Below are 107,531 nucleotides of genomic sequence, written 5' to 3' on the forward strand. Positions count from 1 at the left end.
GTGGGCCCACCACCTGCAAGGTCCAACAGGGGGGTCGGGTGCAATGTGTACCAGGCAGCAGGAGGGGGTGGTGCATGGTGATACATTTCAACCCAGCAAAAAACAAACTTTAAAGAAAACCAACGTTAAAATGCTGAGTGGAAGAAATTTAGTCCAACAAACATTTTCCATGAAAATTAGGATTAGAGCAAATCTGTCAGGGTGTATTAATGATATTGGTGAAACTGATTTAATCATTTATATCAGTTGTGCTTTCATGGCTGCAATCACAGAAGGGGTGAAATGCCCAGGAGGGGTGGGCAGCCACTGGCATTTGGAACCCCCGAGAGGCTTTTTTTTCTACCTTGATTTTCAGTTGGGAGTTTCTTGCTCCTTTCCTCCCTGCCCGGTGGGCATACTTATAACTTGGATAAATGCATTGTTAATGTATTATGTTGTTCTGTATTCAGCTGCTGCCTTTGTTTCTTTCCCTTATGCCTGTGTTCAAGTACTGTCACTGAATGAGAAGAGCACTCTATAAAAATGAATTGAATTAAATCCTGACAACTCAGAACAGTGAAAGACGGATGGAATCGGTGTCTACCCTGTGATAAAACAGTTTATCAGTAGGCTTATGAGTTTGGATATTCAAAACTTGGTTTTAAATTAGATTTTGTCTGTGCTTAAAACATAAGGGAGTTATTTTGCATATTTGGTGAAAAAATTAATGAATCTTAATTGGTTCCGTAACACATTTTTCCAGTTTAGATTAATTGTTACTACAGCCAGGGATGGACTGGGAGTAAAAAACGGCCCTGGATTTTCCCCCAAATAGGCCCCACCACAACTACAAACAGCCACTACTATCTCACAATATTACAGCAGTCGATGTATCGCATTTATGGCATATAACATCACAAAACCCATGGTGACTGAAATAAATTTGTATGAACTAAAATACTTGAAATCAACATAAAAAGAGCAGAACGCAAAAATGTATAATATGACACATAATGATAAACATAAACCTAGACTCTAGAAACCTGAAACAACAGAACTATTCTACAATTTGAGTATTCATATGTCTGTGTGTGTGTGTCCCCCTGAATAAGCAAATGAATACAGATAAGTTGATTTCAGATAAGTCTCAGTATAACATGTCACTTAATATTAAACCAATCCTAAATTACTTTTAGATTACTTATATATTCTTGTAACACTTTGAATGTTAAGGAAAGCAAACACATTGTTTTAGGTTTATTTTCAAACAAAATGGTTGTCTGTGTGATGTTATCCCAATCTTGGGGAGAGTTATAGCCTATGTTTTGCTATAATTTCAACTGTAGATAACGTGAGAACACCTGATTGTGCAAACTGACATGTAGCACCATTAGAACTGTTAAATTCTGTTTGTTTGGATGTGAGTTCGTGACCAGTTCGTGGGCAATTTAAAACGGAATGAATGGGTGTGAATTTGGATATTGGCTGGGTTAGCCTACATCCCACGATCAAAATAATATCGTTTTGCTGTCTACTGTTGCCACGCAACGACGAAAGTCATGGTGCAGCCAAGCTGAGTGAGAGTGACCATGTGTGCACAAATTATTTGCAAACTCGCTCATTCTCATGTTACATGTTAATCGGAGCAATCACCTTAGCTACTTCATTTACTCTATTTTCTAACTCAGTAGCAATGTAACCCGTTGTAGAATCGCTGCTGTCTCGTTATGAATGAATGGAATATTCACGTCAGACAATGCGGAGTGATAAATAGCAATGAACGTTATAAAATAAGTAGCAGTGAATGTTCGGACTAGGGATGTCCTGGGATTTTACTATAGTGCTGTTCATAGGCGACATGCTCTATAGTGAGAGAGGCGGGCAAAGGTAACCTGATGTAACTGTCCTGACAGGCAACTCACCAGAACCATTGGCTCGGGAGCAACTGCTGCTGTCTCTCCCTCATCAGGCTCAAGATTAAGGCTACTGCTGCTGGCAACACTATTGCTAAACATCTGTTATTTTTTTGCATTTTGTAGCGTCGGTCTCTAAGGACTTCGCTTTTTTTATCTTTTAGCTTCTCCCAACCGCCTTTATTTTTACGTTTTTTGCTTGCCGTCATGAGTGCACTCTCCTTTGTGTCAGTTTCGGTTTATTATAAGCAAAAAGAGATTGCATTCGCGCCGCCTTTTGTCGGCTGTCAACGTCATTTAATCTGACACTTTTTCTTCAATGATGAACCAGCCAGGCCGACGGACAGATGGCCATTCCGGACTTCTCCAGAAAGTCCAAATGGCCAGTCCGCCCCTGACTGCAGCCCTAACTTGGACAAGTGGGTAATGGTAACACACACACACACACACACACACTTTCAGAACCGCTTGTCCCATACGGGGTCGCGGGGAACCGGAACCAACCCGGCAACACAGGGCGTAAGGCCAGAGGGGGAGGGGACACACCCAGGACGGGACGCCAGTCCACCACAAGGCACCCCAAGCAGGACTCGAACCTCAGACCCACCGGAGAGCAGGACTGTGGTCCCACCCACTGCGCCACCGCACCCCCCGGTAATGATCACACACACACACACACACACACACACACACACACACACACACACACACACACACACACACACACACACACACACACACACACACACACACACACACACAACTGCTCATCCCATACGGGGTCGCGGGGAACCAGCACCTAACCCGGCAACTCAGGAGGGGGAGGGGACACACCCAGGACGGGACGCCAGTCCGCCGCAAGGCACCCCAAGCGGGACTCAAACCTCAGACCCACCAGAGAGCAGGACTGCGGCCCAACCCACTGCGCCACCACGCCCCCCGGTAATGATAACAATGAATGAATAAATTAATAAATGGTTCTTTTGGGAACTTGTTTTATGAGCAGAGTGTCAGCATCACATTTCTGTGTTTATTTTGTTTTATTCCTTTGAAAACCAATGGGTTGCAATGAATTATTGTATATTTAACAGCTGGTGGTGAGCCTAAGAACAGTTACTCCAGGGATCTGGTTTGTATTCTTGAAACATAAAACTTGACAAAATAAATGGAAAGCCAAAGAAAATAACTCAGGACTCCACTAGTTGAGTCGTGGGGGGAGGTGGGGGCTTCTTTAAGGCTGTCTAGGGAATTTGGCCCTGGTCACAGAGTATGACTGCTATGAACTTCAGGCTGCTCTTTGACCTAAGTGATGCCGTTTGCAGCAAAGCTGTTTTATTAGCTGTCATAACAGTCATGGCCATATGTAGAGAGAGCAGAATATTTCTACACACAAAAAATGTACGTAAAAAGCATATTTAATAAATGACAAAGGTAACTTTGTCTACACTTAAACTGCAAAAGGTTCAGAACACTGAAAACTGCACATTGAGAATTATCTGTGCTATTATGAATCTGGAACAGAATACAATAAAAATTATGTAGCAACCAAGTGTAGTTTTCTGTAACCACAATGTTAACAGGGACCATGTGTAAAAATACTGAAATGGATAGCAATTAAGTAATTTGGTCAAAATAAGAGGGAAAAAAAACATTAAATCTAGATAACCACTTTTGCTCCTGTAAAGTAGTATATATCCAATACTAATATGGTACATATTTTGTAAGCTGCACCATCACTACATTTAGTTTTTCAACTGACAATTTTCCCCAGAGCAATATACAATATTAAGCTACAATGATTTATCCATTCATGCAGCTGGGTAGCTTTTGCTAGAGCAATTCAAACTAAATACCTGATGGGATTCAAGCATGGGTTCTTCAAGTACAAGGCAACAGCTCTAATGACAACGGTACCTACTGTCTACTACACAGACGTAATCTGTTAAAGAAAATTTGAGTTATGCTTTCATTTATTTAGAGACTTCCATGTGGACAGCACGCAGATGCACACAGTATGTACAGTGAACAAAATAATATGTTTGCACTGATAACAATAATGTGCAACAAGCTTACTGTCATGATTCCGTCCAGGAAGTGAACCGTCGGACCCAAGTGTAGAGCATAGGCGTACTTTATTGAGGGGAATCTGAAAATCGTCGTCGGAGAAACAAGCGAGGGTCACAGAGAAGCAATCGTCGTACAGGGAGAATTCAAGAGCCGTAGTCACAGAACACGCAATAGGTTGATGGACACAAGGAGGGGGTAAAGGTTTAGGAGACGGGCCGAGGAGCAGGAACAAGGAAAGGGAGATAAGGAGAGGTAATCAAGCCGGTGAGAGAGATGCAAGTGAGTAGCAAGGCTGAACAAAATTCTGCGTCTCCGTGCTTTCCTTATATGCGCTCGTCCCCTGATCTGCCATTGGTGCCCCTCGTTGTGCTGAGGTGGAGGGCGTGACAGTACCCCCTTCCATGAGCAGCCCTCAATGACAACCTGGCAGACGCCCTCGGGGCCTGGGTGCAGGACTATCTGGATGTTCTATATGGAAAGCTGAGAGCAGGTCAGGGTCTAAGATGTTTCGAGCAGCCACCCAGCATTGTTTCTCTTCAAAAAGGAGAGCGGACACCTCCGGTGGTCCGCCTGCTGCTTCACTTGGGCTTGGCTGTGAAGGAGATGCCGCTGAACGGTCCGATAGACTTCGGCGCTGGCTTGGTACCATGCGTGCACCGCCGGCATGTCACTGGAGGCAGGTTGCCATGGGAATAACAGGGACTGGTACCCCAACATGCACTGAAATGGAGAGCATCCAGTGGACCCATGAGGCAGGGCGTTATGTGCGTATTTGGCCCATGGTAAGTACTTTACCCACTGCTGGGGCTGCTCCATGCAGTAACTGCACAGGAACCGGCTTACATCCTGCTGGAGTCTTTCCACTTGCCCGTTCGTCTGCGGTGGTACCCTGACGTCACGCCCAGCTTCTGCCAGAATGCCTTCCACAGCCAAGAGGTGAACTGGGGCGCCCGGTCCCACACTATATCCTCAGGTAAGCCAAAGAGGCGAAACGTGTGGAGGAATAGGAGCTCTGCGGTTTCTAGTGCTATCTGGAGCTTGGGGAGGGGTACCAGATGGCAAGCTTTGGAAAATTGATCTATGACTGTCATTATGGTGGTCTTACCATCCGATGCGGGCAGGTCCACTAAGAAATCCAGCGCGATGTAGGATCAGGGGCGGTTTGGCACCAGTAGGGGTTCCAGGAGTCCCGCAGGCTTCTGGTTAAAGGGCTTGACCTGGGCACACGCCAGCACGTAGTCGTGTGTCCTCAAGTAGCAACAACCACCAGAAATGCTTCTGGAGGAGGGCTTAGGTCTTGCCGTACGCTGGGTGGCCGGCTGCGGGATGATCGTGTGCCCACTGCAGGATTGTGGCTCTCATCCCGGGGGGAACGTACTGTTTGCCAGTGGGCATACCCGGAGCCGGTCGCAGGTTGGGCTCTCTTTCCTGGGCGAGCTGTCCGGTGTGACGGTGGTTTCAATGAAGCAATCCAGCGCCCATCTCTCGCCCCGGAACGCCAATTCCTTTCGTAGCCTTGGATTCAGTCCACGCCAAAAACAGGCGAGCAGGGCGGTCTGGTCCCAGGCACTGAACTCCACAAGGGTTCTGAACTCCACTGCATAATCTGCTGCCAAGCGGTTGCCTTGCGCCAGTCAGGTGGCCAAGAGCCTGCTCATGCGCTCCCAGCCACACCCCCTGGGTGGTGAGCGCACGCTGGTAGTGCTCATGCGCCGTTGGGTCCATTTTCAAGGCGGAACTTTCTGTCATGATTTCGTCCAGGAAGTGAATTGTCGGACCCAAGTGCAGAGCGTAGGCATACTTTATTGAGGGGAATCTGAAAATCGTCGTCAGGGAAACAAGTGAGGGTCACCGAGGAGGAATCATCGCACAGGGATAATCCAAGAGCCGTAGTCACAGAACACGCAATGGTCGATGGACACGAGGAGAGGGTGAAGGTTCAGGAAACGGGTTGGGGAGTAGGAACAAGGAAAGGGAAATCAGGAGAGGTATTCAAGCCGATGAGAGGGATGCGAGTGAGTAGCAAGGCTGAACGAGGTTCTGTGTCTGACTGCGGTCTGCGCTTTCCTTTTATGCCCTCGTCCCCTGATCCGCAGCAGGTGTTCCTCGTTGCACCGAGGTGGAGGACGTGACACTTACTATAACAGCTAGTCTAATTTACAAAGGAAAAACTAAATGCCCTGTAAAGTAGATTTCTTATTAATTACTATATGCAAAATATTTAAAACTGATGTTAACAGCATCTGGGTAATAGAGTAGTGATAAAAGATGATTCTCAAACAGAACTGAGCTGACTAAATTTAGAAATTCTTGCCAGTATAGCTCTTATTTCTTGTGGGGTTTTTTTGTACCTGTTAAAATTTTATTTTCAGTGTATTAATTTAAAGTTCTCCTTCAAAAACTTATATTGAACATTACATTCTTTTCATGTGAGGTCCTGCTGCTATAAAGTTGTAATAAAAGATAGATGTGCAGTTTAGATCGCAGGCTTTTATATGGTCTCTCAGTAAAGCCTGTATAACCCACCCTATTCCTTTCAGTTTGCTCCACAACCCCCAGTAAGAAAAGCATCTGCTGGATGTCATGGGAGTGAACATCTGGTGGTTTCTCATGCAACATGAAAATGAGAAAAACAAAAACCAGTTTTCCTTACATTTACATGTATTCATTTAGCAGGCGCTTTTCTCCAAAGCGACGTACATCTCAGAGAAATACAAACTTAGAAACTTTACTTGATTTAAATGGAGATATTTGGCTTAAAAATCTTGTAAGATAGAAATCAGTATAAGTCTGCAGTTACTGTTGGAAGCTGGAGAATTCTCAGCAGTTTTGTGTGTGTGGGTGTGTTTACTGGCAGAAATTTATTGTGATAATAATGTAGCGTTCAGTAAGGAGTTCAACAAAGAAAGACAAACTGGGGGTTTCAGTCTGAAACACAATTTCCCAGACCATCAGATCTCATTGTGTCTACACTCAGGTCTTAAAGCAAGAGCAGAATATCCCAATGGATCAAAACCTTATTCCTGAGCGTTGTGTTTGTGGTATGCAAAATATAGGAATATTATTAGGGTGGTTCAAAATCACATGGAGACCAGAACATGTTTGGCTGGAGTTTTCGTGAGTATGAAATACCCCAACTTTACAAGGGGTACTCATTACAGTTAACATATGAAATACTGAACACACCACTTGGGTTTCTTCACTGCTGGCTATGGGTTATAGTTGTGAGTTCTGCATAACAATTTGTACTGAGATTTTTTCATAGTCATTGAAAGATTTGCTTTTTTACAGGCATTTCTTGAGCTCCCATTCACATAGAGGCATAGAGTTCAAGAGTTCACAACAAAGAAATATTTAGTAATCTAAAAAAAACACATTCTATTATGACATACAGTCAGCCAGACTTTTGACATTGGCTCTTCCGTTTACAAAGAAGAAAGTCTATTTCCCAAAATCCTGAAGTCCCAAGTCTTGCATGCAGTTCGGGCAATTTCTTCTGGCTTACCTTCAGTCAAAAAAGGAGCAAAAGCGTTCATTTGGTTTTAAAACTATTTTGTTCTCACATTGCCATATGTTGTTTATTTAATTTTTTTTCTATCAGTTAGACTGCAGAGTTATAAACTTACTGCAGATTACTACAGACTTCTTCTGCTCTGGGCCAGTTGTTTATGGAGGAAACAGTAAAAAGTCCCAAACAGGAAACAAGATGTCAAAAAGGTAACACCAGCCTGTTAACACATGCAACCCAGCAGCCACTGGCACTGGACTGAAGCGCACATGGAGTTGTGAGGAGCCACACAGGAATGTCTGTGCGCACAAATGCTTTCCCTCTGTTTGTGAAAATTTGCTCTGGATATGGACTCCTTGTACTGAGCATTTTTATTTAATTTAAGCAATAAAATACTTCCCAAGACTGGATATTTAAGTGTTCTGCTCTTTTGTTCGCTCCATGTAAGATGTGGCAGCATTTACTTTGGTTGTTCCTTTACTGGGGGCGTGCGGTGGCGTAGCGGATTTGAGCAGGTCCTGCTCTTGGGTGGGTCTGGGGTTTGAGTCCCACTTGGGGTGCCTTGCAATGGACTGGCGTCCCGTCCTGGGTGTGTCCCCTCTCCCTCCAGCCTTGCACCCTATGTTACCAGGTAAGGCCCCAGCTCGCTTGGGACAAGCAGTTTCAGACTGTGTGTGTGTGTGTATGTGTGTGTGTGTGCGAGCACACATGCGTTCCTTTACTCTTGTGGGAAAAGGTATTTGCACCACATGAAATATTCTTGACATTCAGTTTGAACATTATGCTCAAATGACCTTTGAACATGAAGAAACAGCACAAATTTCAGGGAAATCTACCTGAATTAAGTACACTGGATAGTGTAATATTCAGTAATTGTAATAAATAAATATAAATGCAAAAGTATTGCACACTGGGCTATGGGGAGGCTAAGCAGGAAATGTAAATGTAGAACCATGTTTGCTTTGTGCATTAGAGGGTTCCATCTTTGGTTAACGTTACAGGGCGAGGCCCTTTTTTAATGGAAATCAGCAAAATTCAGAAGATTTTAATCATGGGGAATAAACCCTAGAAGGGGTCCATGTATTCTTGTTCTTAGATGCCTCCCATGAGAGTTACGATTACAGTCATTGTCAAATGTTATGCTTTCGGTTCCTCATAGTTTATGATGAAACCTATAAATTCCTGGAAAGGGAGTAAGAATTTTAACTGTGAGTTATTCTATGACTAATTGCTTCCTCTGGTCTGTGAGATTTACAGAGAAAAGTCCAGTAAACTGATTGTTCACACATGACACATAGTAGTATGCTGTCCTCTCTTCCATAACTGTATATCTCAATATGTTTGTCAGTGCTTCAGAAGTGAAGTGAGAAAGGCAGGACAAGAAACAATGGCCAAAGTGTAGAGAAATGCACATTAATCTGTAGAAAACCTAGTAGCATGTTTGGGCATTTTTTTGAAAGTTTGAAGCTTTTTGCAATCCCGTGAATTTGAACTGAGACTGGTTTGTGTTGAGGGTGCCTTCAATTTAGTCTTCTTTATCTTCTGGGTGTATTGTGTAAACAGCTTTGTTGGATTAAGGTGATAACTAAGCCTTTTGCGGTGAGAATAAGTAAGTCACCCAATACACACACACACACACACACACACTGTCTACAACCACTTGTCCCAGGTGGGGTCGTGGCAAACAGGAGCCTAACCCAGCAACACAGGGCGCAGGGATGGAGGGGGAGGGTCCACACCCAGGATGGGACGTCAGTCCACCGCAAGGCACCCCAAGCAGGACTTGAACCCCAGACCAACCCCATGGCAGGCCCTAGCCAAACCTGTCCCACACCCCTCTCACCCAATACATAATACATATTGAAGGAAAACATCTTTGCGAAAGATACAAAACCTGGAGAATGAAGAACTCCCAGCTTCTTACAGGAAAATGTGCAGCCAGAGTTTCACTTGGAAACTGTGCTGTTGAAACTCAGTTCCCCACAAAAAAGGAATAATTCTGGTCATTATTTTGCCAGAAGCCCAATATAGTGTTACCTGGCTTTACACTAGCACTCTTTGTTCTACAGAGCTTCAGACCTCAGACTTGGGATGTGTTGTGCAAGTTTCCATGTGACAGGAAGTCAGTCAAGAGGCAGTTCTGGGGGTCAGTGTCTAGCGGCAACCCAGGGGACAAGTTCTACAGTGAGGGTTTCACAGGGGGGCACCAACGAGCTGTCCTTAAATGCTTTATATGCCACAGATCCTTGGATTCCATTACTCATCCTGTGCTTGTCATTCACTTTCATCACAAGCCTTTTGTGGAAGTACAGTTTTTTTTTTTTTAACAGTTGTTAAGTCAGCAGGAACTGAAGAGCAGCAGAGTTTTATGGACAGATGCCAAAGGAGTATTTGGGAGTTACCTATGGGGAGGTGATTCTCCTCTAACACAAAGAGGTTGTCGGGGTTGGAATTTGTAGAAGTTTCCTGCTGGCTCTGCAAAGCAGGAACTATGAGTTTGTTAGGACTATGGCATGCTGAAGCTATCCACTCACTTCTTAATGAAATTCCAATTCAGAATTGAGTTCAGCTTTTGCTTCTCTGCTTCTCTGATTCCGCTGTGCTGTAGAATGGCCAGACACATACCCCCTTTGGAGGAATTTCTAAACCCAGAGGAAAAGCCATACCAACTGGTGCCAGGTCAGTTCTAACACCAAGCACAAGAATGCACATGGTTCTGGCCAACTTGTCCAGCTGCACAGAGCTCATGCTCTGCCAAACCATCTCTCCTGTGGAGCCAAAGCATGAGAAAATGTGGCAATTTCCATATTTGTTGTTCCACACTAGCTACCTAGTATGTATGTTTCCATTCCTTGTCACCCATGTGGGCCTCACCAAAATAGATAAATGATTCTGTGGGAAAAATATTCAAGAGAAAAATGTGAATAACATGACAGAGAGTCATTCAGTTACACACACACACACTGTCTGAACCGCTTGTCCCATATGGGGTTGCGGGGAGCCGGAGCCTAACCCGGCAACACAGGGCAAAAGGCTGGAGGGAGAAGGGACACCAGTCTGTCGCAAGGCACCCCAAGTGGGACTTGAACTCCAGACCCACTGAAGAGCAGAACCCTGGTCCAACCCACTGCACCCTCATCATTCAGTTACATTTACACACACACACACATTTTTGGAACCGCGGGTCCCATACGGGGTCACGGGAAACCGGAGCCTAACCCGGCAACTCAGGGCGTAAGGCTGGAGGGGGAGGGAACACACCCAGGACGGGACGCCGGTCCGTCGCAAGGCACCCCAAGCAGGACTCGAACCCCAGACCCACCGGAGAGCAGGACTGTGGTCCAACCCACTGCGCCACCACACCCCCTCAGTTACATTTACATTAACATTTATTCATTTAGCAGACACTTTTCTCCAAAGCGATGTACATCTCAGCGAAATACAATTTGTGCATTACATTACGAGAAAGAGACATAGTTGCAGACGTGATTCTTAAGTAAACCTAGTTTGTTTCTTGCAACTTTATGCACCGATGTTCATAGGACGAGTAAGTGCACAAAACTCACCCACACACACACACACACACGATAATTTAGCATCCCAATTCACTTGAACTACATGTCTTTGGACTGTAAGGAAACCAGGGCACTCTGAGGAATCCCACGCTGACAGCAAACTCCACAGAGACAGAGCACAGTTCAAATTTACACCCAAACACAGAGACACTGTAAGGCAGAAGTGCCACTATGCTGCTTCAGAGCTAAACTATGTGAATATTTTCTCAAATTTATTTGCTTATGACTTGCCCTTGGCGTGGTGGTGCAGCGGGTTAGACCAGGGCCTCTTCTGGGGTTCAAGTCCTGCTTGGGGTGCCTTGCAGTGAACTGGCAACCCATCCTGGCTGTGTCTCCTCTCCCTTCAACCTTGCTCCCTGTGTTGCCGAGTTAGGCTCCGGTTCGCTGCAAGCCCGCTTGAGACAAGCGGTTGTGGACATTGTGTGTGTGTGTGTGTGTTTGTATGCTGCAATAGTACTTAGAAATATACCTAATACACTTAGTAGAGCAGACATACAGATTAAAACATTGTAGTAAACCAGAGAAGTTCAGCACATAGTCAAAGTTAGATATTTTCAGTTACAGTGCCTGTTGGCAGCATATGTCACCGTGTCCTGGACAAGTAGTTGGGTAGAGTAAGTTGTTAGGTAAGGACGGATCCTGAGGATGTTATGCAGGATGTACCTGCAGGTCTGGGTTGTGGCTTCGATGTGCTGAGAGAAAGATAGACTTGAGTCAGTCATCACTCCCAGACTCTTAGCTAAGGAGGTAGGTAAGTTTGATAGCAATGACAGCAAGACAGGCCAGCTGGGAGGTGAAGTTTTGAAGAGGTTGAGTTTTAAGTGGTGATCAGACATCCAGGCAGAGATGCACCAGGAAATGTCTCTTGCTCCAGGTGGAAATGAGAGGAAGAGCTCGGTATCACTGCTGTAGTAGTGGTAGAAGAATTCGTGGCAGACAATGATGTACCGTACCGAGCCCTATGAGACACCAGGTGAGAGAGGCTAAGGAGATGAACGGGAGCTCCGTCAGACCACTTGGTAGGATCTGTCTGATAGGTAGGACTCAAACTATTTCAGTGCTATGTCTTTGATTTACTATATTATTATGTGTTATATTAAATGAATGTTTACTTCGACAAGCAACCTACATGCCTAAAGTTTGTGATAGGAAAGCTAGGGTGGTGTCAGCTGATATTCTGCTCAATAAAATGCCTCCTGTACTGTTTCTTCAGCACTCAAGGATTCAGCTGGTAGCACAGTAGTTAGAGCTACTGGCTTTATCTCCAAAGGTCACAGGTTTGATCCCCATCTCTGGTTGCAGTATCTTTGATCAAGGTACCTACCCTAAATTGTTCCAGTAAAATTACCTAGCTGTATAAATGGGTAAATAAGTGTAACCTTAACACTGTAAGTTGCTTTGAAGAAAAGCATCAGTTAAATGTGTTCTTCAGTGTTACTGTATTTTGAGTGTCCTATATTGAGGAAGTGGAAAGTTCAAGTGTACCAAAAGAATCATTTTGAGCAATGGGCCAACCTACCAGGCTGGGAAGGAAGAGGCTGCACAAATTACAAAACATAATCCCTTTAGAAATTGGCTGACCCAAGGGCAAGACTTTGTTGAGTCAGGCATGGATGAATTCCAGCTGAAGAACTTTTCATTAGAATATATTTTTATAAATTTGAAGTATTATTAAAAATAACACTTGAAAAGTATGTTTTAATAAGGAAAATAAATAAAGCATCATGAAGGATTTTAATGTAGTAAGAGTTCAGCCTCTGACTCAGTGTGTAACCCTTTGTTTACACATTTTATTTTCATAAGTAATAAGAAAAGGAGCAATCTGATTTTTAAGGCACAATTTAGCTTTGAATCAAATCTGCTTAACAAGAAACATTTGTCTTACATGTACTGCCTTAGGTTCTGGGCTTAAATGATATTAATGTATGTCCATTCTCAAATACCTTGTTTGCTTTGGACAAGAGTATGAGTATGGACTCCTGCTAAAGCCAACCCCTATCTGCTCCTTACCAGCAGCAGAGATGCGTCATTCACTATTCAGCTCTTTGACATTTTTCCCCATGTTGACTGAACTAGTTTCTAAATTTCCTTTTAATCCTTTTGCACAGCCACATATGTCTACTAAAGAGGTTTGCTTTAGTTGCTGTGTAAACAGCAGGTTCGTTCCTGGTACTTGAATCTGCAAACTTTCAATTAGAACTTCTATTTCTCATGAACTACTGAAGAGCTTTCGCTTACGGAAAAAGTTCAAGACGAGAAATTTCCCACACAGCTGTAAACTGTGTACCCCTAGAGGAATACATAAAGTAACGCTCAGCTGCTGACCAGAAAAGTAATGGACCAGTAGCCTCTCTCATGATGCAAACGAAGCTCCGTCATTAAGTTGGACCGTTCGTTTCTGTGCTCAGAACTGTAGCAGCTGGCAGCTGGCAGCTGTCATCCATGCACAAGTGGAGCGCCTTGTCATATAGTTGTAGCACCCAGAGAGTGCACTATATTGTAACATTTACACCATCCATACTATGGAAAACACATTAGCTGTGTTACTGCTTTTCCAGGGTACACTCAATAGGTTTCCATCCACTGGCTGCTGGCATGTGGTAGGGCTTGCATTCTTTGGCTGTATAAACAGACTTGCGCCAATGAATCTGTCAAGTTCAGTTAAATGCACGGCGCTGAATTGCTGATCAAGTCTAAATTGAAATGTGCTTCCAGGGAAAGCTATTCACACACAAAATCCATGCTACTAAACCCAGTGTCTGGTGGCATCTACAGCCATTAAAGGTTTTCACTTGTGGTTTTTTTGTTTTTACGCAGGGAAGTGGTGGTCCAGTGGGTTTGGCCAGGGCCTGCTCTCCAGTGGTTCTGGGGTTTGAGTCCCGCCTGGGGTGCCTTGTGATGGACTGACATCCTGTCCTGGGAGTGTCCCCTTGTGTCCTGTGTTGCCGGGTTAGGCTCTGGATTGCTGCGACCCGGCTTGGGATAAGTGGTTTCAAACTGTGTATGTGTTTTTTGTTTCTAACAGCTCCTGGCAACTAATCATCTTTTAGTCTCAGGGTGGAAACCATGGAACTATTCAAAACAGGTGCAGAAATCCAGCTGGCAGCGCTGAAGATTTTGACATGTTTGCAGAAATACAGTAAGCCTGCCTTCAATAGTTAGTACGCTTATAGTAAGCTATGTACAATACTAAGTCGTATAATTATCATTATGAAATTTGCAGTGGAGTCCACTAATACCCTGTTATATGATGACATGTGCCTGCATGTAAAATATTAAAATTTAACTCTGAACTGTAATGTAAGCAGCTTGCAGCATTTACAGACATTACATTACATTACAATGTGGGACAGCTGGTACCGTAGTGGTTAGAGTTGCTTCCTTTGGACCCACAGGTTCAAATTCCACCTCCTGCTGTAATACCCATGAGCAAGGTATTTACCCTAAATTGCTCCAGTAAATTTACCCAGCTGTATAAATGGGTAAATGGTTGTAAGATGCTTAACATTTTAAGTTGCTTTGGAGAAAAGCTTCAGTTAAATGAATAAATGCGAATGTAAACTCTGGAAGTGTGTTTCTGTGGAATTAGGATGTGTGGGTGTGTGTGACACATAGCTTCCTTTTGCTAAACTGTGATAAGAGTGAGCAGTCATCAGCTGTCACTTAGTTGTACATCCTCTAACCTTCTAGTGAATTTATATGGCTTCTGCTTTACATTTACTTTTACATTCCCAAATTCTACTCCTTAGACTTATATAATGTGTCACAGTTGGTAAAGATCTAAGATTTCAAGCTGAAATTGGAAAACTCTTTTGGAAATATATATATACTTTTTTGTTTAACAGCATGATGCAGCTAAAGCCTCAAATAGGTGGCAAGGTGGCACAGTGAGTAGCGCTGCTGTCTCTTAGTGCCTGGGTGGTGTGAGAGGATGTGCGTTTGATCCCTGCTCTGTCTATGTGGAGTTTGTATGTTCACCATGTGGGTTTCCTCCCACAGTCCAAAGACATGCTCTTTAGGTTCCCCCTTAGTGTGTGAGTGACAGAGAGAGTGTCTTCCACTGATGTACGTATGAGTGACCCATTGTAAGTAGTGTATCTAGCAGTGTAAGTTACCATGGTGAATATAGTGTGTAGGCTCGTAACACTACATAGAGTTCACTGGAAGTCACTTTGGATAGAAGGGTCTGCAAAATATGTAAATATAACCCTTTGCTGTCAATATAAAGGCCTGGTATGTGTATTCATAGTCTCAGAGTTTGAAAAACTTTGCTGTGTGGTTTTTGATTTAAACTCATACAAAATCATGCTGCAACAGATTTCACCAAGACTAATACAGCATGTGTGAACATGAAATCTTCATTTGCCTGCAGACATCAACTTCCTGTCATATCTTTACACAAAATACTTCTTATCACATTTATCAAGTGAGTCCTCATCTGTTTTGCACCAAAATATCTATTCAGATCTTTTCGGATGTATTGGTAACTTTTTTGTACTTTGAGTTTGTTGTTCATGCTTCATGTTCATGATCTTCAGCAAAAAAAAATGAATGAGAAACATGAAACAGCAAACTGGCAAACACACAGGCTCTGTGTTTTATCAGCACAGCAATGAATGGTCAGATAGATGAATGGACTGACAAACAGAGGCTTTAGAGAGTATTTTTTTATTCTTTGCAGTTTTATCTACCAACCTTTAATAACCTTACTGGCCAAAAAGTGGAGGAATTTCTGTTTATGTTTATTATGTTTATTTTACTGACTCTAAGGCTAAAAGTTACAAACAGTTTAGAGTTACAAACAGTCAAGCAATTAATAAAATTCTGGTCCCAGTCAGATTCATAAATTGCGGAACCGGTGTTCCTGCTTTATGGGATAATCCACCTGTTTGCACTTGGGATTTAAACCTTATACACCCTTTAATTTCAGTGTAAGATAGGCTGTAGAAATATCTTTTTTCAGGTTTGAATAGCAGGAAATAGATTCTGAGCATAGAAATAAAAGTGCATCTCCTCGGCCTCATATATGACATTTGCTGTTCCATTCCATGGTTCGGTGCTGACTGTGGTCTCTTTTGTGGTCATACATTGTTTTTTATTATCTTACAACAGCATTGTCTCCAGGAGAAATCTGTGCTGTTTTTTTTTAGCAGGCAAACTTAAAATTGTGAAGCATCTCTGAGGCATTTTGTTCCAAGCTTATGGACCACCCATTATAGAAGAACATCTGGTACCCAGGGAACAAATCATCTCTTTACCCGGATCTAGTCCTCTATTTCAGTTTTCTGCATCCAACTCCCACCTCCCCCAATCTTCCCAGTGTTGCCACAAGAAACCTAAACATAATTGCCTGAGAGCCAAAACCAAAACAGTACCAGCTGTCATAAAAACACTTTCATATGTATTTTATAAATGGCATTTATGTTCCTAGGCATTTTTTTCCAGATGTCTTAGAAGATTGCTTTTTAAAAGTGGTTAATGAGTTATTTTCACTTTTAATAATCATAACAAATTGTGTATTTGGCACAAAACATGGAATACTTCTCATTTTTTGATTTTTAGGTTAACTTCCATAGCCACAAACAGGCAATAAAGAAGTAACCAACATGCAGTCGTGGGAAATACTCAACACTGCCACATTTTGAACTCCGTTTTATCCTTGCATCTCGTGATCCACTGCAGATGTTCCTTGTTGCGTGGAAGCAGAAGGCGTGACCCTTAGTGCAAAAGCCAAAACTCTTTATATAAATGGTCTGTGCCAGGGCCAAAACATACCTCTTTGGAAGAACTTACTGAACACATTTTGATTTACTACTACTAGTTACTCTAGCTGAGGTGAGTTTATTTTAGTGAAAGGAAAAGCCTTCCTTTACTGTGGAAAACATTTGTGGTTTATTGGTAGGTTCTGGTTTACTGAGTTCAATTTGTTACTATTCACAATGTCATGGAGATTTCTATAAGTATGTTAAACCAAATTAAGACTTTAAAAAAAGAGGTTTGTTCAGTACTATAGGCCCAAATGATGAATTGTCCCAAACCCAATGTCAGGCTTCAAATTTATAAATCAGTAGAAACCTCTGTCAGAATTTTAATATTTTGTCACGTGGGTGTTATTATAATATTTAGCATTCAGACTATAATCTGCAGTAATTTTTATATGATCCACAACAAGGGTTTTGTGCACAAAACACTGTATGAGTCCATGTCAACAAGACGCAGCAATGCTCTCAAGTTTGAATGAGTTCATTATCTAATCAATTTTCTTCATTTCCACCGTTTGCAAGAATCCTGGTACACGCATGTTTTAGGGACCTCATTGTGAGCCCACTAGTACAACGAAAGAGATCCCACGTTGTTTTAAACTCAGTGTCGTTTTGCTTACGGCACGAGTGCTGGTGGCATGTAAAGTATGGGAATCGTTGTCCATAATGGACCAGAGTTTATTTAGTGTCAATTTCCGTGAGACGTCTGCCAGGGAGACCAGCTCCTTTCCTAGGATGAAGTCAGCCTTCCTGATTAACTTGTTGATCCTACTGGCATCACATTTGATTTATACTGCGGCCCCAGCATTCCACTGCAAAAAAGATTACACCAGCTGCAAGTGACTGGTAGAACATCCCCGATAAATCCTGCACAAACCAAAGGACCTGGGCCTACTCAGAAGGTAAAGGCAACTCTGTCCTTTCTTGTAAAGGGCCTCATTGTTGTATGTCCATTCCAGTCTGTTGTCCAGGTGTACCTCCAGGTACTTGTATGTCCCCACTACCTCCACCTCCACTTCATCAGTTCTCACAGTGTACACTGAATCTTTGGGCCTTCTGAAGTCCATCACCATCTGTTTGGTCTTTCCAGTGTTGAGCTACAACTGGTTCAGGTTGCACCACTCAACCAACACTCCTCATGCCTGTTCCTGAAACACCCTACAATTGTTGTGTCATCTGAGAACTGCAGATGACACAACTTGGTGTTGTACTTAAAGTCAGAGATGTACAAGCTGAACAGGAAGGAAACTAGAATTATTCCTTGAGTGAAACTTCTGCTGCTCACACAGCCCGGCAGCCTGGCGAACTGTCATCTGAAAGTCAGATAAAGGCAGTCTCCGGATTACAAACAAGTTCCGTTCCTAAGTCTGTCTTTAAGTTGAATTTGTACGTAAGTCAGAACAGGTACGGTTTGTATCTAACGTCAGTTAGTCAAATGTTTGTCTTTGTATATAGTCTATAGTGTACCTTTCTGTGCGTAAAAAAAACATTAAAGAGACACTCCCAGATACACTAAAACATCTTTAACATAATAATACAACAACAACAATAATAAAAATAATAATAATAATAAATGTAACTACAGTACAGGTATTCCCCACTTTTTGAAAGTTTGCGTTACACCACTTCACACCCCGAGCAGCAAGAGTAGCGCCGCCAAACTCCTTCCCCGGGAACTACACTCAGCATCTCAGCATCAAGCCGCCATAGCTTTGAACTGTGTCTGTGAGCATTTGTGTTTTATCTCGATTTATTTTGTGCATCCGTTAGCAAGATGTGTCCTAAGGTATCAGAAAAGCTTAAGAGCCTATCATTCCTGCTTTTACCATATATTAGTGCTTTTTTAAGTTTTATAAGTTATTTTGTACAATTTGGGAGGTTATTTTTTGGGTCTGAGGACGCTCAAAAAATTTCCCATATAAGTTAATGGTAATTGCTTCTTTGCCTTATGCCATTTCGACTTACAAAAGGTTTCATAGGACCGCTCTACTTCTGGAAATTTATATTTCTAATAGAGAGAGAGAGATCAGGGCAGAGCCTATTATATGCGCTATTATTTTCCCTTTGTCCTTTAAAATTGTCTCAATCGTTGACCCACTGTAGCCTAATGCTTTTCCAATATTCGTTGGCATTTCACCTTTTTCCGATCGCTTTATCATTTCCACTTTACATTTACATTTATTCATTTAGCAAATGCTTTTCTCGAAAGCAACGTACATCTCAGAGAAAATACAATTTGTGCATTACATTAGGAGAAAGAGAGACAGTTGCAGACGTGATTCTTAAGTAAACCTAGTATGTTTTCACTTCATGTATTGCTGTTCATTGCACGAGTAGGTGCAGTTTCAGTTGTGATCATTTTCCTTTTCTTTGATGCATCACCATCACTTGCATGACATTCACTCTTTGGTGCCATGGTTAAAAGGGTAAAAATAAAAAAAAAAATAAAACCAAATACGCTATCACACATGAGATACTGTTAACAGCAACCTGGTCCAACTAAAAAGAATGAAGTCATTGTCCTTGTATCATTCTGGTACAAGTTGATATTTGTCTCATCTGTCCATAGGATGGCCTGTACAGGCTTTTTTAATTTTTTTTTTGGCAAACGCTAATCTGGTCTTCCTGTTATTGAGGCTTACCAGTGGCTTACATGTTGTGGTAAACCCTCTGTACTTACTTTGATGAAGTCTTCTCTTGATTGTTTACTTCGACACAGATACGCCTGCCTCCTGGAGGATGTTTTCAGTTTGGTTGTAAAGTGTTGTGAAGAAGTTTTTCTTCTCCAAGGAAAGAATTGTTCTGTCAACCACCACATTATCCATGGTCTCCCAGGCCTTTTGGTGTTCCTGACCGCACCAGTGTTCCTTCTTCTTAAGAATGTACCAAATAGTTGATTTGGCCACACAGTATTTTCCCTATTTCTCTGATGGGTTTGTTTTGATTTTTCATCCTAATGATGGTTTGCTTCACTGGCAGTGACAGCTCTCTGGACTTCATATTGAAAGTTAACAGCAACAAATTCCAAATGCAAATGCCACACTTGAAATCGACTCTAGACCTTTATCTGCTTACTTGTACATAAAATGATATTGCTGTGGAATAATATAATGCTGACATTCTACACTTAAAGCAAATCTTGATTGTTTAATTTTAAAACCATTGTTGTGGTGTACAAAGTCAAAATGATGGAAACTGTCTCATTGACTGACAGCACGTGGAATAATCTGTTTAAATATCTCCCACTTGAAAAACCACCATTTGCATGAAAATCAAATAAATTGTGGAATATCTGGCCGCCCTTCTGGCAGTTAATAGAAAGAAAGTGCTATATGATCACACATACAGTATGACATAGTATAACCTTTGAGACCAGACCCTGATCCCTTGCTGTATGTACATGGACATTATTTTTCAATTTTTCAGGTATACTGAATGTACCTCTATGTTGTTGTGATCCTGTGCCTTTCATAAAACTCATTTTTTTTTTAAAAGATTTTGCTGTATACCATCTCAGCAGAAACCGAATGCAGCAGTTGTCATTCACTCACTTTCTTTCTTTAACTGATTGCCCTTACTAGGGTAACAGCAGTCCAGAGCCTATTCCAGAATCACTGGACACTAGACTAGGAGCGGTACACCCTAGATGGGATAGCCACACATGCATGTACACATTCACATGCTACATGCAATTTAGTCACAGCTAACCTGTAACACTTGTCTTTGGACTGTAAGATGAAACCTAGACAGACTAAGCTGAATTCAAACCTTCACCCAAACAGTCCAGCTGCTTTGAGGCAGCAGGTCTGTAGACTGTAGCAATGTCCTGTCTGAAGAAATTCTTTAAAAAAAAAATTCTTTCAATGCAATTTATTTTTATAGAGTGCTCTTCTCACACAGTGACACAGAGTGCTGAACACAGGCACAGAGCAAAGAAACAAATGCATTAGAGAAGGAAACAAAGAAACTTCAGACTAGCGTAATACAAATGCTATTATAAAGCTATAAGTATGCCTACTGGCCACGGAGGAAAGGAACAAAAACTCCCAACTGAAAGTCGAGGGAGAAAAAACCTCTGGAGGTCCAAGTGCCAGTGGCTGCCCAGCACTCCTGGGCATTCTAGATTAAATAGGACTTCTTTATTGTACAAAATATGAGACAAGTACACAGAATGAAACAGGCTACACAGAATCTGAATGCACTGCTTGACAGAATTTCCTGATGCAGGGCTAGAACTCTGGGAAAAGTTTAGATAGAGCAGGGGTCCCCAACCCCCGTGGCCTGTTAGGAACTGGGCCGCACAGCAGGAGGTGAGCTGCGGGCAAGCGAGTGAAGCTTCATCTGTATTTACAGCCGCTCCCCATCGCTCGCATTACCGCCTGAGCTCCGCCTCCTGTCAGATCAGCGGCGGTATTAGATTCTCATAGGAGCGCGAACCCTACTGTGAATTGCGCATACGAGGGATCTAGGTTGCGCGCTCCTTATGAGAATCTAATGCAGCCGCTGATCTGAGGTGGAGCTGAGGCGGTGATGCTAGTGCCTGCAAATACAGATTAACATTAGCAGAGAGGTTTGACTGCACCGAGACCATAATAAATCAATTGCTTGCAGACTCGTATCAAAACCCTTTCAGTGAGTGGCAAGTGACAATTAAGCTGCATCTGGCGGCAGGCTTTAAGTCAGAATCCCAGTTGTATAATTATTTCATTATATATTACACACACATACACACATACACACACACTGTGTGTGTGTATTTCATTATATATTACAATGTAATAATAATAGAAATAAAGTGCACAATAAATGTAATGCGCTTGAATCATCCCGAAACCATGTGCCCCCCGAGGTCTGTGGAAAAATTGTCTTCCACAAAACCGGTCCCTGGTGCCAAAAAGGTCGGGGACCGCTGAGATAGAGCACAGGTTGCAAGATTTTTTTTTTTTTACACCTCCTATATTTCTTTTCAACAAGTTAACTTCCTGGGATAGAACACAGAAATGATAACATCTACAAATTCAGGTCACAATATTTTACGTCAGCGCTACTGAACTTCAACTCTTTCAGTGTAAAGGGCATTTTTTCCCCATTTAAAGGGCAAACCAGTACAAGTTTGCCTCATGAAGTATTTATCATGATTATCTTTTGACCTTTTGTGCATGAATGTGTTGTAATTATTTATCTGTCAGTATAATTTCATTTTGGATAGACTCACAATCCAAAGGTATTTTTTATGTTGCAGTGAGTCCAATTTATATTGCTAAGAATTTGTATTATCTATTATTGCAGCTGGATATTCTTGGGAGTGAGTTACGTATATGCTATTACTCAAGGGTGAAACGGATGTTGCAGCCCATCAGGGATTTTGAACTTGCTTATTTTTACCATAAATTTGTAGTATATGAGTTTTTTTTTGTGCATGTTGTGGAACTTTTTGGTTGCCAAGTAAAAGACGCTCAAGTGCAAGGCAGTCAAGACCAAACAATATCATGCCCCTGTTTTACCTTCTCCTAATGAAGAAGGAGAAGCTGGTGTTATTAGCACAATCCCAGTGGGAACCTCTAGAATGTTTGAAAGCCTTGCAAGCAAGTAATCTATCCCCTATAAGATCCACCATAACTGATGTTTAAAAAATTCCTCAGAAATGTCACAAGTCATAACAAAGAAGTTTTTGTAAATGTTTAGGTAACCAACTGCCACATATCCAAAAGAATTTGAAGGCCATCCTGTGGTCTCATTAATATTGATACAGTCACCGTATAGCATCTGTTGTAAAGGGTTTATTAGTAATCATAGGCTTGTGATTCATTAATGCTGAAATTAATTTCATATTTGTGGAATTGTGATCTTTCACTGATTTCTCAAATTTCACGTGTTTCATTGATATCAAATTTCTCACATTGTTATATATTTCAGTAAGTGACATTAGTGAAGTCACAGCTGAAGTAGTAAAACAACCAGAAACAAGACTGGAAACATTTATTTCACAATGTCTCTTCTACCATAATGGCCGTAGAACTATCTTTAGAGGAATGTCAAAACAAAAATGTCTCAAAACATGATCTTTAAGGGTGGTCGTGAATGTGACCCTGCAGGACCTTTCAGCTGCTGTAGCTCAACGTCTCTTGAGGTTAATACACCACAGAAAGAGGAATGTCTCTGCTTCTGAGGTTGGAGAGGAAGCTCCAGCTCCCTAAGTGCATGCAAGTTCTGGACTGTTCAACTCTTCGTGACTGGAAAAAAAATGGATTTATTTTGTACAGATTACGGGGGACATGTCTGGACCTGAGTTAGGAATGTAATCCACTCTTCTGGGATCGGTGAGAGTACCAAAAGAGCCAGCGTATTATGCTGGTTCATGAAGCTTCTTTGTAGATCTGAGAAACATGCTCTTTCTGGCTGGGATTTGCGTGTTTCCTGGGAAAGCACCACTGTAGGATTTCTACAATTTCAGTCTCAGTGTCACAGTGCAGGAAACAACACCCTACTGGTTTCGGTTGCTAATAAAAGCCAGAACCAGAAGCCAGTCACAACACGATACACTTCGCTGATATTTTGCGCAACGGGAGAGATTCACACCTTCGTCTTTAACTAAATTTACGTAATGAAGTTTGGAACCATCTGGTCACACAGGTTTGTTATTCTAGGAAGATGAATACATTCATAATCATCAATAATTCCCAACATCGTTTGCTATCATAATCAGAGGAATTCCGCACACTTGCACCACTGGAGATTTGTTTCTCTCTGCTACATCGATACACTGCCGTACCGCTTCACAGTTCATTATTCACTACGCTGGATGGGAAAGATAGCCAGCCCTTCATGATCACATGCACAGATACTGTCCGAACCTTTTAGATAAACAGAAACATTTTTTTTTCTTCTTCACTGCTCTGAGGCACTCTCCTGCTCTCAGTTAAACACCTCCGTGCTTCATCTTTCACAGTCAGACATTGCCACTGCTACTCTTTCACATTTAAACTCGGAGATACTCTGCCACTCTTTCATAGGTTATTACAGTTACCTGGTGACGGATTAATTGTTAAGTTACAGTGCTGACAAATTTACACAGCTACGTACAGTATGTATTCACCTTCATGCGCTCATCACGTTCATAATCTTTGTACGGCACAGGAAACACAGTTATGAAGAGGCAGAGAATATCCATGCCGCTGTCCATGCTGGCATTCACTTTTACTTGTTGCAATGATTCAGAAAGCTGCAATGCTTTACACTGGAGATGGAGTCATATCAAATTTAATACATGATTTAGACAGCAGGAGAGTTGAAGGGGAGGAGAGTAATGTGCCTTGTGTGCAGTGGTTGCTATGAGTTATAGTTAAGTGGGACATTTTACTCCTGGGTTTTTTTTGTTTTTATTTTTTTGAGCACTTCAGAATAAATACCTTGCTCAAGGGTATTACAGGCAGGAGTGGGGATTCCAACCTGGGTTCATCATTTCCTGGGGGAAACCATAACCCCTGTACTACCTGGTAGCCTGTATTGCTGCCCAAAACGTGAGCCAATTCGTCCAACTCTGAGTCCTTCTCATCAACTGTTGACTAAGAAGGAAACGCCCTGGTTGGACTGAGGTGGGAAGAGAGTAGGGAGGATATTAAACTTCTGACTCTCACACCCTGATAATGAGAAACCATGTGAAATGCCAAAGGGAAAGAAAGTCATACATTACAACAGATAGCAGTGTTTTGGCATAACAGGACCTCAACTGATATGAATAAATGGAAAAAAGCCAGACAAGTTGCAGGGAATAGCCGCCCTCTGGATGGCACACCAATGAGGTCAGCAGTTCTGTCAAAAGGTTGCTGATTACAACATGCAATCACAACATGGGTTATGAGCATTTGAAAGGCTAGGAGGAATTGCTAAGTGCTAGCAAAACATAAAAAAAAGAAAAAGAAAAAAAAAAACGTAACTCCCAAGAGATTGAGAATAAAAAAATGGACATTTGTTCTCCGTTCCGTCTCTTTCTCACAGCAGGCTTTCATCATGGGAAATTGTTCTGCACGTTTCACATTGCCTGTACCACAGTGTCTGTCCAGCATAAGAGCTTTCGCTGTCTTCTCAGATGTGTGTTACTGCTACTGCTGCTTGCTGCTTTAAAGGGAAATCCAGACCGCTGAATTAGAATTCAGCACAAATTCGTGTTATGTTTAAACAGTTGTGCTGCTGTGTGTCATCCATTACCGGTAAAACGTTAGAAAATCCTCCCGATGTTCATCGAGGACCAGAGCTGATCAAGTAATAGCCAATTGTAAACGTTATTTTAGAAGAAATTGCGTTTGTAGGAGTCTGACAGGAATGGTGTATACAGAATAGTTGAGCTAATCCCTTGTATATAAATCAGTTTAAAAAAGTACACTTTCTAGCAAGGCAACATGCAGTGTTGAAGAACTGCCCTGCACATGATAACGCTCCGTTGACATGTTCGAACACGCGTGTTGAGAAAATGTTAGTGCTGCATTTACTGTTAGGGTTCCGGTGACTGTTTCTAATATTGACCTCTGTTCTTTGCTTTTAGCAAGCATTAAAATTGTTGTTCTGTTTATCATTTTGTTGACAGGGTTCAGTGTAACATGTCCAGTTCAGGCTCCCTCTATTCGTCACGGCATCGGAATTTTCAGATGTTTCACAAGAGAAACTCTTTGATGCAATGGCTATTCCAGTGAAAAAAGAGGTTTCCAGGACTGTTTAAGGGGTGGTGTGATGGTACTCCTTACTACTACACAGTCTATATGGTAACACCATAGCACACAAAAAAAAAACAACTATTTGGAATAGACTTGCACAAGCTTTAAATAATTAAATAAAGCTTTAAATAAAAAGTTCTACAACAGTAAAAAGCCATCAAGGGATGAAAGCAAGCGGGAAGACCATTTAAATATTTTCTTCTACCGAGAAAATACCTGACATCATTTAAGCTTTTCCCAGGGAGAGAGAAATTAGAGAGAAATCCTAGGAAAAGAAATGATAAAAATCTCTGGTGTTCTTAAAATAAGCCTGTTTTGATTAATAACAGCACAGGGACAGACCAACATTAAGCATTTTTTCTATGGCAGGAAGCTTATAGGAACAACTTATATTCTTATTAGTCTAAGGACAATGATGTTGTGTGTGTGGATCTCTGTTGCTCTTACAGAGTTACTGCATGTATGAAGTCCCTTACAATTTGCTGAAAGTAAACAGCAGCACATCACTTTGCTTCTGAAAGTAATATTACATACGGTGAGCACCAGCTGTTTCAGCTGTGCTCTTAAATCTATTTCCTGTCTTTGACCACCAAAAATGCCAGTTTCTGATGAGAAAAACGAGAAAGCCCACTGGACTTCAGTCTTCATCGAATACAGAGCAGCAGCGTAGTAGTTAGAGATATTGCCTTTAGACCCCAAGCTGCCAGGTTTGAACCCCACCTCTAGCTGTAGTTCCCTTGAGTAAGACATTTACCATAAATTACCCAGCTGTATAAATGGGTAACTAATCATAGGCAGATTAATGTTGTAAGCTGCTTTGGAGGAAACTGTCAGCTAAATATAATACATGACTGGTTCTCGGAAAATCTATGTGCCTGCCAGACTAGCGCTCTCCAAAAGCTAGAGAACTTTGTGTTGTGCCCTGTTCTTCATGACCCACAAGCATGTTCCATCACAGCTCAGCCCAGACGCCACGTACTGGTATGCCATACCCTGTTCATCGCACACACATCTACAGTAACTGAAAGGAAAGCGGCAGCACAGTTCCAACTGCTCTTATGCATTATAGCTCAGCTGCACTAGTACGATGGTTTTATGACACTCTCTTTGAACTACTTAACTGCAAACTCCCTATGTACCTACCCTGCGTTGTTTTCCGTGTGTGTGTGTCAGCTCAGGAAAGATGCCGAGACCAGTCTTTAACATTATGTGTCTGTGAATATTTGTGTGCGTGTGTTTGTGTCAGTGGGATGCAGCCTGGATGATGTTTACCAGCCGTGTCTGTCAGGGCAGCGCTGTCATTTCCTGTCCGGCCACCACAGCTGGGTTCCACTGATGTCAGGCTACAGATCGCAGGGTTCTGCAGAGTATCCCCGCTGAAGCCCCCCATTCTGCAGTGGAGCAGTGCCCAGTTGCGCCAGTTAATTCTCTTTGAACTGAGAATATCACATTAACAAGCAATTTCGGATCTGGAGTCTTCCTCTTTATCTCTGCACATAACACAAACAGTTGTTGTATTAGTAGATATCTACACCAGATGTTCCACATGTGCGCGGTATAGTGAACCAAACCAGTCTCCATCACTCTTCCAAAAGGAATTCTTCCACTGCTCTGTACCTAAACTAGATCATTGGCACCCACCTGTAATTGGCCACAAAATTTTGCCTACTTTGATGCCTCGGGAACAGGCGTGAGCACATTTTGCTTCCAGATCTTGGCACATGGAAGCTGTTTGGGGAAGCTGATATTTTGAAGAACTGCTGATGAAGCAAATTAAATCTACAGGAAAATAAAGCATGTTTTAGCATCATCTCTGTTTTTTCATAAACTCTTTCAAGACAAGGACAAGTCAATTTCACCTCATACTGACTCCTCAGAGAGTTTTCAAAGTAAGAGACATTACAGAACTGGGACACTATTTCTTCCGTGTACATCTCTAGGTTGTGAACATGAAAATACCACATACCCTAAGGTGGCCTTGAACCTATGTCCAAGCTAGCAGTTCAACCACTGCTATTGGCAATTTGCTATTAAAGCAGTCCCAAAAAAAACAAATGGAGACAAAAAAACTTTGTGGTTTACCTAAAAAAAGTTAATTTATTTTCAGTTTCTAATTAGCTTAATTGACAATGTTTTTGGTGACAGTGTTCATATTTGTATAAAAGGAAATTACAGGAGTATCCCCAAAAACAAAGCTATTCTTCTAAAATCAGCATACTAATCAAAATGATTTTACACTTGGTAGTATATAAAAAGTTCCTTCCATCCATCCATCCATAGAACCAATTTAAATAAATGCTTGTCCTGAGCAGGGTCGCAGTGATTCAGAGCCTATCCCAGAGCAATGGGTACAAGGCTGGGGGGGGGGGGGGGGGTGGTACACACAGAACAGGACAGCAGTCCATAATAAGGTAGCCACCCAAACATAGTGCATGAATGGGTGAGTGATTAACGGCAATTTAGTGTCACCGAACTGCAGGTCTTTGGACTATGGGAAGAAACCAGAGCACCTGGAGGAAACCCATACAGACATAGGAAGAACACTGCATACTCCACCTAGAGTGAGTGGGGATCGAACGTATAAAAAGTTACGTATCTGAAACATAACTTTGGTGTAATTTCCTCGAAGAATCTATAAAGCTAGTGCAGACTATCCCTCTAACCTTGACAAGAGGGCCATTATTGCAGTCATACTTTCAAGTTGAATAGAGTATCATAGTGAAATGTGGACAGCTTGTTCAATAATTTTCAATTTCTAATTGAAAATGTAATGACTGATGTCTGAGTCATTGGGACTGAAATGCAACCCTTATGCATGGACAAACTTGTAATGATAAGCCTTCGTGACCCAAGCTTTTCTCCAGTGAAGTCAAAAATTCCCCATACAGGACTTCCAGAACACATTCTTTTCAGAAGAAGGGTTACACAGATTTCCCATGATTGCCAAAAATGGCTACATAGCATATCCTGTCCTGTGAGGAGTGGGTCTTTGTCTGGTCTTTGGCTTTCAGTCCGTCAGGCCTGAACCATAGGTCAAAGACATTAACATCACTGCTCCTCCAGGGACAACCACCCAACCACCAGTTCCTTCCCCCAACTAGGACACACAGGTCTAAACCTTGTTGAGCTCCATGAGAGAGGTCTGATTGGAGAGTGAGGGTTGGGTGCATGATCCTTTGTCCAGCGAAGGCCTTGAGAGCCGCTTCCTGCATAGAGTCCCCCGGAGAAAGCGCAGCACCGATGGGTTGAGGATGATGAAGACCCAGGGATCGATGATGGAATTCAAAGATAGGAAGCGCAGTGCACGGAGGTCAGCGTTAGAGTCGGAGTCAGACATGTAATTGAAGTAAATGCGTATCTGGGATAAAATGACAGCACACAATCAGTCGACTGATGGATCGATAACTGCATATGTATATGGAACACAAATTCTCAGCTAATCACATATTTTCTGGAGAAAAAATACACAAAATCGGTTGTTGTCTACCCTTCTGAGCTCAGTGGGCAGGTGGCAGCCTAATAGTTAAGGGATAAAACTCATAACCTGAAATGAGCTGGTTCAAATGAAGCCGAATCTATAACTGAGAAGTGGAAAAAAAAAATCACTTTAGATAAAATCTCCATAATAAAAGCACGCGTCTTGTTAAATCCTCCTCCAGAGAGACAAATGACTTATTCATTTAGAGTACTGTCCCTATGCTGGTGCTTCAAAGGCTCACTAGTCATGGCTTTCATTTTAATAGCATAGACCATGAGAATGCAATCATACTATAAATGAAAAAGAAATGTGCTTAACTTGAGGAAAAGTTGCTTTTTGCAACCACAGCATTTACAACTCCATAATGACATTTACATAAAAAAATATCTAATCTCTATGAATGCTACTTGCTTCTATGACAAGAAAACAGTTTACTATAATGGGATTAACACATGCAGTTCAACGAAAGTACTTTCCTAAAGAGCACGAAAGCAGCCTTACTCTAGAATTCACTTTGCTCAGACACAGCTCCCATTCCTTGAAAACACCTCTTGGAACACTGTTCATTAGCTAATCTGTGCTTCTCCTATTGCTCAAGGGGACATTCGTCATCCTTCTGAACAGCACTTTCTCAAACATGAGGTCCACATTCCACAAGGCCAATTAGCTTATCATCTTCCTTCCTTCCTTAAAATAAAAAAAAAATCTAAATCTTCCCCAAGTGTGATATCTCCAACACACTTGTGCCTTTTAAATAACTGCAGCAGCTGCTTGTTTATTAATTACAAGAACTTATTTCATACAGATACCAGTTCAGTTCTCCTAAACATCTCAAATCACTTATGAAATATGCTGAACTGCTTGGTTTGTTTCCTAGTCAGAGAATAATAATAAATATAACTGAAACAGCAATAATTCCAATAGCATCGGACATAATTACAACGAAAAAACTCAAAAACTTACATAACAGCAATTTTGCACTGAATGGGAAAAAAGCATATTTGGTTAATGTGAGTCTTAAATATTTCACACAGGTGCAACTTGTGTTTTATTTCCTAAGCCTTCCCTTAACAAGAAGCAACACTCAATATCTTCAGACATCTCGCTTCTGAGAAAAGTGTAGAGGTAGAGTAAGGTGTCTGTGGTGGAAGGATTATCTTTATCTACCAAAGACAGAAAATTTTATTTACCACTACTGGAATGGAGCAAATGACGAAGGCCACTGTCATGAATGCCAGGAGGACGAGATGTTCCACTTCTTCCGACATAGAAAGTGATCTCTTGTATCGTCTGTTTCGCCTGACAGTAGACCCCTGGTTCATTTTGCGCCTCCGATACATGAGGACCAAGTGGCAGATGACAGACACATTGCAGATCACCACTGACAATATGATGAAGAGCATCATGATGGCATACAGATGGGCGTACACTCTGCTCATGGTGATTTTTGGGTTCATGGCAATGAAGCACCACGTTCCAGGGCAGTACTGTATATACGTCCCAACGTTGAACAGAGGCAACAGGGAGAAGATTATATTAACAATAATTATTAAAGGAATGGTAATGAACCCGTATCGCCTGGTGATGTGCCGCTCATAGAAATAAGGACATGCTATTGAAAACCAGCGCTCCAAGGCCATCGCCAAAAGGATATCCAAGGTGGCCAGGCCAAAAAAAGTCATGCTGAAGCCAAAATACTTGCACACGTACTCATTGTGGCTCAAGCCTATCAGGCTGATATTTGTGGCATATGAAGTCAAGACGATGGGGCTCACGAAGAGGGTCCCCAGAAGATCCGTGACCACGAGGGCAGTGACAAGCACGAGGAACAGGGACTGGCGCTTGCGCATCTCCTCCTTCCTCCGATGGACTTCCAAAAGCAGCAAAGCCACCAAGTTACCCACGACGCCGGCCGAGAACATGAGGGCCGCTATGGTCGGGCTCCCCGGTACGATGTATTTCGTATCATTACAGTTATCATTGCTATGAGTGTGATTGAGATCCATAGGGACATTCTTCTCCGGTGTGTCCCTTCGTCCCTCCAACTGCGTGGCATTCAGCAGAAACATACAGGTACAGTCACACTCTGCATTTTTCGACTTGTTAAGACCAATCCAAGATTCTCATGGACTGAAAAATTCTAACTCTTTACCTGGTCCCTCTGGGCGGCAGATGTGTGTGGGATCAGCAGGCAGTGAGTGCTTAGGGTCCTCTCCTTGTCCTCTCAATCATGCTGACGGTTCGATTCCCAAGCCAAGGTACTTACCCTGATTTATACTTCTGTATAAATGGGTAAGAAGTCGCTGTAAAAGCTGATCGTGTAACACCGCAAGTCGCACTGGACAAAAGTCAGACAGATGATGATGAACGCAGCTAACATCGGATGAAAAACTGACATGAAAAATATCCGGTAAGGAAAAGCTCCCGCAACTTCTTAGGTTAAAGCTGCTCCGCCCCCCGTCAATGAACTTTACGCCTTGGAAAGTTCACCGGAAATGTAAACACGCAGCCGACTGATTTAAACATTTCCATCACCCGAGACAGACAGGCAGAGAGAGAGAAGAGAAGATCCGGCTCTCGGACGAGCGTTGGCGATGGTGTGTGTGTGTGTGGAGGAGTCGATCCTGCGCTGAAGATCACGCCCAAGCCATGTGTCTCTCTCCCGGAACGAGGAGTCCGACTTCGAGGATGCGCTGACATCAGCGGCGCGGATCCACCCACTCTGCGCGCGGCCGCCGCGTGATCCTCTGAGTCTGCTTCGCGTGGGTCCGAACCCGCGCACAAGCGCGGCGGGCTGGTGACACACCCCGGAACAGCCCGCGTTCAGTCTCGGAGCGCTGCATTAAACTTCAGCTATGACTTCTTTGGGAAACGGGCTCGTATGAGTCATCAGAAGTCGTCTTGCTCGTTACTTTGTTTTTCTGAAGTAACATCAGCAGGTCTCAGGGGAAGGAGGGTATTTTAAGGTTAACGCAAGAGCTTCCGTTTACTTTTCCAAAAAGTGAAATGATGAGTAACTTCAGTTCAAGCTGCTTGTTGAAATACCGGAGAGGAAAAAATATTGCGCTTAAGCCTTAATAATAATAAAACGCCTAAAACCCCATAGGCCTATGTGTCTTCTTGTTGCTGCTCTTCTTCTTCTTATTATTATTATTATTATTATTATTATTATAACGGTATACTAGTGTTTAGTTTTGATCCATTTCAAAATAATATGTTATGATGTTGCGAGTTTAATGTGTAATTATTGTGTGAACATGTTTTAAATGAGACGCTGACTAAGGAACTGACTTTAGTCTGTTGCATGGAATGAATTACTGTAGTTTGTATTTACCCTGTGTGTTGCTGTTCTAACTTACCAGATTCCTTTCTCAGTTTTTCAGTGTTCAGTACAGAACTAAATTTATTCTCTCTCTTTACATACATTTGGATTACAAATCTTTATTTAGTGCGGTGGCGCAGTGGGTTGGACCAGGTCCTGCTCTCTAGTAGGTCTGGGGTTCGAGTCCCACTTGGGGTGCCTTGCAGCGGACTGGCGTCTCGTCCTGGGTGTGTCCCCTCCCCCTCCGGCCTTACTCCCTGTGTTGCCGGGTAGGCTCCGGTTCCCCGCGACCCCATATGGGACAAGCGGTTCAGAAAATGTGTGTGTGTGTGTGTGTGTGTGTATTTAGTAGACACTTTTCTCTAAAGTGATTTTCTACAGACTCTATGTAGTGTTACCAGCCCACACACCTTATTCACCAAGGTGATTTACACTGCTAGATACACTACTTACACTGGGTCACTCATCCATACATCAGTGCAACACGCTCTCTGTCACTCACACACTACAGGTGAATCTGAACAGCATGTCTTTGGACTGTGGGAGGAAACCAGAGCACCCAGAGGAAACCCCTGCAGAGAAAATGCGAACTCCACACAGACTAAGTGGGGATCAAACCCATGTCCTCTCCCATCACCCAGGTGCTGTGAAACAGCAATACTATGCGTTCTGCCACCATGTCACCCAGTTTAAATAAAGATTACTTTATTGGAAGTTGTAGCAAATTATTGCTGTAGCGTACACATAAATCTCAAGATCCTGTGTTTTACAGCAAGGGAATGTGAATATCACCACATTTTAGCCGCATGTCACTACAGTGTACACAAATTCTTGGCTATAAAGCATGGAAATGTTTAGAAGCAGCTTTATAGTATGTAAACAGTTTTAAAATTAATTTAACAGTCCATTTGCTAAAAAGCTATATGATCAAAATGTCAAGAGAGTTCAATGACAATGAGCAAACAGCAAACTTAAAATATGGAAATAGAACTGGTCTTGTTTAAAAAGTTTTAGCTTAAAGGTTAACATGTTTTAAGTACACTACAGTAAAATGCATTACAATGTGTTGAAATTTATTCAGCTGAGTTGTGGCACTTTAAACAATAAAAAATTTCAGTGATTTACTTTTTTGTTTTTACCAAAATTTAAAAATTCAGAAAATGCACTCATGTTTTTCTCATTTTCCTGCAAAATGTCAACATTTTAGTTTTTAAAGCATTAAATTTAATTACAAAAGTTTATCACAAGACTCATTTTTTCCTAAGGATATATTAAATAAACCTTAAGAGAGGTTATGTAGCCAAGCCTAAACATAGTCTTTCTTTAGCCTTCCTTTATCCTTATTGTATCTTAACGTTATTACCATCCTTCTCCCATTTTAAATCATGTTAACAAGTTCTGTGTGTTCATTTATAACCATGTCTCTGTGTGAAGCCAGCTGAGGACCAGACTTTACTATAATTGGCATTAACAGTGTTCAAGGGGATGGGCCTGCAGCACGTACTCTTTTCCTGAAGGCCAATGTCCCCCGGGACACTTTAATCATCTCATCTTGATTTATTCAGTATTTGCCTTTTAAAGTCCTTTTTCATAACAAATGCAGTACCACAATACGTAAAGTGGTCTGAAAGTAAACTGCCTTCAGAAGATTAGATTATATGAGGGACTAATGACCCTTTGTCTACCTTTAATATTAAGAATTCCAAGATATTATTTAAACCAGTATGGCCTGGAGTTAAAATAACTATATTTTGTGGAAGAGACTATGAGCAGTTGGAGATCAGCCAAACTACTAATATACACTTCATATTTAGTTTATGCTTCAAAGCTTGAGACTCAGCTGGCATGGTGCTCACTGGTGTTTACTCCTATTGATACATAACATGCTATATTTTTAAAAGTATTTCATGTCACCTTTCAGATTCTGAATTTCTGACATGATAATGCTCTAAATATCCATCTGAAATGTATTTTCCATTTATAACAGAGTTCAGAAGTATTAGGTGTTTAAAAAGCCAGAAAATCATTTATAGAATATTATAGATGCAACAAAAACTTCCAGGTTTGTTTTCAGGACTGGAGTGCTGGCTTCCTGTAAGCACTAAGTTTAGGGTTAGGGACCCCTCAACCAAGCAGCTGTTGTGGACAGTACTCTCAACAACATACTACACATGTCCAAGAAGGCAAAACAATTTCTTGATTGACGGCTGGTTTAAAATGTGAACTACACAGTACTAGACAATGATATCTGTAAAGCTTATCAATTTATATTTGCAGTCCTGGCACATGACTGACAGTTCCTTTTAGCACTGTGTCACATTCACAAATGTTGTATATAGTTGCCGTACCTGGGTTGTCTTCCTGGATTACCATATGAACTAATAAAATAATAAAATCACTTTTGTTCACCATGCAGGACCAGATGCCACAGAAGAACAGTATGAACCACTGTGCTATGTTCTTGTTGGTCATATAACTTTAGGATTTTACAGACTTTGTGCTTAAACAGTAAGTTAATGCATTTGAAGGATACATCTCTCATCTAGCGCTATTAAGTTAAAACTGAAGCTTGTTACAAGCATATCTATAAATGTGCAATGGTAGGGATTTTGAACTTCACCTTCCTGAAGTGGAAAATGAAAATTAATTTATATGTAGTCTAAACTTGCCTAATTCTTATTAATCACTTTCAGAGATATACTGATGCTGGTTTGTGTCAAAGAAGTCTTATATTGTATATTGTGGACTGGGTGAGAGCTGGTAATGTAATGGTAAGAGCTACTGCTTTTGCACCCAAAGGTTGCAGGTCTGATACCCACCTCTGGCTATGGTACCCTTAAGGAAGGTGCTTTTTCCAAAAAAATCACTCCAGTAGAATTACCCACCTGTAAATAATTGTAAAAAGCTTAACATTGTAAATCACTTTGGAAAAAAGCGTTGAATAAGCATAAAATGTATGATACCTAAAGTAACGACAACCTCTAAAAAAAGAGTGTTGAAGAAAATGAAGAAAATGTTCACAATTTTCAGGACAGATTTTAAGCTTCTTCTCTGAGGAGTCTATTTTTTGCATGATGCTGGGGAGGTGATAATAATACAGAGGGTGCTCGCAATACAGCATCCCAATTTACAATACATCATTTTGCTGCTGTTTAATTCTTTATTAGTGTCCACATCTCGCAGTAAAACCATTTTACACCACAGATACAACTTAGACCGGCAGAGTGTTTTTATTTACGAAACAGGTGGCTTTCAAAAGAGTTTTTTTTTTTTTCAAATAAAATACTGTATTGTCCTGTATTGACCCGCGTTACTGCGTTTGAGCGGGAAATGTGTTTATTGTAATTGGTTCGCTTTTGGTGACGTAAGGGGAATATAAGGGGGTGATGAGTCTGCCAGTGGGGAGAAAGAAGAGGGAGTCTGGGGGCGCTAAGCAGCCTGGGAAAGTTGATTTGAGGCGCAGGTCCTGGAGGAAACGGGGTCCTCGGACCGAGGGCATTATTTCCCTGTGTGCCGGCGGTGTTCCAATAAATCGTTCGAGATGAACGTTGTCTCTGCGTCTTTCTTCGCCCCATCCAAACCCACGGCTCTGCGCGCCACAATTTCTTATGTGTTTTCTGCAGCAATGAGAAGACGGCTTTGTGCTCATCTCTGTGTTTCATACAGTTTGCTTTCGTGAGGCAATATATTGAATATAGTGTGTATATACCACAAAATATAGTTTCGACGAAAAATCAACAGTTTTAAAATAACTGGTACTTTTATTTTAATTTTATTTTATTGGTAGCGCGGACAGGGCTAAATAAGGGTTGTTTTCCGTTTTTTAGCTATAGAAGGTTATCTTTTTGTAACCCCCGTAATGGTTGGTGTCCAGTTGAATTTCTGAAACCGCAGATTCGCGCGCTATTGTAAATACTTTGCATTTCCTATATGCGTGAGTGTAGCGCCTTATCATCTCTTTGAAAACAGCTCCATCTTTTGGAATCCGCTGGACAGGGCTGTGAGAATCTGCATTGTAAATTCTCGCCATTGGCACTTTGCACTTTTAACACATTAAATAGTAACGACATTAAATGATTTCAAAAACGAAAATGAAAGAAAACGTCCGCAAAAACTGTGCTAATCATTTCCTGGAATCACAACTGCACAGAGAGACTCGTACAGACGACAGCATATTCCAGAAATATTCCAACAAGGGTCTGCAGAACTCCTCTAAGTGCACACATTTCTGCTGCTATTTTTGGATCCCCTGAGTACCTGACAAGCTGTTACTGTACTGCTGTAAATTATTACATTTATTGAGGTTCAAATTCAGAACTCCGGGTAATCTGGTTGCCTCTCACACTCCAAAGGCATGCAGTTCAGGTGAATTAGTGACTCTAAAGAGTCTGTAGTGTGTCACTCTGTGTGTGTGAGTATGGCTACCTTGTGACAGTGGCATCGGTAGGGCTAGTGTCACCCAGTGCGGTAAATCATAGTGTCATCCCCCACACCATGGACTTCCTCCTGTACAAGACCATACTCTTAATAATGTTTTTTCCACGAATGTTACTCGTAAATTGTAATTCCCATATATCGCTCAATGTAATGGCAACGGTAGTGTCATAAACAACTCTCAGACTCTCACACACACACACACACACACACGCTGAGGCCGCTTGTCCCACGGCAAGCTGGAGCCTAACCCGGTAACACAGGGCGCAAGGCTGGAGGGGGAGGGGACACACCCAGGACGGGACGCCAGTCCGTCGCAAGGCACCCCAAGCGGGACTCGAACCCCAGACCCACCAGAGCGCAGGCACAGGACAAACCCGCTGCATCACCACACCCCCCTCATAAATAACTAGCAAAATTAAAATTACACCTTTAAATTACAATACGCACAACCTAAATGTATTTACATTTACATCATTTTGTGTGGTAAAAGTGAAAATTCTGTAAGAAAAAAATAGGATTCAAAGTAAAAACCTTTAATAACTACATCAAAATTATGTTTACTTTAATGCTATTGATATAGGTCCACAAATCCTAATTACCACAATACACACACTGTTTAACGCTGCTTGTCCCAGGCAGGGTCGTGGCGAGCTGGGGCCTAACCCGGCAGCACAGGGCTGTAAGGGGAGGGGACACACCCAGGATGGGATGCCAGTCCATCACAAGGCACCCCAAGCAGGATTGAAACCCCATACCTGCCAGAGAGTGGGACCCGGCCTAACCCGCCACACCATCGCACCCCCCACTGCTGTATTGGAGGGGTGCAAACATAGGGAGAAACATGCAAATTCCACACACCCTGAGTTTGACTTGAAGCCCACACCTGCTGAGCACCTGAGTAGTTCGAGGCACCAGTTTTACCTGTTATATGAGGGATTTGGTGATATTTTTCCATAAATAGGTGTCACATACTCCTCACAGTTCTAATAAGGACCTGGGTTTAGAATGGAAGGCCACTGTGAGGGTTTTGAGCACCCTCAGTGCCAACCCATGCACTGTCAGGGTGCCACAGGACACACACCTCTGAACATCAAGTCCACAGCTCTCCCTGCGATACAGTCCATAAATTGTGAGGAACTAGGTGCAGACACTAAAAACCAATAAGCAATAGACTTATCCAATAAACCCTGTAAAAAAAAGACTCCTTCTGTAAACTACAATGGAGCGACACCTCCTCAGCCCTTTGAATGAACTGTGTGTCCTACCATTGTCGATGGTACAAATACTCTGAATCCACAAGATTTTCATTATTGGTAGAGTGGAATGCTTCCTTTATTGACGACACACAGTAAAGACTTTTTCTGCATCTAAGCTGGATCCAAAATGTATTTATACCTATATAAATAGCAGAAAATGTAGAGACTATATGGGCATAATAAAAGCACTGCTAAGGGAATTTACCTGATGCTTTTCTCCAAAGCAACTTACAATTATTTACACAGCTGGGTAACTTTACTGGATCAATTGAGGGTAAACACCTTGTTTAAGGGTACTACAGCCAGAAGTGAGCCTCAAACCCACAACCTTTGGGGTCAAAGGCAGTCACTCTAATCACTACACTACCAACACGGATTGGTTATAAACTCAGCTATGTAATGAACACAGTATGTTACATATGTAAGTTATATGCCTTTGACCATGATTTGCCTGAGCCTCCTATGAGTATTAGAGAATGTTTAAGTACAGAAGTGTGAGTAGAGCCAAGCCACATCTATATTTGTAATAATTATCTGGTGGGAGAGAGCGAGGCTATATTTGACTGTTGTGAGGGCCTTGCATGCAAACGTCTGTGTCTCAAAACCCTCGCTCTGTGGTACTTTATTCACCAGCCTCAGAAATGTTTATTGCTTAATCTTCTATTTAATCAATAAAAACACATTTGTTAAATATATGTTTTCAGTATAAATGGAGAGACAGAGAAAGAGAGACAGGAAAATAAGCACAGTATCTTCATCACAAACAAACAGTCACTGGAACGCCAGCGCACAGCGAGAGGCCACTCCCGCGACTAACGCGACAACTCCCACGACAACCACCGTCGCGACTATCGCGATCGTGACTACTGTCGCGGCTATGCGGCCACTGTCGCGACTATCGCCATCGCGATCGACTGTGGCGACTATGACGCGACTAGAGAAATGTCTCAAAATTCATCATTGATAAACTGTGTAAGGATTTTGCTTTGTATTATGAATGTGTACTGTTTGGGTTCTTCCGTTTTGATAAGCACATGGATGGAGAAACAAGCTTATATCATTAATTTATTAATCATTTTGGTTAAATATCATATACACACAGGTCAAAATTTGCTGATAAAAAGTCTATATTTTCTGTTTTTCTTAAAGAAGCTAAGCAGTACATCGTTGACACTATCAAGCAAGGAGTGTGATAATAAGAAGGCTATTAAGACTGTTTCTTACAGTGATATTTTTAAGGTCTTGATAATGTTTGGTTATTGGAGTGTTTTATAATTTAAGGTTTTTTTTTTTGTTTGTTTGTTTTTTTTTTAATTCCCCCTGGCTAGGTTGATTGTTTTGAATTAATGTTCTGGTATTGTGTGTGATTTGTTCAATAGATTAAAAAAAAAAAAAACTATCACGCGACTATCGCGATCGCAATCGACTGTCGCAACTATCACGCAACTGTCGTGACTCTCCCGCAACTGTCACGACCATCGCGATCGCGACCACTGTCGCGTGATAGTCGCAAGAGTAGATCGCGCTCGCAATAGTCGCGACGGTTGCCGCGATAGCCGCGGCAGCAGTTTTATTAACTAGTGTCAATATTGACGGTGAGCGAGTGAAGTAATGTAGCTACAGGGTGGGTGTAACTGTAACTGTACTCAGTGGAAGCTTTTAGTCTTGGTCTATTGCTCATGATTACTGACAGAGATAATGATCATAATGCTGATTATGTGGAAACGTGCGGCGCAATTATAAATGAAGTTGCTCCCGCGCAAACGAAAAAAAAAAAAAAACTCGCAGAAGGCAGACAAAAATTAAAATATGTGAGGAATACACTTGATATTTTTTGAATACAAGTGATGGGTAGCGTTTCAACAGAAGAGTCCATCTAATTTTTTTTTTCCCCATAGAATGAAGCTGTGATAAACATATAGTCGAAACATGCATTCGCAAACAGTTCAGACTTGGAACATACTGAAGCCAACATTTTCTGTCTTGTTTTTATCATCATTTTCTCCTTTTTTTTCTCCTTCTTTCAGGAAAACAAGACAGAAAAAACATGTATCCCTATATCATCTGCTTAACATTATTAATTATATTCATTATTAATTACGTATCATTCATATATATTTAATAAAGTAATTCATCTCATGGAAAATACATTGTGTGCATTACATTAGCAGAAAGACAGACTTGGATGCAGATTCGTGATTCTACTGTAAAACACAGTTTGTTACTTTCCACCATATGAACTAATGTACATCACACGAGTAGCTGCATAAAACTTTATCAGAATATCGAAGATTCCCAATCACATTCTTAAATTTTATATATATATAATATATATATATATATATAAATATGTGTGTATATATTATATATACACACACTGATGAGGCAAAAACATTAAAACCACCTGCCTAATATTGTGTAGGTCCCCTTCATGCCGCCAAAACAGCTCTGACCTGTCAAGGCATGGACTCTACAAGACCTCTGAAGGGGTCCTGTGGTATCTGGCACCAAGACGTTAGCAGCAGATCCTTTAAGTCCTGCAAGTTGCGAGGTTGGGCCTCCTTAGATTGGACTTGTTTTTCCAGCACATACCACAGATGCTGGACTGGATTGAGATCTGGGGAACTTGGACGGCAAGTCAACACCTTGAAACTTAACAATTTTTGCAGTGTGGCAGGGCACATTATCCTGCTGAAAGAGGCCACTGCTGTCAGGGAATACCGTTGCCATGAAGGGGTGTACGTGGTCTGCAACAATCTTTAGGTAGGTGGTATGTGTCAGAGTAACATCCACATAAATGCCAGGACCCAAGGTTTCCCAGGAAAACATTGGCATGAGCATCACAGTGCCTCCGCCGGCTTGCCTTCTTTCCATAGTGCATCCTGCTACCATCTCTTCCCCAGGTAAATGACACACACACACACACTGGCTGTCCACATGATCTAAAAGAAAACGTGATTCATCAGACCAGACCACCTTCTTCCATTGCTGCATGATGCAGTTCTGACACTCGTGTGCCTACTGTAGGTGCTTTTGGCAGTGGACAGGGGTCAGCATGGGCACTCTGACCAGTCTGTGGCTACGCAGCCCCATACACAGCAAGCTGCAATGCACTGTGTCCTGACACCTTTCTATCACGGCCAGCATTAAGGTTCTCAGCAATTTGTGCTGCAGTAGCTATTCTTTGGGATCAGACCAGACGGGTTAGCCTTCACTCCCCACATGCATCAGTGAGCCTTGGGCGCTCATGACCCTGTTGCTGGTTCACCGGTTGTCCTTCCTTGGACCACTTAGTAGGTACTACCCACAGCATATCGGGAACACCCCACAAGACCTGTCGTTTTGAAGATACTCTGACCAGTTGTCTAGCCGTCACAATTTGACCCTTGTCAAAGTCACTCAGATCCTTACGCTTGCCCATTTTTCCTGCTTCAAACACATCAAATTCAAAATCTAACTGTTTACTTCCTGCCAAATATATTCCGCCCCTTGACAGGTTCTATTGTGATGAGATAATCAATATTATTATCTTCACCTGTCAGTGGTTTTAATGTTTTGGCTGATTGGTGTATATTTTTAATATAAACATTTAAATTACATTAAAAGAGTAGCTGCGTGAAGATTTATCCATTGTTTAACAGGCATGATGTTAAAGTTACAATGCATGAACATTTACACATTACATAAAGTTAAGACATCATGGGTGACGTGAGTCTGGAAGAGGCGAGTTTTAAGACCCTTTTTTTATGTGTGGACAGAGATTCAGCAGCTCTGAATGAGAGGGGACATTATTCCACCACACTGGAGCCAGAACCGAGAACCTTTGTGCTTTTGGACTTTCTATGAATGGGACCACCAAACGGGCAGAGGTGGAGAAGCATAGCAGTCTGGTTGGGGATATAGCAGATGATTAGGTCTTGTAGATATCTGGGAGCAATTCAATTTATGTTTTTGTAGGCCATAACCAGAGTCTTAAATTTGGCTCGGACAGCTATAGGAAGCCACGCACAGAGATGAGGAGATAGGTGGTAATGCTTCGGCAAGTTAAACACAACTCATGCAGCAGCATTCTGTATCAGCTGTGGAGGTTTAATGGCAGTAGCTGGAAGGCCAGTCAGAAGAGAGTTGCAGCAGTACAGTGGGATATCGCCATGGGCTGGACAAGTAGTTGCGCAAAGTCTGCTGTTAGATAAGGACAGATCCTGAAGAAGTTATGCAGGATGTATCCGCAGGTCCAATTTGTGGCTTTGATGTGCTGAGAGAAAAATAGACTTGAGCCAATCATCACTCCCAGACTCTTAGCCGAGTTTGGCTCGTACAGAATTTTTATAATAATGAAAAAGAAATCAAACCCAGATCTCCGTGGTCTTCTCATATATAAAGTCAATTATTTCACATGTGATATTGTTTTGCAGTAAATACTTTCATGTGAGCTGCTCGGTGGGTGTGCAGTTTGAGTCCTGCTCAGGATGTGTGGAGCGTTTGCATCCCCACACATGCACGGAAGAAGGTAGTTGTAACCCACTTCCGTTCCTCCCTTACTTTGTAAGCCACGCAAGCGGTTGCAATGAGACAGGGTAAATTCAATGGCGCGTCTATTATCACATATTCTGTATATGAGTCAGTGTATGTGTATTGTTACAGTGCTCTGCAAAGGTTTATGAGATTTTGAGATCTCTCAAATAACTGCAAAATATCAAGTCAAGACCAAGAGGCCGAGGATATCCCTGTGAAAACTACAAATTTATTGTGAGGTTGCATGCATACGACTGCATGGGACCCACCTCGAACGTTCACTGGCTAGTAATTAGTATATTCAGAGCTGGCGTTCTCTCTCTTTAAGAAAATCCCTGTATTTTTGTAAGCTTTCTAATGCAGCCTACAGTGTGAGTGAATTCATGTGAAGGCAATGCCATACACATGTAAGTATAGGGTGCAGCAGGGTGGAGGTTGGTTTGCTGTTTTCTGGTTTCTGGCACTGGATAGAAAAGATTTCTTAGGAAATAACAAGCTTATAAGGAAGACAACCACTTGCACGCTCTTAGCGATCCCTGGTCCGGTGTGATGGGGGGTGCAGTGGCGCAGTGGGTTGGACCGCAGTGGGTTGGACCACAGTCCTGCTCTCTGGTGGATCTGGGGTTCGAGTCCTGCTTGGGGTGCCTTGCGACGGACTGGCGTCCCGTCCTGGGTGTGTCCCCTCCCCCTCCAGCCTTACGCACTGAGTTGCCGGGTAGGCTCCGCGACCCCATATGGGGCAAGTGGTTCTGAAAATGTGTGTGTGTGGGGTCCGGTGTGATGTGACCAGTAGCATGAGAAGCTGTGTACAAGCTTGCATGACACTCCAAACTGCTAGAGCGCTCTCATCATTGCGTGCACAGCTGCCAAAGCTGGGCTCCGAGCCACCTCCACGCCCCGGAACTCGCACAAGAAATACTGCGAAGGAACTGTTGTAACAGTATAATGAAATGTAATGAATAAGAGCTGCACTTTCATTTTATTTGACAGTGATACACTTTCCAGAGTTCTAACCTGATTTCCACAAACATTTTATAAACCGGATTTTTAGAAAAGCATTCCATGGAAAATAAAAACAAGTCTTAAATTTCCATATAAAATACCTAAACTTGAAACAAATTCTGCAGTTTTATTGTTTTGTCTTTTCAGCACAGCGTTAAAAATCCTCATTTGATGTAGCTGTATTTTTTACGTTATCTAAGGATTTCACCGCGGCTGAATGCGAACAGCTTCGTGTACCATTCCGCACTGGTACTACGGAGCATTGATCGCTCTTCTGCAGCGTGGGGGAAAAACGAGAACATATTTTTTAAAAAACTGCTCCAGACACAAAAGTAAGATCTAAAGCCAAGAAAAACAGCAGCAGGCACAGAATCAGAAACATTTTCCGCATAACACATGTGACTGAGTACAAAAGATTAGAGGATTTAACAATAAAAAGCTGACGGGGCTATGGGCAATCTGCTGGCAAGAGCCGTCACTTTGTATTCGGAAGGTTCCCGGCTCAAATTTCTGCTGTAGTGCCCTTGTTCAAGGTACCTACCCTGAACTGGCACAGTAATAATACCTTGCTATATACCGTAAATGAATAAATCACTGCAAAGGTGTCTACCTAACACTGTAAGTCATCTTGAACAAAGCTACCAGTTAAAAAAGGTCAGTAATAATACAGATATTTGGTGTCACAATTTGCTTGGCAAACTAAGAAAGTGGGTTTCTGAACAGCTGTTTTCGCTTAAGATATGCAAGGGGGCGTTGAAGCTGCATGGTTCACCTGTCACACTGCGAGATCAGACAGGCAAGACGGAGGTTGACAGAAACGCCACTACAGTTGTCTGAAGTGCTCACAAAATTCGTCTCAACAGGAAGTGTGGGCTGCAGATGCAGGTGTGAGGAGACCAGCCTGCATGAGGCAAGAGCGGGGGGGGGGGCAAGTGGCAGGCCAGCTGTGTGCACTCTGCAAATAAACACTAACTTAGAAGGAAAAAAGGAAGGAAACCTATAAAGGAATACTGAAAAATACATTTCCACTAAACTAAACACTGCGGTTTTAGTTTGGAAAAGCTGATGGCCTCCAGGGAGGGTGGACCTCTTCCAGGAAGAACCTGCGTTTCATGCAGGGTGGTCTCCGCTAGGCACAAAATGACTCCACCACTCACACTCAAGACCCTCTCCCCTCCAAAGCTGTCCTGAGCCATCTGCAATCAGTCCTCCGAGCCTCTAGGTGTCTCCATCCTCTTCCTTCCCAGTGCACAGGACCCTTTTGCGCAGTGCTCCAGGTGTGGCTTCTCCCGTGAGCTCTGGCAGACCTCTGTCGTCTTCTTCCTCAGTCTCATTCCCCTCGTAATCTTCCTCATGCTGCGCTTGCTTCCCCGTGTCTTCCAGCATCTTCAGTTGATGATCACCTCTCCGAGCCCTATTTTCTGTACCACAGCAAATTAATGTGATGCTTCCATGGAGATTCACTCCCATGCGCACACACACACACACACACACACACACACACACACACACACACACACACACACACACACACACAAAACAAAGAACATCTCATTCCTTTACATACAGTACTGTGCAAAAGTTTTAGGCACTTGGTTGGGGAAACAAGCTCTAAAGTGAGAAGGCTTCCAAAAATAATGCTCTTAATTAATTAACTTCCTAAAGGGCTTATTAACCATCCCTTGTCAAGAACCGCCTGGCACAGCGGGTGTGGCCGGGTCCGCTCTCTGGCAGGTCTGAGGTTCGAGTCTTTTTTGGGGTGCCTTGTGATGGACTGGCGTCCCGTCCTGGGTGTGTCCCTTCCCCCTCCAGCCTCGCGCCCTGTGTTTCTGGATTAGGCTCCGGTTTGCCGCAACCCCGCTTGGGATAAGTGGTTTCAGAGAGTGTGTGTGTATGTACTTTCTTTCTTTAATGACATACAAAACCCTTACTGTAATACTGTAACTTTCTGCAAAAGGAATGCTTGGAAATCTAAAATATGCTCCTTCTCATTGACACTAAAACAGAAGACATTAAATGACCGTCTAAAACAAATATTTTTGTGAAACATCTAACTGCCTAAGACTTTTGCACAGTACTGTATAAAATAGTGAAATTGAAATTTTTTAACATTAACATATTTACATGTTCCTCAGTAAGGCATTTCTGTCATTAAAATTTTTGATATATACATGTTTAGCAAGGAACGGTTAGAATAACTGAATATTGCCTTCAGGTGGGGGGTGCGGTAGCGCAGCAGGTTTGGCCTGTGCGTGCTGTCTGGGGAGTCTGGGGTTCAAGTCCTGCTTGGGGTGCCTTGTGATGGACTGGCGTCCCGTCCGGGGTGTCCCCCCTCCAGCCTTGCGCCCTGTGTTTGGCAGGTTATCTCCAGCTTGCCGCGACCCGTATGGGACAAGCGGTTTCAGTCAGTGTGTGCCTGCCTCTGGGTGCACATACTATACACCAGACTATTAAAATGCTTTGCTTTAGTTGAAAAAAGTGAAATATCTGCAGGCTCCTGAAAAATTCATTATCTCGCTGCTGTAGCATTAACACAAGATGCTGAATGAAGCAGCTGCTAAGAAGACAAGTGACCCCCCACACGGACCACATTTAATCGTGAGTGACAGAAATTCAAAGAAGTGAGAACCGTCAGTTCGGAGGCACACTTAAATGGACGGATTTCAGAGGACGGACTCATAGTGAAACTGCGGCTGTGCCCTTTGACCTTCGCATTGTTTACCGTCTCCTATGTCACTCTGGACAAAGCGCGGACAAATGAAGGAACCAAAATGAATATAATCCGTAAGCATAAATGTCAAACCAATGCGTTCAAACAAAAGAAAATTTACAATTAATTTTTTCGAAATTTCACAATCTTGCAACGCTTTCATCACTATAAAATACAGCGAATAATCTTGGGGCTTCTGTTGATTCTGTGAAAGCATTTGACTAATAATAAATCCTTACAGGATTCCATTATTTTATATTGCCCCATATGTCCTTAACGTGTAACCTCCACACAAACGTGTTTGTTTTTCCGACGTTCTGGGGATTTCACAGTAACTCTCACTTTAGTGTGATAAACTATCCCTTATCCATTCCAACGAAACACTGAAAACTTGCAAAAAAAAAAAAAAAAAAAAGGCTGTATAAGCTGACTTAGCTCTTGAAAAAGCTTTTTGTTGTTCCCACGGTGTCTGTTTTTCCAAAGTTTAATATCCTTTGGGGACATTTCCTCAGAAATGCCCCCTAAATATTAGCAAAACACAAACTCACACACATGCGCCATTTTGAATCACTCCGAGGCTAGAGGAGGTACACCGGATGGGACCCCGCCAACTATGGGTAAATTAGAGTCTGGGAAAGTTGACCAACTATGACTCAATTCACCTAAACTGCATCTGAGGGACGAACCCCATGCAGACACAGGGAGAACATACAAACTCCACACAGACTGAGCAGGACTCGAACCCACACCCAAAATGCCCAGGCGCTGTGAGACAGCAGCACTACCTGCTGCTCCATTGTGCCACCCCTATTGTACAATATCATACGTTGCCTGAACCGCTTGTCCCATACGGGGTCGCGGGGAGCCGGAGCCTAACCCGGCAACACAGGGCGTAATGCTGGAGGGGGAGGGGACACACCCAGGACGGGACGCCAGGCCGTCGCAAGGCACCCCAAGCGGGACTCGAACCCCAGACCCACCGGAGAGCAGGACCCGGTCCAACCCACTGCACCACCGCACCCCCCTGTACAATATCATGCACAATCATATTTTAAAAGTAACACTGAAGAAGGACTCGTTCTCCTTGCTCCGGCGGTTAGTGTCTGCAGTGAGGCGTGCTGTATCACATGTGCTTACGCTGATAGTAGGCATCTGGAGGGTAGGACCATCGGGATGGGAAGACACAGTCTGTGATGAACACCACGATCTGAGAAGTAAGTGCACAAGGAGGAAGACAGAGATAAAACTACAATTAACACAATACACACTCCATCGCAACAAATCAAACCGCCTGCACGTTTTCCAACCACTTGCATGAGCATCGGGGAGGAGGCACCTTGAAGACATCCCGGTCAGCGTTCGGTGCACGTGTGTGAATTTTAGCCACATGGAACGGAATATGTTATTTCCCCAATGTGACATCAGAACATAAAATATTATATAACCCTAACCCTACAAAGGGCTATATAGCAACATGTGTATTTACATCCTGCAGGAGCTGCAAAGAACTGTGCAGTCATCCCTCGATGTACAAACTCTATCTGAAATTTACATATAATTGCTCTCCATATCAAATTTTCGATTTACGGAACAAAAAAAAAAAAAAAAAAAAAAAATCAGTAACAAAATTTAACCGAAGCATGTCAAAAAAAGTAAGATGTGTGTCGCCTGAGCGAAGCGGAAGTGTGCTAATGAACTGTAGTTGGCATGTCTGGATCCAGATCTATCCATCTGTTGACTTGTTAGGAATGTAAGAGTGCTGTTTTAGAAGAGAGGGGAATTTTAGGAAGCGTATGAAATTCCACAGGAGTGTCTGTCAGCCATACTGGGTGTGTTATTTAATTCAATGATTGCAGAGACAGGAGAGCAATAAGTATGAAATTTTTACTTTTTGTTCACAATAAATGGAACGTGCTCAATGCATCCTTGTTTGATCAATTTCTCATCCTGTGGAGAACTGATCAATTAAAAAGAAAAGTGGAAATTACCCTGGGGCAGTAAGTGTGTAAATATAAGTTTTATTTAGTAGACACTTTTCTCTAAAGCGATTTCCTATGGACTCTATGTAGTGTTACCAGTCCACACACCTTATTCACCAAGGTGATTTACACTGCAGGATACACTACTTACACTGGGCCACTCATCCATACATCACTGAAACACACTCTCTCTATCACTCACACACACTATGGGGGAACCTGAACACCATGTCTTTGGACTGTGGGTGGAAACCAGAGCACCCAGAGGAAACCCAAGCAGACACGGGGAGGATATGCGAACTCCACACAGACTGAGCAGGGATTGAACCCACATCCTCTTACACCACCCAGGTACTGTGAGACAGCAGTGCTACTCGCTGTACCGCTGTACCACTGTGCCGCCATTTTTTTTAAATTTGTGCCGAAATCATGAATTAATATGCATATTGGTTCTAGTGATATTTGGGAACATTTGTTTGGAGCTTTTGGATGGACTAGAAACGCATTATTATTTTTTCCATCATTTAAAATAATGGGAAATAGGCTTTCGTAATGTGAAATTTCGATACCTACATTGTCTTCAGGAGCGGTTTAATTAACAAATCGAGGATGCCTATACTTCTCAAAGTGAAAGTAAATTGTGCACTGGAACTTCATTTTTTGGGAGAAACAGGACTGAAAACATGGAACATAAACACAAGAGCATGGGGCTCACCAGTCCAAGGACCAGGCCGGAGAAGAGGACCGCCAAGGTGAAGACAACATAGGAGCCCCACACCGGCATGCCCAGGTGCTCTGTAAGATAGCTGTGCCAGTTCTGGGCATGGAAACAACACACCGCTGTCAGTGCGTTACCAATCATCCCAGAACAACAGCGCTGTGTTTATAGTCAGACCACAAAAAAGAAGGAACAAAGAGTATGCAATTTCCAAAAAATTAAGAGTCCTAGGGAAGTCAGTTAATCCCCACTGATTGCATTCTGCTTTAAATAACTCAGACTATAATGTGGCATTAACATACATACATTTTAGTGACATGATAGTCATAAAAAAATGCATAAAACTACAAATTAATTCTCCAAATGCACTGTTTTGTAAAAGACAGAATTTAATGTACAGCATGTAACACATGTAAGAGAGACAAAAAACAAATCTCAGTACCCTTGTGAACATGGACAGTCTGTAGAACCCGGATATTATGTTCATCCTGCAGGATGGAATCCATGGAAAGTGAAGCGGTCAGACATCCAGATTAACAAGGTAACGGAGACCAGAGATGTAATAAGACCGATGTGATCTGTTAAAAACAACTGAACAGGAACCTCCAAACAGAGTGGAGATGTGGGCAGTGAAACAAACACCAAACGGGATGCAAACGCACTCACAGGAAGGAGGAGGGCCCAAGCCAGGAGGATATGGGTTCCAGGTCTTGCCACTTCTTCTCATCGATGAAGCTCAGGAAGTCTTCTTTGGTCCGAGGTCCTTCATACAGCCGGAACACTCCATCCTTACAGCTGACACATCGATACAGATCGATTTAACCCTTTATCATCCCACGCGGCACGGTTCGGACAATAACAGCCGATTACACGGAGACACCACACATGAAAAAGTAAAGGTTTAACATAATGAAGCTCAACTTCATTTTTCCTAGGTTGACTTTTGTTAAGTCATATTACTCACACACACATCATCTGAACCGCTCGTCCCATACAGGGTAGCGGGAAGCTGGCGCCAAACCCGGCAACACAGGGCGTAAGGCCGGAAAGGGAGGGGACACACCCAGGACGGGACGCCAGTCCATCACAAGGCACCCCAACCAGGGCTCGAACCCCAGACCCGCTGGAGAGCAGGGCTCGGTCCAACCCGCTGCGCCCTCGCGCCCCCCTAAGTCACATTACTTCCCTTTTAAATTCAATGTACCACAAAATAATGAAGCCTGCTATAGGCCGCAAGTAAGAAAAAATGTCCACTTTCACCTCCGCTAGAAATGTACCTTTTCATTTAGACCAACAGATTCGACCTGTTTAACTTCTGGCACTATTCTCCAAAGAGACTTACATTCGTAAGCTACTTAAAATTATTTGCCCATTTGTACAGCTTTACTGGAGCAATTTTAGGGTAAGTACCTTGAGCAAGCGCACTACAGCTAGAATTGGGATTTAAATCTGTGACCTTTTGGGTCCAAAGGCAGCAGCTCTAACCACTACACTTCCAGCTGCAAGAAGTAACTATAAGAACAGACTATAGTTAGGCCATATTATTCTCTACAAATCGGGAATTTCTGTAAATAATGTTCTTAAACAACCTTCTAAAAGTGTTTAGCGTGTGTTCAAAGCAGAGTTATATTGCGTTTATAACAAATCTCGTAAATGTATATTGGTACAAATACACTTCGCACGCACAACCAAAACCCCCCAGACGCTTAAAAAAAAAACTCTTTTCCTGTCTGGTAAGACAAGAGTGGCGAGCCTCCCAGCGCGAAACGCACAGCCCAAAAAGTTTTTCTAAGTAACTGAAAAGAAGTCTCAACATTTAGATTTCAGCCATACAGGTAATATCTCCGCTGAACTAAACTAAACGTCAAAATTAATTTAAAATCGGGTTTGCAATTTGAAGCGATCGAGCGGGACAACTTTTTATTTAGTCCAAGAAAAAATGTTATTCGAAAGGCTCTCTCTGAGTTTATTTCTTCCCCGAAGAACGTGAATCATAGCTGCAGGAGAAGTACTCACTGGTAGATTGTGGGAAGTGAGACGATGAAAAAACGTCCACTCAAACCTGCGGCAGAAACAACACCAGATAAGGAGCTGCAGGTGTATTTTGTACGGAGTTTCACTCCAAACCCAGTCCTTACTACACAGAAAACAGGCAATGAAACCCACGTTGAATTAGTTCACTTGATCTTGATGGGGGGGGGTGGCGTACCGGGTTAGACCGGGTCCTGCTCTCCGGTGGGTCTGCGGCTCGAGTCCCGCTTGGGGTGCCTTGTGATGGACTGGCGTCCCGTCCTGGGTTTGACTCCTCCCCCTCCAGCCCTACGCCCTGTGTGCTGCCGGGTTAGGCTCCGGCTCGCCGCAACCCCACTCGGGACAAGCGGTTTCAGACAGTGTGTGTGTGTGTGTGTGTGTGTGTGTGTGTGTGTGTGTGAGATCTTGATGGAGCCCAACAAACCCCCTCTGAGCAGATTCAACACCAGTCATTTTAAGAGTACATACTGACCTCAGAACACGTGTCACTGAAGTTGGCAGGACACGAGCCATCAGGGGATCAGTTCTCGAACGTGTGATGCTGTTCAGTGTCTTTAGTTCTTAAAGAAGAGAATCACTAACTGACCTGTTTAAGCAACAAACCTAAACTACATTAATCATAAGTATACTGATGGCTGGCTATGTATTTTAATGAAATGCTTAAAGTCAAACTCTTTCCACATGTGTAAAGTTAGGGTTAGTGCAATGGTTCATCTCAAACTACACACACACACACAGTCTGAAACCGCTTCAGTGAGCCAGAGCCTAACCCGGCAACACAGGGCGTAAGGCTGGAGGGACACACCCAGGACGGGACGCCAGTTCATTGCAAGGCATCCCAAGCGGGACTCGAACCCCAGACCTGCCAGAGGGTGGGACCCGGCCAAGCCCACCACTCCACCACACCCCGCCCCCCATCTCAGACTATTAACATCTTAAATAACAGAGCTGCACATTTCTTTGAACAGTCGCAGTCCCCACAGTGTCACTGCGCCCACCTGGCTCTTTGGTCACATCCACTTTTGTGATGTTGACCTCCATATCCTCTCCCCACTCCGCAAACTCGGCCCAGATCGGCTGAAGCTCTTGGCAAGCCGGACACCACGGGGCAAAACTGTACGGGGGGAAAAGAGTGAGGACAAGAATTCAGCAAGTAAATGCCACCTTCCCCTTCATAGCCATACTCACAGTTGAACAGGAAGGTGCTTTACTCTCATCATCACTGCAGCAACTCATCATGATAAAGCATATAAAGTTAGTATCAAGGGAATAAAATATAATGACAATAGCAATATTTTATTGTATTGTAATAAGAATAATACATGAACAGATGATTGCGATGGGAAATCCTGCACTACAGTCTGAAGGCTCCTGGTTTCAGTCCTGCTTCTACCATCATACCCTTTGTCAAGGTGCTTACCCTGATTTTATACAATAAAAAAACCCTGCTGTATAAAATAAGCAAATCATTGTAAAGCTGACTGTCTGAAACTGTAGTTCATCCTGAACAAAGGTGTTGTCAACGCCAAGACCCGGAGACAGGAGGTAGGTTTCGGGACCCAAGTGCGGGTGCGTTTATTCCGGAACAAAAACACGGGAGCAGACGAAATCGGTGGTCACGGACAGGCGTTGGCCTTCCGGGGCTCACACGTCGTTTTTGGGGCAAGACGATACTCAGTATACGGGTAAACAGGCAGTGGTGGAAAGCCAGGTGAAAACAGGAACGAGGAACAGGGTGTAGGGGACAAAGCGCTGAATTTACAAGCCAAGCAGGGAGGCGTTGCAAGATTCCTGGCCTTGTTGATTCCCGTCAGGTGCGACTGCTTGGCTTGTGGGTGACAGGTGTTAGTAATATAATAATAATAATAATAATAATAATAATAATAATAATAAGAAGAAAAAGAATAGAATAACACTGGACTTAGTAAGTACAAGGTAGACTGGGGTACAGGGGAAGCAGGTAACATAGCAGTTAACAGTTAAAGCCTCTGCCTTTGGACTCATGGGTTCCAGGTTCGAATCCAGTGCGCTGCTGTAGTAACTCTAAACAAACGTTCTTATTCTGAAATGCTGGGGTAAAAATCTACCAAGTGCACAAATGAGCAAATCATAGTAACAAAATTTGGAGAGAACTCACACACACACACACGCACGCCGTCTGAAGCCGCTTGTCCCAAGCAGGGTCACGGCGAACCGGAGACTAATCCGGCAATGCGGGGCGCAAGGGCGGAAGGGGAGGGGACACATCCAGGACAGGACGCCAGTCCATCACAAGGCACCCCAAGCGGGACTCAAACCCCAAACCCACCCGTGAGCTGGCACAGGCCAAACCCACTGCGTCACCACACCCCCCCTTGGAGAGAATTGTCAAATAAATTAATAAATGTATGAAAACCTCACTGTCCTCTGAGCTTCTGTGAATTTTCAGGTAGAGCTTAATAAAGTATAACCATATCCTGTTCAAGACTATGAATAACACACATCATCTGAACCCACTTGTCCCATACGGGGTCGCGGGGAGCCGGAGCCTAACCCGGCAACACAGAGCAAAAGGCTGGAGGGGGAAGGGACACACCCAGGACGGGACGCCAGTCCGTCGCAAGGCACCCCAAGTGGGACTTGAACCCCAGACCCACTGGAGAGCAGGACCCGGTCCAACCCACTGCACCCCAAGTATGAATTAATACCTAAAGTATATATACATTATTATGACAAATTATATATTAACTAAGCCTTATATTTCGGTATTTATTTTATGCACTCGGTATTAATTAATACTGCATACATTACAATGCAATATAGAGTATTAAGTAAGTTTTACATTCTTTCAGCCAGGTGTTTTCCCCACTACTAGACTGGCCACTGGGTGGGTGTGGAGTGTCCACTTACAACTCTATCATCCATTCCCCCTGCAGGATCTCCTCCCAGTTTCTGTCACTGATCTCCCGCTCATGGTTCTTCTCTCCCAGCGCCGTTCGCGATGTCAGCACAAGGACCGCAGCGCAGCAGGCGAGCAGCTGAGCGGCCGAGTGGCGGTGCTCGCGCGCGGTCCTCGCTCCGTGCGCGCGCGGACGGGCCATGGCCATGCGACGGGCGTCACTCCGCTTCCGTTTTCTCTGTCCCCCTTCTGCTAATTCGAATCGCGCGTAACAGCGCCAAACCACGCCCCCGTGCACCGTCGGCCAATCAGGGGGAGAATAAAAAGGAAAAAAAAGGAGGGAGGGGGAATGCAGATAGCGAGTACGTTGAAATTGTAGAGTGATTTACATATTGTTATAGTTTTAATTGCCTTTTCGTCGGTGCAGTCTGGGCTAGTAGTAATGCACTGTTTTATGTCTTCCGAGAGCGCTGTAAAGTCAGGTTTAATTATTAGAAAATTTGCATTTACCGCACAGGCGAAGCACGGGGCTGTTCGGAAAGAAAAGCTGATAAAGAGGAAACGCTTCAGTTTCCGCTGCGCATAAGTTACAGATGGTGACGTGAGAAGAGCGCCGTCCTCTGTCTCTGTCCTTTACAGTTAAGAGTGTATAAGCAGGGAAGTTTTATTTTTGACATATTGCTGTTAAGTTGAGGCCAGCTCGAATTTTACGTTTCGCAGCAGAGAAGACACACTGTTAGGCAACAGTGTCCGCACTGGAAGGAGCAACATGAGCCCATGTTAGTGATGCACTGTGCCGTATTGCGACTCCAGTACTGGACAGTGGTGACAAGACCCTGCATTGCGTGTTTGCGGTGGCAGAGCCTACTGTAAATATCATGTCACTGACAAAAAGCCTACAATTTCAAGTCAAGTGGCTTTATTGTCATTTCACCCATATACAGCTGGTACAGTATACAGTGAAACGAGACAACGTTCCTCCAGGACCAGGGTGCTGCATAAAACAACACAGAGTTACCTACACGGGACTACATAAAGTGCACGAGTGGAAGACTTGTGCAAACAGTGCTCGACGTTTCAACAATCACTAAAACAGGACAATGGGCACAATAATGGACAGTTCAGCACCGACCAGTGCGCAAGTTCCAGTGTCAGTCTAGTCGCTGAGTATTGAGGAGTCTGATGGGTTGGGGGAAGAAACTGTCACACAGTCTGACTGTGAGGCCTGAATGTGTCAGTACCTTTTGCCAGACAGCAGGGGGGTGAAGAGTTTGTGTGAGGGGCGCGTGGGGTCATCCTGGTGACTTTGCGAATGCAACGTGTGCTGAAAATATCTGTGATGGAGGGAAGAGAAAGCCTGATGATCTTCTCAGCTGTCCTCACTACATGCTGCAGGGTCTTGCGATCCGAAACGGTGCAATTTCCAAACCAGATAGTGATGCAGCTGCTCAGGATGCTCTCAATAATCCCTCTGTAGAATGCGGTGAGAATGGAGGGTGGGAGATGGGCCTTTCTCAACCTTCACAGAAAGTAGAGATGCTGCTGGGTTTCTTGGCTATGGAAGTGGTGTTGAGGGACCAGGTGAGGTTCTCCGCCAGATGAACACCTAGAAATTTGGTGCTCTTGACGATCTTCATGGAGGAGCCGTCGATGTTCAGCGGAGAGTGGTTGCCTGATGCTCTACTGAAGTCAACAACCATCTGAGCCAGAACAGAAGACTTTTGGAATTTCGAATTTGCAACTCTTATACGCAGGACCACAAAGCAGTAGAAGTGGCGGAGTGTAGCCGTCTGGTTGGGGTGTAGCGAGTGATCAGGTCTTGTAGATGTCGGAGAGCAGGTGTGTTGATGGTTTTGCAGGCCTAACCAGAGTCTTGAATTTGATGCTGGTGGCTACAAGAAGCCAATGACAGACAAGGACGTTGGCGGGGCATGGGATACATGGGAATGCTTCGGCAGGTCAAACACAACTCATACAGCAGTGATCTGTATCAACTGGAGATGTTTTGTGGCAGATGCCAGAAGAGCAGATAGGAAAGAGTTGCAGTAGTGCAGGTGGGATATGACCATGGCCTGGAGCAGGAGTTACAGTGTACAGTGTGTAGTGAGATAAAGGCGGAGCCTCAGGATTTTGTACTGTCAGTGTGTTGAAAGAAAGACACATTTTTACTCCCAAGCTCTTAGCTGATGAATTAGATAAGTGAGTTGTTCAGTTTGATGTTCACTTGCAGAAGCAAAGGTGTTATAACGCCGCTCATAAAATAGGAGTCACTCAAGGAATAATTTATTTCAGCTTAACTGAAGATATTTCAACTTTCAAACTGATTCCGAGGAGGGGACTCCTTGCGGGGGATCGTTTGTCAATGAAAGTGGAATGAAACACAACTGATGGAAGACTTGATCAATGAAATAAAGAACGGAATTCATCTGACAGTGAAAACACATTTTTACTGGTTCGACATAAACGTGACTGTAACAGAGCCGTTAATAGCTGGCGAATGATTTTTTTTCATAGCTGGTGAAAGATATCATAGTTTATCGTAACACTGACTTAATTAGCTCCTCCGTGAACCGCCACCTTATCGTGGTGGAGGGGTTTGAGTGCCTGAATGAGTCCAGGAGCTATGTTGTCTGGGGCTACATGCCCCTGGTAGGGTCTCCCATGGCAGACAGGTCCTGGATGACAGACGAGACAAAGCGCGGTTCAAAAACCCCTTATGAAGGAAAAAGCAAGGCGTCCGTTTACCCCGCCCGGTATGGGGTCACCGGGGCCCCACCCTGGAGCCAGGCCTGGGGGGGGGGCTCGCATGCGAGCGCCTGGTGGCCAGGTCTATGCCCACGGGGCCTGGCCGGGCTCAGCCCGAAGCCATAACGTGGAGCCGCTCTTCGGTGGGCTCACCATCTGCCGGAGAAACCGTAAGGGGCCGGTGCATTGTGAGTTGGGCGGTGGTCGGGGCCGAGTGCCCGGCCGACCCAAACCTCGGGCGCCAACTCTGGTTTTTGGGACTTGGAATGTCACCTCACTGGCGGGGAAGGAGCCTGAGCTGGTGCGGGAAGTTGAGAGATACCGTCTAGATATAGTCGGGCTCACTTCCACTCACAGCTTGGGTTCTGGAACCACTCTACTCGATCGAGGGTGGACTCTCCACTATTCTGGCGTTGCCCAAGGTGAGAGGCGGCGGGCGGGTGTGGGCTTATTAATAGCCCCCCAGTTCAGCCGCCATGTGTTGGAGTCTACCCCGGTGAATGAGAGGGTCATCTCCCTACGCCTTCGGGTCAGGGAACGGTCTCTCACTGTCGTTTGTGCTTATGCGCCTAGCGGCAGTGTAGAGTACCCGGCCTTTTTAGAGTCCTTGGGGGGCGTGCTGGAAAGCGCTCCCACTGGGGACTCTGTCGTTCTACTGGGGGACTTTAACGCCCACGTGGGCAGCGACAGTGATACCTGGAGGGGCGTGATTGGGAGGAACGGCCTCCCTGATCTGAACCCGAGTGGTGAGTTATTGGATTTCTGCGCTAGTCGCGGTTTATCCATAACGAACACCATGTTCATGCATAAGGGTGTCCACCAGTGCACTTGGCACCAGGACACCCTAGGTCGGAGGTCGATGATCGACTTTGTAGTCGTTTCTTCTGACCTTCGGCCATATGTCTTGGACACTCGGGTGAAGAGAGGGGCTGAGCTGTCAACTGATCACCACCTGGTGGTGAGTTGGATTCGATGGCGGGGGAAAAAGCTGGATAGACCTGGCAGGCCCAAACGCATAGTGAGGGTCTGTTGGGAACGTTTGGCGGAGGCCCCTGTCAGAGAGGTCTTCAACTCCCACCTTCGACAGAGCTTCAACCAGGTCATGAGGGAGGTGGGGGACATTGAGTCCGAATGGACTATGTTCCGCTCCTCCATTGTCGGTGCGGCGGTTCGGAGCTGCGGCCATAAGGTCTCCGGTGCCTGTCGCGGCGGCAATCCCCGAACACGGTGGTGGACACCGGAAGTAAGGGATGCCGTCAAGCTGAAGAAGGAGTTCTATCGGGCCTGGCTGGCTCATGGGACTCCTGAAGCAGCTGACAGGTACCGACGGGCCAAACGGAGCGCGGCTCTGGCAGTCGCCGCGGCAAAAACTCGGGCTTGGGAGGAGTTCGGTGAGGCCATGGAGGAAGACTTTCGGTCGGCCTCAAAGAGATTCTGGCAAACCATCCGGCGACTCAGAGGGGGGAAGCGGTGTTCCACGAACACTGTTTACAGTGGAAGTGGTGCGCTGCTGACCTCAGCTGAGGATGTTCTCGGGCGGTGGAAGGAGTACTTTGAGGATCTCCTCAATCCCTCCGACACGCCTTCCGTAGAGGAAGCTGAGGCTGGGGACTCGGAGGGGGACTCGTCCATTACCCTGGCTGAAGTTGCTGAGGTAGTCAAAAAACTCCTCGGTGGCAAGGCTCCGGGGGTGGATGAGATCCGCCCCGAGTTTCTCAAGTCTCTGCATGTTGTGGGGCTGTCTTGGCTGACACGCCTCTGCAGCATCGCGTGGAGTTCGGGAACGGTGCCTCTGGACTGGCAGACTGGGGTGGTGGTCCCTCTTTTTAAGAAGGGGGACCGGAGATTGTGTTCCAACTACAGGGGGATCACACTCCTTAGCCTCCCTGGGAAAGTCTATGCCAGGGTACTGGAAAGGAGAATCCGACCGATAGTCGAACCTCGGATCCAGGAGGAGCAATGCGGTTTTCGCCCTGGCCGTGGAACACTGGACCAGCTCTATACCCTCACTAGGGTGCTGGAGGGTTCGTGGGAGTTTGCCCAACCAGTCCATATGTGTTTTGTGGACCTGGAGAAGGCATTCGACCGTGTCCCTCGTGGCATCCTGTGGGGGGTACTTCGGGATTATGGGGTTCGGGGCTCGTTGCTACGGGCTGTTCGTTCCCTGTATGACCGGAGCAGGAGCTTGGTTCGCATTGCCGGCAGTAAGTCAGACCTTTTCCCGGTGCATGTTGGACTCCGCCAGGGCTGCCCTTTGTCACCGATTCTGTTCATTATCTTTATGGACAGAATTTCTAGGCGCAGTCAGGGAACGGAGGGTGTCTGCTTTGGTGGCCGCGAGATCTCGTCTCTGCTTTTTGCGGACGATGTGGTCCTGTTGGCTTCATCGAATCAAGACTTGCAGCGTGCACTGGGGAGGTTTGCAGCCGAGTGCGAAGCGGCGGGGATGAGAATCAGCACCTCCAAATCCGAGGCCATGGTTCTCAGTCGGAAAAAGGTGGATTGCTCCCTCCGGGTTAGGGGGGAGTTGCTCCCTCAAGTGGAGGAGTTTAAGTATCTCGGGGTCTTGTTCACGAGTGAGGGAAAAATGGAGCGGCAGGTTGACAGGCGGATCGGTGCGGCGTCCGCAGTAATGCGGTCATTGTACCGGTCTGTTGTGGTGAAGAGGGAGCTGAGTCGTAAGGCGAAGCTCTCAATTTACCGGTCGATCTACGTTCCTACCCTCACCTATGGTCATGAACTCTGGATCATGACCGAAAGAATGAGATCGCGGATACAAGCGGCAGAAATGAGTTTCCTCCGCAGAGTGGCTGGGCGCACCCTTAGGGATAGGGTGAGGAGCTCAGTCACCCGGGAGGAGCTCGGAGTAGACCCGCTGCTCCTCCGCATCGAGAGGAGCCAGTTGAGGTGGCTCGGGCATCTGTTCCGGATGCCTCCTGGACGCCTCCCTGGGGAGGTGTTCCGGGCTTGTCCCACTGGGAGGAGGCCTCGGGGCAGACCCAGGACACGTTGGAGAGACTATGTCTCCCGGCTGGCCTGGGAACGCCTTGGGGTTCCCCCAGAGGAACTGGAGGAGGTGTGCGGGGAGAGGGAAGTCTGGAGTACTCTGCTCGGACTGCTGCCCCCGCGACCCGGCCCCGGATAAAGCGGAGGAAGATGGATGGATGGATGGATGACTTAATTAGTTTTAAGGAAAGGAGTAGTGGAGTGAGAGTACATTTCTTTACAAATGTACTCGCATGAAAGTTAAAAGTGTAAATGTCAAAATTTACTCGGAAAAATACAATTTCTCCTAAAATTAATTTGAGTATAAATATTGGAGTAAAAGTAACTCATTACTACCCACCTCTGATTGCACTGGGACCTCAGCGAAGCTCAGTAGTTGGGCTGTCAACCAGTTAACGCCACAAGCAGTTCTGTGGAATACAAAGACATCAGCAGTTCTGCTGGTTCCACCTTCATTTGCGAGAGCAAGCAGCTTATAAAACTCAAAGGCACTGTGCCAGTAAAGTCTAGAGCGATGGAAGTTTTCCAAGGTTGCATCTATTTTCTGCTCCTACTGAGTGCCAAAGTGCCTTTTGCTTAGGGTGCTTATTTAAAACTGCTCTACTGCAGAGGGTTGGGAATGGGCCATAGTTGTGCCCTGTAACCTGTACCGTGTCTGGCAATGGCCGTCTTTACCACCAGGGGGTGCTGATGGTCTTCCTCTGTGTGCGAGGAGGGCGACGCAACATTCATTTTTTAAAATATTTTAATGCTAACATTAATCCTGGCTTTACTGTTAATCCTAGTGCAATGAAAACACGGTCTTGAGCAAGAGCTAGCCATCTTGAATCTTTCCTACATATGATGTAAGCCTTTTTCCTGAGCTTCCTGCAATCTGTTCAGAAGAATCTTCTCATAGCACAATAGACTGTTGATATTACAGGGCAGTTTCTCAGATCTCCTTCTTTGGGGGTTTTGATCAGCTCTGTAGTCCAGTTTAGTGTGTGTTAAGTGTCAGATGATTAGGAAACTTCTCTTCCAGCTGTCCTCGTGCCTCTCCATTGTCCCATTCCTTGACACTGACATTATAGATTTACGTTTACATGTATTCCTTTTGCAGATGCTTTTCTCGAAAGTGATGTGCATTTTAGAAAAATGCAAAGAATGCATTACAGTAGCATATAGCCTTTTGCATTATTAAACACATTCTTATTACAATTTTTAAAAATAACATTACATATATCAGCAATGCTGAGGGAGCTGAACTTCAGAATACGATTCTTTTTCTTGTGAATAATACTGAATGCTTTGTCAAATTCCCTTTTTCCAGTTGTCTAGTTTTCCCTTTTCATCCTGATTTTCTGTTTTATTGAGCTTTCCTTTAACCCATATTGACTCACTTTTTTCATCTAATATTTCCGACTTTGTGCCTCTGCTCGCGGGCTCATATCAGGAGCCCTCATCTTTTACTTTTCCCCTGAATTTGTTCATACCTCTGTGGTATTTCGTAGTTTAAATCGTGCTTATCTTCCTCCTTGGTGCTCAAACAAGATATTTTAGATCAGCTGTTATTGTATAGTAAATTGGTTGCATTTGGTGAACCTCTTTGCAGTATATTTTTAACATGGATTCAAACACTAGGCTACACATTCATTCAGCTCTATCCTTTTCCCTGTCATTTGCATACGTACTTTGAGGTTCATCTACAATTACTCTGTTACAGTGTTCCGGCCATGAGTTCATAATCTTACCACTATTGATTGCCGCTATTGCTTATGCTAAACTACACTGCAGAAATTTGCCTGTTGGCTGTCAGGAGGCTGAACGCACGAGAACACTTGGCCTCACTGTTTGATGTTGGTCATCACATGCATTGCTAACTCTACCGGGATTCTGTCTTTTTACTAGCAGCACTTTCTCGACATTAATACTTCAATGAACACAGACCTGTTTTTCAAGTTGTCTTAATGTAGAATAGAATCCACTTAGATTTGGATTGTTTGTTAGAACGTAATGTGGTCTGTGTGCAATTATGCATCATCTGTACGGTTAAGGGAACAGTGACCGAGTTTTTCCAATTCTGATCACAGTAAAGTTAGCAGTGTAAAAAGTTTCTGGGTGGGAACATATCATTCCGCAGCTTCAGAGCTGAAGGTCTGACTCCAGTCCCAGTTAGGCCCATGAGACTTTGCATATTCTCCCTGTGTCGGTGTGCAGTTCCTCCAAGAACTCCTGTTTCCTCCCACAATCCTCAGATATGCTGTCAAGGGAACTGGTGACTCTGTTTTTCCTTTTGTGTGTGAGTGTGTGTCTTGTGATAGACTGACATCCTGCCTATGCAGAGTGTGCAGAGCCTTACTGTATGTGTTACGATCCTCAGAACCATAGATACAAAGCTGGTGTTCCTTGTGCAACTGCTCTTTGGCAGGGAGATATCTTGGAATTCATTCATCTGAAATGTCTTAAGAGGAAAGTTCCTGTCCAAAGGATGCAGCTCAGTAGTTTGCATTCACCAGTATAAATATCACCAGTCCCCCGCACAGATTGTCCATTTCCAGCTTTGCAGCAGCTGTATAATAATAAAAAACATGTGGCACAACAAGGGATGTCGTGTCAATGGATTCCTCCTCTGGGATCTATTCTTCTGTAACAGCTGTCCCTTCACTTTGCTGCTTAAGCTAATAAAAACAGGTCCGAGACAGGTTCTAATGGTGGATTAAATGTGTTATAGTGCACTGTCTTGACTGCGATTGAGTACGTGTGTAGTGCAGCTGACGTATGTATGAGTGACCCCATGTAAGTAACGTATCTAGCAGTGTAAGTCACCTTGGTGAATAAGGTGTGTGGGCTGGTAACACTACACAGAGTTCATTGGAAGTCGCTTTGGAGAAACACGTCTGCTAAATAAATAAATGTAAATGTAAACTGCACACCATATGTGGCTCCATGCTGTGATAGAGCAAAACACATCTACGCGATTAATTCTGGACACTGGTGATGATGGAAACCAGTATTCAAGCGTAATGGATTTTTTTGTACAACTATATTGAAGTCTTACAATAACACAACAACCGCAGTGAAGAAAGGGAAGAACTAGGTTGATCAATACATTTGTTTAAAAGTTACTGTCCTCTCCTTTTGAAACAGCCTAAATTTTGGAAATACATGAGAGGTACAACTGTGGTTTTGGCATTGCACAAAATTATAAAAAATGTGGAAATTATGTGGTCTGAGGTTTTGATTTTTCAGCTAAAGAAATACGTCTTATTTCTAGACTTTAGTCTGCGGAACTGTGCCAGACTGCTACAGCAATCCTGTGGATCGTATTTGAAGTAGCAGCATACCACAGACGTTTTCTTTATCCATATTAATATACTTCCTCTTTAAGTAGTGATCTCCAAATGCCCTGACATTCCGTCCATTTTATCTATGACATCACCCTTACAAACACTCATCCATTGTAGGTTTTCCCATATTAGGAAACAAGAGCTTGCCTCCCCCTTTTTGCATTGCTGCTGAGGTCGGGGCTGCTTGGTGTCACCCCCCCATCCCTGGCAAAGACACGGTTACCTTACAAGGCAGGGAGACCTGGCCTCTTGTTTGCGCTGTTTACATTGCAGCCCCACTTCCAGTAGTCTGTGATCCCTGGCTGCATACTTTGAAAAGTATATCCAGTAAGGGAGACGGGCGGAAGATGGAAGGTTTTATTTTATTAATTTTTTCGGGAGGATGGCAAAGAAATGTGGAGAATGTAGGGAGTACGTACGCTGGGAAAGAATGAAGTCTGGAATTGTGCCAAAATAAAGGCAGTCTCTATTAGTTGCATAACTAAGAAGTAGGATAATTTATCTATCATGACTAGCAAAGAATAGCTCACAGCTTCTGCACAACCTGTTTATACATCTGGGTTTTTTTCTGAAGCCATTTAGGCTGTAGGGCTTACCAAGGGGTAAAATAGCTTGAACTTGAATGTACAATTTTTAAGCCATAACTCCAGCTGCCTATCCTGGGCCACCACAGGTTCCCCTTAAGTCCTGAACATGAACGTTTTACTGAAATGAACATAACAATAAGCTTTTGTAAACCTTTTAGTATCGCCCTTTATCACCGGTCCGAAAGGTACTCTTGATCATTCCACAAGGGGAATTAGATTATTTGGCCTACATTCAAATGCAGTACCACATTTGAATAAAGTTAAAATATAAAGTATATTTTCGCAGAATTATATTTGTCATGGCAAGCAAACAATTATGTATCCTAACCACAAACTCAGCTGAATATGCAAGGTGTTTCATAACAACATACAGTTTATATAGCTATATGTTTTAATAAAATTGAATATATATCTATTATGCAACTATTTCAGGTATTCAGGTTGCTAGGATACATATTCCAGTGCATTACAGAAAATAAAGCCTTTTTTATTCCAAAGGGAAGATGTAAAGAGTAAAATTGCATGTAATGGAAATGTAAATCTATCATTGGTATAATTGTGATAATAAATAAGTAATGATAAGGGGACTTAATATTATACATTATACATTTCTTTCAGCATATATGTAAGACTTACAGTTACCTTAGTAGAAATAAGTGTGATGTTTCTGGTGTGAATATTCATTTTCAGGGGCTAAGAGGTCATTTTGTTCATGTTCAACCTGTAAAATAACTGAAACTAATACTATTGCACATAATACACACACACACTTTCTGAACCGCTTGTCCCATATGGGGTCGCGGGGAACCGGAGCCTACCCGGCAACACAGGGCGTAAGGCCAGAGGGGGAGGGGACACACCCAGGACGGGACGCCAGTCCGTCGCAAGGCACCCCAAGCGGGACTGGAACCCCAGACCCACTGAAGAGCAGAACCCGGCCCAACCCACTGCGCCACCGCGCCCCCCGCACATAATATAACTAGGATAAATTGAATATATTCAGGAAATTTGTTTGAAACTAGTAGATGTGCTGCTTTTAAGTACCTTATACACACATTCATAGATTATAGAAGATTCAGATTGTGTGATCCCAACGGTTGGGTTCCCTTCAGCAAGGGGAATTGTGTACTGCTGTAACAATGTTTGCATCTTATTTTTTTAATTAACAACTGACCACATCTAGGTTGAACCAAATATCAGTCTGTTTATCTAACTGAGAGATGGTTAATAATATTAGAAGAACAGAAGTGGAAAGTTTCGGTGGAAGAGATGTGCAGTTATTCACTTTCATTTTCCGCCACATATTTACATAGTACATACATTTGCATCCTATTTTTACTTTATGCATCCTGTTCGACAGGGACCAGAAGGTGGACCTGCATCCCGAGTAGTTTCACCTCGAAGAAAGAAATTCACCTTGAACTACCAGCGTACCGCGTTCCGCAGAGTTCCGAACATGCGAGTTAAGACCGTTGACCTGAACTTGGTGGGCGTGTCGAAACGTTCTAGGAGCGGCTGTTGGCTGATATGGTTGAACTGACAACTACTTCATCCAATAAATTTTGAGATCATGTGAATGGGCGGGGTTGTAAAATAGTCATCTAACCAATCAGAGAGCCGGTGTCGTCATGGATTTATTTTATTCTTTAGAGAAAGTTCTTACTACCTATTTTTCCGTTCGGTGGGAGGGTTAGCGGAACAGCTGGATGCTGGGAGACGGGTTGGAGAGTGGTCCATCTACACACGGAGGTAAAACACTCATCTAGCGGCAGCCACAAGGATCGTGACATCCTTCGCCGAGAACCGCAGCACCGCAGCACCGCAGCAGCATAGTTCATTGTACCGTGGTCGTGGAGGCAGCGGGGGGTCGCAGCGGAAAAAAAGCTCCCAGAAAATAGAAATACTCCACAATGGATCATTACGATGGGGAAACTAACGATTACAGGCAGCAAGAGGACGACTGGGACCGGGATCTTCTCTTGGACCCAGCGTGGGAAAAGCAGCAGAGGAAGGTTGGTATGGTGACACGGGCGCGGGCGCGGGCTCAGTGCGTGGTGGCTCGAGAAGGGACGAAAGGTGCCGCACGATCGGTCGCGACACGCTGCAGCAGGCGTGGGGTCCGTGGGCTTTCCTCCCGCTTTCACCTGTATGAGCATCATGGGGGACCCCGAGTTCTGCGGGGGGTGGGGTGGGGTTGGGTTGGGTTGGGTTGGGTTGGGTTGGGTTGAGGAGGGGAGGGGGCGGAATCTTCATTACATCCGTGGTGAACACAACAGTGTGTGAAGAGCCCACTTCGTGTGTTTCAGCACCGGGACACCCGGTACGCGCGCTTTATGTGCGATCACACACTGACACTCGGTAGCACTCGCCACTGAGTGACACGTCTTCTCATCTCATCTTCTCATTTATTGCAAGAAGTAAGTGTGTGTGTGTGTGAGAGAGAGAGAGAGAGAGAGAGAGAGAGAGAGGGAGAGAGAGAAAGAGAGATCATTGGTATATAGGCTTTACTTCTCCATCGCTGCATTGACAGCTGGACCACAAGGCCTTTTAAACTGTGGGCCAATCAGTGTCTCGCATTGTGGAATTCAGACCTGGGTTCAAATGCGAAAATATATGTAACATAAAGGGAAACATTTGTCATTTTTACTGTTAATAAACATCATGGGAAGGATGCTTGGAGTCAGGGATGGTTTGTTCACAGAGGGTCAGATACAGGCGGGTTTTTGGTGCTTATTAATAGAGGTATTGCTCTCTATAATTTGTATTTCACACGTCCCTTACACATCATCTCTTAACACAAAATAATACTGAGTGTTAAAGAGCTAGTGGGTACAACAGATGTAACGACAATGGAGAAAATCGAAGCTCCGGATGTATGGCCGTGGTGTTACGGACAGAGCGAGAAACCCACATTTTTTTAAAATAGTTTTTATTTACTTTCTTCTCTTAATCAGTGTATTGTCTGAAGTAGCCTACGTAACGTCTGCAGCTTAGTATCAGACTCTGAGTAATGTGGTTTCCTCCCTGGAATAAAGCCATTAAGAAATTTGGCATATGATAAAAATATTTGTCCTCCCCTTACTCCCACACTTATTTCAGTTTGGAAAAAGGAACACCTTCAGAATTCTGAAGAAAGCTTTGTGGTTTCTGGGCTGGGCATTCCTGAGTCAAAGTGTACCCAAAAATGGTATTGAGATCTACAGGAAGCCTTGGCCCTCGCTAATCAAAAGCTTTGGCTTCTCAGGTTTGCCACCAGAAAAGCGGTACAGTAAAAAAGCAGTAAAATGCACCGATTGTCTAAGGTTACAGGTTCAGTTGTCATCCTTCAAAGTAACAAAGTGGTTATGGATATTTACAGTTACATTTACATTTATTTATTTAGCAGACACTTTTCTCCAAAGCGACTTTCAATGAACTCTATGTAGCGTTACCAGCCCACACACCTTATTCACCAAGGTGACTTACACTGCTAGATACGTTACTTACAATGGGTCACTCATCCATACTTAATATTTAGTGTACCTTTGAACTAATTTGCACGTGCCGGTGTTTCTCCTGGAATATTTGCTGTCTAGCCACTTTGTGTTCATTATTAGTAAAATGCATGAGTGGATTCAGAGCAAATCCATCTTTTGAAAGCCTATGAGAAATGAGCATAATACATGAATGCTGGAGGAGATAAATGGTAAAGGTTACCATGGTGCAAGTCAAGAGACATGAACAATGCAAGAGGGAGAAAGGGTCGATGATGGGAAAATGTTGGTATATCTTCATCTTGTCACAATCCCAAGTTCGTGCTTCAAGCAGCAGAGGGTTTTGGTGGTTCCATGAGTGTCTCCAGGGGTGCATATTCCTGGCGTGTCTTGGGGTTTATTTATTTGATCAGAAGGCAAAGTTAATGCAGCTTAATACAGCACTTCACCACCCGAAGCAATTATCTGAATCTGCATGAGGCTGCATATCTTCCCTGTTGGGAGGGGTGTCGCCTGGGGCAACGATGCTTCTGTCCACAATGGGTGCTTTGAGGTGCTTGAGGAACATACGTCAGCAGCCTGTGCATCTGAGCACCCGAAATGATCTGGAGGACCTCCTTGAGTACAAACGCTGCCAGATTCCTGCAGAACAGTTCCAGATCCTCGTGGTCCACGTGCCACAATAGCTCCACATGGTGGTCTAGCAGACTAACGAGGGCCAGTCGGTTGTTATTTGTATTTATATGTTAAAAGACAAACAAAGTAGCTCCTTACCCTCCTAATTATGATTATTCATGTCTTAGAGGACACTTTCATCCAGAGTAAGAAAGTATTTCACAGTTGCACAGGTGGGTATTATACTGCAGCAGTTCAAAATAAGTACCATACTTCAGGGTATAACATGAGCAAGGTATTGGGCTCAAACCAGTAAGCTTACAAGTCTGTCTCCTTAACCATCATGGTACAGCTTCTTCGAGGCACAGGCTGTTATTATTTGTCACTCTGTTTCAAATAAAAACCAGATTTTGCAGGCTTTTCGTGCTGGCGGTGGCTCTGTGGCTTCACCCAGGTTCAGTAAGCCTCAATCAGGTGAGTCGTTGAAGGAGAGGCACTTTTAGGTGTCTCTCTCCCCACGTCTGTCATCTGACTGCCTTTGTTTGTCCTCCCTTGGTCCGCACAATCAGAAGGAACCGTGTCTTGAGCTTTTACGTATCGCAGTGCTGTTGACGGGGAAAGTTAACAGTTTAATTTTTTTTCTCACTTGAGGTCTGCATTCAGGCTATAAATATTCAGTCCAGATTTGTTAGCCATGCTCTGTTGTGCCTTCACTTTGGAACGCTTGCTGTTTTAAGTTTTCTCGCCTGGCTTAAATATTCACTGGGGACAGGATGACTGAGACAAAAGAATGGTTGTGGAGAAGCATAAGTAGGTAAAATGAGGTAAAATGGCAGTGCGTGCTCTAAGTGGCTCCTCCTCATCAGCTGATAGTCCGTCCTCCGTTTGCACTAAGAGGCAGGAGTGATAAGAGGAAGCCGTAAGGCCACAGTAGGTGTCCACTGGTTTCTATTCCTGTCATTGAAATATGTTTTTGCATAGATTCTTTGTGGGCCTTTGTGTTTGTGAATGTCCCCGCTGTGATATGACGCTCACTCGCGGTGACTCATTACCGCGCACCGATAAAGAGCCAAGGACCCAGAGACACCGCCACTCCTAATTGAGTTGCTGCAGTCTGCCGAGATGGTGCCGGTAGCACACGGCTGGCTGCTCGGTGGCTTCACCTCGCAGAAAAGTGGAGACGATGCTTATGCAATGCATGAAAATTCAGAAATGGAGAAGAGTTTAACTCATCCGGTCCTAAGTGCAGTACTAGGGGAATTTGTCCACAAAACACGAGGTTGGCAACTTCACATGAGAGCGCTTTTCATTCTGTTTGATCCTTTAGTTATGTGTCGTACTTGAATGAATATATGGTTCAGCGTTCAGGTGAGGTATGTATGTTTGACCCGGGAAATCTGGGATGAAACGTATTTTATACACGGCGGTCTGTTGTTCTTAAGGGAGTTTTACTGGACTTTTATGACTTCGTGCTGCCAGCAGCCAAGGCAAGAAATAATATGAATTAATCATGTAATTATGGCTTCACTCAATTTGGCATGATGAAAAAACAGAAAGTGTGGTAGGGCTATGATAACAAGGAGAACACGCTTTCAAATGAAAAATTAAATGTTGTAATTAAATAAAGCAGATTATATATGATTGAAAGCACTCATAATGCGCCTTTGACTAAAAATAGCTTGAAATTATTGGCACGAAGTATGATAAATAAAGCAAATAAAATGAAAAAATGGTGATGGACTTTGCACGTTGTGCTATGCCGTACTGTGCGTAAAATAAACAGTCACATGTAAATCAGTTTAAATGTCCTCTATACTGTATGAATGCATGTTAAACAACATGGCACAATCTGCTCCTTGCGAATGTAATATTTGTTCAGTTGCAGTAAATATTTATTGTAAATATTGTTGTAAATAAGGGTTACGTACTCATGTAGAAAATGGTAACCACTTTGACAAGAAATTATGAAAAAAATGTATGAGACCCATTTAGTATGTATGTGACATAGTTATATATGGTTAGCATGACGCGTAACAGATCATTTAATTGATGCTTTTCTCAAAAACAACTTGCACTGATTTACCCATTCATACAGCTGGGTAAATTTTACTGCAGCAATTTAGGGTAAGGACCTTGCTCAAGTAGCACTTGAGATTCAAACCCAAGTAGTCGCACTAACCATTACACTATCAACTATACCACTGAAAACACACATTGGCTGAAGCCGCTTGTCCCTCACTGAAAACAATGAGGAATTAAAACATGGTTTGGCAACATAGTTGAAATTCCAGGCTACAAACACCCAACAAAGAGGCACAATCCACATCCAGAGCAACGGTTAGTAATTGGTCCAGACTATATAGACTGACCGCTTAGGGTCTTGCGCTCAAAGTGGGACTTTCTCAACATTTCATAATGCATCTGCTTCTGAATTTCCATTGGAAGAGGCAACATGTCACCAGGCACTTCTACAAACCCACTCTTACCTAGTATTGGTCATACGTATAATATTATATAGGAGTTACAGTTACAGCTCACTTGATTATAAGCTGTTCCAACTTCTTAGAAGCTTTACTGCATTTAAAACAGTGTTTTAAATGAATATTAATATGTTTAATAGGATGTCGCGATTAGAAGGCGTGAATATAAAGAGCACGGGAGCCGTAATGTGCCGTTACGCCATTGCGCTCAGAAAGTGCTCAGACTTGTGTGAATTCGCTTGCTAAGTACCACAGAAGACAAAAAAGTGCAGCATCGGTCCCTGAGTTTCCTTCCAACACATTCCTCAGATTTCTGTCTATTTGGCAGATTTGACCATTTATGGTGCCTTAGCTATCGATGCCATGCAGGCATTGTGGAACTGGGCGGCAGCTGCACCTTGTCACAGTGATATATTTTGTGCAATCTGCAGCGTTTACTGCGCTCTCGCAAAGCAAAGATACATACTACGCACATCATCTGAAACCACTTATCCCATGCAGGGGGTCACGAGGAGCCGGAGCTTAACCCGGCAGCACAGGGCGTAAGGCTGGAGGGGGAGGGGACACACCCAGGATGGGATGCCAGTTCATCAGAAGGAACCCCAAGCAGGACTCGAACCCCAGACCCCCCGGAGAGCAGGACCCGGTCAAACCCACTACGCCACCACGCCCCCAGATACATCCTCTTATTATCAAAATCCAAAGTGAAGGGCGGATGGAACTACTTTCTTAGTAACTGTAAGAAAGGAGTAACTTAGCAAGGACTTAATGACTTAGTAGGACTTAATGGACTTAATGACTTAGTAACTTAGCAAGGAGTTAATGAAACAAGTTGGCGTTAGCGCACTTAAAGTGACTGCTGTGACTGTTTTAATTACATCCGGAAACATAAGAACAAAAGGTTTCACAAAAGGTCAGACTGCCACTTTATGGAGAGGTAATAAACCGATGCTGTTTCCATCGGCAGAGTTTACACCAGCCTGGTCGAGCCGTCGCGTGGACAACCGTCCCGTCGTGCCTGTTTTGAAATGTGTCATTTTTCCTTTTTTTGTGCAGTAGTTACGCAATTACTGGCATGCAATAGCACACCGTTCCGGTGGTCGCTTGCTTGTCTCGTGCCTCGCTGAAGAGGAGGGTGGATCCTACAGTGCGTGTATGTGGCGAGCAGGCAGGGGAAGGGCGCACACACACACACACACACACACACACACACACACACACACACACACACACACACACACACACACACACACACACCGCAGGGTGCCACACCTGAGAGGAGACATGCTGAACTGATCAAATTCAGGAATGACAGAGCGTGCACGCTTCGCTGCATGGTTTATTTCGTTTGTCCTTTTCTGCTGTGTAAAAACGTTCAACGGAAAGCGAGTCCTCACTTTTTTTCATGGCCTCAGACCGGACACACCCTTGCATGCGGCGGCGTGCGTAGCAACAGTAGCTTACTAATGTACAGCGGACGGTTGCTTAGCAACAGTGGCTTGCTTAAAGTACAGTAGACAGTTAATTGCGGTTCGGCAGAGAAAGGCTCTCTGCCTTCCCGATGGCTAGTAGGAGGGCTTCTGTTTGGTTTCAGAGTCCCCGGGCACCGTCGGCTCCCTGCGCTCCGGCTGGAAAGGACAGATGCCGCGCTACCACCCCGCTATGTCCTGGCCAGTCACTGCCGCCATGTGCCCCCGGGTAGTGTGCAGTACTGCAGCCACTAGGCGCTGTGCAGGACCTGGACAGTGGTGTCACAATCCTACTGGTTTCGCACTCCGGCACTTGTGGAGGATGCAGCACTTTGGCCAAAATGTGACAGAATGTGTTCCCAGATGGGAATGCCTGTTCTGCCTTTGTGTCATTCAGAAAGCCATTTAACCAGAACGGCTTCACTCATTATCGATTCGCACGGACGACGAGGAGCGTAAATTAGGAGTTCCGCTTCTGCGGGTCAGTGGTGTATGTTAATCACGCGACTGACTTTTTCATAGATGTTAGGGTTAACTAAAATGTCCGATTATTTACATTATTTAACCCCGCCTTTTAAATGTGTAAAATAAAGCCTTGGGTCACCGTATTGTAATTATCCCTTAGCTCTGCTGTTCGTGCATATCGAACCCGATTTATCCGGGTTCATCGAGGAGGCAGAGGCGAGCAGCGCTCGCGGTGGATTCCTGCGAGAGTTTGCTGCAAAGCCGAGATTTTCGCTTTATATGTTATGCTCTTCTAGATAATGCAACATAAACACCTCCCCAAAACAGAAACTCCTTGCCGCTTCCTGCCATCACTTGCAATGTAGCATTTCTCCCCTGCACATGACCACTTAAACAAAGGTTTGTATCTCAAGCTTATTTAACATTCATAAATGATCCTGCAAAAGGCAGCAGCATGTGGCATAATGCTTCACGCTATGGCCTTGCAGCAGTGAGACCTGGCTTTGAATTCCTCTTCCTCCTGTATCAGCCTTAAGCTACATTCTTACCATGAACTGCTCTTCTAGAGACATTGCCATGCTGTAAAAATGGGTAAATAATGGAAAGTTAATCTAACATTCTAAAAGGCTTTGTGTCCTTAAAAATGAATTAATAAAATAAGAACAGGATAATTTGATGAGTGTGGGAGGCAGAAATTATCAATGCCGAACCAGAAGCTTACCCAACATAAGAGGCTGTCCATCCATTTAAATCTCAGCATTCTGACCATTCGCTTTACTGAAGATAATGTATAACTGAGGTTGGGGAAGAGTAAAATGGGCAAATGGTTTAAAGAAATTGAGATAACTTGGCACGTGTCTAGCACACTCTTCCACTGGCTTTCTGTGCATGTGAGAAATTATAAGGGAGAGAGAAAAAGACATGGGTTTTTGACAGATGCATCACAGAGAAGCTTATTATGTTCGGCTTTTGTGGTTACTATGGCAACTTCCTTGCCTGCATTTGCTGTGTGTGTTTTTTTTTTTTTCTGCGCAGAAGAGGATGTGTCTAAGAGGCAGTGCTTACAGGAAGCCTGGAGACAGAGACCTCAACACAGACAGCACTGCAAAACATAAAATTTCCCAGTGCTGCATAGTCTGACATGGTGTGTGTGTGTGTGTGTGTGTGTGTGTTTGTGTGTCTGGGGGTCACAGTACACGCTGAAAGGCCACAACGCAAAGGAGTATGCCCCATGCGCTTCCGGCACGTTTGCCCGAAGTGCATCTGAAAAAGGGAGGCACCCTGTTTACGCTGCCTATGCACCCCGCATTACCCTGCTCTGCGTTGTCTGATGTCTATAACTTGTGCAAGTGTCACAGTCCATCTCACATGGCCTCAATACACATGAGAAGACCTGATGCCCGTCACTTAAGTGCCTGCCTAAACTCTCAATAGGTCGAAGCCATGATCTGAGCGCGCGCTGTCGTGGTGAAGCATTGCTCCGAAAGCTTTCGCGTGTAACCCGTATCAGAAGAGCTGTAGAAGGTTCACATCCTCATCCTAATCCCCTCTTTGTTCCTGCACTGCGACGTGCCCTCCCTGATGAAGCCGGCGTTAAATAAGCCATGCAAATCAAAAGAAGGCTACAGTGCACCGGTACTTTTCATGTCAGTGTCTGCTGCGCAGATGGTGAGCACGTGCAGGACTGAAAGAGAAGATAGATGAGTATCTTGCTCCATCGCCCCATATCTGCTGCACATAGTGGGCCCACACCGAGCCTCAGGTCTTCTGTAGGGTGGGGTTTGAGGGCTCTCCTTTGATGCCAGGCCTTTCCCATTTGGCGGAAAAACTGAATATTAAATTGAACTTGCATCAAAGAGGGTGAACAAGAGCAGTTCTGATATTTTACAAACCCAACCAGGCACTAGAAACTCAAGTGCTGTGTGTGTGCACATTCTCCGTTGCTGCTATCAACACGCCAGTATGTGGATTACTGGTTTACTTGAGCAATCTCCTTTCTCATGTGCGCGCATCGTTTCGAAAGTGTGTTACCACAGTCAGAGGAAGCAAATGCAGGATGTGTGCTGTGTGGGGGAGTTTGACAGTGTAGGCTGTGAACCAGAAGATGAGAGGTGTATCTTTCCTTTTATAGGGCTGTGGATGAACTGTCTCATCACTGACATGCAATCAGAATTTTATCCTGACACAAAGTGTTGCTGTTATTATTACTTAGCATGCAAATGGAAAAATAGGTCTTTTCTATCCAGAGTGACTCTTAGCCCTGTTTCTCTCTGGGTGTCTGTGAAAAAATTTTCTGTTCTTAGTTTTTTAAGGATTTAACCATAAAAAAAAAATGCCCTTTAATTTCAGAAGTTTTAAGACTGAAAAATATATAACCCTAAAGGGTAAGCTGGCCCAGCTGATAGCGTAGTGGTTGAAGCTGCTGCCTTTGTCCAAAAGGTTGTGGGTTTGAATGTCACCTCCAGCTATAGTACCTTTGAGAAACACACTTACTCAGAATTGCTCTAGTAAAATTACTCAGCTCTGTAAATGGGTAAATAACCATAAGTCACTCTGGAGAAAAGCTTCAGCTAAATGAATCAATGCAATGTAAGTATAAAATGCAACTCCTTGTTAGATGGTCCATCAACCTTTGGTGCCTTTCCCAGTTCTAATGTCATTTTTTTGCAAGTTTGCTCAGCGGCATTTTCTTGGGAGATTTATAATTTCATACAGCTGGCACTGAGTACTTTTACATAACAAGACTGGTACCTGTTACAGGACAGGGCTCACCGCTGTTTATCCCAGCGACATCCAAAATGGAAAAAAAAACAAGAGGTGATTTCAGTCATCAGGAGGTCAATAAATATTTCTCATCTGAGCATTAATTGCTAGTGGACACCAGTCAAGTCAATAGTATTGCCTGTTTATTTCCTAAGACAACAAGAAATAATATATTTGTGGTGTTTCTGTGAAAGATCTGAAGCACGTGCTCCAGGCTTTCGTAGGAGCTTGGGTTGGTTATACATGGAGTCCGTTAAATAGCACGGCCAGCAGTTGACCTTTAATTTCGGTAGGTGGTGAGCCACATGCGAGTTGTGCATAAGATTGTCAGCTACATTCACATGCAACATCTGCCTTGCAGTAGAAATCTGGCTACAAGAGCAAGGCAGCTATAGACCTCTAAAGGCTGAATTGTGGACCATCTCCATGCTGATTTATTCTTCTCAGGAACACTGTATGCCTCCATGCCATTGTTGGTGGGAGATCCTGTTGAGCTTTATAATCCCACTCCTGATACCACGTTAGGCCTCTGTCAGTTTTTTTGACAATCTTTGATTAGTTGTCCTTGTTTTGGGATGGTGCAAGTCAACCTGGAGAGCACTGCTGGCCCAGAAATGTCCAGACAGGCAGCATGATGAGCCTGAGTATATCACACCCCCTTTTGGATGTGGTGGTCTAGTTGCCCAAACTCTACACTAAACTAAACCATAAAAAAACTCATATTGGTATTGCTACCCCACCAGGGGGTCTCCAATAAAGCTTTTGTGTAGCGATTGCATTTTTTTCAAGGAGGCCTATCCACACGTAAAACATACTCACGATTGGCACACGTGAAATACGCTCCGAGATACAGGGCTCCTCATGCAGGCTTGCTGCGAAACCTGAGCGCTCCTGCAGCACAGCCTCCCTGCACACAGACTCCATGGTAACAAGATTCTAGAGCAGAAACTATCCTTTGTATGGAACACAAATTGGGGACCTTTTTTGCAGACTCTGCTGTTTCTGCAATGTCTTGGGTTCAGCGACTTCTCTCCCTGATCCCCACAGACTTTCACTGCCTGGTGTAACTCCCACCTGAGGAAGGCTGGCACACAGATCGAGAACATAGAGGAGGACTTTCGAGATGGCCTGAAGTTGATGTTGCTCCTGGAGGTCATTTCAGGTCAGTTCACATGTCTGTGTCTCTGAGCATGACCATGGCGATAGTATGGGGCTTGTGGTAATCGTGTGAGCAGTGGGCTCCACTCATGAAATTATGGATGGATTCTGCAGCTCGTTCTGTTTAGTCATGCTTGACACTGAAAATAGGGCCAACGGCTGTGTGATGAATATGGTTGCTTGTGAGCGCTGCTTCTTGACACTAGAGCCATGAAAGATGTGATGCTATAGTAGTGGATCAAGGACACTAAAGCCACAGGTGACCTATAATCATTCTGGCTCGTCACCACCCCCGGCTTCAATGTTATTCCTCTTTCCAGGAGAGCGTCTGGAAAAGCCAGAGAGAGGAAAGATGAGAGTGCACAAGATCTCCAACGTCAACAAGGCTCTCAATTTCATCACCAGGAAAGGGGTCAAGTTGGTGTCCATTGGGGCCGAAGGTAAGTGTGGAACATCTGGTGAATGCTGCCTATCAGAGATCACCACCAAATAACTCACAAAGCTATAGTCTTTGAGTCTCACTGTATCATAGCTCCTTATAGGTGAGAGAGCCAGTCTGAATTTGTCTATTTTGGTATTATTCCTTTGGTTGTTACACTGAATTGGTCATCAACGTGACATCGATGAACGCATTGTGCCGAAATGCATCTGTCCCATGAAAAAAAACTGCTTTGGTAAGCTCTTGTATGCAGTCCCACTTTTGCTTTAGTTTCATATATAACAGGAATTTCTGAGCTTGTACTCAGTACAGCAGTGCTTTTGATGGGAAAAACAGAACTGGTCCTGTCCAAGGTTCATTGTGCATTATTCAGAAGCAACCAAAACGTGTAGCGGAAGTAGCTGTGTGGAGAGTCAGTGGGAGTTAACGTGTCCACCTGACTGATCCCGAAACAGAATAGAAACTCATGCATACAGACAAAGCTACACGGAGTATTAATGTTATGTGTATGCAATATGAAGCAACATGTTAAATGTGCTAATTAATTTAGGAACTTGAATAAGTCATTAAGTTTGCTGCAGTAGGTTAATGAATGGTTCTAATTTAAGAAGTGAAATCTATAATCAGTCTGGAATTTTCTGGCAGCATAGTGAAGAGGTGTTCGATGTATTCATTTTTCAGTTTGTCGTGATCAGCACTTCAGTTACACGATGAGGGATGGCTGGATTGCATTTTAGCACTCTTTTGCTGCATAGCAACCTTACAGAGTGGGTTTCGTTTGCATTTCACGGGAATGTGTGAAAATGCGTTTCTCAAGTGTGCAAAGTTCATTTTCAAAGTGCAAGACAGAACAGCTGTATTTTATAAGTGCTACTCAATAAATGCTTGTCTAACTTACAAAGGGTTAGTCCCAAAGGATCAGTCTTAGGTACTTCTTCATGCCCAAGTAAGAAGCAATTAGATTTGCTGAAACATGTCATGAAAATTATATTATGATGCCATAATGTCCAACTTAGAACATGACAGACGCATACTATTGAAAAACAAAAATACCTGTGGTAAAACTCAATTCATATAGAATTTGATTTGGTTCCTGTGTGTTTCAGTGGGCGCTGTATAGAAAAGTAGATAGGAAAATTACATTTATGAATTTAGCAGATGCCTTTTCCCACTCTCTTACTCATTTTCCTTAACTGCTTATCCAAGTCAAGCAATATAAATTATTTTTAAACTAGTATTTAGGTGACACCTTTATCCAAGATGACTCACTAAATACTACACTAAACTACCTACTATCATTGACACATTTGTAACGGAATTGAAATACAGTTTACGAGCTCTCTCAATCAGAAATTTTTCTCAGTTTATAACAATAATTTAATTTATAACAATTCTTGGCTTTTGATACCCAATGTTTTGATTGATGGAAAAAAAAATCTGTATAATGAAATTTATCCAAAGTATGTTTCGAAAGAAAACATGAAAATCCTGTGTTGCACGATTGAAGCAGAAGTGCAATAATGTACTATATTTGGCATGCTTGCACCCAGATCTCTGCATTTCTTGGCTTGTTAGGAATGTGAGAATGTTGGTCGGAATTATGGGAAGTGCATAAAATTCCATAAGAATGTCTATCAGCTATATGGGTGTGTTATTTAATTGAATAACTGTGGAAACAACAAAGCAATTGACAGGAAATGTCAACTGATGGCTTTTTGCTATGTATGTGCTTTTTAGCAGCATTGTGCAGTTTTAGAAAGTTGTTCACAATAATGATGTTTTGCTTATCCTGTGGAGAACTGACCAATTAAAAAGAAAAGTGGGCATTACCCCAGAGCAGTAAGTGTGTAAATGTGTTTTATGGTGTGCTGAAGTCATGGGTTGACAGTTACATAGGCATTTTAGAGTGTTATAGTGATATTTGGAAAAGTTGGTTTGGGGTTTTTGGATGGGCTCAGAAAATATTTTTTTTAAATATTAAATATCATATTTCCCATTTAAAATAATGAGAAATTGGCTTTTGGTATCCAAAATTTCAATATATACATTGTTTTCAGGAATGGATTCATTTCATAAGGGATGCCTGTTCTAGGGTCAATTTAGGGTCATCAATTCACCTGAAACCCATGTCTTTGGGCTGTGGGAGGAAATCCTTGCAAACACCAGATGAACATGTAAACTCCACACAGATCAAGCTGGGACTGAACCAACTTCCAGTTGCACTGTTCAGGTGCTGTGAGGTACCAGTTAAGGTACCACTGCATCACTGTGCATATGTTGCAAAAACAGGGAGCATCCTCCAGAGCTGAGTACCCCGTTGAATTTTCATCCTTTATGCTGTACTATACGCTAAATCATTATTCTTGTCACCCTGAATATGGCATGGGCAAATATGTTCAGTGGAGTTTATTTGAAATATTTAAGACTTTTTTTGTTTATTCTGGACCGTGTAATTTTGGTGGCACAGTGCCTATAATGATTTTACAAGCCATTTTCTGGATTCCTTGGCGTCTTGCTCTGAGACATGTTTTTCTACCAGTAGCTCTTCAGCCGTGGCTGAATGTAGACATTGTCATGTCCATGCCCGCATCACAATCGACAGCACCTGACACTAGTCAAGCACCAGACATCAATCAGTACACACACCCTTAAAAGACCCTCCTCAGCTCCCATTCCCTTGCAGAAACTCGCTGAGTCAACTGTCCCATCTGCGCCATGTCCTGTTCTTCCTCATCCCTTGCTTCCTGTCTCTGTTTCCCGGCTTCTGACCCTTCGCCTCGTCCCCTGACCACGTCCATGGATCCTCGCTCTCACTCTGACCATGGATTGACCAACTCTTTGCCCGTCCCCGACACCAAGAACTTGCCTGATCCCTTGGTTCCTGATGACCGATCCTGCACTTGGGTCCAGCCGCCCCTGTGCCTCCATCTCCGTGTGACAGACATGGTCATTTTGTGGACTTGTACAGTGAAGACAATGAACAGATGTGCTCAAATTAGATGAGGCTGGGGTTATCACATGCTTGCAATCTAGACACAAGAGACTGATGACCTGCTCTTAACAAGCATAACCAAGCAACCACATGACCAAAGCATGCATTTGGGTCTACCATGACTAGCATGATGGTTTTCTTTTAAAAACTAGGCCATGGCTATCGTCTTCAAAGTACAACTGGCTGAAGTTCGTTTGCGCTGATCTAATGTAATTGTTGAAGTAATCTGATTGAGTTAACATTTCTCTGAATTTTTTTATTTCTTTTGTTGAGAAGTTTGTTTAATTTTGTAATGACTTTTAAGATAATATGTTTTTAACGTTCAAGTAATGTCACAGTGTGTGTGTGTGTGTGTGTGTGTGTGTGTGTGTGTGTGTGTGTGTGTGTGGTGTTATGGTGCAAATGGAAAAAAACAGGCCTGCATGGATATACTACCATCTATCTTCACTAACCACTTGCCCAGGTCAAGACCACAGTGGTCCAGGGTCTATCCTGGAATCACAGGGCACCAGGACGATGGGAATTACACACTGGACAGGATTTCAGTCCATCAGAAGGCAGCCACGCACATTCACTCACCTATCCACACACTACAGACAATTTAGCGTCACTGTTACACCTGAACTACATGTCTATGGACTATGGGGGGAAACTGGAGCACCCAGAGGAAACCCACACCAACAGTGTGAGAACATGCAGACTCCACAAAGGCTGATCCAGATTTCAATTTCTGTCCAAACAGCTCAAGCCCTGTGAAGCTGCAGCATTATGCACTGTGCCACCCTAGAGTAAAGTTTTTTTTTTCTGCATTTTGGTAAAATTCTTTGCAGATTGAAAGCTGCAACCCAGTGCTCTGTGTCACTGCAGAAGGGTTGTGATTGGGACCATTGCATTATGCACTGTAGTTGAAGACAAGTTCCTCTTGGGCTGAAAAGTATCAAATTATTTTTGGTTGAGTGTATTTCTCTATAACTCAGAATTTTCAATGAGCATTGTGCCTCTTCCACCCTCTGCTAATTTATTGTTGTAATAGCAAGAAAGCAATGAAATGTAGCAGCTGATGCATTAGTGGCACGAACGAGTGAATCCATGAAGTTTCCTGCACATCATTAAGGTAACAGCACACATGTTGTGGAGGAGCTCATTGATGCCGGTTTCTGTTTCCCACAGAAATTGTGGATGGAAATGCCAAGATGACCTTAGGAATGATCTGGACCATCATCCTCCGCTTTGCCATCCAGGACATCTCTGTGGAAGGTACCTCTCTATGGTACTTTTACAGTCCAACACACTAGGACTCCGGATAAATTCAGGAAATTCTAGAGGAGTTTGCATTGGAGTTGTACTTTTACATTTAGCGATGCCAAACGTGCGCACATAATCTTACTTCCTTTGAACTTTCGTTCTACCTTGTTACCATTTTTTCTCACAGAGACGTCAGCCAAAGAGGGCCTGCTTTTGTGGTGCCAGAGGAAGACGGCTCCCTACAAGAATGTCAACATTCAGAACTTCCATATAAGGTTAGTCTGCAAAGAAATGTGAATTGTGCCCAATGTGACGAGACCTGAGCAGCAGCATAATTCCTGTGGCTGGATCTGAAACAATCTGATTTGAATATGCAGACCACCATAACATATCCCTCTGTCTCCTAAAAAGGAGCAGACATGCAGTAAAAGTGGAGATGTGTGTAAGATCCTATTTTCCATTCTTTTTCCATTTGACTGTGGCAATATTCATTGTGGTCAAAATAATGCAATGTGCCGTTGGTCATTTTCATTTTCATTTTCATGTTGCACCAAGTACAGAGTGGATGTGCTGGTGCTCCATCCGAACAAAGCACCTCTATCAAGTGGAATCGTTCTGGAATGCAAAGTTACTTTTGGGAGACTCTCTGAATTGTTAGTTTTGTTCAGAGGCAACAGTCTGTTTAATTGCCAATAAAATGCCAAAAGACACAGCTAACATGATGTCAGTAGTAAAGTTTGTCAACCTTACACTGTGCTCACATGCTCATTACAGTGCACCAGGTAGTAAATCAAACAGAACCCTGCTGATCACTGTAACTGATAGATATATAATATAAACATATTGTTGTCTTAAATGCCTTCTGTGAAGCAACTGGCCCTGAAAAGGGATCGTGTTCAGCATTGTTTTGGACCGCGTTGCGACATAAAAGAAGTAGACCGGAAGGGTAGGTTTGTTCTAGAGCTCTAGGAATGGGGATGCTGTTCATACCTGCCTGGATGGGCGCAGGAGACGTTGCCATGAGCAGCGAGACGTGACGCTCAGACAAGTGGCTTTGATCTGGGCCTGAGAGATAGCTCTGATTTCCGAAGAGCGACGGACGGGAAACTGAGAGCTCTGTGGTGTTGAACAGGAGCACAATGTCCCCCTTATCACTTTATCGCTTCCCCAGAAGTATCCATGTCCACCTTCCCTTTCCCCTCATGCCTTCTTTCTGGGTTGACTCACAGAATCAGGCCTCTGTGTGAAATTGAAATTATGTTCCATGCTAAATTTATGAGCTGTTCGGTGTGGCAACTCAGTAAAAACATAAGTACCATGTAGCAAACATGTGTTGGATGTATAATTGACCCTTAACCCCTATAGGGGAAACAGATCTCCAATGGGGGGGGGTTGTTCTGAGCCAGGCCACTTTGAGTGGAATCATCTGGACCGCAGCTGTCGAGACATTTCCTATGGGATGCATTAAAACAACCAGTAACAGTTGTAAGTAACAATGAAAAATGCTGGTGCCTTGAGAGTGAAAGTCAACATGAACTGTACAATGAATCAATAAGACAGAAGAGGTTGTTTTATTGCGAATATAGTCCTTACTAAAGGTCATGCCTAACAGTGACCTTTAGCTGTAATGGTCTTCACAGTATAGTAGGGCTCCTCAAGCTTCATGGCTTCGATGTGCTGCAGACTGACCTACTGAGCTGACCAGTCACACAGGATGTCTAGAACTGTGTTTTATGATCTGCATGATGCCATAACAGTTTATTCTTTGTCCCTTTGTTACTCTTTCTTTTCACTGCTTGCTGCAATCCTCCCCCACCCTATTTCTATCTGTCAGCTGGAAAGATGGTTTGGGATTTTGCGCGCTCATTCACAGACACCGTCCAGAGCTCATTGACTACGGTAAACTGCGCAAGGTAAGTGTGTAGTAGCGCAAATAGACATTAATTATCCCCAAAGGAGCACTGCCTCGTTTCCTGTGCTTCTGGAATAGGCTCCGGACCATCGTGATCCTCCATTAGCCAAACAGTTATCAGTAGTGAGTGAGTGAGGTTGTGGATGCAGATGTATGTGTATGAAAACACGTTTGTATACATATGCTATGCAGTGTATATAAGGAAACATTCTTGCATTTCCTTGAGAGATCTGTGTTCATACTTAACACACAAATAAATATTTTAAATTTCACATTCTTATTAGGTGATAAAACATGCAGTGTCGGTGAGTAAGAACTGTACATCAAGCACGTTTGGACAATGAGTCGCCTACATCGTCAGGCATGCTGTAGAAGAGCACTGTCGGTTATATACAAATGCATTGTGGGAAAAATCATATGGTTTTTACGTTCCACCCACAGGATGACCCCATGACCAACCTGAATACTGCTTTTGATGTAGCTGAGAGGTATCTGGACATCCCCAGAATGCTGGATGCTGAGGGTAAGAACCATGGGGACAGAGGTGGGGTGTGGAGGAACAGCAGGTTATGGGGATGGGTCATGGATATGACCAATCCACAGGCCCTCGTTATAGTAGTGCAACTGGGCCCCACTCAGAAAGATCTCAGCACTCAAGGTCTCCACACTCACCTATGTGACTCTCATTGCACATTTTGGCAGTTAGAGTCTTTGTGGTGCGCAAGTAATTAGCATAACCACGAGTCATTTTCTTGATCACAGTGCCACATATGCACTCTGCTGACATATTGTTTGGGTATTTCAAGGAAAAGTTTAATAAACTACAAGCTGATTATGGTTGTTAGTCATATTTGACGTGCCTCCCCCCAAATTCCCTCTCTCCACACAGACATTGTGGGCACTGCCCGCCCGGATGAGAAGGCTATCATGACCTACGTCTCTAGCTTCTACCATGCCTTCTCAGGCGCCCAGAAGGTATCCCAGGATCCACCTCTCATCCCCCCCCCTCACCTTCCCTATTCGTTTCCCTCCTAACAGTGCTGTTCTCTCCCTGCAGCTCACAGCTCTGACCCCAGGGGTCGCTCTCCTCCTATTTCCGCATGGTGTTCAGTCGCCAGCTGCATGATGGAAAACCACCACTCTCACAGCTGGGGGTACAAAGCAGGCTTCCAGTTCAATTACCCATAACCCCTCAAGCTCCAGTTCCAGCATCTTCTTTTTACTGCATTTATTATTGTTTGTAGTCCTATTAGATGGAATTGGCGTATGGATCAGTACATATGCAGCTCATATTAGTGCTTTGAAGAGTCTCACGGTGTGAAACTGTATTGCAGGCCTGTCGCCCACAATGACAGGGTTATAAAGCAGAGCCTTTGCTAGAATTATTGGTTCTGCTGCTTAAACTTTATTGAACCCATTCTTGCTGTGGTAATTACCTTTAATAATAATCCTTGGTCTCAACATTGCAGTGGCTACGGTTGCCCAGAGAGGAAAATGTGTATGTATGATGCTGTTGAAAGCATAAGCAGTTTTTAAGAACCTCATGCATTACTATTAGAGCTCGGGATGCTCTCTGGCTAATGGCACTCCGCTGTGGCTCGTATTTGGCACGAGGACGCAGCGGTTGAGCTCTTGTAAAATGACTCTGGCTGGAATGTCATGCAAGCATCAACGCTTTTTTTTAATGACGCGTGGTTTCAGTTTGTTTTTCACACAGGAGGCTGGTTGGAGAATGCTTTATAGACTTCATTTGAGGAGCCGTCTGCACAGCTGGAGGAGTTTGTCTCTGGCATTTCACGTACACTGCGTTGCTCAACAGTACAACTGGAGCATGAATCCCGAATCCAAACCACAGCTACTTACCAAAGATTTAGTTTTCTCATGAGAAAAATCCAAGATTATCCTCACTTGCTCTGTAAATCACCCAACATGAGAACATCCACTGAATTAATAAATCAGTAAATAAATAAATAAGTAAACAGAGAAAACTCAGCTTTGTGGGATTACAGCCACGAGGGAGTGGTGGAATAGTATTTGATTTATTTATCTGGCAGGATACTGAGAATGCTGCTGGTTCGGGGGAGTACGCGCCGTAGGTCCCTTTCAGTCAGGAGATGGGATAAGGGGAACAGAGTTGTCCCTCGATAACCACAAAGAAACATCTTTTCACCTGAAGCCGAACGAAGCTGCAACTTATATGATTCCCCTGAGGTCCCTGAGGCTGATCCGTTTCAGGAGCTAGATCTGAAACTATGTTACACACCCTTGTACCCTTCCTATTTCTGGGACTGGAGCCTGCTTGTGCCTGCCGCCTTCGCCCTGGTATGGGCACCATTTGCTTTTTTTTTTTTTTGCCTCTGCACACTTTTACTTTGCATATCTCTCTCTGTCTCTCTGCCCCCTTCCCCCACTTCCTTGGGCAGACATCATTAGCACCTTGAGGCCTGATGAGAAAGCCGTCATGACTTATGTCTCGTGTTACTACCACGCGTTCTCAGGCAAGCAGAAGGTGAGCTCCCACCTGCCCCGGCCTCCTTCCCCCACAACCTTGCTCCCCCATCCAAACGCATGCCCTTTGTCTACAGCTGCCTCTGCCCTTGGCCACCTTCGTCGATTCCGCTCGCAGTGACAGAAGAGTCCGTGCTCCTGTTTTCGAGGCTGTTCGAACTTATGAGATGTGCTGAAGATGACATTTCCTGCAGTCTGCTCGCAATCACACAGGCCAAGATGGCTTTGCTTCATGAGTTCCTGCTCCAGCAGTGTTAATCAAGGACTGAAAAGCAAAGAATTTGTTATAAGGGGCATTTATGCTGTTCTTCCATTACATAATTAAATCCCTCTGAAATCCCCCATGCTGTGTAATATTTCCTGCACTTACTGGGGAACCGTGGGTCCGTCGGAGGGTTGTGCTCGTTTCTGCGTGCGGACGGAGTAATGGAGTAATTGTGTGGCTCTCCATCTTGGCGTAGGCTAGCCTTGCGTGGGCAGAATTGTGCGCTGCGAGACAGGGCCTATCTCTGGCTACTCGGCTGGTTGGAGAAGGAGAGCAAAACTAACTGATCGTCCTCCAGAAACCTTGAAGGCTTTCTGCTTGCCAGTGGTAGGACCGGATTCTGGCAGTGGTGTTATATGTGCCGCAGCCTCCTGCTGTCAGCTCGCGGAACTGCAAGCAACGTTTGTTCCGTTCTTTGTTCCATCCGTCCATGTTTGGAACAAGGCCCCGACTCTCTGCAAGGTTTGTTTAGACACGACAGAGCAGTGCGGCTTTTGTTTTGTCACACAATTAGTTTATCATAGACCTAATGACTGCAGCTACTGCACAGCCAAAGTGTTGCTTGGGCTGCCAACTTTTGTCCAATAAGTGCTCATGGGACCATAGTTCCAGAAGAGCCTTATAAGGCAGCCACGCGCTTCTCATGGTCTGACCTTCTGTTGTACACACTTCGGTGCCTGCCTTATACCTGGCCAGTTGTCACTCTGTTTCCTAACAAAGCCTTTGCGCCTATGTGACACAGTTTTCAGCTGTTCTGTGGCTACCTTCTCTCGTAGCAGTTTCCATCCCAAGAGAAGCTAGATCTTGGCTTCATACATTTTGACCAAATGGCCTGTAGATTGCTTTGGAAAATAGCATTGTTTTCCCAGTTCCCCAAAAGGAGAAATTCTGCTGTATACTGTATGGGTTGCAGTTAACGCACTGTATCAGCTGCAGAAGACAAAAGATGCTAATCAATAAAAATATTCTCAAAATGCTAAATTATAATTATTACTTTTTTTGATTGTCTTTGGTGGCTCTTCGCCATGAGGAATCGAGTTCTAAAAATGCTTATTGTGACTGGGGCTCTTTTGACAGGACAGGAGCTAAATTCCTTGCTTTCCAGAGACCCGTTAGCTGTTCCCATTGGAATGAACTTAATTAAGTGTTATCGAGCACAGCTAGCTTATGTCTCGAAATAGACTCAAGCGCAGTTCTCCAAACTTAGAATTTTGTCATTTTTCCATGACCACTTTTGGGAACCAAATTCTTACCTGGCTTTGGGCACTGTCTTCATCATCCAGGCGGAAACGGCAGCCAATCGGATCTGCAAGGTGCTGGCGGTGAACCAGGATAACGAGAGGCTAATGGAGGACTATGAGAAGCTGGCGAGCGACGTGAGCATATCCGCCTTCTCTCTCTGGTTACCCGTACTATCCTTCTTGTTTCATTCACCAAAACCTCCTCCACTAGGGCCCACTGCTCCATTAGTGCAGCTGGTTTACAATTCTAAAGATCCTCTCCATTTGTTTTTGTTGCTTTGGGCACATCAACATTTGTAAGTGTCACACCTCACGTCTTGGTGTAGGGCAGGGGTGGGCAAACTTTTTGACTCAAGGGCCACACTGGGTTTTAAAATTTGACAGGCAGGCCGGGCCAGTAGCAGATGGGGGGGGGGGATGAACTAATATAAATTACATGTGAAACACACACACACTTTCTGAACTGCTTGTCCCGTTCGGGGTTGCGGGGACTTGGAGCCTAACACAGCAACTCAGGGCGTGAGGGGGAGGGGACACACCCAGGACAGGATCCCAGTCCGTCACAAGGCACCCCAAGCGGGACTTGAACCCCAGACCCACCAGAGAGCAGGACCCGGTCCAACCCACTGCGCCACCACGCCCCCTCTACATGCGAAACCCATTATTTAAAAAGTAAAGAAAACTTTTATTCAGTTTCAGTGGGAACAGTTTTGTTGGTCACCCTTTTTTTGCCAGCACGTCTAAGTTTGGTGTCAGTTTAGCTGTGGCAATTCTCAGGACAGATCTCAGGTGTTCGTCAGTTAACTAACTGGGATCTGTGGCGTGCTTTGTTGACGTTCATCACGCTGAACGTCTGCTCACACACGTAGGCAGAGCCAAACAACACCAGCATCTTTTGTGCCATCTGCCGGATGTTTGGAAACTGGGTTTCGTTTAGTGAAGCATAAAACCCATCCAGTTTAAGGGAGTTGAACTTCTCCTTTAAGACGGAGTCACACTGAAGATCTATCAGTTCCAATTGCAACTCCTGGGGCGCTGTTTCAGAGTCCAGTGACAGGGGACATGACACCAGCTGAAGTGACTTCTCAATTTTTTTCAAGATCAGAGAATCGACGGCAGAATTCTCCGTGCAGGTCGTCCAGTGATTTGCTGTATTTCTTCGCATGATAGACTCGGCTTCAGCAGAGGTCGGCAGTATTTGGAGTGCGCCATCTAGTGGAATCAACTGAAACGCAGGGTATTGCAGGAAAAAGGCGAAATGAATGCTGTCTTTAGGACAATTCTGTAAATACCCAAGTTTCAAGTTTATTGTCATAGATACAAGTACCATGTACATGTATCATGAAAATCTTCCTGAATGCTTCTCCACAGACTATGGGCAAGGACAATAGGAATACTGCACAAGCAAAACAATGACAAACAAAACAGTGTCAATGACAGTAAATAACAATAGCAGCAGTGACAGCAATAACAATAAATAATGGTAACAGTAGTAACAATAATGGTTAACAGTCAGAGAACTCAGAACGAGGGAATGAGAATGCTTGAAGTGGCAGTGTAATTTACCAATGTGCTTGGGAGGAGCGGTCCAACTCTAGTTACTCAAGGTGGCACATTGGTTAGTGTTGTATACTCTTACAGCAGTGGGGTAAAAGCTGTTCCTGTACCTAGCGGTGCGGGTTCGAATAGACCTGAGTCGCTTTGCAGATGGCAGGGAAGAGAAAAGTGCCCGTGCCGTAGTTTGCCCACCACTGGTGTAAGGGGGAAAGTGCTTCCTCTGGGTTTTTTTTTTAACACTGGAAAATAATACCAATACTTTTTAGTGCCAAAGTTGTTTACTAAAGTCCAAAGCAAGTGGGAAAAGGAGCCACACACAATTTTTACAAAAGTTCACTACACTTCACATGTGCCATCAGATACACAAACAATATACACTTACACCACCCTCTTGCAAGAGAGCAAATGAATCCTTTAAATAGCCTCAATTCAATGTTGTAGCAAGGACTGAACCATTTATATGAAGAGGGGTACCATAATGGTTTAGATCAGAACCAAGTACAACACTGACCTACATATGTTAAATTGCATAGCAAGACCTTGACATAAATTTGTGCATAGTTTCAAGTTTCAAGTTTTTATTTGTCACATACACAACCATACTTAGTATGACGTGCAGTGAAATGCTTTTCTGACTATCCATAATACAGACTGATAGAAGAGATAATATAATATGATATAATATACACATTGACTGAAACCGCTTGTCCCAAGCGGGGTTGCGGCGAACCAGAGCCTAATCCGGCAACACAGGGCACAACGCTGGAGGGGGAGGGGACACACCCAGGATAGGATACCAGTCTGTCGCAAAGCACCCCAAGCGGGACTTGAGCCCCAGACCCACCGGAGAGGAGGACTCGGCCGCACGCACGCACGCACGCACGCACGCACGCACGCACGCACGCACGCACGCACGCACGCACGCACGCACGCACGCACGCACGCACGCACGCAGAGTGTGAAACCACTTGTCCCAAGCAGGCTCACAGCAAACTGGAGCCTAACCCAGCAACACAGGGTACAAGGGGACACACCCAGGATGAGATGCCAGTCCATCGCAAGGCACCCCAAGCAGGACTTGAACCCCAGACCCACTAGAGAGCAGGACCCGGGCAAGCCAACTGCACCATTGCGCTCCCCTAATATAATATAACATAATATAATATAATATATTATTGCTATTGTATATATTGCTCTGTCACAATATGCATGCATGCAAGGTGCCAAGTCAAACCTAACCCATAGCAACCACTCGCTTGGTTTTCAAGGCAAGTCAAGGAAGGAACAAAGACTGTCACGATAAGACAGAGTTAATTATAATCCACGATATCGTACAGTTGTCAAGTATGTGTGATCTGCTTCTCCCTTTGATACATGATGCTTCATTTTGAATCACTTCCCACACTCTGCTTTATGCTCTCCACTTTCTTCCTTCGCATCATACCATTAATGACTGATTCCTCCTTTCTCTCGATGTCTCCCCTTTGGTCCTGTCCCATCCCACCCTGTGCCTTGTCCCACCTCCTGTTTTCTCAGCTGCTGGAGTGGATTCGGCGCACCATCCCCTGGCTGGAAAATCGGGTCCCGGAGAACACCATGGCAGCCATGCAGCAGAAGCTGGAGGACTTTCGGGACTACCGGCGCTTGCATAAGCCACCCAAAGTGCAAGAGAAGTGCCAGCTGGAGATCAATTTCAACACCCTGCAGACGAAGTTACGACTCAGCAACCGGCCTGCGTTCATGCCCTCTGAGGGCAAGATGGTCTCGGTACGACCCTTCCCGTATACACCACAGTAACAGCTCTGCTCTTTACCAGCACAACTTTGTTGTTCCCCTGAAGAGGGCAAATGTATCTGTCAGACTTAGCTGTTGGGCAGTTAATTGCTTTAATTGTGTGTCCCATATTATGATATCCCTCCATAGGGCTTCAGAGCATCAGATAAATGCAACAGCACACTTTTCCAATGAAAAGGCCAGTGCTGTGCACAATGCTGTGAGATTTATAGGTGTTCAAGAAGATAATTTTAGGATATGTGATTTTGGTCTTGTAACATTCTTTCATGTGATATCTCAGGACATGATTGTGAGTTTGTTAGTGAACATAATAATGTCTCCAAGATGATTATGCATTAATAATATGTTTACTGTGCTGACCATATATTTCTGAAAAAGTTAGATAATTTTACATGCAATCCATGACAATGTAGTTTACATTTTAACTGCATTTTACTAGAGGCTTAACATACATATATAAGTTCTGAGAAAATATCTGTGAAACCTTTGGAATTACTTGGATTTTTGCCAAAACGTGGTTAAGAGCTAATCTTCATCTAAATCATAACAATAAAGTCTTAGTTAAACAGACAGTTTTACAATTTTGTATTTTTCCATATCTTTATGGAACAAATGGTTTAACCAAGGTCATTGATGAAAAACGTTTGAAAACCTCTAGGTTAATGACATTTTGAAAAGAGGGTGATTGGAGCCAGGTGTCTCAGTCGGTTCAGGTATAGGTCTGTTCTCTCTTGCTGTATTAAAAAAACATGTTTGGTTACTGAGCGGGGTGCGGTGGCGCAGTGGGTTGGACCGCAGTCCTGCTCTCCCGTGGGTCTGGGGTTCGAGTCCCGCTTGGGGTGCCTTGCGACGGACTGGCGTCCCGTCCTGGGTGTGTCCCCTCCCCCTCTGGCCTTACGCCCTGTGTTGCCGGGTAGGCTCCGGTTCCCCGTGACCCCGTATGGGACAAGCGGTTCTGAAAATGTGTGTGTGTGTGTGTGTGTGTGTGTGTGTGTGTGTGTGTGTGTTTGGTTACCTGCCCTTCACAAAGAAATTCTGTTGAAGTGTAGTATAGCTTGATCAAAAAAGACTTCAGAGGACCTGAAGAAATGTTGAAGGTCATATGACTAAGAAGGTTTACAAAAGTCATTCTAAAGACTTGGGCCTTCATCAGTCCAAGTGTAAAGACGTGTGCCTTCATCAGTCCACAGTCAGGCAGACAGTTTATGAATTCAGCACTGTTGCTACCCTTCCTTAGAGTGGGTTTCATACAATGATCAATGCAAGGGTAAACCATACAAATCCTTAAAGAAGTGGAAAAGAACCCTAGAGTGATGGCTAAGGACCTGTTGTACTTGATAACATCTTTGTTCACAAGTCTACTATAACAAAAAACATTGAACAAGAGTGGTTTTCATCAGAAATTACCATGGAGGAAACTGCTGCTGTCCAAAAAACATTGCTGTTCATCTCAATTCTGCTAAAGACCATCAGGATGTTCCACAGCACAACTGAAACAAAGTTTTGTGAACAGATGAGACAAAACTTTGTAAATGTACACAGTGATATAGTTTGGAGAAACAGAAAAACTGCATACCAAAACCAAAACCTGATCCCAGCTACAAAGCATGGTGGAGGGAGTATAATGTTGTGGGGCTGCTTTGCTACTTCAGGGTTTGGGCATCTTGTAATCACTGAAGGCTCAATGATTTCCAAGTTGTATTAAGAAAATTCTAAAACAGAATGTTTAAGGTATTTGTCTGAGAGCTAAATCTCAGTAGAATTTGGGTTGTACAACATGGAAATGATCCAAAACACAAGTAAATCAGCAACAGAAGAAAGTCTGTATTTTAGAATGGCCAAGTCAGGGTGCTGGCCTCAGTCCCATTGAAATGCTGTGGCATGAACTGAAACAGACCATTCAGGCAAGACATCCTGAAATTATCCATGAACTCAAATAGGTTTGTATAGAGAAATTGGCCAAAGTACTTACCAGCTGCTGCGTAAGGCTGATCAGCAGAGCTTACTTCCAGTAAAAGAGGTTTTCCACATACTTTTTCCATTAATGACCTTGACTGTTTAAACCATTTGTTCAATAAAGATATGCCAACGTAAAATGTGTGTTGTTTCTTAAAAAAGTCTTTATTACTGTGATTTAGGTGAAGATCAGATCATGTTTTAGGAGCTGTTCATTTAGAAATCAAGACAATTCCAACAGGTTCACAAACTTTTCCTCACAACTGTACTTAGTTTGGAGAAATGACTATATCCGCCCCTTTCTGCGGTCAGGACATCTCCAATGCCTGGAGTGGCCTAGAGGGAGCAGAGAAAGGCTATGAGGAGTGGCTTCTGAACGAGATCCGCCGACTGGAGAGATTGGACCATCTGGCTGAGAAGTTCCGACAAAAAGCTACCATTCACGAGGGATGGACTGCAGGTACCTCAAGGCACTTTGATAAATAAGTCATTTTAGCTACATACCATGAACATCAGTGTTTTATTCAAGTCAGTGTTGGCTTCTGTTTAACTAATTATTTTAAACTATTTTCTTTGAGTACAGAAAATTGATGAATAATTTGATTTTCAGTGTTGTTGTGGGTCAAAAGGGTTCTTTTATGTCCTTTAATGCATTGTATTAACCAACTTTGAACGCAGAAAATGAATGTAGTGGTCATCTGAACCTCAGATAATAACTATGTATGTTACTCCTTTGGTCATGACAGTAAAACAATTCTTACTCCTCTCCCAGGCAAGGAGGACATGCTCCAGCAGAAGGACTTTGAGACTGCCTCCTTGTCAGAGATCAAGGCCCTGCTGAAGAAACACGAGGCCTTTGAGAGTGACCTGGCTGCTCATCAGGATCGTGTGGAGCAGATTGCTGCCATTGCACAGGAGTTAAAGTGAGAAGCGAAAGATGCAATTAAGTTGGCAAAAGAGTTGGATCATACCGACAAACATGAAAGTTCTGTATAAAAAAAGCATTTCCTACCTCAGTCATTTACCAGATGACCTGTAAGAAATTAAAATTATGGACTGATCTTTCCAAAATTCCTTCATCCATCAATTATCAATAACTGCTTGTTCAGTACATGCTTGTGGTGATTTGGTGCCTATCCCACAAAGACAGGGCGTGAGGCAGGGTACATTCAGAACAGGATGTAACGACAATCACACTCTCAACACTCATACATTCACACAGGCGCTGTAAGGCATTGTTACCCGTGTTACACCATCATGTCGCACCTCTAAATTGTAAAATGTACATGTAATTATGTTACCTTTTGCTTTCAATAAAGTGAGCTGGACTACTATGATTCGCCGAGTGTGAACGCACGCTGTCAGCGCATATGTGATCTGTGGGATTCCCTGGGAGCGCTGACCCAGAAGCGCAGTGAGGCTCTGCAGGTGGGTAGACGGGGATCTGGGTCTGCAAGGTGAGGAACTTTCTCCATTCCATAACTCCAACACTCTCCGCTTTTGTCTCTGCCATCCAGAGAACGGAGAAGCTGCTAGAAACAATCGACCAGTTGTACCTGGAATTTGCCAAGAGGGCAGCGCCCTTCAACAACTGGATGGAGGGTGCAATGGAAGACCTACAGGATACATTCATTGTCCACACCATCGAGGAGATCCAGGTGAGCTAGAGGAATGTTGTTACACATATTCTCCACTGTGGAAATTCAGTTGTTGGTGTTTGTTGGCTGTTGTGTTTTATTTTGTGAGCTGTCATCTGTGTGCTGTTGGCTTGCAGCAGAATCTATGAGACAATTTGACTTTCCATGTAACATGTTGCATGGCTGCTTTATTGTTAAGTCCCTGATTGCACCAAATAAGAGACTGAGTATCAGTGGCTGTTCTTCCACATTGATTTGCATCTGTGTGTATAATGGATGTGTTTCAGGGTCTGACTGCAGCTCATGAGCAGTTCAAAGCCACGCTTCCTGAGGCAGATAAAGAGCGTCAGGCCATCCTGGGCATTCACAATGAGATTACCAAGATTGTCCAGACCTACCATGTCAACATGGCGGGCACCAATCCCTATACCACCATCACCCCTCAGACCATCAATGCCAAGTGGGAAAAAGTAACCTGTCTTCTTGGAAGTTGTACAAATCTGTTTGCACTGTTAAACTTTAGGGAAAGTAAGACAAATATGGACTCATGCACTTAGATTGACCCAAGCCCTCGCTGCACCTAGGTGAGACAGCTGGTCCCCCAGAGGGACCAGGCACTGGTTGAAGAGCATGCAAGGCAGCAAAATAATGAACGTCTTCGCAGACAGTTCGCCAGTCAGGCCAATGTCATTGGGCCCTGGATTCAGACCAAGATGGAGGTGAGTCTAGATCAAACTGAACTCTGAGAGAGCCTTTAATTCAGTGTCAAGGCAAATTGAGTATTTTTGTAATTAAGGACAAGTATTTGGTATTTTGTGAAACCCCTGTTCCGGTGACCTATAGGGATTTCAAAAATATGCCTCAGTATTGAAATGGGTTCAATACCTCTGTGGCATTGTAGAACCCAGTAAGGAAATATGAATGTCTGTAAGGAAATTTCATTGGGTTTAATATACATGTGGTCCCCGATCTACAATAGGGTTATGTTCCACGAAACCCATTATAAGTTGAAAATATCGTAAGTCGAAAATGCATTTAATACACATAAACACACCTCTTGTCATCGCGAACGAGGTGAAGGCGAGGCGTTGTTGTTGACTCCCAAATGCAGATGTGTTTTAAGACACAAAAAAAGGGGCAGGCAAACACCGTTGTTGTTATCGGGATTCGCAGACGGGATTCCGTAGGACGAGATGAGAGACGTGGTCAAGAAGCACGGAAAGGTCCATAGCGAGAAGGCAGGAATGAGGAAGAAGGATGAAGGAAAACACTGGTCGCGGAGACGCGCTGGAGATGCAGTTGCTCAAGACAAGGTTCCGTGAGCAGGTGTGCTGGCACGGTTCCTTTATACCCGTCCTCTCTGATCGGTGGCAGGTACAGGTGTCATGCATGTGCCCGTGGACGTGACACCTCTTCATGACAGACTGGAAGATGCGGATCGCTGCCGCTGCCCAGCATCATGAGAGCGTATCGCACCGCATATCACTTGCCCGGGAGAAAATCAAAATTCAAAATTTGAAGTTCGGTTTCTGTTCAATGTCTATCACCAGCTCACCATCTTAAAGTCGAAAAAAATCGTAAGTCGAACTATTGTTAAATCGGGGACCACCTGTATATTTATTTTAGATGATTAAGCTCAGCTACTGATCTTAAATGAGAATTTTTGGTTGATAAAAGAACAGAGACATAGAATACAAAACTTCCAGTATATTCTAAGCCAAGGCTAGAGCACACACACACACAAGTGGGGTTGTGGCGAACTGGGGCCTAACCAGGCAACACAGGGCGCAGGGCAGGAGGGGGAGGGGACACACCCAGGATGGGATGGCACTCCGTTGCAAGGCGCTCCAAGCAAGACTCGAACTGCAGACCCGTCCGAGAGCGGGACCCGGCCAAACCCATTGTATCACCATGTCCCCCAGGTAGAGCACACTGCTGGTAAAATTTAAGAAAAAGTGAAATTTATGATAATTATAATTACTGATACAATTTAATTTGGTGGAAGTAGCATTATAAGGTGACGGTACATACCTGTAAATTGTGAATTGTGTTTGTTTGATTATAGATAGTCGGGGGGCAGTGGTGCAGTGGGTTGGACTGGGTCCTGCTCTCTGGTGGGCCAGGGGTTCGAGTCCCACTCGGGGTGCCTTGTGACGGACTGGCGTCCTGTCCTGGGTGTGTCCCCTCCCCCTTCCAGCCTTACGCCATGTGTTGCTGGCTTAGGCTCTGGCTCCCCGTGACCCCGTATGGGACAAGCGGTTCAGACGGTGTGTGTGTGTGATGTGTGTGATTACAGATAGGTATGTTAGTGACTGAGCACTTTCAGATATTCTAATGCAACATGGTGTCCTCTCACCCACTGTGTTTTGTGTGTTTGGGGCTGTATCTCCCCAGGAAATTGGGCGCATCTCCATTGAGATGCATGGGACCTTGGAGACTCAGCTGACACAGCTGCGCCAGTACGAGAAGAACATCGTCAACTACAAACCAAAGATCGACCAGCTGGAGGGGGACCACCAGCTCATTCAGGAAGCTCTCATTTTTGACAATAGACACACCAACTATACCATGGAGGTAACATCACTAAACTGTCTCCAAACCCCTTGCAACATACTAGGAAGTACTGAGTGCCTTTTTTACAACTTTTTAAGCCCTTGTCTTTGGGGAAGACTATCTACAGTTTTTTAAAACCCTGTAGTGCAGCATAGGGGTTTAAAGAAATCAACATTTTTTGCATTGTGACACAATGTTTTACTCAAGAACTTCTTTCCTGCTTTTGCTCCTTCCAGCATATCCGTGTGGGCTGGGAACAGCTGCTCACCACCATCGCACGCACCATCAATGAGATCGAGAACCAGATCCTGACACGAGACGCCAAGGGCATTAGCCAGGACCAGATGAACGAGTTCCGGGCCTCCTTCAACCACTTTGACCGGGTTGGTCCAGGGAAAGAGGTGGAAGGGAGAGGAACACATAGACAGAGGCAGACACTTAGAAAGTATGATGGCCAGTTAGGTAGAAAACCTGATGTGATGTGTTAGGTGTTTTTCAAATTATGAATGAAACAGTAGCCTTCACCTGCATGGGGCTGCGGTGAGTAAGCTGGATGATTCAGTAACTGTGTCATAGAGGACACAGTGGTTGTTTCAGTATTTAGGTTGTAATGTTTTGTAATTTCTGGATATTTATGTGAAAAAGATTTTAATGTAAGTTGGTGCGTATGATTATAAACATCGTCATGTGTTGAAAACATAACTACCACTAGAAAATGCTTAAAGTACTACTGGGTAAGTACAGTATTTGTAGCTATAAGTTTGAATTGTTGATTAATAATATTGGGGTTTTTAGATTGTATGCAATTTTAAATTGTCACCAGATTAATGTAACATTCCTGCACAACTTAAATTTTTCGTAATTAACTTAATTAGCTAGATCCAGTGAATTTATAATGGTAATTCAGACATGCAGGCAAAGTATTTTGCTTCATAACTCTACTTGCTCTATCCACTAACTGATGCTGCAGTTGTTTTGTTTATCTTGACTTTAAAAACACTAGTATCACTGTTCCAGTCTGCCTGCCACACGTCTCACTAATGTCTTCAAACGTCTTGAGACAGTATGGCTACAGTGACTTCCTAGGGCTTAGTCACCATGAACTGAATGTTCTGCCTTTTCTCTCTATTTCCCATGCATGTCTCTGCTCTTCACCAACCCACACTCACATCTCACAACACCTGTCTCACAATCCCAATAAATCTGCATGATGCACCCCCAACCCACCACCTCATCGATCACTGCCTGTCATCAACCCCTCTCTGATGCTGATGCCGATGCTCGCCATGTGTGCTGCATGCGCTGGCTCCACCCCCCCCCCCCCAGGACCACTCGGGCACCCTGGGCGCTGAGGAGTTCAAGGCCTGTCTGATCAGCCTGGGTTTCGATATGGCCAACGACACTCAGGTATTGAAGCCTCACCATTGCCAGACTACTGGGTCCCAGGTTAACCGTTGTCTCCCTTTTTCTTTTTTATTTCCTCATCTCTACTATCTACCATCTTTTCTTTACTTTTTCTCCATTTTCTGTTTAATTTCTTTTTTTTGGTCTTCTTTTCTCTTTTGTACCTTACTGGTACTTATTCTTCTACCCTACTGTCTGGGACAAACCAATGTTCCACCCTGTTCCACTCCGCTGTTGTGGCCTTTGGTTTCCCCATCTACTCTGTTTGTCACACCCCCCCATAGAAGAGAACAGGATTGATGGATGCTGATGACTTCAAAACCTGCCTTATCTCCATGGGTTACAACCTGGTAAAGCCGTGATGCTCATTTTAAATGTCACCCAAATGTTTCTGACATACCCACCTCAGTCATTCGGACTAAAAAAAAAATACACACACACACACACATTTTCAGAACCGCTTGTCCCTTACGGGGTCACGGGGAACCGGAGCCTACCCGGTAACACAGGGCGTAAGGCCGGAGGGGGAAGGGGACACACCCAGGACGGGACGCCAGTCCGCCACAAGGCACCCCAAGCGGGACTTGAACCCCAGACCCACTAGAGAGCAGGACTGCGGTCCAACCCACTGCGCAAATAAAAAATAAAAAAGTATACAGAAATCACACAAGATCACAAGCTACAGACACATTTTTCTGGATTACTTTCAGCTGATGTTATATTTCTATATAAGTCTTTCTTTTGTCTGAGTGTTTAATATCTTGTATATCTCCTGCTTTTTAGAGGTTTTACCTAGGATTGCAGATATATTGTTGTCCACATTATGACGGCCTGTTGTGTCTCCCAAATATTTTCTCTCATAGAGTAATTACTACTATAAATGTTTTATCTGAGCTTAAAAATGTACTATTATGGTGAACCACAAGAATGACAGTCTTCTTTGTTCAAAGAAGCGCTTATGAAAGTAATCTGAGAAGCAAAACACAACATCCACTTTGTTTACCCCTCTTGATGACTGAATCATTCACACTAACGGGAGAAAAGTTTCTCCCAGTGCTTTGACAGACTTACAGTACCGTCATACTGCCAGAAACACATACTGTGTGTTGAACTATCTGGATCCTGATCCGCAGTGTGTCAATATGTACATTATACAGGTCCAAAATCCCTTATCCACAGCTCCAAAATCCAAAAACCTCTGAAATCCAAGTTTTTCCCTGAGTTAGATCCTCAAGCAATCAGATGTAATAGACATTTATTGTATGTATACGTATAGGTATTTAGCTTAGTTTAAACCTGTATATCTTTGAAGTCTTGCTGAATGTTCTCTTACGAATTAGGTAAAATGAGAAATAATGAGTGTTTAAATTTTTTATTTAGCAGACACTTTTCTGCAAAGTGACTTCCAATGAACTCTGTGTAGTGTTATCAGCCAACACACCTTATTCACCACGGTGACTTACACTGCTAGATACACTACTTACACTGGGTCACTCATCCATACATCAGTGGAACACACACACTCTCTCTGTCACTCACACACTATGGGTGAACCTGAACAACATGTCTTTAGACTGTGGAAGGAAACCAGAGCACCCGGAGGAAACCCACACAGACACGGGGAGAACATACAAACTCCACACATATTGAGCAGGGATCAAACCCATATCCTCTTGTACCACCCAGGTGCTGTGAGACAGCAGTGCTACTCCCTCTACCGTCGTGCCGCCCATTTATGGTCTTATGCATCCCACTATTTTATTTACTAGTTTATTTCTAAAATAAATAAACTTTAAATAAACTCTGATACTGTTTATAGTCGTTATTCACTTAGTGTGAATATTCCTGCTAAATATTAATGTATTTGATTACTAGGTGCTGCCCCAGATCCTGTTGGGGCTGTTATGTGGTACATACACCATATTACCTTTCCAAAACACACACACACACATTTTCAGAACCGCTTGTCCCATACAGGGTCGCAGGGAACCGGAGCCTACCCGGTGACACAGGGCATAAGGCCAGAGGGGGAGGGGACATACCCAGGACAGGACACCAGTCCATAACAAGGCACCCCAAGCAGGACTCAAACCCCAGACCCACCGGAAAGCAGGACTGTGGTCCAACCCACTGCGCCACTGCACCCCCTCAATCCGAAACACATCTGGTCTAAAAGTTTACGGATAAAGGATTGTGGCCCTGTATATATTTGCACTGTTGCACTCTGCAACAAGTGCTTCTGCTGAACTAAATCAGGAGTTCCTTTAACATTTTGAAATCAGACCAAGTCAGGATTGAATACCACTACAAATCTTGATCCAGAATGGAGGGCAGCTGGACTAAGTGCATGGTTGGGAACAGATCACTGGTGTATGTGAACCTTTACCTATGTTCCCTGTACTTATGATTATAGTGACTGCACATGCGCTCATTCGTCTCACTGTCCTGTTGAGGCCGGTCTGACATTTATATTACATTTACATTTATTCCTAGCAGACATTATAGCAGACATTTTTTTTTCAAAGGGCCGTACATCTCACAGAAAAGGTCTTGTCATCCACAGAGCGAAGCAGAGTTTTCCCGCATCATGAGTGTTGTGGACCCGAACCGACTGGGCCTGGTGACTTTTCAGGCGTTCATAGACTTCATGTCCCGAGAAACTGCCGACACAGATACTGCCGACCAGGTCATGGCCTCCTTCAAGGTTCTGGCAGGGGATAAGGTAAGTAGGACAGTAGGCAGGATGTCACAGAGACAAGGTCTATAGTTGACAAAGACACAATTGCAGTTTGACACAGTGCCTCCAGGAATGAATTTAACAAATTGCAAAGTGGAGAGGGAGAGAAAGAGGAACAGACCCAGTGGTATCTCTCTTACGTGGTAGTTAAGTAAATAAAGTAAACTTTGGCTCTGCAATACAGGTTATTGCTACAGAAAAATTATAATCAATGTCTTGTCATTAAACACACTTGAATGTGGGAAATTTAATGAGAGATTATTTAAAACTGAATCTTCCTTTAAGTCAGTCAGCTGTTCCAGTTGAAACCTAAGCAAATATTTTACAAATACATCCCCATGCAAAAGAAATAATTTGATAACTTTCAAGTACTACTTCAAGTATAATTATCAAGTAAAACGGTATATAACAAGTGTAACTACCTTTATTCAGCTACTTGTGTAATGTACACTGGCTCATATAGTGGAATGTGACAAAATGACTGTATTCTAGCATCATGCATTCAACTGGCTTGAATTTGTGTTTAGAAAACCTCCAGTTGTCATCTGAGATATGGCTGCTTAATAAGTATACCAGTATAGTACAAATGCTTTACTTCCATTTAAAATTTGGGAAAAAAAGTATACATTTGTTCCCAAGTCCTTTTGAAAAATTTAAATTGCGCTTGTCCTTTTTCCTCAGAACTACATCCTTCCAGAAGAGCTCCGCCGGGAGCTGCCACCGGACCAGGCGGAGTATTGCATAGCCCGCATGGCTCCGTACTCTGGCCGTGATGGTGTGCCAGGTGCCCTCGACTACATGTCTTTCTCTACTGCCCTCTACGGGGAGAGCGACCTCTGAACTCTCCTCCACGGCTGCCAACACGCAACTCGCCGTGTGCCCACCACTGCCAGACCCTAACCTCGTTTTGTGACTAGCCACTGGCCCCACTCTGCCAAGCACGTTTTGGGTTGTTTTTGTATGCATTCCGCCTTCCCGCTGCTGATCTCCTCCTCATATACCCCACATCCCACCAGCCCTGTAAGTGCAATGCAGCCGCTCTTCAGGTTTACAAAAGGGGAGTGTACTTTTTCATCTGGAAAAAATAAAAAGCAACATATTTTATTATACAGAACAAAAGGTATTTTCGCCAACTGATTTAATGAAAATGAAAAATAAAGGAAAATATTACTACCACCGGTGTATTGCGTTTTTGTCACAGTGGATTTCTAGTCATCGGGCAAACAAAGCATTATATACATGACAAGTCAACATGCACTTGTTCCTGATGTTACAAACATTCAAGATATGAATTTACAAAACACAAACATATCCCAGTTTATTTTTAATTATGTTTTTGTCACTGTTCTGTTTTTTAAAAGTCTTCTGCAGAGTGAAAAAGACCTGTGTTTCTTCTTATTATCATTAATTGGCAGCAAAATACACTCAGAGTAGAAAATCAAATGGTGCTGGTTGCAGATGGGGGATGGGTGAGCAGTGGAGGAAGCTTCCTGAAGCACTGCACAATTGATTTCACACTCACACACACACACACACACACACACACACACATTTTCGGAACCGCTTGTCCCAAACGGGGTCGCGGGGAACCGGAGCCTACCCGGTAACACAGGGCGTAAGGCCGGAGGGGGAGGGGACACACCCAGGCAATTGATTTCATTGTGTTATTTTTTATTTATCACAGCTATATCCAAGACTTTTACAGAAAGTACCCTATGAATAAATAAGAGGCATTTGTCTATTTTTTGATTGCAAACTGAAAGCAACCAGATGCTGACAAACGTATTAATGCAATGAACTGTTCGTTTCTTCAGGGCTTCTCATAGTTTTATTGTCCTCAGTCCCAAATGAGGCACAAAGAGAGTATTTAAGGTAAACGAAATTTTAATACATTGTCCCCACACAATTCTCCATAACACTCCTGTGCAAACTGATGTGCAGCAGTAACACAGCACCGTTTTGCGTGTATAACGCAGAACACGGCATAAAAAGTAGGAGGTTATGGATATTACATATTTTCTATTTTCAATCATTTTAAAGTAGACTTCAATGTTGTTTCTAATGTCAGATCAAACATAAAATAAAAGTCCTGCAACCAAATAGCGTCCTGTCCACTAAGTTCCCAGTTTTAAACCCAGTAGAGGAATACCCAGATATCTTTACAGTGATTTCGAAATTAAACGTGTATACTTTGCAGTACATTTATAATACACAGCACAGTACATAGCAACTTAAATGGAGCCTCTGCGCTCGCCTGCTTTGAAACTCGACCGCCTTGAAACTCGTACTCATCGGACCTGGCCAAGCCCGCTGAGGCACCACGCACCCGGCGCGCTGTGAATGGATTTCTTAATAAAAGTTCACATTTTATTTAAGGACTTAAACGTGTATACTTTGCAGTACATTTATAATACACAGCACCGTACGTAGCAACTTAAATGGAGCCTCTGCGCTCGCCTGCTTTGAAACTCGACCGCCTTGAAACTCGTACTGATCGGACCTGGCCAAGCCCGCTGAGGCACCACGCACCCGGCGCGCTGTGAATGGATTTCTTAATTAAAGTTCACATTTTATTTAAGGACTTAAACGTGTATACTTTGCAGTACATTTATAATACACAGCACCGTACGTAGCAACTTAAATGGAGCCTCTGCGCTCGCCTGCTTTGAAACTCGACCGCCTTGAAACTCGTACTGATCGGACCTGGCCAAGCCCGCTGAGGCACCACGCAACCAGCGTGCTGTGAATGGATTTCTTAATGAAAGTTCACATTTTATTTAAGGACTTAAACGTGTATACTTTGCAGTACATTTATAATACACAGCACTGTACGTAGCAACTTAAATGGAGCCTCTGCGCTCGCCTGCTTTGAAACTCGACCGCCTTGAAACTCGTACTGATCGGACCTGGCCAAGCCCGCTGAGGCACCACGCACCCGGCGCGCTGTGAATGGATTTCTTAATTAAAGTTCACATTTTATTTAAGGACTTAAACGTGTATACTTTGCAGTACATTTATAATACACAGCACCGTACGTAGCAACTTAAATGGAGCCTCTGCGCTCGCCTGCTTTGAAACTCGACCGCCTTGAAACTCGTACTGATCGGACCTGGCCAAGCCCGCTGAGGCACCACGCACCCGGCGTGCTTGGATTTCTTAATTAAAGTTCACATTTTATTTAAGGACTTAAACGTGTATACTTTGCAGTACATTTATAATACACAGCACTGTACGTAGCAACTTAAATGGAGCCTCTGCGCTCGCCTGCTTTGAAACTCGACCGCCTTGAAACTCGTACTGATCGGACCTGGCCAAGCCTGCTGAGGCACCACGCACCCGGCATGCTTGGATTTCTTAATAAAAGTTCACATTTTATTTAAGGATTTAAACGTGTATACTTTGCAGTACATTTATAATACACAGCACCGTACGTAGCAACTTAAACGGAGCCTCTGCGCTCGCCTGCTTTGAAACTCGACCGCCTTGAAACTCGTACTGATCGGACCTGGCCAAGCCTGCTGAGGCACCACGCACCCAGCGCGCTGTGAATGGATTTCTTAATAAAAGTTCACATTTTATTTAAGAACTTAAACGTGATAAACGCGGCTTTAGAACAGCGCTGCCTAGTATCCATCTGGCGACCCTCCGCTCCTTACCCAACAAAATGGACAAACTTTTCCTCCTGTTCCAAAGAAACAAGGACTTCTTAAACTCTGCTGCTCTGTGTTTCACGGAAACCTGGCTGAATGAAGCCATCCCGGACAGCACTTTTCATCTGCCGGGCTTTCAGCTTTTCAGAGCGGATAGCGACGCGGAATCAGCGGGGAAATCACGTGGCGGTGGGACATGCTTCTACATCAACGAAAGGTGGTGTACAGATGTAACAGCGTTGAAGAGGATGTGCTGTCCCGACCTAAAAGCGCTCTTCATCAACTGCAAGCCTTTCTACTCACCGCGCCGGAGTTTTCCTCGTTCATCCTCGAAATTTTTACATTCCACCGCAAGCGTGCATGAACGCAGCGCTGCAACAGCTGGCCGACCAGATCACTGACACAGAGCAACAACACCCGGACTCTGTTATAATTATTCTCGGGGACTTTAATAAAGCAAATCTCTCCCGTGAACTGCCAAAATACATACAGCATATTACATGTCCCACCAGAGACAGTAATATTTTGGACCACTGCTACACCACAGTAAAGGATGCATATCACTCTGTTCCACGGGCAGCTTTGGGGCTCTCTGATCACTGTCTGGTTCATCTTATACCGACCTACAGGCAGAAACTGAAATAAGCTAAACCTGTAATAAGGACTGTTAAAAGATGGACTGGGGAAGCAGAGCAGGACTTACAAGCCTGCTTCGAGTGCACTGATTGGAGAGTTTTTGAGGCTGCTGCTACCAATCTAGATGAGCTCACAGACTCTGTAACATCATATATCAGATTCTGCGAGGATATGTGCATCCCTACCAGGACTCGTTTAACATACAACAATGACAAACCGTGGTTCACTGCAAAACTCAGACAGCTTCGTCAGGCCAAAGAAGACGCCTACAAGAACGGGGACGGAGTCTTGTATAAACAGGCCAAAAACACACTGGCAAAGGAGATCAGAGTGGCTAAGAGAAACTACTCTGAAAAGCTGAAGAAACAGTTTTCAGCCAACGATCCTGCATTGGTGTGGAAAGGCCTGAAAGACATCACAAATTACAAGACACCACCCCCCGGCACCGTGTCAACTCAACAACTAGCCGACGATTTGAATGAGTTTTATTGCAGGTTTGATAAACCCTGTCTCACACTCTACACCCATTCAGACCCTCTCTCCACGCATCAATTAACACCTCCAGTAACCCCCACCTTCCCCCCTCCTGCACCTTTGATCTGCGAAGAGGAGGTGTGTCGGGTCTTCGTTAAACAGAAGACAAGGAAAGCACCAGGCCCAGACGGTGTCTCACCGGCCTGCCTAAAAACCTGTGCTGACCAGCTGGCCCCTATCTTCACAAAGATCTTCAACAGATCACTGGAGATGTGCGAAGTTCCTTCCTGCTTCAAACGCTCCACCATCATCCCCATCCCAAAGAAACCCAAAATCACAGGACTTAATGACTACAGACCTGTCGCCCTAACGTCTGTGGTCATGAAGTCACTTGAAAAACTGGTATTGGACTACCTGAAAGACATCACTGGACCCCTGCTGGACCCCCTGCAGTTTGCTTACCGAGCAAACAGGTCTGTGGATGATGCAGTCAACATGGGACTGCACTACATCCTGCAACATCTGGACGAACCAGGGACTTATGCGAGAATCCTGTTCGTGGACTTCAGCTCAGCCTTCAACACCATCATCCCACACCTCCTCCTGTCCAAATTAACCCAACTCTCTGTGCCCACCTCCATCTGTCAGTGGATCACCAACTTTCTGACAGACAGGCAGCAGATAGTGAGGCTGGGAAAATTCTCATCCAACACTCGCACGATCAGTACTGGAGCCCCCCAGGGATGTGTGCTCTCCCCACTGCTCTTCTCCCTGTACACCAACAACTGCACCGCAAAAGACCCCTCTGTCAAACTCCTGAAGTTTGCAGACGACACCACACTCATCGGCCTCATCCAGGATGGTGACGAGTCTGCTTACAGACAGGAGGTCCAAGAGCTGGCTGTCTGGTGCAGTCATAACAACCTGGAGCTGAACACGCTCAAAACAGTGGAGATGATCGTAGACTTTAGGAGAAACACCTCAGCATTATCCCCACTCACCATCATGAACAGCACTGTAGCAACAGTGGAGTCATTCAGGTTCCTGGGCACCACCATCTCACAGGACCTGAAGTGGGAGCCGCACATAGACTCCATTGTGAAGAAGGCCCAGCAGAGGTTGTACTTCCTTCGCCAGCTGAGGAAGTTCAACCTGCCACAGGAGCTACTGATGCAATTCTACTCCGCAGTCATCGAGTCCGTCCTCTGCACCTTTATAACTGTCTGGTTCGGCTCAGCTACAAAGTCAGACATCAGAAGACTGCCGCGGATAGTTCGGACTGCTGGAAGAATCATCGGCACATCCCCCCCAGCTCTCCAAGAACTGCACTCATCCAGAGTCAGTAAAAGGGCTAGCAAAATCATTCTAGACCCCTCAGATCCAGGCCACTTCCTCTTCGAACCCTTGCCATCTGGCCGGCGCTACAGAGCACTGAGCACCAGGACAGCCAGGCACAAGAAAAGTTTCTTTCCTCAGGCCATCTACCTCATGAACAGCTAAATCCCCCCCCTAGGGAGTAAACCAGTGCAATACACAACACTATTTATAACTATTTATCACATCATATCTCTTACTCACACTCCCTTGCATTTGTATCTAGTGACTACTTTTGTATATTGGGTACTTTATATTTTTAAATATTTTTTATCCCTTGTTCACATACTCTATCTTCCCTACCTGTCTTGTCACTGTCATGCTGTCTGTGCTGTGGTAGTTCCTGTCACCAAGACAAATTCCTTGTATGTGTGAACATACTTGGCAATAAAGCTCGTTCTGATTCTGATTTCTTTAATTCTTTATATTTTTACAGAACCTAGTCTGTGAACAAATCATTCAAGGAATTAAACTGCATTAGATGTTACAGATTGGGACATAGCATAGGAGTTGAACTTAATAACAATTTGTGATATGAAGAAACTTCCACTCTCAGTTGTGTTCTTAAATTGAAGTACAAGTTGAAGTGTACTTATAACAATTTGAGTTAAAAGTTTGAACGCTGACCATCAAAAAGATTGAGCAGATTCTATTTTTATTCCATAAATCAGTCACCTACATGCATTGTCGATAACGGTAAATCTTAAAATGAATGATTGGGTATCTTAAGGTTAGTGATTACCATATTTGCATATATTATTCAAACATTATGGGGATGCGGTGGCGCAGTGGATTGGACTGGGTCCTCCTCTTCAGTGGGTCTGGGGTTCGAGTCCCGCTTGAGGTGCCTTGCGACGGACTGGCGTCCCGTCCTGGGTGTGTGTCTCCTCCCCCTCTGGCCCTACGCCTTGTGTTGCCGGGTAGGCTCCGGTTCCCCGCGACCCTGTATAGGACAAGCGGTTCAGAAAAGTGTGTGTGTGTACGTATGTATGTATGTATGTATTCGAACATTGCATTGTGACACATTAGGTGTGTCTGGTCCAGGCAAGGAGCAATGCTGGGTCATGGACTTCAAGAAGATATGTTCAAAGTCCATATTTACAAGAGGATGTACAGCAGTTAATGAATGAATATTTTCACCAAAACAAAATTCGTGAAAAGTAAGACTCCCAAAGCATTTAGCTCACTTTCAAACGGCAGTTGTCAAAAACTCCTCTCTATAACCATTC

General features: G+C 44.0%; 3 protein-coding genes across 9 annotated transcripts; 1 reads left to right on the plus strand and 2 right to left on the minus strand.

Annotated features, from left to right (window-relative positions):
• Window positions 1-27,884: 27,884 nt before the first annotated feature.
• On the minus strand, window positions 27,885-31,238 carry ptger2b (prostaglandin E receptor 2b (subtype EP2)). 2 transcript variants are annotated; one of them, XM_018735143.2, is made up of 3 exons: window positions 31,146-31,238; window positions 30,184-31,038; window positions 27,885-28,873 (listed from the first exon to the last, which is right to left on the minus strand). In XM_018735143.2, exons 2-3 carry the CDS (start codon window positions 30,997-30,999, stop codon window positions 28,628-28,630), a joined length of 1,062 nt encoding a protein of 353 aa, XP_018590659.1. In that variant the 5' UTR covers window positions 31,000-31,038; window positions 31,146-31,238; the 3' UTR covers window positions 27,885-28,627. The 2 variants fall into 2 exon arrangements, with proteins under 2 accessions (XP_018590659.1, XP_018590658.1); XM_018735142.2 differs by having other exon boundaries at window positions 30,184-31,238.
• A 12,257-nt stretch (window positions 31,239-43,495) lies between these two features.
• On the minus strand, window positions 43,496-54,147 carry LOC108924022 (thioredoxin-related transmembrane protein 1-like). 2 transcript variants are annotated; one of them, XM_029256068.1, is made up of 8 exons: window positions 53,853-54,146; window positions 51,962-52,077; window positions 50,949-50,994; window positions 49,599-49,727; window positions 49,375-49,420; window positions 48,930-49,031; window positions 47,373-47,442; window positions 43,496-44,946 (listed from the first exon to the last, which is right to left on the minus strand). In XM_029256068.1, the coding sequence occupies exons 1-8, from the start codon at window positions 54,047-54,049 to the stop codon at window positions 44,744-44,746; spliced, it is 909 nt and encodes a 302-aa protein (XP_029111901.1). In that variant the 5' UTR covers window positions 54,050-54,146; the 3' UTR covers window positions 43,496-44,743. The 2 variants fall into 2 exon arrangements, with proteins under 2 accessions (XP_029111901.1, XP_029111902.1); XM_029256069.1 differs by lacking the exons at window positions 50,949-50,994; window positions 51,962-52,077 and having other exon boundaries at window positions 53,853-54,147.
• Window positions 54,148-65,150: 11,003 nt separating this feature from the next.
• LOC108924087 (alpha-actinin-1-like) lies at window positions 65,151-101,338 on the plus strand. 5 transcript variants are annotated; one of them, XM_018735234.2, is made up of 22 exons: window positions 65,151-65,517; window positions 75,818-75,932; window positions 76,249-76,368; window positions 80,530-80,616; window positions 80,792-80,879; window positions 82,439-82,517; window positions 82,958-83,039; window positions 83,406-83,491; window positions 86,573-86,665; window positions 89,624-89,854; window positions 92,150-92,297; window positions 92,610-92,760; window positions 93,157-93,265; window positions 93,355-93,495; window positions 93,762-93,944; window positions 94,059-94,193; window positions 95,869-96,048; window positions 96,264-96,410; window positions 97,354-97,434; window positions 97,716-97,781; window positions 99,995-100,153; window positions 100,850-101,338. In XM_018735234.2, exons 1-22 carry the CDS (start codon window positions 65,416-65,418, stop codon window positions 101,006-101,008), a joined length of 2,742 nt encoding a protein of 913 aa, XP_018590750.1. In that variant the 5' UTR covers window positions 65,151-65,415; the 3' UTR covers window positions 101,009-101,338. The 5 variants fall into 5 exon arrangements, with proteins under 5 accessions (XP_018590750.1, XP_018590746.1, XP_018590748.1 ...); XM_018735230.2 differs by lacking the exons at window positions 83,406-83,491; window positions 97,716-97,781 and adding an exon at window positions 84,940-85,025; XM_018735232.2 differs by lacking the exons at window positions 83,406-83,491; window positions 97,354-97,434 and adding an exon at window positions 84,940-85,025.
• Window positions 101,339-107,531: the final 6,193 nt, after the last annotated feature.

This window comes from Scleropages formosus, chromosome 1 (genome assembly GCF_900964775.1).
Source record: "Scleropages formosus chromosome 1, fSclFor1.1, whole genome shotgun sequence".
In the NCBI taxonomy this organism is placed as follows: Eukaryota; Metazoa; Chordata; class Actinopteri; order Osteoglossiformes; family Osteoglossidae; genus Scleropages; species Scleropages formosus.

Coding starts and splice junctions, on each gene's coding strand:
- ptger2b (XM_018735142.2), bottom strand. CDS start 31,062: ATGTTTCTGCTGAATGCCACGCAGTTGGAGGGACGAAGGGACACACCG. Junction 28,874..30,183: donor TTTGCTCCATTCCAGTAGTG/GTAAATAAAATT, acceptor ATTTTATCCCAG/ATACGCATTTACTTCAATTA.
- LOC108924022 (XM_029256068.1), bottom strand. CDS start 54,049: ATGGCCATGGCCCGTCCGCGCGCGCACGGAGCGAGGACCGCGCGCGAG. Junction 49,728..50,948: donor TCACTTCCCACAATCTACCA/GTGAGTACTTCT, acceptor TCGATGTGTCAG/CTGTAAGGATGGAGTGTTCC. Junction 44,947..47,372: donor TCCAGATGCCTACTATCAGC/GTAAGCACATGT, acceptor GCTGTGGTACAG/AAAATAGGGCTCGGAGAGGT.
- LOC108924087 (XM_018735234.2), top strand. CDS start 65,416: ATGGATCATTACGATGGGGAAACTAACGATTACAGGCAGCAAGAGGAC. Junction 89,855..92,149: donor CTGAGGGCAAGATGGTCTCG/GTACGACCCTTC, acceptor TTCTGCGGTCAG/GACATCTCCAATGCCTGGAG. Junction 97,782..99,994: donor TCTCCATGGGTTACAACCTG/GTAAAGCCGTGA, acceptor TGTCATCCACAG/AGCGAAGCAGAGTTTTCCCG.